This window comes from Gopherus evgoodei, chromosome 22 (assembly GCF_007399415.2).
Source record: "Gopherus evgoodei ecotype Sinaloan lineage chromosome 22, rGopEvg1_v1.p, whole genome shotgun sequence".
In the NCBI taxonomy this organism is placed as follows: Eukaryota; Metazoa; Chordata; order Testudines; family Testudinidae; genus Gopherus; species Gopherus evgoodei.
In genome coordinates, this window is record NC_044343.1 from 5,217,172 (window position 1) to 5,360,040 (window position 142,869).

The 142,869-nt window shown below is 51.0% G+C and overlaps 2 protein-coding genes across 2 annotated transcripts; both read right to left on the bottom strand.

The window, feature by feature from the left end:
- Positions 1-1,266: 1,266 nt before the first annotated feature.
- On the bottom strand, positions 1,267-95,241 carry ARID3A (AT-rich interaction domain 3A). Its single transcript, XM_030540255.1, is given in 11 exon segments — positions 1,267-9,724; positions 10,576-10,665; positions 11,445-11,756; positions 12,514-12,758; positions 13,405-13,588; positions 22,760-22,832; positions 74,401-74,737; positions 81,199-81,296; positions 81,299-81,598; positions 81,600-82,270; positions 95,007-95,241. Coding segments are annotated over 10 exon segments (1,866 nt in total). The 5' UTR covers positions 81,636-82,270; positions 95,007-95,241; the 3' UTR covers positions 1,267-9,533.
- Positions 95,242-110,665: 15,424 nt separating this feature from the next.
- KISS1R (KISS1 receptor) lies at positions 110,666-123,624 on the bottom strand. Its single transcript, XM_030540815.1, has 5 exons — positions 122,985-123,624; positions 114,720-114,844; positions 112,950-113,085; positions 111,909-112,147; positions 110,666-111,416 (listed from the first exon to the last, which is right to left on the bottom strand). The coding sequence occupies exons 1-5, from the start codon at positions 123,229-123,231 to the stop codon at positions 111,060-111,062; spliced, it is 1,104 nt and encodes a 367-aa protein (XP_030396675.1). The 5' UTR covers positions 123,232-123,624; the 3' UTR covers positions 110,666-111,059.
- Between the last annotated feature and the right edge of the window lie 19,245 nt (positions 123,625-142,869).

Consider the following 142,869-nt stretch of genomic DNA (forward strand, 5'->3'; position numbering starts at 1 on the left):
CCCAGCCTCTCGCTGTGCAAAGCAGGGGGGCTGGAAATTGCTGGGTATTAATGGATGGGCCCAGCAGAGCAACCTAAAACTTTATGGAACTGCGGCCAAGGGGGGGCAGGACTAGCTCTTGCTTCCATGGCAGTAGACTGGCCTGCAGAGTCCAAAGGAGAATCCCACCCATGCCAGCCCCTCTCAACCCCGCCAGCTGCAGGGATCCACTCCTACAGCACAGCTTCTTAGGAGTCAGCCAGGGAGGGTGGCTGGGGAGGAGGCTGGAGGGATTTGAGCATGAAGGCAGCGGGTTGGTGGGTGCAAAGACCACTGGAGGAGTCAGGGGCCCTCTTCCAAGCAGAGGGAGGCAGGGAGGGGGGAAGAAGCCGATATAACTTACAGCACAGGTTCCAAGTCCCATCGGGTCTTAAGCATACACGTGTATTTGTGCTTCCCCGGATCAAGACCCTCATGACCACCCAAGGGGCAAGCCAATGTGGAGCCTCGGGGGTTGTCCCAGGGCAGTCTCCTGCAGATCTTCAGTGCAGTTTGCTGACCACCCATCTCCTTTTCCGTGTTCTCAACCCCAGGCGTTCCAAAATCACGCCAGCCCCACTTGCAAAACCATGAGACGAGCAGAAAAAATAACAGGCTGGGCAGGCTTTCTGAGCCTCCCTTCCACGCTCTTCTCCACAGCCAGCAGGGAGAGGCCTTTTGGGGGAGTTGTAACTGGAAGTGGAAATTTTCACAGAGAAGCTGGGGGTTTAAGAGACCCTCCCCGTCCCTAAACGTTGCAAGAGTTCATAGACATTACAACCAGAAAGGCCCATCCTACGATCAGCTAGGCAGCCCTCCTGCAGATCCTTATCCAGCTATTTCTGAATCAAGCCCATGATTTCGCTTTTTGCTCTAGTATACCTGTTGGAAAGGGATCCACCTGCTAGGCAGCGCTGCCCAGCCCTGTTTCTTTGTACTCAACTGTCTGTAGCTACCTCTTGTCTCTGGCCTTATGCTGAGATTGGAAGTTCTTGGAGGCAGGGACTGGCGCTTTGTTCTGTCTTTGTATCCTATCTAGCGCATTGTACACGGCATCTGTAATATACCTAACAATGTACAGGGCCCAGCACAAAGGGGTCAGGCGCCTAGGCACTTCCGTAATACACCTAATAACCCAGTGGCAACCCTGCTTCTTTTTACAAGAGGTTTCTCTGAATACTGAGGGACCCTGTGGATAAAGACAAGGCAACGCAATAAAGAAATCAGATGCTGATTTTAAAAGTCAGATTTTTGTTTTTGTTTTTAATATTTCATCAACTTTACAGGGTTACAATTGTCTTAAATATTCTGAAGTTTAAATACAATCTGTATAATAATGTTATTATAAAATGTAAACTTTCAGTGTTTTTATTTTATTTTATTTAATAATCACAAAGTTTTAATACCTGAATTTCTGCAAAACTGAAATATTTCACCGCGGGATTCCCAGGACAGGCAGCCTGAGGCCCGCCGTTATCAGAGGTAGAATGTGGTTTTTAATTCTTTTTTTTTGTGTTTTTTTTTTACCTGAGTTAAGATATGCATGCTGTATAATTGCATCTGCAGCTGTGTTCATTCCTTTTGCCTTTCAAACCCCAGAGAAACTGATTTTTTTAAAAATTGATACGCAAAAAGGAAAAAAACTGAATGTAATATGCTCTCCCTGCCCCCCGCCCCAAAAATCAAAAAACCCAACCAAAACATTAGTGGGGGGGTGGGGGGGAGTGAGGAGAGGAATAAAATGGGGACTGTACAAATGCAAAACCTACTAAAAATCTAAACACCCCCCCACCCCCAGCACAAAAACCAGTGACGAAGAGTCCTCTGGGGGCCATCCCGCCGGATTTCTCTGTGAAGGTAGCCAGGCAGGCCCTAAAACAGCACGTACGAGTCCTGGCGGCAAGCGCTCCACGGCATCGTCCTAGCCCGACCTTCCGAAGTGAGCAGATGGGCTCAGCAGAACTCCGGGCTAGTGGGGATTTGGGGGCCACGAACCAGAGTTAAGGGGATGGGGGTGGGGAATGACTCTTGGGCTGTCCAGTGTTTGGCATGCAGAGGTGCCCTTTGGCTTGTCTGGGCTGCAGGCAACTCCAGCCCCTGCACCCATCCTCCCCGGATGTGTAGCCGGCTCAGGGGCTGCTGGGTTAGCTGCCGGTAAAAGCAGGGGCAGCCCAGACGCAGAGCAGTGCCCACTGGTGAGGTGGTGTGGGAGACAAGCCCTTTCCACACACTAGCTGTCCCCGGGGTGGAATTTGAGGGTCCCCCTCGGGATCACCCACGCAGCCCCGAGGCAGCAGGCCCACAAAGATGCATGCAGCCCTTTCTGAAGTCAAGTATCTCCGTAGTGGTCGGGTCCAGCTTTCCTTGCGGCCGCACGGCCTCCTGCAGCGAGAGCAGGGCAGAGACAAGCTGGAAGCTACCCTAGCAAAGCTGCCTCTCCTACGGAGCCAGCACTGGGGAGAAACCCAGGTCACCCACCTGTCGTGCTGGGCAGCTTTAAGGCAAGTTTCTCCTGGATAAAAAATCAGGCCTAAGATATCACACCGCCTCCCCCCCAACCCCTCCCCCCCCAATAACTGGAACTTAAAATAAATGACACAGCAAGCAAATCCTGCCCTGCCCCTTCTCCCTCCCCCCAATACCCAGTACAATCAGATCCAGACAGCGGGTCTTTTTCCCCTGAGTTACAATCCTGCTCTTGCTCTGAGAGCCCAGATTGCATAAGAAACACGTTTTACCCCGAAGGTTGGTTGGTTTTGCTTTATACACACACTCAAAACACACACGAGATATAGAATTTGATATAGAATTTCTCCCCCCCCAACCCACCCCGCTTTCTAAGGCTCCTTACACAAGGCGAGCAACGCATTCGTTCTGAGAGAGGTTACGTTTCCAGGCCAGGCACAGAGTCAAGCCTCAAGGGCCTGACTGGCTGGGGCGTCTGGAGAACAGAGATGCCCCCTCACTGGTCCTGCACCCAACATGGGCGGAGAACAGCCACAGATCCCCTCAGCGACGAAGTCAGACGTACGGTCTGTGCCCAGGAGACTTCTCAAGCTACAGGCTTTGGCAGTGAGGAGGTGGGAGAGGGGAAAACCCTTCGTTTTATCTAACTACCGAGAGAGGGTTTCAGGATCTTTGATCTCGCCTGAGTTGCATACTGAACGTAGGCTGCGGGTTAGCAGGGTTGCTGGTCCCAGCGTGCAGGGTCAATGCCACGGCAGGAGCGTAAAGAGCGAACCGCCCAGCGGGAAGGGGAATGGAACGGAGTCTAGAAATCGGTCCCGTTTGTCAGGCTGCAGGGGTGGCTCTTAGTTTGCTCGAGGCTGCCTTGCTCTGTGAAATCGGATGCCAGCAAACACACACAGCCCGATTCAGCCAAGCATATCAAAGGGCTCTGGTGACTCAGGGCAGATGGAGGCAAGACCTATGAAGTGCTGGAAGGTGTCTGCAGGAGGGATGAAGCCCCATGTTACTGTGCCGGCTGGTGGGGAGCAGCCAGCTCCTATCTCTGGGCTGAGCTCCATTTTCACTTTAGCTTTGCTGTTCCCCTTTCAAAGCTACCCAGGCTCCATGAAAATGGAGCTCTGAGGGCAGCAGCCCAGGAAGGCTTCCAAAGCCAGGATCTAGCAAAAGGAAACAGAAGGCGTTGGGGGCTAGCAGGAAGGGAAGGAAAACGGCAATGCGGCAAAGGGCCATAACTTTCTGTGCGTCTGCACAGGACAAGAGGGGAGCACTCAGAAACAGTCTCTTAAAGTACAGATGTATCTATCTATAATCCCAAGTGGCACCAGGCTCCACCCAAAGTCCCCTGAAGTCAGTGGGAGCTGTGCCATTGACTTCAGTGGATTCTGGTGGTTGGCTGAAGAAGTCGAGTGAGCCCTCCCTCTATAAACACCCTGCTTTCTCCATGATGGCAGCTTGTATCGCCAGCGGCCTGCTGCTACAGCTGGTCCTCGCTCACCAGATCCCTTTGTTTCCATATTCTCCCCCCTTGAGCGGCGGCAGAGAGAGATGGACGCTAGCTTGGTTTCTCTGCAGGAGCTGTCCCATAGGGCATTAAAAAGGTCGCCCCTTGGAGATCATCCCACCTGGCTCTTGGTATAGAAACCACCGGAGGTCTGATTCGTTGCTGTGCTGCCTAAGGAGGAACTGTCATGCCAGGAATCTGGCAGCAGTGCCACGGGGAGAGAAGGGGCCAAGGAGCGAGATGCTAATTGCCACTGAATGCATCTACAGGCAACTTGGCAGCAGGCTGGGCAAAGGCACATCAGTCTGGCTCGCTTGGAGTCAATGGGAGAGTTGGCGTCTGTGGGTTTGATACCGGGTGCTCCAGAAGGAGCTACGGCAGCATCACTAACCTAGAGATCGGTGACAGTCTTTTTAAAATACAAAACAGCTGCCTAGTTAAAAAGAAAAGATGCAATGGCCAGGCTGGACGGAACAGAGGGGAGCGGCTTGATGAGGATACACGTCCCCTGGCCTCTAAGGTCAAAGGGGCACTTGAGTGACAAGTCTGAACAGGGAGCGCATTTCTAGCCAGATTTTCCGGGAGGCCAAGATGCCTTCAGCCACCTGAGAAGCCTGGACACCGCCCTGAAAGGCACAACCTCCCTCCAGGATCTCGGCAATAAGGGAAATAAAGGCGTAGCCAAGCCAGGCTCTCCTGTTTACTGAGGGGTTACTGGCATGTGTGCGACCAACAGGCAGGGAGGATGCACCATCTGTGCCCAGGATTTCAAAATGGGTCCACAGCTGAGCAATGAGGCCCCATTGCTGGGCATGCAGGGGTATAATGGAGCAGATCCAGGCCTGTTTAGTTGGGAACAGGGAACAGCCAGCATTCCCCTCTGGCTAGCTCAGCAGTGTCAGCATCCCACTTAGCGGAAGACAGGTCACAACACTCACAAAGATGCTTTCCCACCACCCGGGAGCAGCCGCCTTTCTTCCGCGGTAGGCACTGGAGACCAACGTCAGCCGTGGCCTAAGCAAATGCCAAGTCCACTGAAATCAACAGAGGCTGCACCCACTTATACCAGGGCTCAACAGGACCCTGGGCATCCCAGGTATGTACCCTGAGAAGCTGATACATGCACCGTACTGGTCACATTTCCCCAGGGAAAAGAGAGGAGCCCACTCTCAAGTCTAAGGCCAGGGCAGAGGACACATCTCCACTCCCTCTGCATGACAAAGCTGATTAACGCTTGTACCAGAGAGCTAGGGAGAAGGCTTTTAACATTTAACAGGACTAAATCCAGTCTCTTTCTGCATCACGTTTAAGCAGCTTCGTGGCTCCTCCCTCCCCAGGTAGACAGGTAAAGTTAAAGCAGCATAACCCAACTAGTGGGGACGCAGTTACACAGGTAGAAAGGTGCTCTTGCTGTACGAGAAGGGAAACAGCTCTACTGGTACAAGTCACCTTTATACTGGCTTTACTGTAGCCACACTAGGATCTGTACTGGTATAGCTATAATGGGAAAAACTCACACTCCCAACTGCCATTATGATATTGGCACAAACCGTCCTGGCCCAGAGAACGTGTTACGGCTTCAACATTCCCCACCCCACCCCCAGAGGAAGAATCACCGTATATGACAAAACCTAGGGGTCACGACCATCCTGCTATTTCCATGAGAGGGTATTCCTGGCTAGATCTCAGCTAGATGGGAGATGTGTCTGCTGGCATGAATACCTGGGTTCAGTGACTATTGGTTTAGGGCAACCACTCAGGGGAGCTTTAAGGGACCGTTTATGGAGGGACCCAATCAACTTGAGATCTTGTCAATTTCAATGACCTGGAGGCAGCAGGAGGGTTTTGCACCTGCTCTGCAGTCCCTCTGCCGATTTCCCTGCTTTCACAATCCCCTTAAGATCCACTCTGAGGAAGGGAAACTGAGGCGCTAGGGGCTTGACCAAAGTCAGTGGAAACTGAAGTGGGATTTGGCTCAGGCCCCGCAGAGGGGGAAAAACAGTGAAACTGACCACACATAAAGCACTGTCAGATGCACAGAGGGAAACAAAATAAAAATAACCCAGAGGGATTTTGTCCTGTCTCTAATCTTCAGGGAGCATCAGGTTAGCTGCAGCAATGCCAGGGAACTTGTTCAGACAGAAATGCGGCAAGCCCACGGTGTCTCTTTAACATTCACTATGGAGATTAAAAAAAAACAATCCCAGTGCACATTCTAAAAATATCACTGCAACAATATGCTTCATGGCAGTGCTCCCACCCTTGTCCGCCTAGCGGCACAGGGAGCACCAAAGGCCTGAGGTGTAAAAATCTTGGGGTGTGGGGCCTTATTTTCAAATGCTCAATGCCTGCCACCAGGGCTAGAACAGCATGAGTGCTCAGCTTCTATTGTGACATCTCGGGTCAGTTTTCACAAACCGCGCACGACCCAACCTGCTGGATTCCTTTGAAAATCTGCCCACTTGTTTCAGTGCCGCTAAAGAGCACTGAGCCCTGCTGAAAATATCTAGTCCTCACATCTGCTTTTCGCCAGCAACACCGTAGGAGACATCAGGAAAGAGTCCCCCCCTCCCCCATGCTACGTCTGACCCAGAGAGAAAATGGTGCAGAAAGATGTGAAGCAGGAATCTCCTTGACTTTTATCTAGCACACCTGATTTTTCTGGTTATTTTCTTCACCTGTCCAAAAGAAAAGAAAAGAAAAGAAACCTACAAAGAACCAGTTTGCTGTTTCAGCCCTGAGCAGACGATGAGGTGTGACAAGTATCCAGAATCTGGCGAAAGCAGCAGGGCGGGCGGGGGTGGGGGGACGGGGGCAGAGAGGGCACGTGTTCAGTCTGGATTCTACATTATAGTATTGCCTTTAGATCAGATTCTCTGTGCTGGTTTCCAGCAGAGCAGTGAGCTATCAGGCTGGTAGCTGCTGGCAGAATGCAGGGTCAGGGGAGGCAGTCAGAGCGGCTTGTGACTAGAAAAACAGGCTGGGGAGGTTGGGAGCCAGTTTATCAAATGGAAAAGCACAAAAATCAGCATGAAAAGATGTCGTTTAAAAAAAATCCAGAGTGCTCCACCCCCGTTGTTTGCAAGACAGGCCAAGCTGGGAGGCCTTGGGTCTCCATTCCATTGCTTTGCCCTTTGCGCAGATGTTCGCACCAGTGCAAAAGCACTTTCGCTTCACGCCTACCCTCTGTGCTGGTGTAAATGACAGCAGCCGAGAATCAAAATCAGGCCCTTTATGGGCCAGGGCTATTATGCAGGTAAGGATTCTCTGGTGCCACAGGACAGGGCAGAGGAAACACATGGCTACAGCCGGACACACGCCTAAGGCCCAATCCTGAGCCGTGCTGGGCACGTTCAACACGCAGCTGCTTCGGTGGGAATTAATGGCACTCAGCACCTTGCAGGAGACTTCCCAGCTGGACAGATGAATTCTGCCGCAAGCCCTCAATAGTCTCTAAAATGGAGTTTCTCCTCCAGAATAACCCCGCCCCCGCTCTCACGTCAGGAACACGGCACACAGCACAGAGCTCATTAAATTATGCTCCCTGGACCCAATTACAGGGAGAGAATTGTACTGTAAGCCCCTGGGAACAGGGTTCCCTGGGAGGGGGCGGGGTGGGGAAGCAGAGGAGTCATTGACGTTAATTTCCTCCACCGAGAAATTAAACAAACGCGAGAAAAATACAAAACAGACCAAGTGTAACAGGCCAACCGGTCCCTTGTGATGACGCCAAATTGCAGGTAACTACAGGCAGCTGCAAGCAGGACCCTCAGTGGTGCAGCATCAGTTGTACCACAGATTAAGATTAAGCCTCGGATTTTCAAAGAAGCCAGATGGAATTAGGGGCAAGTCAATCAATGGGAGTGGGGAACCTAATTCCCTCACACGTAGGTCCAGATCATAGGGAATAAAAGAGGCAAAGGGAAAGGGAGGGTGCTCTGGACCGGGGATGGGAAGTAGAGTTTGGGGAGCTTTACCATTCAGTCACGTGATGCAAAACTTGTTTTTTTGCCTCCAAAGCCTACAAGCCGGAATCGCACCCTTTGCGGCCCCTCAGGTTACGCCCGGAGAATTCCTGCCAGCCAGGGCAAGCGTATCGTTACTGCAGGCTACGGGTGTCGAGCACCGACACCTCCACACGCACTGCCTTCCCCACGCCACCCCCAACCCCCTCCGCACAGCTCTCAAACCCAAACTGTGAAGCGTTTGCTGAAGTCCCCTTACCGCCAGTGGGCCGCGACCACGCGCTTTGCTGATGCAGGACCCCAACGAAGCAGGCTGGCCGTGCAGACAGCTCCGCTTTATGCCGCCTGCCCTTGGCTGCGCACTCTGGCCCTGAGCCAAAGCACCGCTGTTATGCACCTGCTAAACTTGGAGCCGTGAGTAACCCCTCCGGCTTCACTGAGGCAATGCCCGAAGCCCAGGAGATGCGTAAGTACTTTTCTGGATCAGGGTCAGCTCAAGCGCCTAGAGGACCAAGGTCCAACAGCTAGCTGCGGAGCGGAGAGCCTGAAGAGGCAGCACCTAACCCCTTTACCTCTATCCCTGAAGGAAACGGATCCTAGAAAAGCAGACTTTTCCCAATGAGGCAGCTATACAAAACCATCTCCTAATAACTGCAGCTCAAAGACGCAACTTCAACCCTAAGATCTCCAAATGGAGCTTGTTTAAATCCCTCCTGCCCCCTTCCACCCTGCACACAAACACCTGAGCTCGTTCAGTGGGGTCACCCTGGCTCTCTCCCGAACCTCGGGCGTCACCAGCGTTCGAAAGAAAGTAGCGCGGCTCGAACTCGACCAAAGATCAACATCAGACGAGGACAAGAAAAAAAGAAAAAGAGGTTACAAGGTTTCCAAGTCCTGCTTCCCTGAACAAACACTAATATATATCGTTTTTGAGAGTTAAGGTTTGATTTTTTTTTTTAGAGAATAAAATAGAAGCTATTTACAAAAAATAAAAATAAAAAGAGAGAGAGAGAGAGATCCAAATAACCACCTCATAAAATGCTGAGTGTAGTTCTTAAAATTAAAAAGATTTAAAGGATTCAAATTCCTCCCGCTTTTGCAAATTTTGGTTTCGGTTTAAAAAAAAAAAAGAAACGAAACGAAAGGTGGGGAGGTTTCATTAAAAACACAAGCCCGCGGGCGTCGGTGCGACTGTGTGTCTGTCTGGAGGTATCCAAAAGAACACAACTTCAAACAGCAACACTGAAAAAAAAACAAACGCACAGTGCAAAGTAGGGTGTCTGTGAGGTAAAGCGTTCCGGGAGGACGATGCATCACCTCCAAAGCTAACAAGTAATGACTGGCTCAGAGTCCAGGCTGCTTTTAATGAAACCCCCTGGATTAAAGCTTTTCTCCTTGCAAAACTTTCTCCAGTCCTCTCAGGAGGAGGGGGAGACAGGGCTTCCTCCCCCCACCCCCTGGGAAAGCCAGATGCAAGCTTGGTTTTTGGCATCAGCTGTGATAGAAGCTCCACGCGTGGGTTTATTTTTATTTTTTTTGTCTTTTGGTGAGATGAGGCGCTGCCGTTAGGGGAGAGGGGGCTAAGGCGAAGAAGAGTTATTAGAGGTAGAGGTTGGAGGGGCGGACGAAGCAGCCGGGGCAGCCTGGGAGACGCCGCTGCTGCCCCCCACAACGCTGTTGCTGCTGCTCCGGCTGCCGCTGTTTCCTTTGCTGTAGGCGGAGGAAGGGAGCGAGGAGGACGAGGGGCCCGGGGTCTGTGCGAACAACACACCTGGGGGAGAGACAAGAGGGAGAGGCTTGGGGCAGGGCTGCTTCTAATTCCAGGGGGAATCAAGCCACGAAGTGGGGAGAACATTCCTTCCTCCCCTGTCCTCCCTGCTAGGACAGTGGGGCCCTGATACATAGGAACCATCAGCCCGGATCAAAGCAGCGATCCATCCGGCCCAGCATCCGTCCTGGTCAGTGGCCAGCGGCTTCAGAGGAACAGGCAAGAAACTCTGCAATAAGCAGCTAAGGAAGAAGCTTCATTGGAGAGGGGTGATTTAGTGCTTAGGGCCCTGGCCTATGAGCCCACAGTTCTATTCCTAGCTAGTTACTGTGCCTCTGTTTCCCCTCGCAACCGTGTCTATCTAGACCGTAAGCTCTTCGGGGCAGGGACCAGCTGTCGCCAGGGCCTGTGCTACGCCCAACAGAATGGGGTGTGGCTCTTGGCCTCTAGGCACTACCATAGCAGTGCTGATTCATGAAATTAACTTGCAAGCGCCTTTGTCCCCAGAGGAAAGAGTTTGGAAGCACATTGTCTGAGGGCAGCAAGACGCGGAGAAGCAGGACCTCCCAAACGCCAGGACCAAAAGCCTGCAAAGGGAGAGGAGCGTCCGGCATGGAGCAATCCAATCCACCGCTGGAAAGGCTGGGAAGGGACTGCAGAATAGGAACCTTGAGACGAACACCTAGGCTCTGATCAGACAGCCGGCTCTGGGCTTGTACAGCCCTCGGCGCGATGGGGCCCTTCGCCCCCGTCAACGTGATCACCAGGGAGATCTGTGTTTTGCTGTTTGTTTGGACCAGTAAGGGGCTGGGGAAGGGCAGGACAAGACGAAGACCCGGCCACGTTCCCGTTACCTGTATAGACGATGCCGTTGATCTCCACTGACATGCTGATGCTGTTCGTGCCGTTGCTGGTCAGGCTCATGCCGGAGTCCTGACGGTTTTCTGCAGCAGGATAAATCAGATTATAAACAAAGTGCTCAGTCAGAACAAGACCACCCTGACCCGCCAGGCTCACAGAACCCTGCAGACGCCACCCCCAAATCCTTTCCACTCGGCTAGTAACAGGGATGGTAAAAAAAAAACCCTCTCCATTTACAGATGGGGGACTTGGCATCTGGGTCTGTCTTTAAATGTCACTGTGGTCCTATTGGACAGGCAGCAGGGATCCACGGAAACCGGTGGGTGGGGAAAAGGACGTGGAGAACGAAAAGCGAGCCCTACAGACAAGGCTGGTTTAGGGGTCTGGCATCATCAGCAGGAGCAGAGGCCCCCATGCCCCTGGGAATCAAACCCGGCTTCACAGGGCACCAGCAGCTTTGGGATTTGAGTCTTCAGATTTGCAGAAAATGGGTCCAGGACATGCTTTTGGTATAAGGAGCGGGGAAGGGCTGAGAGGAGAGAGGGACTGGATGAGACATGACATGGAAGAGGTGCTTGTTTTGAAACACTGGCTAGTGAAACAGCCCTTCCCACACTGGGTGAGGGGAAATGGCTTGGCTGAGCAGCCCACACATCAGAGATGGAAGCTGGAGACAGCTCTTTTAGCTCATGCAGTGGAGACTCGGCATTTAAGAATCAGAGGTCCTAGGTTCAATCCCCACTGCTGGCGACCCGTGCACTGGGTGGCCTTAGTCCAGCGGGATGGGAGCTCCTAGACTAACCTCTGGGGATGATCTGCAGTGTGACTCCCTCCCCCCAAAGGCAGCCCCAGCGCTTCCCACCTGGCGAGCGGGTCCCTTGGCTGTTAATGCGGATGCTCATGGGTAGCTGCGCCGTCATGGCCAGGAGGTTCTGCTGGATGGCTCGTTGCATCAGCCTCTGCTGCTCATCCGTCACCAGAGCCATCTTCTTCTCCGGAGGCTCCCCGGACTCCAGCTTCTCTCTCAGCTGCTCCAGGGCCGCGGCCTGAGCGGCCACCGCTGCCTGAGCTGCGGCTGCCTGCACGGCCGCTGCCTGGGCTGCTACCACCGAGTGGCCAGCCAGGGACACAGGGAGTCGGCTGGGCATGGTGATTGGGATGGGCGAGTCCTCTTCTGCAACAAGGAGAGGGCACAGGAGTCCCGTGAGCTCACGAGGGCTGGTCCAGGCCAGACTCTTCACGTGCATGAGAAACAAGCTTTACATACACCCAGCCTTCCTAGCCAGCTCCCTGCTGCAGGACGGGATGGCTCCGTTGTATGGTACTCTTCCTTCAACATGTTCTGTGTTGATTCACATGGGCATGGCACTGAGGACCAGTGCTTAGACCAAGGGGATGGGACACCTAGGTCCCAACTGCCTTCCTGTACAACCTGGGTCAAGTTACTTCTCTGCACTTTGCCTCAGTTTCCCCTGTGGCAGACTAGGGATAATCCTACCCTATTTTATGGTGGGTGAGCAAAGTAATCCCGCTGGCTCCGTTAATGGTTATAAATTGCTCTGAGATTCTGACATTAAAGTGGCGCCACATAAAGGAGCTGATGTAGCAGCGTGGACTGTGAGCAGGTCTGGGAGCAAGGACTCCTGGGTTCTCTTCCCAGTGTTAAGAGAGAGAAAGTGGGGGAGGGGACTGGGAATTAGGACTCCTGGGTTGTCTTCCCAGCTCTTGGAGGAGAGCAGAGGGGGGACTTGGACTCAGGACTCCTGGGTTCTATCCTTTGCCCATGAATGCCATAGGAATGTTATTAACTCCTCGCTCCAGAGGGCTCTGAAACCACAGGGTGAAAAGCTCTAGCTAAAGGGGCCAAATCCTGAGACCTTTACTCCCTCGCTCCCCCCATGGCCCAGCCCGGGTGCCAGCCAAGCCATTACCTTTCTTTATCTTTTGCCCAGGGCAGATGGGGCCACCGTTGGTGGCCGCCAGCCCCAGGCCAGGCACTTGCAGCTTAGGGGAGGAGAGCAGGCTGGGGGTGCCGCTGGGGGAGTAGGTGAAGAGGGAGCCCCCGAAGCCCTGCCGGCGGCCCTCTCGCCGGTTGCTGTCGATGGCGGCCTGCAGCTCGTTGGGATTGCTGAGCCCTCGCTTCTCGCACTCGTAGGGGTACAGGTACTTCATGTATCTGCCAGAGGAAAGGTCCCGCTCAGCCCACGGCACCAGCCGCCCCCTGCTCGCCCGAGAAACCTCCCAGCCCACTCGCCGAGGAGGTGGCTCCCGCAGGCCAGCTGCTAAGGCGGGCGCCTGTCGGCGTTAATCCAGAGGTGCCTTTTCCCCAGAGCTGTGCCGCCTCCATGCCTTCAAGCGACAGGGATTTCTGTAGCTCCAACCTCTCCCCATCTGGGTGGTGGAAGCAGGAAGTTTGGAGACACCGACACTCTGTCCTGCACCAGCCAAACCTTGACAGGGGCCAGTCCAGATCAGCCTCTGGCTACAGACGCCCCTTTCTCCATCCGGGGCGGGGAAGAGAGAGCGGGTGCAGATCCAGCAGGAAGCAGAGCAATCTGGAAAATGGGGAGGGGACCCAGCATCCCACACACTCAGCCCCACGATGGGCTGTGGCCGAGTGCCACCCCTTAAACAAACAGTAGATGATCCCCCGCCACCGCCGCCTCCTCCGGCCCTTGCTGGACTAAGGAACCGCGGCTGGGATCTCCCACCGCTGCAGCAAGCTGGGATCGAGCACTAGGCTCGCTGGATGGAAGGGCAGGGCGGCCTCCCACCTGCCCAGGGAAAGCCCCCTCCCGCCCCCTGGATCGCACGGCACTTACTGAGTGCGTAGCGTGAAGGCAGCGCTGGTGATGGAGGTGGGCAGGTTGAGCCCTTTGGTGATCTCCCGCCACAGCTTCTTGTTGATCACTTCCACCAGGCCCCCCTTCTCGGTCACCAGCACGTAGAGCATGTAAAGATCCAGCACTTGTTTGGCCATGATGGGGATTCGGTTGACGGGGGTCCCTGTGGGGTGGGGGTGAAACGGAAGAGAAAGTTGCAACTGGGACGTAGAAAACCTGGATTCCATCCCTAGCTCTCGGACAAGTCACCTCCCTGCTCTGCACCAGGGATAGCTCAGTGGTTTGCACATGGGCCTGCTTAACCCAGGGTTGTGAGTTCAATCCCTGAGGGGGCCATTTAGGGATCATGACAAAAATCTATCTGGGGATTAGCCCTGCTTTGAGCAGGGGTTGGAATAGATACCTCCTGAGGTCCCTTCCAGCCCTGATAGTCTATGAATACCTCCTTTCTAGCTTTTCAGGGCAGGGACTGTCCCTAAGAACATGTATATTATAGAACCTAACACAATGGGGCCATGATCTCAGCTGAGGCCTCTGGGATCTACAATAATGTGTGATTAACACAAAGAAGGAAAAACTTGCCCTTCAGATGAGATCATCTTTATCCTGAGTGTGCCTGGGACATGTTTTTGAAGAAAGTCCTTTTCGTAGCAGCATGGAAAGGTCCCCTAAATGTCACTGGCTGTTTCATTTGCGCTTAGCACAGGAATAACCCCAGCCCCCTTCCCAGCACGCCCGGCTGGTATCCGATTGTGGGTAGGGGAGGGTTTGCATATTTGCACGGTACTATTTAAACATTTTTTTATTCACATCCCTGCCCCTACTCTGCTGGGCTGGGGCCGGTTATGCACACATTTGAAGGAGCCTGGTGTATTGAACTGGGCTGATATAGAGACCCCACTGCTTATCCAAAGGGGTAATTTTCTTGGACTTATCTGCCGCCCTGCCCTGGTCAGCAGCAGTTCCTGGGAAGTGGTAGGGGGCAGGGAGGTACCACAGAAGTGACACGGCGGCAGATAGGAAAAGGATGTGACGGAGCAAGAAACCCAGCCCTCCCCGCACAGGATACTCTGGCCATTTTCCACCGCTCTGTCTTTGCATTAGCGTCAGACACACGTCACTCTCCCCAGACCCTCGCCCTGAGACGGCAGCAGCTCCTCCGCACCTCCAGTGTGGGGAGAGGAGCTTACAGACACCAGCTGGGTCGAGTCCAGCAGCTGGCACTAGCACTCAAAGCCCGGCAATGGGGCTTTTAAGTGGACGAGGGAATTAGTTATAGAGCGGAAAAGACAGAAGCCACCGTCCCAGAGCATGAGACACCAAACTGTTGTGCAATGGACCAGAAGGGCCAGTCTACTCTGGTGAGCTGGATTTAAAAACCCACGAAGGATCACAGCTGAGACACCGCTCTTGGCTGGGCCAGAGGGGGCGAATGGGCCAATGCCTTCAAATCTGCTTTCACACCCCAAAACGGAGACTAGGGGCCAACCGGCTTGAGCCCAAAACTTTCCCCGAGAGTCTCTCTCTCCCAAACAGGGCTACAGAGTGTCCCCCACCTTCCCAGCCCCCAATGCCCCAGGAGGCCCAAACTTGTAGGAGAGTCAGTGTCATTCCTGATAAAAATTCCGGGTTAGGAGCCAGGCCAAGGATACTTTAAGGATGTGTCTATTATAAAAACTGGATGCAGACCATTATAGAGAGGAGATGATATCATCTCACTCTTTTCTTGTGCTCCCCTCCCCTAGCTTCATCCATTTCTTTCTTCGCTTACACGTAGATTGTACATTTTTTAGAGAGGGGCTGACGTTCTGTTGTGTGTTTGTGCAGCACCTAGCGCAATGCAGCCCTGGTCTAGGACTGCAGCTTCTAGGTACTTCAGTAATACAAATAATTAATAACAACATGCCTGGTGACCCTCAGAACACAGGAGGGAGGGCCTGCCCGTACAGCTGACTGTCTAAGAAAGATCTTACATTTGGTCGTTTTTCTTTCAAAAACAATTTTCAATGAAAAAGAGCCTTAAAAAAAAAAGTCTCTGGGGACCCCTCTCCCTCCAGAAAACGTGAACAAGATTTTTCATCAACATTTTCATTCTGTTTGGAATGTTCCAGTTTTTCAATTTTTTTTTTTTTTTGCTTTTAAAGCCAAACCTTTGTTGTTTTGTCAATGCGCCCCCTACCCAGGCTATCTCCTCTCCCATTTGTCGCAGGAAAGCAGGAGGGGGGTGAGAAAAGGGGGGAGGAAGGATTTGAAGTTTGCATTTTTTATTGGAAAACAAACTTTTCCATGGAGGGGGAAAAAAACAACCAACCTTCTCCCCCACTCGCCCTCCAAAAAAGAAAAGTTTTCTGCAAACCCCCTTGGCTCCCCAGCTTCCTACAATGCAGAGCAAAGAGCGTCTGAGCCAAAGCTAATGGAAACCTTTCCAGTGGACTTTAGATCAGGCCTGTGGGGTTTGCCCTCTGAAGGCTGAGAAAAGTCAGGTTGGCTCTAGCTTTTCCCCACACCTGCCCTGGGAGATCCAGGCCAGCGGGATCTGTACCCTGAGCTGTGAGAGGGGGAGAGAGAGTCTGTGTGTGTCTGTGAGAGAGAGAGACGGATGAGATGGGCAAGGCACCCTCAGTTATATGATACAAGAAATCAGATAAGCAGTACAGGAACTTCCCCTAGAGGGTGCAGTCCCCACTGTTCACCCCACCCCAGTACAGTGCCTCCTTCTGACACCATGGAGGTGCGGTGAGCTCAATCTGGATCACACTCACATGGTCGCAAGCCAGTTCTTACAGTGGGATCTCTGCAGACCTCGCATCATTAGTGTATCAATGGCAGCTGGGGCTCTAGGGTTTGATGGCCCTCTGAGACTGACTTCCCCTCCTTGCCCCATAGGGCTAAACAAGGGGGTGGGGTAAGTGCCAACACTGCATGCAAGACAGCCTCTGCCCATCAAGCTTACAGGTCGCGATGGATGGACCACGTGGTTCCAACCTAATGGGTTGAAGCTGCCCCAGCCCCTGTGCAGGCAGAGGTCCCTGACCTCAGCAAAAGGCATGTGTGTGGGGGATGATGCTAGGACCCCATGCAAGGGATCTGCACGTCCCTGAACCCAGCTGCCTGGCGCCTAGCTGGATCCCGGCTCATAGCAGGGGAGGGAAGGAGAACTGGGACCTGATCCAAAGCCCGCTGAAGTCAGGGGGAAAAAGCTGCCTGTGACATTAATGGGGTTTGGATCACGTCCTTGGGATGTGGCCAACCTGGGTCAGCCAGCGACGCCCGATCCCAAGGAGGCGGCATTGTAACGCCGGGCTGCAGCAGCAGCTGGATGGGAGGGCGGCCGCTGCTTCGTGGTGCGTGGGCACTGGGGGAAGGATCCGCCCCACCCCAGCCCTCTACTGAGTCCCAGCTCCGTATAGCCTGATCCAGCCCATCGCAAGCAGGGCTGGGCCTTCGTGTGCCAACAGGCGTCCTGGCACCAGACGCGCTGGTCGTACATCGTCCATTCAGGGGCCGGAAGCCGAGCCTGCTGTGCCAGAGCCAGAACGTCTGCGGTGGCTGGTCCCGGACCGTGGCACAAGCTGCCTCAGGAACAACGGCCCATCCCAAACCTCCCCACCTTCCACTCCAAGTGCCAGGCGTGTTATCTCTGACCAGCCTTCGCGACCATCGACACAGAGCAACATATGTGCTAAAAAAAACCCGACCAACTCCGCTGCCCATATGTCACAGCCAGTACGGGAGGGATGTCAGGTGCATGGCTTAATACACAACTGGGAGGCGCTCGGATACTCGGGTGAGGAGCCCGGTCTAAGACTAGAACTGCAGGCGGTCCCTGGATTGAACTGGCCAATTCTGAAGGGGCACACTACGAACACCGGCGCAGGACCCAGTCGGAAGCTGGAAAAGAAACAATCCACTGAGCAATCGTGAACAGACATTTGTCAAAGAAAAAAACCACCATCACAATGACAACCAAACAACACAACACACACTCTCTCTCTTACACACACACACAATTGGTTTGTGGACGAATTTCCCCATCCGTAGAACAGTCATCTGCAATGAATCACGTGACCAGCTTTAATGCTACACTTAGCAAACAGCTAGTTCCAGCCAGGGTCATTCTGAACCTACCACCCTAGTACAGAGCTGGGGCCAAGCATGGACGGGAAAGGGGCGGGGGTGTGAGGGGGAGTGTGGACACAGGATGTTTATATAAAGCGGCAGAGAGACCACATATAGTCAGGGAGGGGGCTGGGCTGTAATACATCCATTCACCAATAGCTGCCTGAAGAATCATGCTGATGATTCAATCAGACAAGTTGGGGGAGGGCTGGGGGGTGTCTTGATCTCTGGTTTATTGTACAGGGGAAGGGTGCAAAGGGTGGGGGAGGGAGGTGGCAAAGTCTGAAGTGGGGGGGGGAAGCCAACGAGGATTTCTCCTCTCCCGCTTCTTCCGTTATTGATTTATTGCCTTTTTAAAAGCAAGAAACAAAATCCCCACCCCGTGGTGATGCTGCTGGTTTATGGCTGCTCCCCGGAAGAAGGGAAACAGGCCAGCGGTGGAGGGGGCATATTGTTAAACCGCAGCTACTTAAATGGTGCTGATCACGGTTTGTCCCTGGGAAAGCTTGCTCAGCTGCAGTTGTTGTCAGCAACAGAGATTGTTGATACGGTGGTAGCACCTTGAGGCTGTAAGAGATCAGGGCCCTATCGCTGTGCATGTGCAGACCACAGGGCAGTCCCTGCCCCAAAGAGACAGACAAGAGAGAGGAAACAGATTTCTCCTCCTCATTTTACAGATGGGGAAGGGAGATTAAGTGACTTGCTCAAGGTCACTCAGGGACACAATGGCGGAGCTGGAAATGAAGTCTGGATCTCCTGAGACCCAGCTCAGTGTTTTAACCTTATGGGTCAGATTTTCAAAAGAATGTGCTTTGTTCGTTTAAAAATCTGGTCACTTATTCTGGTCCCTAACCAGGAGCCGAGGGCTTCCGGGGTATGTCTACCTGGCCAAAACAGACTCATGGCAGTGAGTTTCAGAGCCTGGGTGAACTGACTTGGGCACGCAGGGCTAAAAATAGCAGTGCAGACATCCAGGGTGTGGCTGGAGCTCAGGCTCTGAAACCTGGTGATGGGGGAGGGTCTCAGGGGAACCCAGGCTGTTCTGAACCCTTGTGAACAGCAGCCAGCCCACAACCCAAGTCCCTAGCTCCCGTGTTCCTATCCTTATGTCCACCATAGCCTTGCCCCTACTTGGGCCAAGCAGCAGGTCTCAGCGTGAGGCTGAACTGGACAGTTCACACCTCTTAGTTCAGACTGTCTGCAGACTCAGGCAGACATTCCCACGTCAGATACACTCAGGTCCCCTCTTCAGCTCTTAAGATTGCTAGCAATGTTAAGGCTGGCTGGCTCACATGGTTCAGAGTCTAACCGATCCCCATATGTGGGCCTGGGAAGGAACTGCCCACAGGTCAAACTGGCAATGACCTTGAGGATTTTTTGCCTTCCTCTGCATCACGCAGGTGCGGGTCACTTGCCGGGATTATCGGGGCACATCTCACTTAATCGCTTCCCCACCATTAATAAAGGAGGGCAGCTGTGATTTGTGTGATGTGTGGGGAGGGATAGCTCAGTGGTTTGAGCATTCAGCTGCTAAACCCAGGGTTGCGAGCTGAGTCCTTGAGGGGGCCATTTAGGGAACTGGAGTAAAAAAAGTCTGGGGATTTGTCCTGCTTTGAGCAGGGGGTTGGACAAGATCATGGGTGCCATAGCACTCACCAGGCATCTATGTGCACCTGTGCACTGTCCAGTAGACAAGCAGCTGCTGAAATGCCACCAAGAAGCATCATCATCCAGCGGCGTCACCACCAAAATGCCACTGATTTTCAGCGGCATTTCAGCAGCGACGTCTATTGACGTTGCTGCTTCTCAGCAGCATTTTGGCGGATGCTCGTCCGCCAGCCACGGTCCTCAGCTGCTCATCATTCGGCACTTGCCAGATGAAAACGGTTGGGGACCACTGGACTAGATGATCTCCTGAGGTCCCTTCCAACCCTGATATTCTATGATAATTGTTATTTGCTGACTTGCACAAGCAATGCTGTGATGAATCTGCCAGCACCTGCATGGGAGTTTATGATTGATGTGCCAGCCCAATAGAATAGCCGGTGGCTTTTCTCCTTCAATAAGGCTAAACATATTTCCCCAGGACCTGGGTGCGATTTCTGAGGAGGGCAAGGCCAAGCGTGTCAAACACACAGGTCTCGTGTTTAGCCTGTACCTGGTCACCCTCCACGGCAGCCTTGCTAGGTAATTCCAAGAGGCGTGAATTTGTTCTGCAGGCTCAATGCTCATGCTCAGACCAGCCACCTACCCTCCAAGATTACCACTGCCACGTAATCTCAGCCTGCCCCCCTGCTGTTCACCACCTCACATTGTTCTCCACTATATTCTGCCGCCAAACCCGTGCAATCTGCTTTTGGCATCCTCCTCACGGTGGTTTTGGCAGGCAGCGCGGTTGAGTGATGCGGGCGTGGGGCTGGGAGTCGGAACTGCTAAGTTCTGTTCCTGGCTCAGCTGAGGCCTGTGGGTGACCCTCTGGAAAGTCACAGCCACTCTGTGCCTCAGTTTCCACCCCCCAGCCCTTCTGGAAAAGGCAACAGTGATGCTCTTTCAGGAGCTTTGACAGCCACCGCTGAAGAGCGTTACATAAAGTATTAATTACTACAGGATGAAATCAAACCCTGTCCTCTTATGCTCCCCAAAACTTTCCCTCCGACCATGGGAAATTAGCTTCCGAGACCAGCTTTCCAAGGTTCCTGCACACAGTAACAATATCCTCCACGAATTCCAGCCGCTCGGCTCTGGAGGGTGACCTTTCCTGCCTTGGAAACGTGTTAATTTCAGCCCTGCAATTGCTGGGGCTCCTCCCTTCCCTCCCCCAGTCGAGGAGAGTCCACACCTTGCTGGCTGCATTGTTTGTGGAAGCGCTAGGGGCTGGGAGAGGACCCAGAGGATGGAATAAGTAAACTTGGCCGATTCTTCCCCCCCCTCCCCGTTTCCTAGATGCTGCCTGCTTGACAAAAGGCCCCACGCAAGCAAGCGGCAGCACTATCTGCTTTCCTTGGGAACCCGAGCCCGCCACTAAGGCAAACAGCCCTCCCCCCCATTGTAAATACAGCTGCAGAGTCGTTTTTGCATCTCTGAAGCGGCTGGCTGGAAATCTCCTCCCTGACCCATGGCTGCTTGGGAGATGGGGACCGGCTTCTCCCCCTCAACATGCCTCTGTCCTGCCACCGTCCCTCTCAAAGGGGAAGGTTTGAAACCAGCTGGGCTCAACCTTCCCCCTACCTCCCCTACAAGCCCCAGGCTGCCGTACAAAAACAGAACAAGAGGACAGCCCCTGACCCAAAAACCTTACAAGCGCTAGTTCTACTTTGGGCCCCCGTGAGCTGGTCTACTGTTTTTCACTCCCACTTGCCCTGTCTTATCCCTGCAAGATATTATCCCAAACCTGGGGCACTTGTCAGTTCCTGGCTATCCTTACATTGCATGCTACACCCAGGGTAGAATTCAGATTCTCCTGGTCCAGCAGCACAGGCTGAGCTAAAGGAGACTCTCTGTAACCTGTGAGCTGCTCAGGGGCCTAAGACACACACACTGACAGTTCCAATTCCATCCAGTAGAGGCCAGTAGTGCACACGGACACGAGTGACTTCAATGCAGGTCACCAGCTCCTCGGTACAGAGTCACACGCACCGGCGGTGACATTCTCATGATGTGTCTTGGAGCTGGCATCTCCGTATGTGCCGCAAGATTTCCTGCTCTGCTTTCCCAGCCCATAGAGGATGGGCCAGGGCACTGTCTTTCACGGTGAAGCCTCTCCTTGATCCCCTTCCCCATATGCTCCCCGCTGAGCCTCTCTCCTACACCAATAGGGCCAAATTTGGACCAAATGTAGCTTCTGGCAAACACTACAACTGCTGGGATTCTGCTGCTGTGAAGCTTTAAGGTCTGTAGAAATGTTCTTACTTTTTTTTTTTTTAAACAAAATTAAAGGCCAGTGGAAGCAGTTTGACACAACCCAAAGGCTGCAGGGCCAGGCTCCTGCAAAAGGAGCCTGAACAAGAAAGCCACGCAAAACTGATAAGCAAAGTGAAAGTGGTTCCTCTATTTCCACTGTCCACACTAAGAAATGCAGGAAGAGAACAAACCAACCAGCGAAACTGGCTCAAACTCTGTCAGATTTAATCATCCCAACTGTTTTTGTATCAAAGAAGGGAATTAAATATATATATTCCTAACTTGACAGCGCCTCTTTGATGTCATAAGCCTAGATATGGCAAAAGTGACATGCAGTTTGAGGTGCCTGACTTGAGACACCTTCATTGGATCTGATTTTCAGACAGTGGCCAGGTCGGCACTTCTGAAAAAGGAGGCACGAAAAAAAAATCTCTAGTCGCTTTTGAAAATATCAGCCCAGATTTTTCATCCGTGCTATGGCATTTGCCACGGAGTCGCTTTGCTGTGTTGACTCTGTTCGTTGTTATTGCTCGGTGTGAATGCACCAACTCCCTGCTCCCGAGCCAAAAGCATGTTTGAAAAGCACATCAGGGCTCTGAAGGAGCGGCTGGAAATCATGGATTCTATCCATGGAGTGAAGCTGCACGGGAGGAAAAGGGATTCCAGCAGCCACTTATCAATCCTGGTAGCAAAGTTTCTGATGCAGCATCGCATCCACTCAAAAATATTAAGAGATGCACAGCAGGATAGATGGGCAGAAGAGACAAGGGAGCAAATTAATGCTCAGTGACCAAATCAAGAATGCTGCATCCGTGCACAGCAGGCAAGGGTCTCCGTTACAACGGGGCGGGAAATAAGGAAACAAACCCCAATTAAGAAGGGAGAGGCGCTTGCCCAGAAGCAGGGACAGGGGAATATCAAACTGGTAATGCAGGGTCATATGTAGGGCTTTGGCAAAACAAGACCCAAAGGTTGAAAAGTCAAGAAAGCAAAGCCACTGGAACGAGGGGCCCAATCCTGCTCCACTGAAGTCAGCGGGGACAGAGGTGCCACCCATTTCAATGCAGCAGGATTGAGCCCCATGTGCAGCAAGGTTCATGTTCATGATTTAGTTGGGGATTTGTCCTGAGGTCCCTTCCAACTCTGATATTCTACGATTCGGCCGGCGAGAGCTTTCACTTTGAGGCAATAATATTAAGCAAGAAAATAAAACGTGGGGCTCCTCGAGCTCTGAATCTCACCTGAGGTGGCGAGGGGACAGGGAACACACATGTGCATTAGTGCAAGCTCGCCAGGACAATACTGCAAGGCTCACCTCGCTTCTGCATAAAGCTGAAGAGGTCGTCCAGGAATTCTTTCCTCTTGGGATCGCCATCCAGCTCGTACAGCTGTGCACAGAGAAGGAAGAGAAGAGATCACTCGCAAGGCACCCGGGGTGGGAGAACATGACAAACACCCACACACCAGTGCATCCCCCATAGAGAGGGGCCCGGAGAGCCTGGCTCTGCATTGCCCAGCCCGCCCCATGTCAGAGGAAGTTAAACGTGCTGGACGGCGCTTGGCCTAGTAGGTAGGAAACATGGCAGATCGTTTATTATGAGAGACGCTTTAGCTCCACTGCTGGGTCAGCTGGTGAGCAGAGGCAGCAGTGAAATGGGGGAGGCTGCATGAAGCAGAGTCCTGAAATGCAGCCAGGTCGCTGTCTCACTCACCCGGTTTCCTTTAGCTTCTAGGTTTTCCCGCTATGCAACGAGAGTTATAAACGCTGCTCCCTCTCTAGGCACAGCCGCACCGCAGCGTGCGATACTTGCTGGTTTTAAACCATTTGCACGGCTGTGGTTTGGAGTGGTGATTAGAAGGGGGAAGAGGAGACAACAGCAGGTGAGCACACACTTCTTTACATGAGTCTCCAGCACGTGGCCCAGTGGTTAAGCTGTTTGTTATGGCTTGGAAGATTCATAGACTGTAAGGTTAGAAGGGACCACTGTATTCATCTGGTTTGACCCCCTGCACATCGCAGGTCACAGAACCTCCCACACCCACTCCTAATCTCCGCTGAGTTACAGACATCCTCAAATCACGGTTTAAAGACTGGAAGTTACAGAGAATCCACTATTTACAGTAGTTTAAACCTGCAAGTGGCCCGTGCCCCACGCTGCAGAGGAAAGGGAAAACCCCCACAGGGTCTCAGCCAATCTGACATGGGGGAAAATTCCTTCCCAACCTCAAATACAGTGATCAGTTAGACCCTGAGCATGTGGGCAAGACCCATCGAACTTGCTTATGTGAGCTTGGTCAAGTCACTTAATTTCTCTGTGCCTCAGATCACAATCTGTAAAATGGGGATAACGGTTCCCATAATGCCCCACTTCACAGGAGGGCTGGGAGATTGGGAGGGGCTCCAATGCTATCGTCATGGGGGCTATAGATAGCTCCCGGGATAATGCCATCCGATTGGTCCATTCTGGCAACATCAGGTTACTGCTCCAAGAGACTCCCAGAAACCTTATAAAGGGCGGGGGCGGGGGCTTATCCCCTGCTGTGTGTTAGGGGCTGATGATGTATGAGCAGCAGCACAGTCTCTGGCCTAAAGAGCTTGACGTCTAAGCCAGGCTGAACGTGGGGTGCACTGGTGCGCCGTGGGGTCTGCTTGGGACGGTAGCACTCATTTGGGCTGGCTCTTCGGCTGGAGCATCGTGGAGTTAGGTGCCCAAATGACAAGGGGAGCCAGTTCAGGAGTCGGGCGCCTGACTACCGTAGGGATCTGAAATCCCCAAGCGTAAGCATGGGCTTAGTGTCAAGAATGGGAGCAGGATCGGGGCCACAGCCCTCAGTCCCCACGCGATCAGGTCCTTCTTTGGAAGGAGGCAAAAGCCATTCTGCTGCCCAGCTCTGTGGGCCATCGTCGGTCGCAGGAGCCCTGGCAGCCATTGACTTTTTGCTGCTTGCTGGCAGAGCTGAAGCACTGGTGGCATGACCCCTGTTCTCTGTAATTAACACGCTCTCCGGGCACACACTTTGCATAGCTTAGGTGAAGAGCAGTAACGTTTCCTCCCCAAGAATAGGCAGCAAGCACGTCATGACCCGCAGCTGCGTTGCGGCTTTAAAAAGACTGAAAGACGGTAAGTTAACCTGAAAGGGTTCCAGATTGTTTGCCGTTAGCAAAGCAAGTCCTGGGCAGACAAACACCTTTAAGCCTATGCAGCACTGTTGGTCAGGGTGTATTAGAGAGGGTGAGGCAATCTCTTTGATTGGACCGACTTCTGTGGATGAGAGACACACGTTTGTGAGCCGACACCTGCAGAAGAGCTCTGCAGAGCTCAAAAGCTCGTCTCTCCCCCCAACAGGCGTTGGTCCTATAAAAGAGTCCTTCTCCCATCTTGTCCCTTTAATGGCAAACACTCCAGATCATTATGTGGTGATCCCAATTACCAAGACAGGGGACAGAATTCAACATATCCAGACTGCAAGCTCTTTGGGGCAGGGAGCATATTATGTTAGATGTACGTACAGCTCCCTGCACAACGGAGCCCTGATCCCTGACCGGGGCAGCCGGGCACTACCACAGTACATCTAACAGCAGCAGCAAGCCTCCAGCCGTTTGCATGGCAAAGCTCCACTGATGTGGTCCCATGGATAAAGGTGCATTCAGGGACCCAGCCAGACCAGTTATTATGGATGACCCTTTGTTAAGCTGGGCACAAGAATCGCCGTTTCTTTAACAATACACTGCAGCAGACCGTGTGTAAAGCTGTCAAGGGAGGGGGTGCACTGACACAGCACAGAGATTCAGCCCCTTTCAAAGCTGTTTCCTTCATGGCTCATGCAAGCGTTTCTCAGCAGCTGTTTGCAGCAAGGGAAGCCTGCGAGCCGGTAGAGGGAACGCAGAGAATCTTCGGTGCACGTAGCGCTCATTAGCTGCAAAGTGCGTGGGTGTCGGAGTACTGCCTCAACTATTAATATCGCCTCCCCTTCTCCCCGCGCAGCAAGAGTGTCAGTCACTTACACCAGCTGGTGGGACCTTTGCCCCTCTGTCCGTTTCTAACATGACTCCAAAAGCCTGCTACATTAAATGAAACTGAGCTGCCGCCTCCGTCCGAACCACTCTGAACGCTTCAGAGATTGAAAACATCAGCGTAAAACCACGGCCCCAGAGCTCCCGAGTAAGAAGACAGATCCTGTCCCGTTATCTGTAAAGCGTCGCTGGCCTTCTGAGCGCAACGTGCAAGACACAATGATCTGGGCCCAGAGAGTCTCGAAGAGCAGGAGTGGCGTCAGGGTTTCTGGCGCTCTAAGCAGAATTCAGGGGGTGGCATTTTGTGCGCTCCCCACGGGGTGTGCGGGAGCTTCCGGTTCCACTCCCGTCACGCCACCGAAGAAGGACCCTCTGCCGAAATGCCGCAGGCGACAACGGCAGTCATTGAGCTGCTCAATTGCCTGCCGCTGTTTTCCACGGCACGTCGGCAGAAGGACCTTCTTTGGTAGTGTGACGGGAGCGGAACCGGAAGCTCCTGTGTGCTCCATGGGGAGCGCATAAAATGCTGTCCCCCGAATCCTGGGGCCCTAGGCGAGCGCCTACGGTCACCTAATGGAAGCGCCAGCCCTGTCAAAGAGATTTAGGGACCTAATTCCGATTGAGGATCTGGGCTCTGGGTCCACCCTAAAGAGCTTCAACTACCAAGGCAGGGCAATAAAGAGGCTCCTAGGACACTTGTTCCTATTAGTGCATAATGCAGAGTAGCTGTAGCCCTGTTGGTCCCAGGATATTTGAGAGACAAGCTGGGTGAGGGAATCTCTTTTATTGGACAAAAGCTGGTCCAATAAATACCATTATCTCACTCACTCGGTGTTTCTGTTAGTGTATAAAGGGTTCTGTGTGCAGATAGCGCCTAGCACCATGGGGTCCTGGTTCACGACTGGGCTCTCAAATACCAACAGTGATTGTAACTCATGCTAACCAAATGCGTCTTGCATCCTCCACTAGCGGATACTAGTCTCCTGCGGCTACCAGCTATTGGAGTTACTCCTTTAGCTCAAGCAGGAGACCTGCCCTCTTTTACTGCTGCAGGTTCCTGGTTCGAATCCCACTAGTAACCTGTAGGTTAACCCCAGGACTCCCATGGCCCAGGCTAGTCCCACAGTCACAGACCATCCTCCTTCGTGTGTCACACGAACGGCAGTTTACCTGGCATTAAAGTCTTCACCTCGCCCCGAAGGCAGGAGTTCAGCATTAACTTGGACTGTTGTGGCTGGCGCAGGTTTTGATCAGCCCCTTCATGATACAGGAATGCTGCTTTGCCTGCAGCACTCCACTGCGGTGCCCCGTATTTGGTCAAAGAGCGTCCCAAGGGGATCACCGGGGCTTTTAGTGTCTGCAAGCCCTAGCCCCTCCCTTTCATAAATTGGATCCGGACTGGAGAATCTACCAACCTTATTTACAAAGCATCTTAAAGTCCACACCTCCCGCGAGAGCGAATTTCACGCTCCATGAGACCGTAGGGACAGAAGCCCCTTCCTCTCCTTTCTGCAAAGGGATCCTTTGATGCAAGACGCCTTCTTCCCACCCCACATCCAAGCCTTACACAATACAAGGCGCTAACGCTATTGTAAACCAGACAAGATTAATGAAGCAAGGCACAGGGGCATTACATGCTGCAAGGGGTCTTAGTAATACACAACTGGGGGATGTTTTTATAAGCCGTGACAGGAAGATCTATGCAAGCCTTCTAATGCAACCTCAATTTATACTTGCACCAGCTTTTCGCCTGGGACCACACCCATCGTTTGACAGCGGAGCACATTCCAGATGTGATTGATGAGAGCAGGCCTTGCCGGCTGGGGAGGCAAAGGATCAAAAGCCACGTTAAATTCTTAACCACGTTTTGGAAGCTGGGTCCCAATGCTGGTTAGAGTTTTTGCACGGTAGCCGCGTAGCTGATTAATAGTCGTAATTGCCACACATCCGTCAGAGGAACTGATTAAAGCGCAAGCACGTGTGAAATACAGCGAAGGCTGCTTCACAGGCTAAAGAGAGAAACAACCATTGCACCAGCCTACTGCCAGTGTGTCTCCCACCAGTGTGTCAGGTCCTCCTTTAACGACTGGTCCGCACGTGCACCAATGGCAGAATGGAAACGCTCTACAACCCAGGCAGTTTGTCTGTGCGGGAGACAATGGAGGGAACTCCCTAAGGAACTAAGGACCACCCCACTCCCTGTTCCAAGTGCAAGGTGAATTTCTTTGACCTGCCTTCCTTACCAAACGTAAGCCACAGGCTGGCCTAGCTAGTGGGTGGAGCAGGACCTTGCCTGGTGATTGTGGTGCACTTTGGCGGGTGACAAGCATAGATTCAAGAACCAGGCACCGGCCCACGGGTGAAGCTGGAGTCAGGGTCCAGGGGCCAAGACTAACCTCTGAACTGGAGTCAGAAGCCAAACCCAAGCTGAAGGATGAGCTGGAATCATAGTTCAGGAGGGAGCCAAGAGTCAGAAACCAAGACGGAGCAGAGAGGTTGGGGATGCAGCAGGAACTGGGTCGGGAGCAAGGAAGCGGAAGTGAGAGCAGCTGCGGGCACGTTACACCTTGAGCAGGCTGTGTGCTGCCATGGCGAGGCTCATGCAGCAAACCTCTGGCTCCCCAGCCCCGTCAGGAAACGCAACCGTTTGGAGGGAGCTCATCGGGTCCAGGTGAACTTGCTGAGTTGCCTAGCAACCAGGCTGAGAGCCAGCAGAACATATAGCAAAAAAAAAAAGCCAACCCTACCAAAACAAGAGACTCCACTGCCCACGCTTCCCTCCTGAGGGAGTGGAGGAGAGAACGAGCCACTTGTGACAGATGTGAGTCACGCCGTGTAACGCATGACTGGATGGCGCTCAGATACGGCGGCCATGAGCGCGGGTTAAGAACCGACGCAGAACAGAAACAAAACCCCCAGAGAATAACAGCAGGACTCCTCCGAAAGTACAGCTTGGCTGCTGTGGAAAATTTCAACCAAATCTAATTCTCACCCGCGTTTTCACTGAAGGTTGTGACTTTTCATTGAAATAGAAAAAATGGAAATATTTTGGCTTTGGGACATTCATTTTTAATTTGGGTGGGGGGAAAGCAGACACACGTTTCAGAAAAAAGTTTATTTATAGTTGAAATCCCAGAAGAGTTCCAATGGAAAAAACTGTGACCAGCTTAGGTAACAGCTTACTACTGCCGCTAGCTACGAACCAGCCCGCTGCACTGTTGTTAGCCTTATTCTGTTAATCCTTCTCTCAGTCTACCCCTCTTTTCACCTCCAGCATTCTGTCGCTTTAGGGTGGGGACTGTCTCTGCGCTCCCTGGGTCAGGTGCTACATGGCCCTCGAAGCTACAGACACATGTTAAATAATACGGAGAATCTAGAGATGCAATGGACGAGAAACGATTAGTCACATTTAATGGCTCTATGCCGGTTGGTTGCATGACAGAAGGTCTGAGGCGTGGGCTGCACATCTGGCAGGGCATGAGGCCAGCAGATTCGGTGAGGGTAGCCCAGTAAGGTATGTTAATGGGCCTGGGGGGATGCAGCTTTGAACACAACCGCAGAAACACAGGACCTGATCTGCCAAGGTCTGGAGCATCCCCAGGGAGGTGCTCTGCTCCCTCAGCGCCAGCCAGGAGACATTAACTCCTTGTAGGATCAGACCAGGGGCTGGCAGGATCAGATCCAAGTCTGGCATGGAAGGGAGGAGCTGGGAAGTGCAGCAGGGAAGTGCAGCAGCCCCACCAGAAACCAACTCAGGACATCAGGGTCCAACAAAGTTTTGTGGGGGGGAGGGAATCCAGAATTCCTGTGTTATTTTCCCTCCCCCAAGAAACATCTCCCCCCTCCCTGTCCAGGGTACAGATTCAGGTGCTGCAGCTCCACACTCCCTTGCAGTGCCGACCCATACGCCCCAGTCACCCCACAAGCTGGGAGCACAGTGCTGGGCGATGCAGTCCCTAAGCAGCCCGGGCTTTGCCAAATACCACGCCGTGCCAAGCGCCTCTCGTTTTTGTCAATGACCATTCTGAACAACTGCCAGCAGAGCCAAGGCCTCGGGGGCTACTGCAGGCCTATAAATATTAGCAGGTATCTCAGCAGGGCATGTACCGTGGGGCCGCAGACTGCGCCTTGGCGGATTAGCACATTAACCGTAAAAGCAGCAAAGAATCCTGTGGCACCTTATAGACTAACAGACGTTTTGGAGCATGAGCTTTCGTGGGTGAATACCCACTTCCTCAGATGCATGTAATGGAAGTATCCAGGGGCAGGTATATATATGTGTGCTAGCAAGCAAGCTAGAGATAACGAGGTCAGTTCAATCAGGGGGGATGAGGCCCTGTTCTAGCAGTTGAGGTGTGAAAACCAAGAGAGGAGAAACTGGTTCTGTAATTGGCAAGCCATTCACAGTCTTTGTTCAATCCTGAGCTGATGGTGTCAAAGTTGCACATTAACCGTGTAACCGATATGCTGGGCCCCAAGCTCCAGCTTGGCTGCCTGGGATGATTCCTCTTTGGAGGGACGTCTGGAGCTGCTTAAGAAGCTATGTGGGTTGTCAGGGCAAAGGGTCTTAACTCAGGGTCTGCGAAAGCAGGTCTGCAAAGGAGCTGCCTCTTCCCCTACCCTGACTGACAAGGGAGAGAGGGGGGAAGGGTACAGGGTTTTCTGGCTGTCTTTGATACCACTATGGCCCCCGTTATCTCAATAATCAAGAGATAGCCAGAGCTGTGGGAGGCTGTGTGGCCTAGTGCACAGGGCACGAGCCTGGGAAACACAAGACCTAGCTTCTATTCTTGACTCTGCCCCCTGCCCTGTTGTGTGTGCTTGGCCATGCCCCTTCCTCGCTCCATTCCTCAGTTTCCCCTCCCATCCTTTGTCTGTTTAGACTGGACGCGCTTTGGGGCAAGGACTGTCTCTTACTACGTGTGTGTCCATCACACTAGGGCCTCTAGGCTGGTGATTGTGAAATGCTCAGGGAGGTTAGAGAGGCTAAACAAACAGAATACCCACTAATAATGGGGGATTTCAACTACCCCCGTAGCCAGTCGATATATGTCACCTCAAGATGGGATGCAGATGTCACATTTCTAGACTCCACTGATGATTGTTTATTGAAGCGGCTTGTCCTGGAACCCCACTATGGGGGAGGCAAATCTTGATTTAGTCTTTTGTGGAGCACAGGATCTGGTCCACAAGGTGAACAGAGCTGAACTGCTAAGAAACAGCAACCACAATGGAATTAAATGTAACATCCTTGTAGGGGAGGAAATACCAAAAAAAACCCCACCCCAGCAGCATTTAACATGCAAAGGGGAATTACACAAAAATGAGGAAGCTAGCTACATGGAAATTAGAAGGAACGGTCATGGGGTGAAATGCCTGCAAGCTGCATGGAAGGGTGAAATGCCTGCAAGCTGCATGGAAACCATTTAGAAACACCATAATAAAGGCTCAGACTAAACATATGCCCCAAATAAGCAAAATCAGTAAGAGGACCCCAAAAAATGCCACCGTGGCTAAACGGCACAATAAAGGTGGCGGCAGCTGGAGGCAAAAAGGCTTCCTTTAAAAACTGCAAGGCTGATCCTAGGGCGAAAAACAGAAAGGAGCATAAACTCTAGCAAGTCAGGTACAATTAGTCAGGCCAAAAAAAGCATTTGAAGAGCAACTAGCAAAAGACACAAAAGCAGAATTGTTTTTAAGTAGCATTTCTCGAGGGTGTCAACAAGCACAGGACTATAGCGTACTTGGACTTTCAGAAAGCTCAGACCAGGAGTCACACCAAAGGCTCCTAAGCAAAGCAGGCCGTCCAGAGATGAGAAGGGCCTCTCATGGAACAACAGGAAACAAAGAGTAAGAATAAACGTCCAGTTTTCCCAATGGAAAGAGGTAAATAGTGGAGTCTCCCAAGGATCTGGATTAGGGATATGGAACAGGGACTGCTCTGCTTAGAAAAGGGATGACTGAGGGGGAATATGATAGAGCTTCCGTAAAATCATGAAGGGTTTGGAGAAAGGCTAAATAACACTTCCCTGTTCTATTTCACATAACACAAGACCCAGGGGTCCCCCAATGAAATGACTAGGTTTAAAACAAACAGAAGGAAGTACCTCTTTACACAACACATAGTCAGCCTGTGGAACTCATTGCCAGGGGATGTTGTGCAGGCCAAAAGTAGAACTGGCTTCAAAAAAGAATTTAGTAAGTTCATGAAGGATCGGTCCAGCAGTGGCTATTAGCCAAGATGGCCAGGGACATGCTCTGGGTGTCCCTAAACCTCTGACTGCCGGAAGCTCGGACTGAACGACAGGGGATGGATTGCTCAATAATTGCCCCGTTCTGTTCATTTCCTCTGAAGCATCTGGCACTGGTCACTGTCAGAAGACAGGACACTGGGCTAGATGGACCATTGGTCTCACTCTGTGTGGCCGTGCTTATGATTATAATATAAATAATAAGAGTTCATCTGGACCCCATGCCTGTGGTACCTTAGCACTTCTCAGATTTTAACCACCCACCTAGGAGGTGGGACTATTATTGCCATTGAAGAGATGGGAAAACCAAGGCACAGGAAGGCTAAGTGACTTGCCCAGGGTCCCACGGGGAGTCTGTGGCAGAGCAGGGACTTGAGGTCAGGGCGCTGATCCTTTGAATGACAAACTCCCGCCTCCCCCAGAGTTATCTGCCCCTGGCTGGCCGAGAAGGCTGCCTGCTAAGTGGGCTTTATAAGTAAGGGAACAGTGCAGAGGGCAACATCACGGTTTCTGAAGCCTGACATTTCCCTCTGCAAAGTCAGGCCTCCAGAACAGGGTGACCTATGGCAGAGATCAGTGGGACCGCACCGATAACCAGGGGTGTTGAAAGAAAGCCATAAAACCCGCAGCTTCCTGGGAAGTTCGTTAAAGGCTCAGCCAGCCTCTGTGCAATGGATGCAGGCAAAGGTCAGAACCTGCCTTTATCACCAACACCACTTTCGAGCCCAGACTGCTTTCAAGTTGTCACCCTCCCCCATTCCAAGCCACGCTGGCCCAGGCCTGGGGAGGGAAGGGCAGCAAGGAGCAGGGAGGCAGGGGAGGGCAGCAACCCCCGAGAAGCTGCAAAGGAGACTGGTGTCCAGAGATTATATGTTGCGCGGGGAGGGAGCGGGGAGGAGCCCAGGATTCCTGTATCGGGGGGACGGATTCCGGGAACAGAGCTTGGGTTTCTCCGGCTGGGGAAGGGAGGCTATAGAAGTGTGAAAAGGGATCATTGTGGGGACGGGGGATCTCAGGGCTCGCAGGTGGGGGAATAAATTAGGAAAGCGCTTCTATCAATTAGGCAGATTAACGGAGAGGCTCAGACTCACAGGCTTGGTGCTGTGGCCATGTGGTCCGTGAATTTCCAGCAGGCACCAGCTCCCTGAACTCAGCACCATCCTGCAGCACAGTCCTCCCCAGAAACACCGTGGTTCGTTGCCTTGCCCATTTACAGCACAGACACGAAGGCGTAAAAGCCAATAACCAAGAGCAAGAATGATCCAGGGTTGGTGTCACCAGCCTGGAATTTGGGACTGCTGGGTTCAAATCCCAGTTCTGCCACAGACTTCCTCCATGACATTGGGCAAGTCACTTAGCCTCTCTCTGCCTCAGTTCCCAGCCTGTACAATGGGAAGAACAGCACTGCCCTGCCTCAGAGAGGTGCGTTCTGAGGATAAATACATGAAAGAGGGCAAGATGCTCAGATGCGATGTTAACAATACCACCATAGTTAAAGTGGTAGAACTTCGTGGCACTGAAGCAGTTATAAAAAGGTGCTTTTCCCAGTATTGCTCTTCCTACACAGGAACGAGAATAAGCTATGCTAGTACATTAGGCACTTTGATGCCAGCTGAAGTGCGTCCACACTGAGAGCTTGTTCCAGGATAACTATATTGATTAAAAGGCAAAATGAGAAATCTATCCCCTATCTAACATAGTTATAATGGTCCAATCCCACGGTACAGACCAGGCCTCAGAGTTATACCCAATTCACATTGCAGAGCAATGTAAAGGGGCCTGAATGTACATGAGCACCAGGCCTGGAGTTTTTAGGAGGCACGGGATGGCATGGAGGGGCTTCCCCGGCACTGCTGGAGACTGATAACCCAGCACAATAACTCTCCCTTCACACCCACTCAGCCGCTCCTGCTTCGACTCATGCCATTATCACAGAAGCCCAGTTCCTAAAGGCTCGTCTTCCCCACTCTACGCTGGCTTTCAAGTTCCCCTCCGTTGCCCCACTACTGGAATTGTTACTGACACCATATTACTTTCTTGTAAAGAGAGCTCCTCGGGGAATTCACCCCCACCCCTTCTGCCCTGTTGTGAACATGTGGCCGCTTCCGCACCATGGCAAGTTAATTCAGTTCCTTCTCTCTCGTAAAACGCGTCACCGGGGAGTGGAAAATAGACCGGCCAGATGCTAACTGCAGGAGACCAGCAGGCGCTGAGTGCCAAGAGTGGATCCATTTGGAGCGGCTTGGTTGACCTTAGAATCCCGTTTCCAAAGGAGATAAGGGCCTAATTCTGGTTCCTATGTAAGATTACATGCAGGTGAAGTGTGATCCTATAAGACCCTCCTTATAACAGGATTCACCTGTCATCAGGTTTCATCACCAGAACCCATGTTTCCTGACACCCAGTGGCTTGTCCGCTAGACTTCACCACCTTCCATAGTAACAGCTTTGCTTCTCTTGGTCTCCGAGGCCAGTCTGTCTCGTGATTAAAACTACACTGAATGCTGCACCCCAACGGCAGGCGTCCCCAATGCCACCCCAAAGGAGCTGCGTGCCTGCATCAGACCAGAACCTACCCCCACCCCCTGCTCCCCATGGCGCACGTGGAAAATCTCAGACCTCCATCTAAGAAGAGATTGACTCACCACAGACTCATTCTACCTCCGATTGCAAAATCAAGCATGAAATTGTCACGGGGTTGTGGACAACGTCTGGAAAACCACTAACCAGCTTCCCACCAAGCCTGTATCGTCTGCATGAGCACGTGCTCTCCCTCGTTTCACACAAAGGAGAGGTTTTGAAAATGGGAATTAAGACGCAGGATCCTTTTAGGCTGAGCCTGCTGTTTAACTACAAACGAGTGAGGGAAGGAAACGTAGTGTAATTGGGGGTGGCGGCGGAGGGGTGGTTAAAATGTCACAGTCCTCTGCCTGATGGAATTGCAAAGAGAAAGCTGCATTAAGCAAAAAGTTCCTTGTGTTTTCTTTGAGGGGAACAGGAAATGCACACGCTTGGGCGTTAAGGTCCGCAGGGCTGCCCAGAGGATTTGGGGGGCCTGGAGCAAAGCGGAGGGGCTGCAGCGTTTGTACTCACCCGGCGGCGGTCCAGGTCTTTGGCGGCATTTCAGCGGTGTGGGGCCCTTCAGTCGCTCTGCATCTTTGGCAGCACTGAAGGGCGCCCTGCCGCCGAAATGCCGCTGAAGACCCGGAGCAACCGAAGGGCCCACCGCTGCCGAAATGCCGCCGAAGACCCGGAGCAACTAAAGGGTGCCCCCGCCGCTGAAATGCCGCTGAAGACTCGGACCGCTGCCGGGCCAGGGCTAGCAGGGCCCTGTGGGGCCCAGGGCAAATTGCCCTCCCCACCCCGGGCGGCCCCGAAGGTCAGTATAAAACAACCCACAGGGGGCTGCTCACAGAGATCTGAAGCTAAAATCTGACCGGTTCTGATTGTCTTCATCAGAAATAGACACTTGCTCCAGCAAAGGCCTGGCAAACAACCTGAAAGGTCAGCCAGAAAAACGAATCACTGGCTACTTACCACCTGGAAGGTGAATAATAAAATAGCTAACTGCAGCCAATCAGGAGGTGCTCCTTTGCATGTGCAGTCTGATTGGCTGAAAACAAACATCCAGGTATCTTATCTAAAGCCACTAGTACAATTTTAACCAATCAAGCTGTGCAATTTCTCTCTTCTACATAAGCAAACAGAATGGAAGGGTTTTTTTCAATTTACGGGGAAAATTTACATCGCATGGGATGAAAAAGTAAACTCAGATGTGCAACAAGGTCCCCTCCCTGTAATCTGGATATTGTAACCCAGTGCTGGTCTCTCATAAGAGTTAGATATTAAATAATTAAAATTGTCTTCAGTCCACAGAACAATAGTTCTCAGCTACAGACCTCAATTTCTGTCCATATATATGTAAAGAGTTACAGTTCCTATCTTCAGCTATCCAAATAGCATGGGTATCTGGTAAAACCAATGAAAATGAACAGTTTGAATTCCTATTCCCTATTGCATCTTTTTGGACATTACTGAATTAAGCTTCACAACCGTTCGAGATAATATCTATCTGCACCTTATGGATGGAAAACAGACTCAGAGGGTAAGGCTCAAATATTCAACAGCAGCCTCTAAATTTCTGTCTCAGTTTCAGATGCCCATGTTTAGACACCAAGGGCCTGATTTTCACAAGGGCCAAGCACCCACCTCTCCATCTGAAGGCGACAGGAGCTGCAGGTGCTCAGCTCCTCTGAAACATCGAGCCCCAAGGATCTAAGGTCAGGCTCCCAAGAACTGAGAGTCAGTGATAGTCATAGAAAGAACCCAGGCATCCTGACTCCTTGTCCTGGGCATTAGCCACAACGACACCCTTCCCCGCTTCATGCTGTGCTGGCGTCTAGTGCCCAACCGTTCCACATGCCCAACGGCCGAGGGGTCACTCACCGGCCAGTGCACTCCCTCGTGGCCAGGCATGGTGCAGAAGCTTCTTATGCTCTGCTGCCCCGTTTGATGGTCCCTCCGAGCCCACGGTGCTTTGCCCTTCCTCACCACTCAGCCCTCCTGCCAGGCCGCTTACAATCCCCACCCCATCCGGGGTAATGAAGAGTCCAACAGAGCAGCAACCTAGTGACCTTACTCCAGGCCTTCAGCCCCACGCTGGACTCCACAGTCCTTGTCCCTCCTTGCATGGGGGGAGAGAGGGAGTTTACATCCCCTTCCTTGGGGGTCAGCTGGGGACCCCAGCCCTTCCTCTACTCTGGGTTCTGGTCCAGGGACCCCGTATAGAGAAGCTAAAGGCTGCCTCCTCAGACTCAGTGCTGGTCCTCTGGGCTTCCTCTGCCTCCAGGCCTCTTTCACAGAGCGACTCCCTCCAATGCGCTCTCTCTGGAGGGTCTGGCTCCTTGTGAGTCTTCCTGCCAGTTTGTGGCTGATACAGTGGCTGGGGTCAGATAGCTGGCCTGTCAGATAACACATGATCAAACCACTCAGAGCATGTGTGTGTCGGGAGCAAGGGGGGCGGGGGGCAGATCAATGAATGGCTGCATTGTTTTTCCCTCCACTCAGGGTTGCCATGAGGCTGGTAACATGTAGCAGGAACACAGGCAGACAATGCACCATGTCCAGCCCGGAGGGAAGGGGTGGGATAGCATGGTACCAGTGTGGCACTTGGGAGACCTGCTACTAACTCCCTGTGTGACCTTGGGCAACTCCCTTAGTCTCTCTGGGTCACGGGTTTCCATCGGTGCAGCATGGCAAATATTTGTATGAAAAAAGGAACTAGCTTGATAGGTTGTACAGGCCACACTTTAAGTATGGCTTAGAAAGGGTTAATATGAGGACTACTGACATTACATTGATGAGCGTGGTAGGAGAGCCTACAGAGAGAGAACAGATGCTATAAGCAGGAGTAGTAGGTGGTATAGATGGTTATAAGCAATCTATTGACCTGGGGGACCCTAACAACTGATTAACCATTTGTTAAAACATCTGTTCCTGGCTGATTTCCCTGTTATAAAACGTACCCATTCTATAAAATGTGACCCTCCCTCACTGCCCCCTTATTCAAGAACATTCAGCTACACGCTGTGAATTCATGAAAACAGCTGCAAATCCAAGAAGTTGGGTTATTTCTATTTATTTATTTCTGATTTTAGCAGAGAGGATTATTCAGCCACAGAGACAGTCTCCTGTTTGAAACTCTTTCTGACACATCCAGTCCAGAAGCAGAGCTAACTCCATATGGTCTAGCCACCCAATAGCACAGCCGGAGTGAATAGCCAAAGCAAAAGGTTTATGAGCAGGGTTACCAGGTGTCCAGGTTTCGACTGGAACACCTGGTCAAATAGAGACCCTGGTGTCCATTAAAAATCCAGTTGGTGCAGGGCTGGCAGGCTTCCTACCTGGCTCCATGCAGCTCCCTGGAAGCATAACAAGGGTCTCAGCTCCATACACTGCCCCTACCCTGAGCACTGGCTCCCCAGCTCCCATTGGCCTGGAACCGTGGCCAATGGAAGCTGCAGGGGTGGTGCCTGTGGGTGGAGGCAGCGAGCAGAGCCACCAGGCGGTACCTCCACCTAGGAACAGAGGGACTTGTCGTAGCTTCCATGGAGTCCCCACAAGGTAAGCGCTGCCTGGAGCCCGCACCCCTTACCACCCCCGCCGCACTCCAATCCTCTGCCCCAGCCCTGAGACCCCCTGCACCCAAACTCCATCTCGGAGGCTGCACCATGCACCCCCCTCCTGTGCCCCCTGCCCCAGCCCCTAGCCCCCTCCCACACCCAAACTCCCTCACAGAGCCTGCATCCCACACTCACCCAGCACCCCAGCCCCTGCACAGAGGCCCCCCCATACTCCAAACCCCTTCTTTCTGGCCCCACCTCAAAGCCCCAGCCCAGAGTCCATATGCCCTCTCACACCCCAACCCCCTGCCTCAGCCCAGAGCCGCCTCCTACACTCCAAACCCCTCGGCTCCACCCCCCTGCCCGGAGCCCCCTCTTCACCGCAAGCCCCTCATTTCTGGCCACACCATACTGTAACTCTGAAACTAGAGACATTAGCGCTCCGGCAGCATCACATTCAACACAAACCTGCTGCACCCGATCTGCACAAACCTTTCAGGGCAGTCTTGCTGCTTTCTGAGCTGCTCAACTCAGGCCCCATACGAGGAATAAATACACCTCTATCCCGATATAACATGAATTGGGATAGAACGCGGTAAAGCAGCGCTCCGGGGGTGGGGGTGGGGCTGCGCACTCTGGTGGATCAAAGCAAGTTCGATATAACGTGGTTTCACCTATAACATGGTAAGAGTTTTTGGCTCCCAAGGACACTGTGATATCGGAGTAGAGGTGCAGCTGCCCTTAAAAGCTGCGGGAGGATGGCATGTAACTCTCTCCAACTTGAGTCTCTCTTTCAACAGAGTGTTTCAGTCATAACCTGCTGAAGAGTAACAGAAGCCTTTAGGGCAAGCCAGTGCAGCATGGGATGTGCGGGAGCCAGCTACGTCCAGCCTGGCAGGCTAGATTTTGACAACTCTGCAGAGTTTGACAGATGCTGATTGGATACTTAGCCCTGAGATCAACCCACTGCTCCTCCAGAACAGATGGCGCTCCTGGACGTCAAGTAGGATGAGCCAAAACCTTGACAAACACTCTGATGAGCGCATGCATCCTCACTGTGTGGATACTGGTCTATCTTAAATTGCTGGAAGAGCCCCAGCGTGTCTCCTGACCTCTTTTGCTCCAGGGGGACACTGTTTCCAAAGACTCCACGTCTCTGCATCTTCCTTGGAATCTGCACTGGCGGCCTGTGGATGGAGCAGCTCCTAGGAAGTGCCTGCTTTTAGCAGTGCTTTGTTGGGATGGCCAGCTAGTGACAGCAGCAAAGAGGCCAGCTTCAGGAGACGAGAAGCATTGGCCTCTTTTTTTCCCCCTCAGAGGAACAGGGGTGGGAACCCAAAGAATCCACTTGACCGAAGGACAGGACAAAACGGCTCTGTAAATGTCAGAGAGCCACCCAAGAGTTTCCTTTTGCGCTATGCTGGGTGTCACAGGATGAGCGAGTCCTTCAGGGAAGTCTTGGGTTAAGCCTCACTTGCAACTACATTTACTGCTCAGTCCAGCGGTCAGGGACTAAGACCCTGGGACCTTGTCTTCCCTAGGAACGAAGGAGCATCCTTAACTCACATTAGCAAACATAAGGTAAAGTCTTAATGGAGACAAGGCAGTTTGTAGCTTTCACACAAGTGACCAGGTTGTGGTAAAGACTATGCAAGAGCCTAGAAGATGCCCTTGGGGGGAGGGGAGGAGAAAGACACACAAGCGTTTGGGGGGCCCACATGGTGACAGAGTTTTGCATTTTTTCCACCAAAATGCCTTAGAAAACTTCTTTGCATCACGTCACCAACGTATCCATCATTACTGAGAAGCAGATGCCTATTAAAGACAGAGAGAGATGGAAATGCCAAGACATTAACACCAGTGAATTCAAAAAACCCTCCACGGGATTTCTTTGCATTGAGGACGTCCTTGTTGTGCACAGAATGCCTTATTTCCTACATATTTCTCTATGCCCGGGGTGGCCAACCAGAGCCACATGCAGCTCTTCAGAGGTTAATATGCAGCTCCTTGTACGGGTACGGACTCCAGGGCTGGAGCTACAGGCACCAATTTTCCAATGTGTGTGTGTGGGGGGGGAGAGCTCACAGTTCAACCCCTGGTTCTGCCACATGCTCTGCCCCCACCTCACCCCTTCCCGCCCCCTCCGCTGAGCCCTTGCTCCTTCCCAGAGCCTCCTGCATGCCACGGAACAGCTGATTGGGAGGTGCAGGGAGGGAGCAGGAGGTGCTGATTGGTGCCTGGTGGGTGGGGGGCGCTGGGAGCGGGGGAGAAATGAGCTGATAGGGGGCTGCTGACGTATTACTGTGACCCTTTGGCAACATACATTAGTAAATTCTGGCTCCTTCTCGGGTTCAGGTTGGCCACCCCTGCTCGATACCATTTTTTCTGCTAAATTAAATGAGAGATAACACAGCATAGATAAAAATAAGCGTGAAAGCCCAATGGATCTCTTTTTAAGTACTGATCATAAAAAGCTGAGAGATCAGATCTTTTTTTTTAAAAAAAAATTTGAGGAACTGAAATTCATTTTTGTTTAAGCAATATGTGAAAGTGATAAATCAGGCAGCAAGTTTTTAGCCTGACTACAACTACTGCTTACGCCACAGGACTGAAATTAACAGGTGCATGGGCGCAGAACTTTGGTTGGTGCCAATTTTCATCCGTTGCTCTCTAGGGCAAACGGCTTTCATACGTGTTTCTACTATTCAAAAACCAACTCCCCATTAGAGAAATTCAATTAAAGATGGCAAGGAACTGTGCAAGTAGAATCAAGGTTCTATTAGACACTAATCTACACAGCAGTACGGCACTGCCCAGAGAGTTATACTGACAGGATGTTGTATTTAAGTTTTATAATTAACAAGGCCATCAGGATTTAGAAATATGGTTAATATTTGAATGACTTAGTGGTCCCAGCTGAGAATGGGGTCCCAAGGTGCTAGGTGCTGTACAGTCCCAGCCTCAAGGAGCTTACAGTCTCAACAGACAAAAGAGTGGGAGGAGGAGGAAAAGAAAGGAAGTGATTTGCCTAAGTTCACAGAGTGAGTCAGCGGCAGAGTTGGGACTAGAAGCTGGGTCTCCCAAGTCTCAGGGCTTGTCTACACTAGACAGGCTGCTGTAGGGCCATAGTATAGGCACCTGCTACACCGCCGAAAGGGGCATGTCTGTCACAACGATTAACCCACCCCCTCGAGAGGTGGAAGCCTGGCTGATGGAAGAATTCTTCTGCCAACCTACCAGGGTCAGTTTAACTGCACCTCTCAGGGGTGTGAATTGGCCAAACACCTGAGTGTAGCAACTAGGATGGCCTGAGTTTTAGGTATAGACAAGGCCTGAGTCTAGTCCTGGTTTAAGCTCTCAATAAGGGCAGGGGGGCGAATGCCATCCCCCACCATCAACTCCTTTCCAATTGTGAATCTCTCTCGTGTCAACGGGGGCCACGGGGATGTTACGGTCTCATGAACAGGAAGGGGGGGGTGTCTTGGCAAGACGCTCACCATCAGGAAACGGTGCCCATGTTTCGTGGCGTGTGGTGCGTCTGGAGCACCTTCGAGGACTTGCCCCATACCTTGCAGAGATCCGAGGACATCTGGTCTGCTAGCTCACAGGGAACGCAGCTCAGCCTAAGGTTAAGGCAAACACTCCTCCCCAGGCAACACACAATTCCCCAAACAGGGCAGGCAGCGGTGCCTAGAACCCTCATCTCCTAACTCCATGCCTGGCGCTGAGCAAATCACTTCCTGTCCCATCCTTTGCAGCAGGGACTGTCTCTGTGCTGTACTGTTTTTTGTACAGTGCCATGCACAATGGAGGCCTCTAGGCACTCATGGCCTTTTGAAAGCTTTTGCTTACAGCTGCCACCCTTCCTGTTACTGGAGCACGGGGCTTCTCTGCAAGCTACACTGTTCCCCAGCACCTTCCAGATCTGTTCCGTGGCCCCAGCATTTCTTTTTCGCTGCCTCACTTTGCAAGAGGCGTTTGCCCATATGCACGGGACCAGCAACTATTCTCGACGCGCACTGTCTCTGTTACCAAAAAAACCCACATCTGGGACAACACCCGCTTCTCAGCTTCTCCTTCCGTCTGACTGGTGAGGAGGGGAAAACTGCACCACGAGGCAATTGGTGTCCCAGCCCGCAGGCTTGCCTGTGCAGAAGCCTGTCCTCTGCAGAAGTCTGGGCGATGCAAATAGCAAACAAATATCATCTGGGGATGTTTTAATGTTAGCCCAGCTCATCGCTACATAATCAGATGTGGTTTCCTGGAGAAAAACAGCCCAGGGTTGCACATGGCATGTCACAGGAACTGGTTATTCTGAGACAGACACAGAGGATAACCCCTACCCCAAAGCCACCGGGTTTGAACCTGCCCAGCACAGGTGCTGAGGGCCGCACGGCTAAGCTCCGAAGGATAAAAGCAGTAGAGAGAGAGCATGGGAGGGCAGGGGCGTCTGATCCTGCATTAATGAGACAGTGCTCTTGCTACAAAGCAGGAATGAGGCCTAACAGAGCAGAGGGAAGCCTGCAGCTAAACCACTCTGTGGCATAGGGAAGATGGTGCTTGCACCCCAAACACACCTGTTTTCTGTCCACGCTCCGCCCCCTTTCTTCAAGCTAGACTCTAGGGCAGCCAGTGCACTGGGGCTTGAGAGCCCTGCTCTGTGCAGAGCATGCGCCTAGTGAGTGTATGTAACACTGGCAAAACGAGTCACAGCCACTAGAGGATACCAGCCTACTACTGCTACCTGAATCACTCCTGGAGGTTGGAGTAACAGTATTGAAGGTCCCAGGTTCCAACCTGGTGAGGGAGGAGAGGAATCTTTCCATGAATTTTACTCACTCACACACACAATTTCTGCTCCCACCTGCCCCGCAGAGCAACAATCCTGTGCTCTCTGCAAGTGTCCGTGGGATCAGGCTTCATTCTGAACAACGCTCCCATTCTCCCCTCCAAAAAAGTCTCCAAATACCTCCACCCTGGGCTGATGCTCATTAAAAGCTGCATGTGGCTCTGCAGCTGAAACTGCAAGCATGGAAGCGCATGCTAACAGAGGGGAAAATGTTAAAAAAGGAGGAACTAATCGCAAGAGGTCAGCAGAACGATATTAGCCCTCTAGGAAAACAGCCCGTCCTCCCTGGTAGATTTCCAGCCCAGGCATTTAGTGTGCATTCTTATGCCATTAGCTGACAAGTGGATTAATGTTTCAAGTCAGATTATGCCAAAATCCCAGCCGGTTGACTTTAAATGGGCTTGCCAGAATTCTGCAACTGGTCTGAACAATGTCAGGAATGCCGGAGAAAGTGCCCCTCCATGTGGACACACACCAGAGCTCCCACTGCATTCCCAGCTTCCCCACCCCCTCCCCAGCCTCCTGGCCAAGACTCTCTGTGGAATTTGTAAGCAGGGTCTGCAAAGCAAAGAATAAAACAAAATGCACATTTAAAAAAAAAAAAAATAACGCAGAGGGTTTGCGGGAGAGAGAAAGGATCGCAGGGAGCTGCCTCCACCTCTGATTTTATTTGCAGATGAAGCCTAGTTTCAAATGAAACTGTTCCAACAATAATAAGCAAAAACTGGAATTAAAATGGAGGGCAACACGACCACACGAGGCTGCCTTTTCACAAGGCTCCTGGAGGCAGACACCGGCAACTTCAGGACTTTACGCTGGAGCCAGACAAATCTTTTCATCAAACCCTTGGCTGCTGATTCCCATGCAGGAGCCAAGTCTTTATATAAGGCCTCCCCTTGCAAAGCTACTCTGCAGGGCTTGATCCTGCAAAGACTTATGCGCAGGCTTGACTTTACAATCAGTGTTACCAGTTTTGCCAATCACAAGTATTCCAAAATCATCCATCGGACCCCCAAAGTTACGAGATTTCAAAACCACAATTCTAGGGGGCATGTTTTCAGATCTTTCTCCAAAACCACGTGGGCTAGAAATTTGTTTTTAAGAAAGCAAGCAGAGATTCCCATGTAATCACATGACTCCAGGAGCTGTGACTTTAACACACACACAAAACTCAAGCAATAAAAATCACGAGCAATGGCAACTTGGAGTCCCACTGAAATCACCACAGTTCATCTCATGCTTTGATCTCTGGAGGATGGGAACCTAAAAAGGTCAAAGCTTCTACAGTAGAAAAATCAGGGTCTTTTCAAAAACGGGCTTCACGTCATGTGCTTTAAAAATAGCCAGAGGGGTCAGCTGTGAACACAGATGTTTCTAAAAATTACGAGAGGCTTTTCCACAGGGGACACGACTCCCTCTTTGTCCAGGGCTGCCCTAAGTGTGGAGAGGGGAGCTGCTGGTCAATGCACATGCTAAGAAGTTAGTTAACAAGGAGCGCACACATGGACTGGATGCATGGACAATGCATGTGCCGGGGCAGCTCCAAACACCAGCACGCCAAGCGCGTGCTTGGGGTGGCAAGCCGCGGGGGGCGCTCTGCCGGTCGCCGCGAGGGCAGCAGGCAGGCTGCCTTCGGCAGCTTGCCTGCGGAGGGTCCGCTGGTCCCGCAGCTTCGGCGGACCTCCCACAGGCGTGCCTGCCTGCCGTGCTTGGGGTGGCAAAATGCCTAGAGCCGCCCCTGTGTGCGCACACTCCTCAGGTATATATTAGAGCTAGCTGACATTTTTCAAAACTAAAAGCAGTCCTTGGTCAAAAAACTTCTCACTCACCCAAAGAATAAAACAAACCCAAACCCAAAGCTTGCCACAAAAAAGTTTCCTGAATAAATTACTGATTTGCATGTACCAAAAGGCTGATTTTTCAGGAAATTATTATTATTTTTTTTAATAAAGTCCCATCAATTTAAAAACAACCAACAACAAAAAAGGCAAATTAAACACATAGAAAGGAAAACAACTTGCAAACTTTTTGGGTGAAAACAGCATTTCATTTATCAACCAGCCCTAACTTCATTCTCTGGTAGGTTACGTATGGGCTTAACAAGAGCCTAGGTAGGCCAGCAATATGGCCCTATAGATGCCATAGGCTGGATAAGATGAGCAACCTAAAGGAGATGGGGTCACGATTGCAAAGCTCCACATCTAGCCCTTATGCTATTCTGAAACAGGACGAGGCAACCTCCATGTTGAATCCGATGGGGCTCACTGCAAAAATTAGCCCAACCACCTAACAGCTGTGCAGAAAAGTCAAGTTACTTTTGTGCTTCACCCAACTCCAAAGACTGGGACAGAGACTGCACCGGTCAGTAGTTTATCCTCTTACTATCTGCCTTTGTCACTCATCTAGCCCTATGGATGGGATGAGCCAAGGAGATTTGCTAAGACTTTTCCCTCTCTGGTCACCAAAAGAGGAAAATTCCTCCCAAAATTTGCGCAAGAGACCCGTTAACCGGGCGTTGGTCCATGGAATCGCCTCCCCGTTTCCCCCACCTCTGTAGGCCACGCATATAAACTCTCCTCAGAGATCAAGGAGCGTTAAAACCCCCCCCAGCAGGGTCACAGACTAAATCAAGCCAAGTGCCAGTGCCGTGACCTGTTGGAGGCTCCTTATGGAGCTTGCTAGCAAGCAGCGAGATTTGCCTGGGCGAGTTCCGAGACCATTAAAGGGAGTCTCACCCATGCGTAATGAGGACATGTCTTCTTTTGTTGCTCCATTGTTAGATGGGCGTGCAAGACAGAACCCCGCTGGGCTGGTCAGCAGGCTCGTATCGCCTGAGCCGGGCTGCTCGGGCGAAGAAGGCTGGCAATCATCGAGATGAAATAGTCAAGAACACATTTTTTTTTAAAAAAGAGGAGCAGGCAGGCCTGGCAAGAGGAAACAAGCTAGAAATGAGACCCCAGGAAGCTGTGTGATGCAATGAGAAAGAAGAGGAAGGCAGCACTCATTGTTGAAAGGAAAACAAAAAACAAAAACAAAAAAAGGGAAGAGGCGGCCTGGGAAGTAGTATTTGGTGGAAGGCCTCTGGGTTCCCATGAGCGAGGTGCAGAAGTATCTGGGAGGGAATTGGTTTCCAAAGCATACACAGAGACACCGAACCGCTCGCTAGTCAGAGCGCCTCTGGAGGACGAAGATGTAGCGCTTGCCACTCGGGTTGCTGTGCTAACCTTTCCCATCCCCAGCCCCGTCTGCTGGGGAGCGCCTCGCTGCAGGTTTGCGTGCTCAGCCTGCCAGGGTTCAGTGTGGACTGACTGCACGATGGGCCACGCTCCCGTGACTCCCCTGGGAGGAGCACTGACACTGCCAGACGGGATCACACCCCACGCCCAGCTAGTCAGTAACCTCTGACAATGGCCGAAACCAGATACTTTGGCAGAAGGTGCAAGGAACCCTGCAGGAGGCAGAACTAGGATAATCTGCCCTCCACATTAGGTCTCTAGTAGCTAGAGATCGGCTCAAGCCCAAGATTTAAATAGCCCTTCTAATGTTGCCATAATTGATTATGATCACGCTGATATTCTTGCCATCTGTAGAGCTATCCAGTCTCACTTTGAATCTCATTAAATCCTCGGCCTCAATGACTTCATGAGGCAGTGAGTTCCACGGTCTAATTATGCAGTGAGAAAAAGTATTTCCTTTTATCAGTTTTGAAATTACCACCTTTCAGTTTCATTGAATGTCCTCTGTGTTCTTGTGTCATGAGATGGTGAGAACAAAAAGTTCCTGATCTACTTTTTCCACCCCCTTCATTATTTGATATTATTTTATGTCACCTCTTGCTAAACAGGATAGGAAAGATTTGAGGTTACAGCACCGGGGACTCAGAGCCCTGGGTTCATTTCCCAGCTGTGCTACAGAGTCTCTGTGTGATCCTGAGCAAGTCACTTGATCCCGTTCTACCTCAGTTTGCCCTCTCCCTCATCTGTAAAATGGGGATAATAATTCATCCATCTTGGCTATTTGGCATATAAGTTCTTCAGGGTATGGAGGTGTCTCACTGTGCGTATATACCGCACCCAGCCTATTGGGGCCTGCATGGAACGAGACTAGAATTTGAGCTTCTACTGCCTGCATGCTCTTCATTTGAAGTAGCAAAATGGTGCAAAGTCGTCAGAGCGAGTGACAGCAGGTGAGGCCCCTGCTACAAATGGAAATTTGACTAAAACACAACAAGAGGAACGTCTGGAAACATTCAGGGGAGAGCAGTTTGCTTTTTACCCAGTTTTGTGGCAGAAACGTATGAGCAGGGATTGGGTAGTTCTCCCTTTTTCCTTTTATTGAAGGAATGACTTTCACCCAACCACCCCCACGTTTCCCACTAGGATAAGATCCTAGACACAGTCTAGCTAGGTACATCCATGCCATGTCTGGCCACCGCTAAGAAGCAATTACCCCCAGTTGTGTTGTCTGAGCCTTTGTTCGTGCCGGATCTTACAAAGCCAAGGAGGGCTGGGCCCGACACCTCGACACTACAGAAAGTGGCACTGGTGATGAAAGATGCCCTTAGCTGGGTACAGCTGAACTGGCGATGAATGTGGTTTTGTGGCGAGCGCAGGAGCAAGCCATGGTTAGTTGTTCCAGAAACTCTGCAGTATCAACCTAGGTCTGGGTGACCCAAGAGTCCGGATGCGAAATCTACAGCTGTCGTAGGAGCAGCTTAGACGGTGCTAGTGTGAACAGTGGGAGAAAAACTGCTAATGTAGCCAAGAACTTCAAGCCCAGTTACTAAAGAGCTCAACTTGCCGATGACCGATTCATGCTGCGGTAGCGCCCAGCTGCCCCAGGAACCCGCTGCGCTAGGCGGTGTGCAGACTCAGAAGAGGCGGCTCCCTGCCAAGAAAGGGTTGGATTGCGGTTGATTCCATTGCAGCAAAACAGAACTTCAAATGGGATAGTTCATACTACGTCCATGGAGCACCGTTCCCAGCTGCAGCAGACACAGCCTTATCAGGAAGGGAGAAGGCTCTTCACCAAGAGGCTCTCCATGGCTTCACCTTCTTCTCCAAGCCCAGGGAGAACATAAAGCGGAGGAGAAGCCAAAGGCTGCTCGCCCTCAAGAGAGGCAGAGTTGTCCATCAAGAGCCTGGACCGCCCAACCAAATCCGTCCAAGCCTGTGCCACGGTCTCTGGAATGTGGCTTAATTCCCCACGACACAGCATTCCAGAGACAAGTCGCATCCCGACCATCGCCTGAGCAGCAGCAGGGCAAGGGTCAGAGTGAAGCAAGAAGCCCGTTAAACCACAGGCAACGTTTAATCCCAGAGTCAGCCGCTCGGAACTCTTTCCCCGGGTGCAGACACAAACAAGACTTTGCTCTTCTGCCCAAGGATCCCCGTGTGCTTTGGAAACACTGGGCTGGAGCATCTCTAGTACAAAAAGAGGCCTTCTTGTCAGTGACCATGTGCATGTACAGCACCTCACTCCACGGGACCCTGATTTTGATTGGTGCTGCCATAATACCAATAATAATCTTCACTTGGGGAAACTGAGTCACAGAGGTACAATTACTTGGATGCGGTTACACAGCAAGTGCTGGGAAAAGAACCCAGGAGTCCTAGCTCCCAGCCTAGGGCTGTAACTGCTAGCCCTTGCTTCTCAGAGGGGCACAGTCTCTCTCCCATCACGTTCACGTTCTTGCAGAATTGACTGATCTCATCGCGAGACACAAAGATGGGAACGCGAGTCGGGTTTGGATCCTTGCGGGCAGCTAGAACAAAGCGCTTTCAGTGCTTTAGAAAGCCAGCTGCCATCCAAACCAATCGGAAATCTACAAAGTGGCTGTGGCTACTGGAAACGTGGAATCTCCCCTAGGGGTTAAAGATAAACAGACAGCAGGAAATAAATGTTTAGGGCCCAGCCTCTGTGCTCAGTAGCACCTTCCTGATGGGTGCAACGCTTGCAGGGAGGGCGGAGCAGCTCCCCTTCCGAACCAAGATGCATGAAACATTGCGTGCAGCGTTCCCAGCTGTGCCGGTGCCCCCCCCGGGCTGCATGTTCACCTGGGTGCACATTTCTCTCCAGAGGCCGCTGCAGACATCCGGCTTCCTCTGGGCCACAAGGAGGATGCAGAACAGCGTCAGGGGCTAACAATGAGGGTGTCACTGAGGCACAGAAGGCCATTCAACGGGTGAATTAGTTACCGTTTAACCTCCCTGACCCCCAATTGTCCTCTGTTTGTTAGCTGTCCTCCCCTGCACTATAGGAGAGGGGAAGAATGAAAAAAAAAATGTATGTCACGGTGGGGGAGGAACGGGACAGCAGAACAGACATAAGGGGCTGATCCTGTGAGCTCCTGAGCACCCTCCAGTCCCACTGGCATTAGCGGGGCAAGTTCCATCAGGGCCCAATCCTGCCAAGGCTCCTGGGGTGAATGGCGTTTGAAGGCGTTCGGCCCCATGCCGCATCAGGCCCCCTGGAGGAATTCGTCCTGGTTTTGTCCGTCAGATAGGACCACTGGAAAGCAGGGAGAAAAAGAAAGCTGCAAAGGTATTTTCCTTCCCTTTTTGATTCCTCCAGCTTCTCCCTTCACCGCTTTCAGGCCGAGATGAAAGCCAGAGGCATCCAAGAAGGTAACCCCTCTCCTTTCCCCACTTATCATACTGCCCCAGTCACAAGAAGTTATTGTCTGTGGCCAAGACTCTCCAAAGCAGCTGGGGGCAAGCTCCAAAGGAAATGATCACCAGGCACAATGCATATTAAAAAATGAATTGAAGGAAAGGATGGTTAGAGCACCAGCCTAGAACCCAGGAGACTGGGTTAGAGTGCCTGCCCCACTCCCTGGGAGAACCCTTCCAGAGCCAGATTTTCAGGAGGAATTGGTGCTAGCTGCAAACTGGGTCCCTTCGAGGCGTCCCCCCTGCCCCATCACTGTTGAAACGCCTGCTGTCTAGGGGTGTTTATAAACTAGGCCCACCTTCCTCCATCATCAGCGAACAAAAGGCCCCCAAAACTGCCCACCTGGCTGAACAGAGGGGGCTTGGGCTCTGCTCAGCAGAGGGAGGGGCAACAAGTTACATGGGCACGTCAGCTGATTCCGGGGACCAAGCTTTGGCCCACATCCTCCGCTGGTGTCAAACGGGGCAGCTCCATTGCAAGTGCTGCTCTGGGCCTGACAACCACCATCCCTTAGACGGAAAGGAAACACTCTGTCTTAGCCAGCTCCTGGGTACCACCTGAGCCTGTCATAACCCCCCTGCGGGGAGGAGGGAAGTGCTGTCACCCCTCTTTTACGGGTGGGAAACTGAGGCACCAGAGGCTAAGTACCTTGCCCAAGGTCACCCTAGGAGTCTGTGCAGAGCATCGAATCAAACCGAGCTCCGCCAAGTTCGCGGCTAAGGCGCGAGCCACTGAGCCAGCCCTGTGGCTCCTTTTCCTTGCATCCTGCTTCAAGGGGCCTGGTCAGGAAGACAGAAACCAGCAGGAAAGTCCACAGGTTTTTTAGCTGCCTGAGGATCTGGCTCAGAGGATCTGAAACCATGAGAGGGCTTTTCACTCACCCCCCCAAACCCACCTGGAATTGCACCAGCAAGAGCAATCAGCAGGCTTGTGACAGCACCATCATCTATCTAACGTTATTTAAAAATCAGGCTTCCTTTAGCAGCTCTTTCTAATCTTCAAAAGTCAGGGCCGGAGCCAAAGCCCATCAAAGTCAATAGAGATTCCCCCCTGACTTTAATGGGCTCCGGATACAGCCCTCAGCGTAACTAACTCACTGCACTTCCAGGGAAGCGGCTGGGATTCTGAAAGGCGTCTGACGCAGTCGGGTGCCTGGAGCAAAGCATGCTGGGGCCCAAGAACAGCAGGTGCCACTAGCCCAGGTGTTGTTGGCGGAGGGCCCGGGATCCTCTCTGCTGCATTGTCATTGAAATACTACAGGTTTTGGGCACCTTTCCATTGAAAATCCCAGCTGTGAGCTTTCAATTGCGTCTCTTCATCCAACCCATGTCCTGCGGCATCCTTTCAAACAGGAAGATGGGGGGGGCCGGAGAGGGGGAAGAGGATTCAACATCTGAACACGCTCCATGTGCCTTAACATCTGTCAGATAATGCCAACACAGTAGTCAGCAGGGAGCGTGCATTTAAGCTCAGGGCTACGACCTCCAGGGCTACCATTTTGGGCTAGGAGGAACTGAATGTTGCTGCGATTGCGTTTTGAATGTATATTTCGGACAAACCTGCAGGATGGAAGGTTTTCTGGGGGTCAGCCCTACAAGTAACGATTTATTTTTAATTATAGGGTGTGACCCAGAGAAGTAGGTTTGGCAGTCTGAATCACGGCCTCTCACAGATCAGCAGGAGAAACGCAGCTCTGAAAGGCAGTGCAATCTGGAGACACAAAGCAAGAGGGCCTGGGTTCTAATCCCAGCTCTGCCACTGGATTTACCATTTGGCCTTGGGCAAGTCACTCCACCTTTCTGCCTCGTTTTCTCCATATGTCAAATAAGGGTTAATACTTACCTCAAAGGGAGTGAGGTGAAGATTAGCATCCCCACAGCACTCTGAACAGACGAGGCGCTGTGACAACGTTCAATAATTTGTTTAAAATAAACCCAAACCCGCTGCTTGTTGCCAAGTGAATCAGCAGAACAGTTCTCTCCAGACACTCTCAGTGTGTGTGCGGACGTGGCCTCGACATGAGCTCCCTCCCTTCCCTTATATAAATATTAATTCAGTGGAGTCAGTACCTATTGAGAAAGACTGGCTACCAGAGCACCACCCCGGTGTCGGATTATGCTGCTTATGCTGTTTGCTCTGACGTCTTGTCTCGGCAGGTCCCTGGCGTGGGTGTGGCTCATTTTTGCCCATGTTAGCAGCGGCTGAGGCTAATTATTGATCCAAGCGCCCCACACCCTCAACGACAGCCCTGGGAGGTAAGTATCCCTCACTTACAGGTGGGGAAACCGAGGCACAGAGAGGTTACACTATTTGTCCAAAAGTCACTCAGGGAGTCAGCAACAGACTCCAAGAGTCCTGGCTCCCAGTGCCCCACCCCAGATCATTAGACTGGGTACGGAGTCCCCTAATTTCCTGGGTTGCTCTGCCCCAGGTATGACTGCTGCCTAGAACAACAACATCCAGATCCTCTGTCCAGCACAAGCTCTAGCTTCGTTGTGATTAAACACCATGGAAAGCTCCACTAGCCATGGCTGAGCATCCATTTCCTATGGAAACGTAATGGGGGGATGTGGGAGGAGGCTAATGTAGGTTCCTGGAAGCGCCTGTTCTGAGCAGGGCACAAAGGTGCAGAAGCAAGTGGCAGCCTGAGCCTTCGCTGGTGATCACGGTTCCAAATTCCACCATATGTAAATGATCATCTTTGAAAAGCGATCACGCTGAGCCAAAGCGGATGAGTCAACCCGGGGTTTCCACCGGGGCTCATTCTCAGACTGACACCGCCGGGGATTTGTGCACTTGCAAACCTGGCAGGGAAACCCTGTTCCTGAAACGCAAGGCACTGCATGTACATCAGACCATAGACACGTCCTTTTGGATGGGCCGCCCGGCACCTTTGATGCAATCCCATTTACATTTTTATTAAAAAGCGCCACTGTCAAGAAATCCTGTTTCGTTACACTCAGCCCCCCCCCGAGAGCTCCCAGTGCCTTCCCAGCCGCAGAGAGTTCAATCTCTGGACGGGGTCCAGCAGCCACAGATGGTTTTGACAAGCGTCCAGCTGTGGGCCGTCGCTGCTGTGAACAATCACCGCAAATCTTTTCCGACGCCCGGTGAAACCAAGCCGCTTTCTAGTAGAGGAGAGCGAAGAGCCAGGAGGTTGGGGGTGGGCAGCTGGGGGAAAGAAGGTCTGCCAGCTGCCGGGTGGCATTGCTCTGGCTCATTCACCAATTCCGGCAGCAGGCGGATCTTCATCAACATGCAGGGAGCAGGCTCCTGGAATGAGGCGCCCCGCGCTTGTTTCAGATCTCCAGATGACATACCCCTGCAGTCATTCTTCCCTGAGCCACCCTCCACCTCAGCCCCCGCACTTCCATCCTGAAACCAAGGCAGCCTTAACAAGGCTCAGCACTTCTATCACGCTTTACAAACACTACATCGATCCTCTGAACGCCATCGGACGAAAGGAATCGTCGTCCCTGTTTGACAGATGGGGAAACTGAGGCAGCAGGTAACGTCCCTTGCCCGTGGTCAGGAAAGGAAACTGAGCCACAAAATGACTCCGAGTTCTTGTCTCTCATCTGTACACTTCTCTGCATCAGAGAAACCCAGGAGCTACTCCTAGTTCTGATGCAGCCTACTCCACTGAGCTGGGGAGAAGGATTCTCTCTTAAAGCAGCAGCTGCAGGTCAGAAAAGGTCTTAAGAGGACATGCTCTGGATGTCACAACCTACACCACAGCAGCAACCGAAAACCCCACCCAAGATCAGAACCCCTGTCATGCTAGGCGAGTTCCTGCCTCAGACAAGGGCACAGACGGGGCCAGGAATTGAACCCTGATCTTCTCAGCCCTAGTCCAGCACCTTACCCACATGGCTATTTCTCTCCCTGATGTGTGCTTTATAAAGAATAATCCCTAGCTCTTACACAGCCATTTTCACTAGCTGCTTTTAAAGCAATTTACAAAGGAGTTCAGGATCACCAGCCCATTTTACAGATAAGGAAAGAGAAGCACTGAGAGGGAAAGCAACTGATTCTTTGGGAGCCCTAGCACACACCACTGCCCCTTCATTTCTTTTTAGATCACTGTGTTCACAGGACTCATGGACGGCTGATGGCTGGCTGCAGGAGGAATGTGGGCATGGGGCAGGCAGCAGGGGCGTTCTCAGGAGCATGTGCATGAGGGGTTTCCGCCATAACAACAAAATCACCCCCTTCCCCTATCTGCTTCCCACTCTCCACGCGACCCGGCAGCAAGGAAATTGCACCATCTCCGGCGCTGCCCGATGGCCGCCTGCACAGCAAGCGCAGTTCTGGGCAGAAAAGTGATGAGGTAGCAACAGTGCCTCCTTACTCAATCGCTCTGCTTCCCCTGGGGATCCGCTCTCCTCTGCTTACTGACAAAGACATGGGTGGGTGGTGGTTGTTGATTTTAAAGCTGCCTCTATTCCCAGGAGCACAGCTGTGTGGGATTTGCAACCAGCCTGATTCCGTTACAGCCCACGCATCATGCAAAAGATTCTATGCTTCAGGTTTCAGAGGCCACAATTCAGCACATGACTCAGGCACTGCAGGCAAGGGGATGACGTGTGCATTTCAAGTTGGACACTTGCTTCCTGCACTGGTGCTCAGGGGGGACAGAATGTTTATGATTGGGTAGGGAGGGCTCGGGGGCGGGAAATGGGGCGTGAACCAGAACTAATCCAGCTTGGCTCTCAGATCCCAGGCACAGTGCAGGGCAGTTAAGAAACATAGTTTACTCGCTAAGGGCTCATCTTTTATATGGCATCACCGAGAGGAAGGGGGGATCGCGTTAGGGAACCACACGGAAACTCAGGGGATCAGTTCCCAGTTCTGCCACAAGCTTCCAGGGAGGCCTTGCAAAATGGGCGGTAATAATCCTTTGTCTTGTCTCTTTTTAAGATCTTCAGCGCAGGGACTGTCTCTCCTTGCATGCCTGTACAGCACCTAGCACAACCCTGCTCTGATCTCCATTGGAACCTCTAAAGGGAGGAAAGTAAGGCACAGAGACTTGGCCATGGCCAAGCAAGGAATCTGTGGCGGAGCCGGGAATTGAACCTGGATCTCTGTTCTGTGGCGTAACCACAGGGACCCTCCTCTCTCAGTTGACTGTAGCACGTTTCAGCCTGGAAGTTCTCTTTGGAATAAACATACCCAGCCATTATTAACCAAGGAGCACTGAGCAGGCTCCCTGCACCGGAGAATCTGCAAGGATAAAACCCTCTAGTTAAAAGGGGAGCCGCTGGCCCTCGCCTTGCGGATCTCTGCTGGACGACAGCCCCAGAACCACTCGCTTCTTAGGGCTAATAGCCGATTACAAGAGTGGAATCCCTGCGAAAACATACTTAAGGAACCAGGCATTAGACGGAAGGAGGTAGAGAGGCCGGAGGGCTCAATAAAGGTTTCTCTGGGGGGATCTGTGTTGGGAGGGGCAGCACATGCTGATCAGAGGTGGTAATAAAAAAATGGGGGGGAGGGGCAACAGCAGCCCTAAAGATAAACTCAGACCCCACAAACTGCAGCATAGGATGGGGAGACTGAGCAGCTCAAATCGCTCTGCTCTGGGCAACCCCAGGGGCTTTAGAATAACCGTGGCCTGTGGTCCTGGGGGTGGCTCTCAACAGAGTCCGTTGACCCGAGGAGGACGGAGGCCTGTCCTGCTGCTGGGGGAACTTGGTCAGCATTAGGTTTGGGGCATCCGGGATGTCCACAGGAGCGTTGCTGGCTTTGAGGGGTATCAAAGTAACATTAGAAAGAGTTGCCAATGCTCGTCAATTTACTGCAAGTCTCGTCCTAACTGGCTGTTTGCTTCCACTCCAGCTCCCAAGAGTCCTGTGACTCTGGGTGAAACTCAGGTCGTTTACACAAAAATGCACATTTCTAGCTCCCCTGGTCCCGGAGATAAGCTTGACAAGGTGCTGCCTGGAGGCTAAAACCCCAGAAAGCAAGTTACAAAGAAACCCTCCCCCCATTTTTAAATGTTGGGGTTCAACCCCAATCTCCTGATTCTGGGGTCCCAACTCACGGTTTTGGAATGCCTGGGGCTGGCCGTACATAACCTGTCTAGTCATCGAGGCTACTTGAATTTACTCTCCCAAGTCCCGCGTGTCATACCCATTTTACAGGTGGGAAACTGAGGCCCAGCAACGCTGAACATTACACAGGAAGTCTGGGGCAGAGCAGGGACTTAGACCCGTATCTCCCTTGCCTGAGACTCAGACCAATCACTGGACTCCTTGATCTCATTAAAACGTATTCTAACATGCCTGACACATGGCTGACTGCTATGGAAGGGCAAGCTAAGCAAGTTCCCCCCACTGCCCCTCCCCGACTTTTTCTGCAACCTTTCCAATTGCCAGTCTAGTTCCCCTCCTCCCTCTTATCTGCCCGCGGGGTCTGGCAAGAGACTGCAATCGCTCCCCGGCCTGCAGCAGAAAGATCTGGCTCAAAAAAGGGCCCCCAAAGATGACGCAGTTCGCAGGGGTTTTATCAGCTTGATCCCCACGCGACAGCTGCAAGAGCAAAAACGCACATGACGGGGATGGGAGGGGGAAGAACACCTCCCCGCTCCAGCCCTGAGCTGCCTCTGTCATATTTCAGCCAAGCCAGCAAAAGTTCTTGTACTTTGGGAAAAGGAAAGAGAAAAGGAGATGAAAAAAACCCCACTATCTGCTCTAGATTTCTCTTACGTCCCCCAGTAGCTTCAGTTCCCAGACCTTAGCTGGGACTTCCCTTTCCTCTCATTCTGCTCAACAGCCAACCTCACTTCTCTGCTCAGCCAGCTAATGGAGTAAAGCGCTAATCAATATTTTAAATAAAGGAAACTGACCCATCTGCAGTCATTACGAGAGACACACTATCCATTGCCCCCCAGGACCGAGACTCCCTGAAGTACCAACACGCCTGCACCCACTCCCAGCCTACATAACCTCTCGGACCCTGATGTAATAAATTGCTACATTGGAGGCTTGTCTACTGTAGTGGGTTTGCATCCAAAAAGCTACAGCAGTGAAGACATGCACAGGTGTAAGAAGAGCCCTGCTTCCTCCAACCCCACGGTAGCGCTAAACCCACCTCAGAAATCCCCAGCGAGAGCTGAGGGGGAAATTTCTGACTTAGACTGGTGTTGGAAAAATCAGTTGAGTTTTTAACAAAAATGAATTTTTTCTTGCCAATGGTGTCTGTACCCGGAGGAGAACTTAGATATTTCCCCAATCAGAGACAGAATGGCTGAAAATAATTGCCCCCAAACCGTTTTTCAGTTTGGTTTTCAGACCACAGGTTTCTATTTTCTGGCAGAAAACAGAAATCTTCCACAGGGAAAAAATAAAAAATCATCTCTATTTCGGGACTAGTTCTCTCCACAAGTGGGCATGCCCTGACTTCATTGCATTAAAGTGCCAAAAAACATTACCAGTACACTCCATCCAGGGGAGGCAGGCTGGCCCTGAGAGTCCGTGCTTCCAGCCCTGATTAGACAAAGAAATGCTCCTTTCCCCTCCACCCAGGGGCGGGAGAGCTCGGCAGAACATTAGGAAGTGGTTATTGAAGTCTGGGCATGATAGATAAGCCATCAAATAAGAGCAACCAAGAGACGGTAAGACATGGGGCTGGACAAAGAAAGGCTGCATTCTAGAATAACAGGGTATTATAATCAGTGGCTGGAACTGATGACCCGAGCAGAGAAATTAAGTGAGAAATGCAATAAGACCTGAAGGAGAGTTCTGTGAAGCTCAAAAGCTTGTATCTTCCACCAAGAGAAGATGATCCAATAGACGCCCTTACCTTCCCTACCTTGTCTCCATCATGAGAAATAAAATTGTTCTGCAGAACATCCCCCCAGAATTAGGGGAGTCTTGCTGCTTATATGGGAGGAATGCAGATAGGAAAACAGGAAGGATACTGGTGGATCACAGAACTAGGGTATTAGATATGGGATCTGTAAGGTTATGTCTACACTATATTGTGAACCCAGGCTCAGATTCAGATTTCAGTCCGCACCCTCCTACTGTCCACACACAAATCTGTCCGACTCGGGACAGCAAAACACTCAGGACCCAGGTCCTAGCATCCTCCGAAGGGGATGGGTCTGAACCCGGGTCCTGCTGTGACTCAGGTCCAAGCCCTGTCAGTTTGCAGTGTGGACACAGCTCAAGCCACAGACGCGAGCCAGAAGGTCTGCGTAGTGCAGAATGGATGTATTAGCACAGTTGTGAGGCCTAGATCCAGCAACTGTAAACCAGGTTTTACCAGGGATGGGCTTGGAAATACCGAATTCACAAACACGGATCCCACAGACCCAGATTTGCAATTCAGTGTGGACATATTTTAAGTGACAGAGAACATGCCTGCTTAGGTTTTTGTGTTTGTTTGTTTCAATATAGGGACTTCTACGGTCCCTACTGGGAAATTAAGCAGCTGGCTTAAGTCAAAGTTTAGCGTAAGGCAAGGGGGACATGGAATCCCCATCACTTTACATCAGTAGTTTTCAAACTTGGGCTGCCGCTTGTTCAGAGAAAGCCGCTGGTGGGCCGGGCCAGTTTGTTTACCTGCCGCGTCCGCAGGTTCGGCCGATCACGGCGCCCACTGGCTGCGGCTCGCCGCTCCAGGCCAATGGAGGCTGCAGGAAGGGCGAGCCGTCTGCTTTACAGTCGATGGAAGCAGCTGCATGAAATGAAACAGCCATCAGGAGGCAGTAGAGATGGGAGTGGAATGGTTGTAAGACAAATGAAGGGGAGTCGGATGTGAAATCAGGATATGGGATTAGCTGTAATCGAAGAGATTACAATGGTGGGAACACTGTAGAAGACAAACAGATGAGAGGATACCAAAGAACATTATGCAAACGCCGCGAAGGTCAGGCCAACCTACAGGCCAACCACCACTAGAAGGTGGGGCTGCGCACGCAGGGACATAACTGAGCTGGGTTTAAATGGAGAAATAAGCCACGGACAGAAGCGAATGTCAACGCTTCCGGCTCCCCGTATCTGCAAAGATGCTTTGGGATGAGAAGAACAGTCCACAGCATTTAAGTTCCTCAAAATCTTTAATGTATTTATCCTCCCAACCCCCAGAGGGGTTGAGAAGTGCTCTTAGCCCCAATTCAGATCCTCAAAATGAGAGTGGGCTCCTCCTAAGTATCTCTGAGGACGTGGCCCAAAGGCGCGGAGTAACTGGCCCATGGTCATACAGGAAGTCTGGGGAGACGTGTCACAACCATGGAGACAGACAGGCCGGCAGGCTTGACTTCAAAGACCTTGATTTAAGCCATTCATGACTTTTTTTGCTTCAACTATTTTTTAAAAAATCTCTTCTAAATTTGGGTTCTGCATTTTGAGCTTTAAAGTGTCACTTAAAAAAAGCTTTTGCTCGAGGGACAGAAGATTTTCCTTTCATTAAAAGAAAAGAATAAAAATCGAAGCTGCGATTCTCACGTACTCACGAGACTCCAGGAGCTGGAGCTTTAGAAACAAAGCACACCAAATACCTCAAGACCGGCGATAAAAATCTGCCACACTCAGTATCATAACAGTATGGCTCTGCAAACAGCCAAAAGACAGTGTTTACTTACATTAAAAAAAGAAAAGCTCCCCATATCTCCTCCACCGGCATCCCCCTCCCCCCAGTGATTTTTCCACAGCATAAACCATTAGTGAAGTCTCTCTCAACCCAAAGCCATATCCTGAGGAGCAATCAAAAGAGAAAACTGGCTCTATTCAAAGGGTGCCTTTGAATGAGGAATCTGCCACTTCCTCCACCTCCCCAGACCCTCATGCATTTCCCCCTTTTCAGCTTTAATTGCCGGCTGAGTCATGTGAACAGCATGAAACTATTTACAGCACCTGCCCCTAAGGGCAACAGACTCCTGGATCTGGGCACAAGGTCTGAAGAACCAGAAAGCTAGTGAGCTGGGGGGCGGGTGAAGGGGGGAAAGTGTCATTTTTGATTGCAGGCAGGGTTTGTGTGTGTGAGAGTGCTTCTTTGAAACAATCCTAAAAACCACTAGCTACTGGCTGCCAACAGGCCATCCCACTGACACGAGATGAAGGTAAAACAAAGTCATTTTCCAGCTCTGCAAGGTCCCTGTGTTTGCAAAGCCCGCACTTTCCCGGACTGTCTATTGCCCCATCATTTAGTGGATTGCCCCATCATTTAGAAGAAAATCAAAAGCAATGTCTCCTACAGAGGGCATGGCTTGTTTTTCCTAAGAGTTAATAGCAGCCCATGCTAACTGCAGAGTCTAGACTAGTCTATAAACTGGAGATAGGGGGAAGGGTGGTAGAGAAATTGGTTTCCACCCCTACTCTCACCCCCCAGCATACAGATTATATGAGAGGTTACAAAGTTCCCCTGCCTTCTATAACTTTAGGCTGCTTTTTTAAATTTTTTGGGGGTTGTTTTGTTTTTTTAGGAGGGGAAAGTTCTGGAGAGGAAAAGGTGAAGTCAAGATTTCACAACAGACTAGTGATTCCTGAATGTCCAACTCAGGACATCTTAAAGCGGCCTGATTTTCAAAAAGTGCCAGCATCCCACTCCTCTGGCAATCAGGCTGCTTTAAGATGTCCCTAGCTAGGCACTAAACCCTTTGCTGTTCTATTCAAATCAGGGACGGCCAGGCGGGTATTTAGAACGAACCCGGGCATGCAAAACGTAGCATGAATTTTGCAGGGCACGCCCTAAAGGTCAGAGTGAGAGGCCACATTTCCAGCATGAGATTTGTAAACCCCTGGCTCCTTGGCGCAGGGCCAGAGAGCTTGGCAACCTACGGTCTCCCTTCTCCCCTTCCAAATTCCTGGAGTCCCACAAGTCATACGTTCAGCACCGTTCGAGAGGGGGATCTCAAAGCAGTTCATCAATATTAAGCTTCACGTCCCCCAGCACCGGTCGCGACGCTTTAGCCTGGCTGATGTACAGATGGGGAAACTAATGCACAGGGAAGGGTAGCAACGTGACAACACAACCGAGACTCCAATGTTCCAAAGGGCAGAACTGTGCTCCAACTACTAGGCTACCTGGTATCTGCATGCACACTCAACAGATCCCTGGACAGGAGAACGAGCCCCACGGAATGTACCCAATTTAGACTGTTCCCCACGGAATGCACCCAATAGCCCAGGGCACTTCTATTTTATTTCTTGGAGGGCAAGTGAGGGGGTGGGGAATTCCATACGATTGGAGGCTGTGGCACGCACCCTCCCATTTGAATGATTAATCAAAGCCGTGCTCCCGCCTGCTGAATTCCGGGACAGCCTTGAGCAAACCAGAAAGCAGCTGGCTTTCGCATTAGCGCACAGGAAACTCCAAAAGGGGCAGCAACAGGAAACTCTGAGGCTGCGTGTTGCAAACTCACTTAAGTTCAATACTCCTGATATTAGTAAATTGCGGTAAGAAAATTTATCCGGAACAGAAAGGTCAGAGGTGGGATTCTCCACAATGCACCAATAGCACAAAGGCACCAGATGGATTTTTTTTTTTTAATATGTAAAGTACTCTGCAAGTTGTGGGGCAGGGTGTGTGGGTGCTCAAAAGCAGGTGTTGCCTTAGACAGTTACGATGCTGACTAAATACAGAGTGGGCTTATTTAATAAGAACCTTTCTGCGCCAGCGGCGGAGGTGGCGTTACACAGCACTTTGCAGCGGTGCGGAGCCCTGTGTTTTGCAAGGAAGGGGCAGCTGAGTCGTTGACGTTCTGCGTCAGGGTGCAGAACCCGGATCCCATCGCTCACGCTTCAGGCTGGGAGCAGGTTCCACCCGATCCAGAGGAGGAAGATTCCCACGCGGCTTAGTGTTCGCCTCAGCTTGCAAGGAAGGGGTAGAAGAAAACGAGCGTTCCTGGCCTGACTCCCGTCCCACTAATTCAGTCCCACGCACTGCCCTCCTACCCCCAGAGTATCTTCTTTAGAGATTGGCCTACAATGTTTTGCTCCCCGTGTGCGCCCAGATTTCAGTTCATAGCTGATTTGTGAGTCACGCCTAACCACCTGTCTCCAGCCAGCGGCCCTGGTCGAGTCGTTACAGCGGAGTCCAGAGACCTGAGTTCTCTTCCTGACTACCTGGGTGAGCTTGGGCTGGTCATTTCCCCTCTCCATGCCTCAGTCTCACCCTCTGCAACGCAGGGCTGAGAGTTATTTGCCTCTCTTGTTACTGCTCAAGTTTGTGAAGCTTAAATAATTAGGGTTTGCAGAGCCCATCCAGCGCCTCAGATGTAAAGTGCTCGAGAGGGACTCACCCTTCAAAATAAATAAATAAATAAATAAAATTGCACCCAGCTGTCAGCTTTTATTTTGCTGCAAGCGTATTGCAGAGATGAGGGCTGCCAGTGTCACGGCTGTCATAGGTTTTACGGCCCTAAGGGACCCTTTATAACTGTCTACTCTGATGCCCCGCACCGCCAAACCCATAGAACCTCATCCCGTAATGTCTGCAGCCAGCCCATAAACCCCTGGCTGGGCCACGGCCTCTCTTTAAAAGAGATGTCCACACTTCAGCTGCTGGTGAATCCACTAGAGCCCTGGCTCAGCTGCTCTGATGGTTAATTCCCCTGTCTGTTGAAACCGTACACCTTGTTGCTTAGGATGAATTTGTCTAGCACTGCATCTCCTTGTTACATTCTCCCCCCCCTCACCCCGCTAGCTTAAGGAGCTGCCTCTGATCAGAGATCTCTCCCCAGTGTCATGTGGCGCAGACGCTGGAGGGGGATCAAATCCACCCGAAGAGGACAGGACGTTTCGCTGCTGTGGCGGGAGGTGAACAAACAGAAGCCCAAAAGGGCTGCGTTCAACCTTCGGACTCCCCCTCCCCGCCGAGTCAGCTGATATGATATCAGGGTGCCCAAGAGGTTTGTTCTTGAGAGGGAGGAGGGGAGGACCAGTACAGGTAGGAGAAACTACTATTCACATGTAACCATTTCTGTGGGCAGGTTTTCAGCCATCTTAAGGGGGTCGGTGGCAATACACAATTAGAATCATAGATCATTAGGGTTGGAAGGGACCTCAAGAGAACATCTAAGTCCAACCTCCTGCTCAAAGCAGGACCAATCCCCAAATGGCCCCCTCAAGGATTGAGCTCACAACCCTGGGCCTGGCAGGCCAATGCTCAAACCACTGAGCTATTCTTCCCCCTACTCCCCCCTCCCCCCCGCAAACATACTTTGGCACCAAACTCCCCTTGATTTTTACAGGAAATGGGCACCTCCATACTTCAGTCAGTGCTAAAAACAGGAGTTAAAAGTAGCTTTGGGTGGGTGGATCCAAGGGGCTCAAAAGGAAGTAAATGTCCAAAACACCCATTGTCTTTTAAATACCCTCCTCGCACACATGCCTCTGAATTCCCAGGCTAAACTGTTGTGGGTCAATAACCACATTTTCCTAAATAACGAGGAGTCCTTGTGGCACCTTAGAGACTAACACATTTATTTGGGGATAAGTTTTGTGGGCTAAGACCTACTTCATCACAACGGATGAAGTGGGTCTTTCCTAGCCCACGGAAGTTTATGCCCAAATAAATGTGTTAGTCTCTAAGGTGCCATAAATACTCCTCGTTGTTTTTGCTGATACAGACTAACAGGGTTACAACTCAAACTATTTTCCTAAATGTTTCTCTCCCACACAGGAGGAAATTGACCGGGGCCAGATTCTGCAAAGGGTTTCAGCTGTGAGGAGATGCATTGACTTCCAGTGGGATCGAAGCCCATGTGAGTGCTTGGCTGAACTGAAGGGGAGATGGAAGGAAAAGTGTGAAACTGACAACATGCACTAGATCTGGCTGGAAGGGTTTGAAATTAAAAATAAAATAAAGACTAGATTAGACCGACAGAGGTTGAAGTTTTCCTATTTCTGCCTCCCGGCTCATTTTTGCCCAGCTCTATGCAGAGCGCTATGAAAATGTACAAAGTAAAAATGAAAGCCCTCCTTCCTCTAACCCATCTCTCAGGGTAGCGTCACCTTCGGTGTGACATGTAATGGCTAAGCAGGGTTTCAGGCAACACCACGATTTTTAAAGGGATAGTTTCGCTATCACTAGGAGAGCCAGTGTTGCCTAGGGGACAGAGTACTGGACTGGGAGTCAGGAGACTTAGGTTCTATTCCCAGCTTTGCCAGTGACCTTGGACAAGTCACTGCCTTGCTTTGTGACTCAGCCCCATGGCAAAAGGGGAAACTATCTTGTCCAGAGGGACTATAAACTCTTGGAGTCAGGGAGTCTTACTATGTGTCCAGTCCCCAGCACAGCAGGGCCCCTAAATCTAGCAAATACTTTTGTTCACGTCTTTAGGCACCAAATTAGACCCACTGACTTCAATAAGGCCAGCCAAGAAAGTAAAGTTACCAACAGGACTGTTTGCAGGATCAGGTCCTCTCTTTTTTTTGGCAGTTGTCCCCTCTCCTGGATGACCGTGCCCTGCTTCACGTGGAGACTTAACCAGCTTTGATCCTTACATTATTTCAGGAGCTGTTTACTTGGTGCAGCACGAGAGTCAAGGTCGTTTCAGGGTTTTCACTACAAACCCTGCCTAATTCTTAGGATTTCATCACTCGGCTATAAAAATTCACTCAGGCCCAGCACATTGCATGCACGAACACAGCCAGGCAGCTATTCGCTGCCCTTTGAACAGCGCCCGTTAGCTAGGAGATTTTTTAAAAGAGTGGAGCGGAGTTAATATACTCCCAAAATTAACCTTAAAAGCGGTTGCAAGCAAGCTGATCATGAACACAAGATAGCGACAAGGGTAAAACAGAAAACGTTTTACTAGATCGGAGAAGTAGATACCTCCCTGTGGTGTAAATCAAAAGCAACTCCATTTGAAGTCTTTTGCGTACGCCACTTACACACAGCTGGTGCCGCTGGCATTACAATGAAAGAGGAAAATTAGCCCCAGTGCACGTTGTCTTACCCTGGTCTACCCTTGAACATCATACCAGTGTGACTATCTCGGAGGGGGAGGAGAAGGGGTACAGTTATACCAGTACAAGCCTTCGTGTGCAAAGTTACACTAATATGAAGGTGGTTTATATTAATGGAAGGCGAATACGCTATAATCAAGGAACAGTATCTTTACCCCTGTGTAACTGCCTCCACAGTAGGGGCATTGTATTATTCGAGTATAGTTAAAGTGGTACAACTTCCACAGTGTCAACAAGGCCTTGGTTTGTCCTGTCAGCATGTGCCCTGGAGGCAACAGTTAAAACACAGAGCTTTCCACAAAGGGTTACAAAAAAAAAGGTGCTAGGCAGTTGTGATTGTGCAACTAACTGTGATGCCAGCAGGAGTCGAATGAAGGGAGTGTTGGCTTTAATATTTTGACATAGTTTTGAGGGAGGCGAGTGGGTGTTGGCATTTCCAATATACTTCGTAATTAACCAGCGCAGCAAGGGCAACAAGTCAGTTAGCGGGGCGCTCTTCAGCCTGTTCGGGGCAACGCCAACGTCCCGCAGAGAACTAGTTTGACAACTTTGCTGGAAGTCCCGCTGTGCGCTCCCTTCACCCCCCATTTGAAGTCTCTGAACCTGTAAGAAGCTTTGTGTGGACTTATCTTTCCATAGGAGGAAAAGAAAAATGAAGCTTTGTTTCTTCTGGTCATGAGAACGCCCACTGCCAAATCAATCATTAGCTGAGGGTGAGGGGGCTGGGTGTGGGGGGGGAGGAAAGCTGTGAGAAGAGAGGTACATGGTCCAGTGAATAAGGTGTGGAGTGGGGGGGGGGGGGGAGCACGAGGTAGCGCTGTACTGTAGACGTGCCCTGGAGGCAGGGGCAGTTGGGGTCTGTTCGTAGGTCTACCACATGTGACTTTTGGGCAAGCCATTTACTGCTATGGTCCAGTCTACACTAGGGTGGTGCTTTTTACACCCAGATAGCCAACACCTGGCAAAAAATCTTAGTGCACGCTGTACTTTCACCTTTATTCACCTTCTCAAGGGGAGCTAACAGGAAGCTGGGATTCAACTCAGTCAGCTGCAGGGAGCTAGAACTGCACTTTGTCTTCACTACACTAGGATTCCACAAGGCGTCGGCTACCTAGTGTTTGAGCATCTCTTCAGCATTAGTGAATTCATCTTCAAAAAACACACCCAGTGGGGCAGGTCAATACTATTATCCCCATTTTACAGATGGGAAAACTGAAGCACCAAGCCAGTAAATAGTAGCCCAAAGTCACCCAAAGGGAGTTCTGCGGCGGAGCAGGGAATTGAACCATACCTCCTACCTCCGTACCGGGGGGGTGGAGAGACAGGCAGGGTAACATTTTCCAAAAGCACCGATGTCCCCTTTTCAAAAGCAACATCAACACCAAAGCCCCCATTGTGTCTCACTGAAAGTCAAAGTGTGGCTGACACTAAAGATGCTATAACGAGGACAAATGCTACAGTGAGGGAAGGGGTTCCCCCAGCACTCGATGTAGTTACTCTGGGGTAACTCAGAGGGAGAAGCCAGGTCAATGGAAAAATCCCTCTATCAGCTGAGCGCTGGCTACATTGGGGCTTCAGTTGTCTTAACTACATCCCTCAGGGGTGTGAATTTTTTTTTAAAATACACACTTCTGAGCAACACACCTAGATGGACCCGAGTTCTAGGTGCAGACCAGGCCTTGGGCTCCTATGTCACTCCCGAAAACAGGACTTGGGCACTTCTGGAAAAATTTATCCATGCTCTCTAAGCCCTAGTCCCCTGGGAGCCTGAAACAGGCCCATGACCTCAGAGGGGATCCACCCTCTACAGGGAGACCAGTGGGCAGCACCGATGCAATGCGGTTCCACCCACCCGTTCCACCCAAGGAGAAGGCTGGTCACAGGGCTACAATTCCTCTATTTCTAGTGCTAACTTTCGTCTGCCACAGATTTCATTGGCAGTCCCCACCAGAGCCCCGGCCCCACACTGCACAGAAGACGCCTTTTGGAGCGTTCCAGGAACCAAGCAGGTCTGCTGCAGCTTGCTCTCCATCCACTCCTCCTCCCCGCCCCAACCTCCTTTTCTGTGCCTTGCCCCTATACCTTTTCCTGACAAGCCAGGACAATGGCCTGGCGCCTGGCCCTTTGTGCATGCCCCCCTTTGTTCTGCTCCCTGGGGGAAGCTGTCCAGCATGCCAGTGGCCAGGAGGTCGACCTCTGATCTGACCTTAGCTGGTTCAGTAGCGCGCTGGGTCTCCCATGGACTGGCTTCCTCACTCAATAATCCTTGCTCACGCCCTGTGATCTGGGTCCAGGTTCCTGGGGGTGGGGAGCCTTTTCCTCTTCCTTCCCCAGCCCATTTAAAGGAACCCCGGATCTCATTTCCCACGAGGCCTTGCAGTACTCCTGAGGTCAATAAAAACCTCGTGTCGGCCTCGGGCAAGGGGTGGAGCGTTCCGTTTTCAATACCACCAGAGAATGATCTGAGCCCAGCAGATTATCCGTCTCATCCTGAGCCTTCTGTTCACCAGCCCAGCCACCAAGGCCCGCAGCTCTAGCGAGGAAAGGCACAGGGTCAGGGAACACTTCCCTAGCCAACTAGCAAGCCTTAGATCCCTTCGCAGGGCAGAGGGCATCAGTAGCGAGACCTTATGGGGATGGAAGGGTTAAACGTGGGGGCAGGGGGCTATTGAAGTGAGAGGGCTTAGGGAGATCATTCAGAGACTCATGTTTCACTGGAACTCGGCCAGTCCACATATTTAAGCCACATGTAGCACTGTGGTCTCAGAGCAGCTATTTGACACTCAGATCAATTATTGTCTCCCTAAGCACTGCCCCTGCAGCCCTAGCCCTTGGAGATTGTCAGAGGGGGTGTTCATCCACAGCATGCTAGGAACAGACCAGTTTACAGGCAGCTTTGTCCGCATCACCCTGCACCTGCAACAACCCCCGAGGTTACAGACAGAGACTAACCAGCTACAGCATCTTCCCAGACAGGAGGGAAGTTTCACCAAGGAAGCCAGGAGCTCGGGTCATGCTTGTAGAGCACACGAAGGCCCAACCTAGCTGAGGCCCCTGAGCACTCCTGCTGTATCAGCTGTTATATTGTACAAGTTCCCTTCACTAACAGAAAAGCATTCCCTGTCCTATGGGGCTGGCCTGGCCCAGAGATGCAAAGGAGAGGTAAGTTATCCCCCTTCTACAGAGACCCACAGAGATGAAGTGACTTGCTCAAGGTCACAAAGGGAGTCAGTGGCAGAACCCAGGTCTCCCAAGTCACAGGCCAAATGCCTTAGGCCCCAGGTCAGCCCTCCACCTGTAGGCCAGCCTTGATGGAGCAGATTTTCAGAAAAGTTCAGCGCCCACTAGCAGGGCCACAGGTTCAGAAGAGTCCTCATCAGCCAACCGGCAGAGAGCGCCTCTGAAAGTCTGGCCCTCGGAGCAGAGCAGTTCATACAAATCACGTTGAGGGTAGGGGGAGGAAACAACGAAGTAACAATGCATGAAACAAGGCTAGACAGAGGGGGAGATTTTTAAAGGCACAAGTGGGGAGTTGAGTGCCCAACTCCCATGGACAGTCAATGGGAGTTGGGCACTTAACTGTTCTTATGTGCTTTTGAAAAATCTCCCCCAGAAGATACTTGTCAGACTCTAACCTTCCATATGGATCTCCATTGTTGCTCACATTTGGTGCAGTGACTTTTTGTTTTTGGAAGCAGTGTCTCAGGTTTCTCTCCTGGGCGGTACAGCACCCTGTCCTTCCCTCCCCCTCTCCCCCCACACGCACACTTTCTTAAGGAAAGAGGTTGGGAGAGGCAATTGCTTAGTCAAGGTTAATGTGATGCTAAATGTAATTGTGTGCCCGCTGGTGTAACAGCAAGCAGAGTTACTCCCCCTAGTAACCTGAGAGTAGCTCATTTGCAAATGCAAAGGAACCCCAAACCAGCACCTGTCTCCCGCTGGATTTTCCAGCAGATGAGACACTGCATGGAAGCCAGAACATAAAGATGACAAGCAGATAACCCACTCCATGGCTTGTCCGTCACCCCTCCCGATAGTGTTTACGGCCTCAGGCTGAGAAGCCGTCTACTGGAGTCTTATAAGACTAAGTAAAACCCCGCCATTTTTGGCAAATGTGCAAGAACACTGAATAAAATGAGAAGACAAAAACATATTAAACAAAATAAGCTCACCCTGCAACTGCGGCGCCTGTCTGGGCTCTGCTGCCCGCTCCAGACATTGTGACCTGGCAGCGCCATTCGCGTTCAGACTGGCCACGCCTCGATTGCGACAGGGACAGCCAGGCCCAATCTGAACCAGTGGTATTGTAACCTGGCACTGAGGTGGCAGCAGTGCCCGCTCACATTTGGTCTGACCATCCCTTGGATACCATGACGGGGTGGGAGCTGGGCCAAACCTGAAACTACTTCCCCACCTCGCCCCCCCACCCCCCAACACATGGAACAAAACAAGAACAAGATTCCCAGAAAATTATGAAAAATAAAAGTGATTTCATGGGGCTCTACCTAGAACTAGACAAGCCATCAGAGAAAACAGGGAGGAGAAAAAGTTACATGCCACACCCAAGAGTTGCTTAAACGGAGAAGCATCTGCAGAATTAGGGCAGAAACGTCTGCTGCTTTGAGTCTGATTCTGTAATGTCCTACACCTTGCACAAAGCTTTACCCCAGAGTACAGTGGGAGTAACATTGATTTATTGTACTGAGACAGCACCTGGCAGCCCCTGCCGCAAAGAACTCCCACTCGAAATGGGCAAGGCAAAGGGTAGGGATATTATCTCCATGTCACAGCTTGGGAAACAGAGACCCAGAGTGAAGGAGACTTGCTCTGGGTCCCCCTGGCAGAGCTAGGGACGGAACCGGGTTTCTCAAGCGCCAGTCTAGGTCTTTACCGCACTGGAGTTGCGAGCTTCACGGGTGCTGTCGCATAAACTCAGAATCCTCATGCTCTGAGCTGGAAAGGGGGGGGAAAGCTTGCAATGGTCAGATACTTCAAAGTGGACTTTGTAGGAGGAAGTTAACTACTCGATGGAAATTGGCTCGCATTTTTATATCCACAACCCCATTCGACTTATTTCAAAAGGCAGTCTTGCTGCGCTCTGCCCAAGAGATGGAGAAAACGCAGCAGGTCCCACCGGAGTTCAGGCGAACGCGGTAACCCTGAGCGGGTAGCGTCTGAGTTACACAGGCTATTCTTCCTGCTTTGTAGGGATCTGGCTTTGATGCTGTGGACTCTCGATGCTTATGGGTGGGGTGGGCCGTGAGATGCTGCCAAATGCCCCCTTGAGCCAATGCTTAAGTGCGATCCAGGACACCAGCCAAGGTGTGCTATCCTCTGCCTCCTCCCAGTCGCACATAGGAAAACAAGGCAGGGTGTGTGTGGAGGGGAAATCAGACAGGTACTAAGAGAATCAAGTAACTGCACAAGGGGGAAGATAAGAATTTGCTTTTGTCCTTGGCTAGAGTTACTTGCACCTAGCTGAAGCAAGTCTTGAGTGATAAGCAGCCCAGATTATTCCTGGTATTTGGACTGTGCACAGAAGCATGCAGGGCTCAAGGAGCGCAACGGGGAGGGAAGCGCTCGCAGCAACTCTGCAAGCTCTGGCAAGGACTCGGTGCAAGTCACGGCTGACCCCGGTTTTAGGAAATGCTGCAGCACCAGCTACCCCGCCGCCAAGCTCGGGAGCGGCGCCTATGAAAAGCGGGTATCAGACCGTGAACCTCCGATCCTCTTGGGGAAGGGACAGCAACCTCCCAGGAGTTTTAGGCTTTGTTCTCTATGGGGGCAGGGACTGGCTTTTTGTTCTGTCTGTACAGCACCCAGCGCAGTGGGGGCCTGGTCCACACCCAGGGCTCTTAGATGCTGCAGCGATTCATTAGCCTCGGTGATGCTGGTAAGTCTCCCGGCCATGAAGGAATTGTCAAAAGAGGATATAAGTTACAGGGTTGTGTGGAAAAAATAAATAAATAAATAAATAAATAACAAATCAAATCTTAAATCTCAAGGGGGGAAAATAAACGAACTCAAGCTGGCGTGGCGAACTAGAGAGCAGGGGCGAAGGAAGTCATAAAGTACTCGCTGTCAGTAACTCCTCCGGGGACAGCAGCTCCAGTAGCGTGGCAGAAACTGTACCACACATCCTGCTAACAGTCGTTGTTTACATTCCTTCTGCTCCTTCCCAGCGAGCAGGGCTGCTCCCCATCAGCTGGGGCTGGAGCCCAGTCAAAAGCCTGTGCTGGAGGGAGGCCAAGTGGAGCTCCCAGCCAAAGGCTGCGCTCAGAAACCTCTGGCGGAGGTCCAGAGGCCGACACGTTTGCTTTCTGACATGTTCAGCTGCGGGGGGAAAAAGGGCTTTCCCCAAACCAGGCAAGTCTGCAGCGCTCTCCTCCGCCCACAGCGCGGGCACGCCGGGGCCAAAAGCTTCAGAAGAGGGATGCCAGGGAGCTCCCAGAATTGAACAGTGCTTTGAAGGACCGAGTTTGCTATGCCCAGCCCAGACAGGAAAACAGGGCTGCGGCAGAGAGCTTCTGGCTGGGATGGTCCAATGAGCCCAAGGGAATTATGCACTTAAGTCCCTTGAGGGCTCTTGAAATAGCCAAGCTCTACTCCCTGAATTTGGTTTTGCCACTGCTGGCCAGATCAGTGCCCGGTATGGCCAGCGGCCCTGTTCTCATGCAGAGTTAAGAGGCATGAGCTGGTGCAGATGCCACCCAAGGCCCACCACTGGAGCTACACCCAGGGGAGCAGGTGTAATCTGGAATGCTCTCTGGCATTTTAAAGTCATGGTGCTATCTTGACTTGCTCTAAGCAGGGTTATGCAACTGTACTAAAGTGGCCGGCAGCCTGTCTACACTAGCATTCCCACATCTGCTCCCACTGGTAGAGCTGGATGTTGCTACAACAGCAATGGCATTGCCCTCAACTGAGTCAGCTCCCTGCTCCCCCAAAAGAAAAAACAAACAAACAAAAAAGCACCAATACTGCCCGAGGTAAGGGGAAAACCACCACACACACCACCCACCCACCCCAGTGTTTATTTGTCTTCTATTTGTGAGTCTCAGAGTCGCATCTTCCAGCTTTTGTTTAGAACCACAAAAGGCTAGAAACATAGTTTACTGCAAAACAAAAAAAACACAGTCTCACTCTAATCACATGACTCCAGGAGCTGCATCTCCAAGAGAAACGCCAAATATCACAAGACTTGGGTTACAAAAAGCCACAAGCGTTGGCAAGCTCCACCGACCTAAACAGAGTCTCACAGATTTTCTGGCCCAGCATAGTGTTAAAATTAAGAACCACAAACTCTCAACCTGTTAACAAAAACACCATCAAACACACACCCCAGGTAACAAGCTACCATGTTCGTCACTTCCAGTTTAACATTAGCTTCCAAAGCTGAATCCTTTTCTTAAAAGCTGCGAGAGGCACACCAGACTGTGATCTTGCGCTCCCAAGAACCCACAGAGCACAGGGTTTTGGCAGTAACCGGGTGACAAAACAGGAAGATCACAGCTGCTGTATTTAAAAGCTTTTTCCACAGATAAATAGATCCTGTCCCCCTCCCCCCCACACTCTCTATTTACAGGAAGTACAAAAGAAGCCACATTAAGAAGATACATATCAGCCGGAGGAAGGTGTAAATAAGAGCTCAAGATGACAACACAAGAAGAAACAAAAACAAAAAACCACATGTACCTCAGCGATATGAAAGGGTCCGCAGTGTTTTGGAAAGGGAGTGTGTAGAGTGACTGTAACCATGCTCATAGTAACACTGCAAGGAGGCAGTGTGGGCTAGCGGATAGAGTGCTAGACAGACTCTGAGAATAGATGGGTTTTAAATCCCAGTCCTGTCCCTGACCTGTTGTGTGACCCTTAAGGTGAGTCACTTCCCTCTCTCTGTGCCTCAGGAGTTTCCCCTCCCCACTCTGACTATCTTCTCTTTTTAATCTGCAGACTCATTGAGGCCAAAAAATGTCTTATGTGCACGTACAGCGCCTTGCACAGAGGGACCCAGACCTCAGCTGGGGTCTCTAGATGTTACTGGGACACAAGCAGTAAGAGTCCATCTTGGTCAGAGGAAGTGGAAAGAAAGAAAGACAGACTCCATTTAAGCCAGTCTCAAGGAGTGGTTTTTTTTTTGTTTGTTTGTTTTTTTTACTAGGCTCTAACTATTTAAAATTGATCAGATCCTGGAAAAAAGGGTTAAATGCACCAAAAAAATGTTAAGCTACGGGAGGATGAAAATGCTATACAATAGCTAAAAGGAACAGACATACAGGACCAATCAACAGCCCTGTGATTTTTTTAAATCGGAAAGCCGCATTGTACCGTTACGGAAATAGACGCACCAGGGCTCCTGATCCTTCTAGCAAACACTTTCTCTGCAAGTATTGCTCTGAGGGATCCAAGCGCGCCCACCTCGCAGCACCCTGGAGCTCTCTCAAACACCGGGCGCCCTTGCCAGCTGATCCCCTGGAGCCATTTCTCTTCCCTTGACCAGGGACCCCAAAATAAAAGGTCACAGCCAATAATAAAAAACAAACACCCCCAAAGCAGCACAAGCCTCCTTTTGCCCCCCCCCCACCCCACTCCATCTGGATTCCATCTGATGCTACTGTCTGTGTAGCATCCCCTCCCCCCAGCCCTAAACTCAGATGGTGCTTAAACACATACATCAAAGGAGCCTCAGAGTGTCTGGGGAGCTCTGCTTTAAGCACATTTCCTTCTATTAGCCAAAGGCTTAGGGATTCAATACCCAGCTCTCGCCAATCACCAAGCAGGAAGTGTGTGTGTTGGGGGGGGGAATGAATGAGAGGAGCGAGAAGCTTTGCTTCCCCAGAGCGAGACCAGGAAGGGAAGCGAAGGTAGGGGCAGAGGCTGTTTAAAAAAAAAACAAACAGTGAAACCCAGGAGAAAGCTAGTTTCTGATCTGCAATCCAGTACATGGGACTTGCATGGGCCTGCTCTTAGAGTTAGGCCCATGCTTAAATCACATACTTAATCAGGGCTGAAATGACCACCATTCAACTAGCCAGTGCCCCTGCCTTCACAGATCTCTGCAGAAGGACGCCAGAATCGGTCAGATCTGTCTCGGAAACCAACGCTTCCGGGGATGTGGCGCACCACACAGGCTGGCTTTTCCAAAAGCCTAAAGCCAACCCAAAGAATCCCAACAGTGAGTTTGGAGTGCCCTGTGGATGTCTACACGGATTCCCTACAGCAGCTGCAAGCCAAACATTGCAGAGCTGTGCTAGGCCATGAGAACCCGACCAGAACATCCCCCTCGAGACATCTCCCAGCCAAGCAGACGGACGCACGTACGAAGAGCAGAGTTTTAAATAAATAAAATCAGATTATTAAAAAGACAGAAAAAAGCAGAAGCATGTATTGACACAAGTAAAAATGTTTTGTTTGAAGATGCATATGCCCAGATACTCCATTTAGACTGCACACAGTGGAGTCATTCACACCAACGCAAAACACCTGCATTAGCACTGGGGTGAACGACTGACCAAGGTATCAAAGTTCCCTGGTTCTTTGACTTGGCCACCTTCCTTTGAAGAAGTAGTACCTAACTGTTCCTGGTGGCTCAGGGCCACGATCTTAACTGGAGGTTGGCAGCATGTGAACTGCAAGGACAAAACAAGGAACCAGTTAAAAGAGTGCCGCCTCCCTGCAAGGAGAGGCAAAAATTTCCAAACGATAAAATCCGTCTAAGCCCCTGAAGCAGAAACTAACAGAGGTTTGGGCTCTCCAGTCTCTCTCCTGGAGAGTTCATTCACACACAGCGTCTGACCTGCTTGCCACACTTCAAAATCCCTTCCAAGCTACTCCAGCCATTCCTAACATGTCCAAGGATGTTTCAGCCTCTTGGCACGAGCAGCTCTCAATACACCGGCATTCCCAGCTTAGCCAGGAATGCAACACACCTCTTGACATCTTAAAGGACATCTTAATTCTGGCAATGAGGAGGCGGCAATTTCCCCACACATCAATGGGGAAGGACTCCTTGACCTGGCTCAAGGTCCCCAAGGGATTAAGTACTGGAGATGCAGTATTAAAAGTAACCGGCTTATAAACTCAATGCCAGCAAGTCATTTAAAGGGACATATGCCTTCATGGGTACCTACTTGCTTGAACTGCTCCTCGTAAGTCCAGTCTCCGTGGTCTGGAGCCTGCTGCTGTAGCTGCAAGTGTCCCTGATGGCTCAATCCAGATGACAGCCGCTCCTGGCCCCCCGTCAGCCTCTGTGGCTCACCTCGGTACTGCTGGGGGGCCTGCGGCTTGCGAAGAAGCAGAGATCCCGGCCCAGATCTCACCGCTTCTGCAGAGCCCAGCCCTCCATCCTCCCCCATTTCTTCATCCTCTTCATAATCTTCCTCCTCTTCCTCCTCCTCTTCTTCTTCCTCTTCCTCCTCCTCCTCCCCCATGTCCTCTTCGAAGTCATCTTCATCCCACTTGCGCTTCCTAGAGTTTAAAAAAAAGGGGCAGGGGGGAGAATACAGAATGTTCAAGAGAGCTCGCTAAAAATCAACATGCAAACAGAGATGCCACCTGATTTTATGTACCCTATCTCTATGCCAAGAATTGGCCCTCTCCCCGCAGTGGGGAAGGCACCAGATTCAGTGCAATCAAGATTATTAGAGGGACACTCAAAACCAAAAAGGGGGCAAATTGAGAACTGGTAGAGGAAACTCCTTCCCATAAGATACGAGAAAGAGTTTAGGAGGGTGTATAAAATCCTCCTACTCCAAAGCTTCAGCAGGAAACTTCTCCTGGGGAAGGTTGTCCCATAACTGCCCACAGCAGGGCTCCTCTGGCTGCTGGTGAAGACTGGACCCTTGGTCTGATCCAGACTGGCTCCGTTCTATATCGGTTCTTATGCCATGACCATCACCACAGCAGCTGAGCTCAGATTCCCAAAAGGTATTTAGACTCCTAACTTCCAATGGAAGTTGGGTGCCTAAATCTGAGCATTAAGTAACACAACTACCACAGGTCGCAGGCTGTTTGAGCGCACAGGAACACGGGCATTACCCATTCCCGGGCACCACCTTTCCCTTGCGCCATCTGGAGCATTAGCATCTTATTTCAGGCCAGCAACACACTGCAGGGTTAAGAGGTCACTGGATGAGGCCGGGGGGGAGGGTAGCTCAGTGGTTTGATCACTGGCCTGCTAAACCCAGGGCTGTGAGTTCAATCCTTGAGGGGGCCATTTGAGGGAACTGGGGTAAAAATCTGGGGATTAGTCCTGCTTTGAGCAGGGGTTGGACTAGATGACCTCCTGGGGTCCCTTCCAACCCTAAAAAAAAAGGCAACTCTTCACCCCCTTCCAGTGCTGCATAGTCAATAGTGCCTTTGCGGAAGCTAGTAAGAGAAGCCAAGGGTTGATCCCTTGCTCTCATATAGACACTTTTCATAAGCAGAGCTCAGAGCACTCCACACAGCTGCTCAATATCACATCCCATTTTACAGATGGGAAGAGACTTGCCCTAGGAACAAACAGCAGGCCAGTGGCAAGATAGACCCCAGTCCTCCTGAGTCCCAGTCCGGTGCTCTAACCAGTAGGAAATGTTGCCTCCCAATTTAACAGCTACCCAGTGCCCACTTTTGGCTGCACAGAACTTGGGCATAAACAAGAAAGCCCATCTGCAGGAGAGTCTTATTTTATCTCCTACTAGCTTACTAACCTGGAGCAGGAAAGCCTGAGACAGGCTAGAAATTGAGAGGAACATCAGGGCAGGATAAAACCAAGGAGTCTCATTACACAGCCCTTAGGGGCCTAATCTAAACCTCACTAATCCAGGAAGACAGCCAACTGTTCCAAACTCCCCAGCGCACTCAGGCAGGATTGCAAGTCCTCCAGAGCTTGTCTTCCCAGGTTGCCTTTGGAACCATTCATTCTCTCTTGTAAGCTTTTTGGGGCAAGGGCCGTCTCTCACTAGGTGGTTATACCCAGCTCTGTCAGGGGCTCTCTGTGCGGTTTGCATTGCAAACAATTAGTAAGAGTTTGCATGCGAGAAGAAATAAATAATCTATTCCACACACTAGGCAATAGAAGCACAGAACATTTCCAGTTTCCGTGAATAACTGGGGCAGTTTTGTCCCACTCTCTACCCCAGCCCTTTCCTCCATGTGTACATACTGGCCACAAGGAGATGGTCAGCCTTAGCACAACGCAGTCTGATGGTGCAGCTGCAAACCTTTCTCCTTCTCGTAATAGAAAAAGAGAAGAGTCACAATATTTACCCACACACCCTTGGAAGGCCATCTACTTAAGCCAGCTTCTGCTCTGATTGACAGTGGTGTGAATTCACAGTAACTGCATAGATTCCTCTGCTACATCAGATCATCGCTGGTCCCTCGAATGTACCCATCCAGACTGAGTCATAGTCCAGTCTCTCTTCCATCATGGCGACCCATCCTCGCTGGAAGTAGCGGCACACCTTCAACTGGGAGCTGCGCCCGAGACCTTGGGATCTAGATTTGCTGCCACATCGCGGAGGGTCCCGTTTATACTGGAGAAATTTTCTAACTGGTTTCAGATAAGCCAGGCGAGCTGCGGCACTTACCCAGTCCGAGGTGGGTGATCTCAGACTGGTTCCCCCGACCCCAAACAGGTCAGACCATTTTAGAGATAAAAACAGGCCTCCGCTAGGACTCCAGCAGCTTAGCTGAAACCAGTTTGAGAACCGATTAGAAGTTTTTTCCCCTTAGTGCTGAATAGCCCTGGATCCGAGCCCACATGACTATTGGCAAGGAAGCTCTCCTCTCCTGGAACAGGAAAAACCAACCAACCAGTTGGACTGGTTATCAACGGACCCTAACATCGGGGTGGGGACACCTGGGGAATGCATGAAATAGACAGGGATGGGGAAGCCCAGCTGGAGCCCTTCAGTGCAGACACTCATGATAGCACCGGGAGGGGTTCTCCCCACTTCCCCGAGCAGCAGCAGCTAAGGTGACAGAAGAATTCTTCCCTCTGCCTAGCACTGCCTATGCAGGAACTTAGGTCAGCTTGACTCTGTGCTCAGGGAGTGTGGATTTTTCACACCTCTGAGGGAGGTAGCGGAGGGTGACCTAGTTTTTTTTTAAGTGCAGACCCAGCTTAGTGGCAGGCGGATTAGCACCTCCTGAAGAAAGGCCTAAGCTGAGTTTAGTCTTGGTTAGGGGAAGCTTCCTTCCTGCTCCTTCAAGGGGCAAAGGGGAGAACCGGTCTGCATAAAGGCAGCAACCAGCTCCTCCTTTGCCAGCATTTCAGTTCCCACTCTCCCCACCCTCACTATACCCGGGTTTCTGGCCGCATCCAAGTGCGGATCAGGGATGGAGATGAGTGAGCGTGTGCATGCAGGGGCGGGGGGGAAATGGGGATCTCAGCTCTCCAGGTGCCAGGTGAGAGTTGGGGCTCCAGAACAGGAGATGGTGCTGGGCCCCTGAGAAGTGGGGAGCAAGAGCCATCACTGGGCCTGCACGGCTGCCTGCAAAGAGTAGTGTGTCATTCTGTGGGAAGGAGAAGCCTTAAGCTCATACCCCTGTCTCATATACATTTTTGGTTGGGCGGGGGAGGACAGAGGGTTTTATTACAGGGGTCCCCACTGCGCTCAACCGCCGGCCAGGACGCGGGCATCTGCCCAATTCTGCGGCATTTCGACGTCGCTTGCCTCTTGATGACGCTGCTTGCCGCCAACAAGCAACGTCATCGAGGCGTCACCGCTGAAATGCTGCAGAAATTTCGGCGGCATCTTCGGCGGATGCTTGACTGCTGCCATGGTCCTTTGTCTGGCACCTGCAGATGGAAAAGGTGGTGAGCACTGGTTTATTAGCTCTAGGTCCCGCTGAACTTCCATTCTCCCAGGTGTGCCTGGCACTAAAGTAGCCCTGCACAGTCCTGTTCCTCTGTGCAGAGACGTGTTTTATTTTGGTGGCAGTGCTGAAATCTCACCTGGGCTGCTCCAGGGGAGTGGCTGGCAAGTGGACCCCACGGGGCACACTTTATATTAACAGATTCCGTGTAGAGACGGTTTATAAAAGGAACAACAGATTAGATGATACAGGTCGGTAAGCAGATGGATTGCATGTGCCATCGGGGGCTGTTAGCGTGAACGCTGCCATTCTACAGACTGGCCGGGACCCTCAAGAGCTAAAAACATGAGCTGCTATAGCATGTGCTGAAGAGTCAAGATTCCCTAACCGGCCGGGTAACAGGCTCATCCACTGCAGATCAGGCACAGAGGATCTCCAATGCATTCACTAGTGGTTTACATGAGCACATCAGGTGTGTATGACTGGCTGTCGGCTATGGTAATAAGCCACCTATTAGATTGATTAACCGTTCATTACAACGATCGTTATACACTGACCCCTTGGTCAGGAGTGTCGCTGTTCCGAGTCTGTGCCAGTGAGTTTCCTGAGAGGTTTGCAAGTCTGCTCTGATCAAAATGGTCCAATCGTTCTTTTCTATGCCACATGCCCCTCCCGGAAGGCTGGTGCCAGACCCTGGTTGCATCCAAAAAAAATGTCACCCCACACGAAAGAGAGGTTTGCAACAGAGCTGGGCACAGATTGCCAATGAGGACTGAAGCGGACACATTCAGCATTAAAGGCAGGAGCCTCCACCAACTGATCTAGAAAAGTAACAAATTAGCTGGCAGCAGTAGTAGGCACTTGTCTCCTTACATGGCCCCACCACTAGGAAAAGGACACGCCCTGAACTAGTAGGTTACAGGTGCCCTATGGCTGATTTCTCATCATGCACAACGGGTATCTGTTGGACAAAGAGCAATTAGAGACTGTTGCTCTTCACTCCAGCAGAGTCTGAGTTTTTGGGAACGTACAGCCCCTGTCACCTTCCCCAAGGAGGTGTGGATAGGCCCCACCTCTTCGCCTAGTGAGATCGAGATCCGCTCTGCCAAATGTTTGCTCCAAGTGAACACTCTGCCAGGGTGCAAGGGTGTATTTTTCCTTTCAGGTTAGACAGATATTAAAGGGAAAGGTGGGCCCCCAGCACTGCCGCTTGGCTTCTGCCACTTGCAAATAGAGCAGAAAAAGACAAAAGGGGGAATCAAATCCAGTGCATCCGTTTAACTTGAAAGGTGGCTAGTTCTGCTGTGGGTGTGAACTTGCCTTACGCAAACAGGTTCACACAGAAGAAGGTATGTCACCAGTTCGACTTTTAAAAACTAAGGCAGATTCACACTTCAGGTTTCCAGTCCAATTCCCCCTCGTCAGCCAACAGTATAATTGTATCAGATGCATCATCGTTACCATACTTTATGTCACTTGTAACTTCAGTGACAGCAGAGACCAAACTTTGATCCCTCTCCCCCAAAAATTCTCAGCCCCCACCCTTGAACTAAAACGAGAATCTCCATAAACTGTTTGCACTATAGGGCATGTGACACACATCTGAAAAGTTCCGATTCCATCCTGTGGAGGACAATGGTGGACACACACTTACTAGTTATTACAGTACAGTGATCTCTCTCTACTCCCAACTCCACAAGTTAGGGGGGGGAGAGAGAGAACACATTGGGCTTGGATTCTATTTTCATGGGTCAAGCTAAGCAAAATAACAAAAAAAAAAAAACCATCACAACCAGCAGAAGTGACTCAAAATAATGACTTTTTAAAATTATTTAATTTTCCATTTTAAATGATCTAGCATCAGAAATACGGATTTAAATTGGACAGCGACCCTTTAACTCAACTGAAAAAGGACCCTATTGCTATCCCAGTGAAATATACTGAGATGACACTTCCAAAAGCAGACAGCTGTTGACAGACAGTTCTCACGGCTGTCCAAAGTGCCTTGTCCTATATGGGGTAGCAGGGGACAGGTGGCCTGGCACCGGCCAGAGGCAACAGAACAACCTGTTGCCTGGGTAATTTAAGACTAGACAGGGCTGCTTTAAGGACTCTCCACTGGCTGCCAGAGAAAATGAGGACCAAATTACCCTGCAATTCCTACAATTGTAATGGAAAACTATACCAGAGTACAGCATGTGTGTCCCAGCATGCTCCGGAAGGACCACAATAGGCATGGTACAGAGATGTAGACAGAAAAGTATCCCACCTCCTCTCGCCTCCCCCAGGCTGAGTCCATGGGATTCTCTCCCAAAAAGCAGTTCCCAGGGCTGCCCCCAAACAGGTTCTTCCCACCAGCCACCAAAGGTCGATCCTGCCCCTTGCACAGAGTTCAAGTGCTGTCGGAGGCTCAGCAAAAAGCTATAGCATTGCAACATTTTGACTGTACGTGGGCAGAGACCTCTCTCAGCCTCCACAATGACTTCAAACAGAACACAGCCTCAGAGGGGGTTTTCGCAATGCTCTGGCCCATCGCCCCATGGCATCATGCCACCAAAAAAATCAGACTGGTGGTGGAGGCTAAACCATCCGGCACCTGCTTGAGAAGCGTGGCACCCGTATTTATACGGCAGAAGGGAGACATTGGTGCGAATCCCTCAGCGCACCACACGATTTTAGTGAACATGAGACTTGTATGCTAAAATTCTGTTAAATAAGCACGAGGGTTTTCAAACATGCAAAATCTGTTTCAGTTTATGGCGCTTTTCTTAAATCAAGAGGCATCTCTGCAATCTAAGAATGCTCCTGTGCTAATTTGCATAAAACCAAGCTACTTTACCTAATTAGGATGTAATATACCGGCCAAGTGTTATAGTATCCCCATTCAGTGCTGTGCCAGAAGATAAAAGCCCACTACTGTTAAACATTAAAGGATGTACTCTTGTAGCCCAAGGAGAAAGGCTTTATTTTCAGCACTGAAGGTCCCCAGTTCAACCCCCTGCTCACAACCCATGCTGGAGATAGAACTGCATTAATTTATACGCCGCTGCATTAATTCAAGTCAGTATGCAAGGCCTATGCCCCAGAAGGTGTTAATTTATGCAAATTTATACATCCATACTCACAGCTCCTCCTCTTCCTCCGAGCCCATCTCCTGCTGGTACCTGCCATCCTCATCCTCATCTTCCTCCTCTCCCCCCTGCTCTTCCTCTTCTTCCTCTCTGAGGCCTGGCTTTCATCCGACATTCCGGGCTGGGAGAGTGGCTGAGTCCAGCTGCTTGCTGCCCGCATAGCGGCCAGGGCAGCCATCTGGGCGCGCTGGATGCGGGCGCTCTCAAGCTCCACCCCTTCCCTCAGGTGGGGTGGGGTCCTGGCTGCGGCCACGGGCCAACTGCGAGGCCCCAGCAGGGACGGCAAGTTATGTCCGGAGGGCGGCGTGCGGGGCAATGCTGGCGGGGGAGGTGTGGAGCGCTGCTGCTCCTGCTGCCGTGCCTCCAGCTCCTGCTGCAGCCGCGCCCGCTGCTGACCGCTGCAGGTTCTCCATCACCGCCTGCAGCTTCATGGCTCTGCCAGCCGGGGGCAGCTCCCTGGCAGAGTTGGCGGGCAATGCACCTGGGGTGCAATGCCCTGGAGTTGAGGATGCAATGTCCTCCAGATACCCCTCCCCTCCAGGACAACGCCCTGTGGGGTGCAGTGCCCCAGGGGAGCTGGCTGGCAAGTTCCTAAGAGGGCAGAAAGCCCTGGACAGGGAGGTGTCTGGTACCCTGAGAGGAGGGGGGTTACAATGCCCCTGAGGGAGTATGGTGCAAGCCTTGGGGGAAATGCACAGACACGCTGCACTGGGGGATGCGGGCACCAAGGAGTTACACTAGGGGCTGCTTTGCATTGAGGGGCCAACACCCTGATGACACCAGAATGTTTCCCTGGGGACCAGGGATGGGACTCTCTGAGCAATCAGCTGGTTGCAAGCCTCTGCTCCTGGGCCGTTAGTCTCTACAAACAAAACACCTCAGGGCCAATGCCCCTCTGGCTCAGCAGGCAGCCAGCCCAGTCCTGGACATTGCACGCCCCTTAGCTTGACGGGCACTCCCCAGGCTGGACTGCAGCTTCCTTCCTTCTTCTGGCTCCGCTGCAGTGGTAGGGCTGGGTCCCGCTAGTCCTTGGCCAATTCTGCTTCATCCAGGTGTCTGCGCAAACCTGGGGGAGGGGGGGTGAGAGAGAGAGAAAGCAGGGTTAGTGCAGACTGGGTTGGGGTTACCTTCTTGTTGGTAACTGCAGGGAGGAAAGAGTTAACCAGGAGCCTCATTAATCCAGAATTAACCTGGGCCCTGCCTAGACAGGAGGGAGGAAGAAGAGGGAGGAGTGTAAGGGAAGAAGACCACAGCAGAGAGGAAGAAGTGGGGAAATGAAGTTGGGGGTGGGAAGGGACAGTCCTTCAGCTTGATCTACAAGCCTGTTGCTTTGCAATCCGAGAGCTCTGGAGCAGGGCGGTCTGGTCATTAGACACCCGCCTCCCACCACCTCCTGGCAGCCCTGATGTCACTGACCCACAGATAATGGGCTCCCTCCCCTCACACCCAACACCTACTCGGTGTTCCTTCACCCCAGGCCCCCGCTGCTCCTCCGAGGCCCAGCCATTACTGGGAGAGCCCTACGCAGACCTCCTCCTCCTACCCACCAAGGACGCAGAGCTGAGACGGCCCTGACCTTGGAGACAGAGTCAAGGGAACTGGCTAGTGGCAATTGCATGGAGGAAGGCTCCCCACTGTGTGTGATAGGCCTACCTCTCCCGTCCTCCCCTACCACGTCCTCCCTCTCCCCGTCCTCCCCTACCACGTCCTCAGGACCTAACCATGCACCCCAACCTGCTCAGTCCAAGGTCAGGTGACCAGATAGCAAGTGTGAAAAGCCAGGACAGGGTGGGGGTGAAATCGTCGCCTATATAAAAGACAAAACCCCTATAAAAAAAAAATCAGGCCATCTGGTCACCCTAGTCTGAGGTGGCAGAAGGGAAAAAACAAACCAAACGACATAGTTAAGTTCAGTCTGTACCACACAATGGCTTGGAGCTGGGGAACAACTGTGCATCTCAGCCTCCCGGTACAGTGGTTATAGCATGGATGAGCCCACAGAATCCACACTAGGAGTCGGACCGATTCTTTCCTGGGCTGCACAAGTCAGGCCCTGGACGGGGACCCAGGTAACCTAGGTGCTGGCCCCACCTCAGCCACTAGTTTGCTGCATGGTACTTCTGTGCCTCTGTTTCCCTGTAACATCAAGCGTTTTGGACAGCAATACTGATCCGCCTTTGCAAAGCGTCTCAGACCCTCACACACTGAATATCAGCCAGCCCACACTGCGGTCCGTGTCTGGGGCTGAATACGGCTTGTCCAGTGGCATTTAAAAAAAAAAAATGGCCAGGGTGGGTGAGGGGAAGCCATTTACCTCTCATTAGCAGCTAGGTCACCTGTTTAGAGACTGGACTAGCAAAAACCAGTTTCTAACAATGTGAGGCGGCCAGCATGGATGGGGCCCAGATTGGGCAGGGAGGGGCAGAGATCTAGGCTAGAACATGTCCTGCAAATCTGCGGCTATCCACCTTATATCCACAAACCATGTTTGTTTGCAGATACAGATTTTGTATCCGCCCAGGGCTCTACGCATCCATACCCCCATCCTGCTGGCGGATGGAATTCGTTTACCTGGCACGGAATTTACACAGTTCCTTAGACTTGTTTGAGCTCCACTGTCAACAGGTCCTGAAGCAGGGTCCCTGCCCCAGAGCCCAATACTCCCACTCATGGGGCGTCAGTATGCTGCGACGCGGGGGTTCCCAGCCTTGGGTGGCCCAGGACGCCACTTTGACAAATTGCCAGGCGCACAAAGGCTACATGTCGTTTGCCCACACAGTTACGCACTTAAGGAAAATAAACGCTTGAAAAGTCTGTCTGCCCTTTTCTTAAAAGAGAGAAGTTCCTCGCTGAGTTCATCAGCTGTGAAAACAAGAGCCCACTTCCCCGCCACCCCTCAGGTTTTCCCAGTACTATAAAAAAAAAAAAATCTGCCTACACTAGACTGTAAGATTTCCCAACATTGGGCTTTTACAGTAATATCCAGCCATGATCAGGGCCCCCTTGACCTGGGGGCTGCACAGACACATAGTGAAAGAGTCCCTGCCCCAAAGAGCCCAGGCGGAAGAGACAAAGGGTGGGAAGGAAAAGACACACAGAATAGGGAAGTGACATGCCCACACGTCACGTAGCGCAGAGCTGGGAACAGAAGGCACATTTCCTGACTCCCAGTCCAGTGACCTAGCCACTAAGCCACGCTCCCGGCGGTTCAGTTCCCCTGGCAGCCAGGAAGCAAAGATTGGAATGCTAGAGTAGCCACCTGCGTCTAACCCGGTTCAGGAAAGGTCTAGAGGACACCAGAGACCTGTTAACATGGCACTCCCATTGTTGCTGGCACTGAGAGAAGCATAACCAAAGCTCCTGAGAGACTAACAAGGCTGGATTCTGGTCTGGTAAAGTCATTAGCCCCTCGTGGGCTGCACTGCCAGATCTAAGCTCCAGTACAACAGAAGGCAGCTGCCGAGCCAATTTGTCCCTTGGGCTTCACCGCTTAGAGGGCCAATCCACCCCCTAAGTGCCACCATTTTGAGGTTGAACCGGCTGCAACACGGTAGCTCCAACGCAGTTAAAAATACACTGGGGGGCTTGAGGCCCTGACGGGATCAAGCTGCATTTTAAACAGCGTTCCTGGAGTTGGGAAGGGGGAAAATGTGGCACCAAAAAAACTACACACCCTAATTTTTTATTTTAAGTCTCCACCAATGTTGTTCTAGTTCTTAGACAAGGAATCTCACTTCCATCCCTTCTGCATTGGTTTCCCTGCAATCGTTCAGGGGATTGAGTTTTCCTGCTCGTAATGAGGACTGGGAGCAATTTAACTTTGCTTTAAACTGTAACTGTGCCGGGGGAACCATCAGGCTGTAACAGAGTTCCTCAAGGTGGTAGAAGTCACAATGTAATTGGGCCTTAGGCCTGGTCCAGTTTAACTGAAAGTGCGATTAAGTTGGTTTAAAACCAGCACCGGATGTATGTGCGTGCGTGCCTACATTGCTTTAAGACGGGTTTAGAGAGCACTGAACTGATAGAACCGGTTTTAAAACCAGTCTCATCCACACACTGGTTTGCATCAGTTTAACAAAACAAAAAAAACAAAACAAAAAAAAATTAAAAACAGATTTAAAAAGCTAAACTGGTGCCCCTTTCACATTTCTAGCCCTGCCCATCCACACTGGAGACAGAGAAGCAGCACTGCCAACATAGGTGCATCAGACCACAGAGCTCATCAGACCTAAGCAGGACAGTGACCCATTTCATGGACGGCTCTGAGTGTTTCAAAGACACTGGGGTCAGTTTATTCTGAACCAGCTGGAGCAGGGGCAGAAATCTAGTCCCTTCTGAAGAGAATGCATTACAGGGAAATCAGTAGGTGGAGCAGGATGCACGATTTCCAGAGGCAGGGACAGCGATAGCAGCTGGGTCGGACTTGCATGATTTACAAAGAGAAGGAGGGAAACGTTTCTAGATCATCTCACGTGTGTGTGTTTAAGCTAGAGTGACTGTTTATGTTTGCAAAATGCAGGCTGTGAGTTATACACTAGGGGCTTGTTGATGCCATTTTTGCACCACTTGAATTATAATCAGTTCAGAAGCTGGCATACAGAAAGTAGTAGAATACCCTGGCAGAGATCTAGTTATGTCCGTACACAGGCGACTATATATCTGTGTAGCAAATAAGCACCTTGCACCTTCCCCACCCTGCACCTTAAAGCACCTTCCTCCAGATATAACTGCATCCATGCTGTTGGCGTTGGGCATTGTACCAATTTACCTATCCGCTGAGGCAGTACAACCTGCGCGTTTAACTCTGAACTGGTCTCGGTGTTAATGGCTGGAGGTCTAAGACCCTCTTGAGTCTCGACATGTTAAATAAAATGGTATTAGGTGGAGAGAGGCGAGAAGAGGGTTATGAATGGGATTGAGAATATTTGTGCGCAGGTGTGAATTTACCAGCATACGGCTTGAATGTCGTATCTGAAGGATTATGCTAGCCTATGTAGATTAATAATGACAAAATAAGTGAATAAAGCCCGAGCTCTGTTCTTAGCTATCACGGCCAGGAGTAAGGAGTTTATTTGTTGCTGAAGACAAGGCAATCAGATTTTTTGGGACTCTGGCAGCTCACAGGTGATAGGGTCCCAGCCCATTGGTTATAAACAATTCAAATACATGTTGGTCTGAAAGGGTCCTGGAGAAGTTATCAAGTCCAGCCCCCTGTGCTGAGACAGGACCAAGTAAACCCTAGACTACACCTGACAAGTGTTTGTCCAACCTGTTCTCAAAAAAATAAAATTTCACAATCTCCCTTGGAAGCCTGTTCCAGAGCTGAACTATCATAGAGTCAGAAAGATTTCCTAACATCGAACCTAAATCTCCCTTGCTACAAATTAAGCCCATTACTTCTTGTCCCACCTTCCATGGAGAACAACTGATCTCAAACCAGTTCTCCAAGAGGTTACAGCTGGGGAAGAAACTAGAGCCAAGAAAAAGCTGAACAAGCATTTTAGCAGGGAAGGCATCCTGAGCCCCCGCCCCATGTCGAAGACATTAGTTGTTTAATGATGTCGTAGGCAGCAGAGGGGAGAGGAGACAAAAGCAGGTTTATAAAAGGCCAGTAGTTAGCTATGAAAGGACACAATGGCTGGCTTTTCCTCCTCCACCAAGATGTAAACCCTCATGGGGAGGTGTGAGGAATCTGTGTGGCATCCAGCACTGTCCTGCTCTACACAAGGAAGTTACATGGCCTTAACTAAACTCCTATCATTACAGAGCTGATGTAGCTAGGCTGGTATAGAGAGGTTTATACCAGTGTTGCTGCACAGGTGGGGAAGCAAAGGGGCCTTCTACCACTGCAACTGTGTCCACGTTAAGGGTTGCACTAATTTTTTTTAAACCAGAAATTGCACCCCGAGCCAAAAAAAAAAGTTACACCAGTACAAAAACTGGTGTTTAGACCAGGTCCGTCTCGTGTTGGTGTTTAATACAGAGTGTACACCCCTGTTGTCTCTTCTTATACTTGCTCTTCGGAGCAGACACAGTCTTTGTTCTGCATCTGTACAGCGCCTAGCGCACTGTGGCCCTGGTCTGTGACCGAGGCACCTAGGTGTTACCGCAAATAAATACAACATGTTCTGAGGTCTTGCCTGCATGGTGCATTTCAGCATTGCTGCCCCAGTGAACCCTACCAGAGTTGGAAGTTAAGCCTCCAGCGTCCACACCTCTTACGTTTGTACAGCCCCTAGCACAGTGGCTGAGGCTCTCACATGCTACTGTAATACACAAAAGACTAGGACGTGGTGGATTCCACTTTTGTAAAGGGAGGGTCTCCCCCCCAACTGACACACACACCACAACTGGTGCCTTTAGGCTGTTCTAAACAGTCCCTTACTGAGCAGTAATGAGTAGCAGCTGGAGCGGACGCAGGGTGAAGGAAAAAGAGCCTTTCCTGAAAGCAGCTACTGCCTTCTCCAGCGTTCAGCAAGGACCTTGGCATCTGGAGAAGGCTCACACCAAAGGGCGCCCCATGCGGTCCCCTGGCTAGGGCAGATGCTGGAGAACCCTGCAGCACGGGCAGGCCGTGTGGTGGCACGAAGCTGGAGTGGACACTCTTACTGTCTTGTCTGTACAGCCAAAGGACTCACCTGGAGACCAGTGACATTCCTCCAGCGAGCCCTGATGCAAAGGTCTGGTCTGTAGCTTCTCCTCTAAGCAGAGGCTGGAGGGAGGCACAAATCTATGCTAATCTGGGGAAAGATCAGCCCCCACCCCCAGAATCCCCACAACCCCTCCCTGCTGCAAAACAAACAGCAGGATCAACTGGCTTTTAAGATGCTTCCTAGAAAGTCTGATCCAGAGCCAGGGCACCCAAGAGCAAAGAAGATGCTAGGGTCTAGGGAGCAGCATTGAGAATGTCACAGTTCATTCTCCCAAATTGTCCTTGTTCACAGGGCGGACAGGAATCTGGTTCAAACACTATTGGTATCCTAGTAGCACCTGGAGGCTTAGACTCGGCTCAGGGCCCCACTGTGCTCGGTGTGGTATAGACACATAGTAAGAGACAGCGCCTGCCTTAAGGAACTTACAGTGTAAACAGACAGACAAGGTGGGAGCGAAAAAAGAGTCACTGACAGGTGAAGTGACTTGTCCAAGGTGACACAACAGGGCTGGGAATGGAACCCAGGTCTCCTGAGTCTCAGGACCGTGCTCTATTCACTAGCCCATGCTGCCACTAAACACAAGGATTCTCTTACCTATATAAGCCAGGCTTTTCTGCCTGCCATAAAACAAGGTCCCAGCTGGACTGTGGCTAGGACCTTAATAGGGTCTATGTACCCAGATTTCTTGCACCTTCCTATGAAGCACCAGTGCTGTCAGAATATTGGACAAGCTGGACCATTGGTCCAGCCCCATATGTTAGCTCCTGTGTTCTTAATTATACAGCGGAGGTGGGGAAGGGGTTGCTCCTGTATGGTCTGACAAGCACAGTTCTCAGAATAGGAAGATTCCCACGCACACCAAATCAGAAAGCCAGGCGAGACCCCTGGTTTCAAAACCCATTTCTGGGCAGAGCTCAAAAGTACAAGTCCAGCAAGGAGTGACCAGCTCACCCAGCACTTATCCGCTGACGGCTGCAAATGTGGTTCTGTCTCGGACTGCACGTAGGCCTGAACAGTCTTAACCTTGTCCCCACATTGCCCTGCTATTCACTAGCCCATGCTGCAGCACCAATGGAACACAACCTGGATGTTGCAGCCTAGAAGGGAGAAAGTAAGAGGAGAAAGCATTTCAGAGGCACGAGGTGAGGACTGCTTTATACAACCGGGTCCCATAACCTCACAGCTGTTGTGGCAGAGAAACAAGCAGAAGTGGTGCTAGTCCACTGGGGGTCCTAACCAGGAATATTTTCAGCCCCCTTTCCTACCCCTTAAAAACACTAATTGTATTATTTCCACAAACCAGATATATATTTATATTTCCCCCACCACCACACACACACACTTGTTAAAAAGTCCACATTAAATAAGACGCATGGTATTTTGGGAGGAACACTAAATCAGGACCCTCAAAAATTGCTTGGTCTGCTTATGCCTCATGCCACCACTGGAAACCCGTTAGATTTCATAGCCGTCCTGTGCAGTAAGGAACATTCTCAAACCCTGACCACAGCAGGTGTACGAGATAGAATGGCTCGAACACCAGCAGCACTGGCCCATACTGGGGCTCCCACCATGGTCTGGAGGACAGGGCAATGGAAACAGGAATGAGGAAAGCAGAATTCTTATTCCCATCTGTGACACTGACCCGCTGGGTCACCTTGGGCAAGTCACTTTGTTACTGCTTCTGCGTATTATCATAAGCGCTTAGAGTGGGGACTGTCTTATCTATCTGCGCAGCGCCGGGCCCAGTGGGGCCCCGATCTCAGCCCAGGCCTCTAGGCACCACTGCAACATAAGCAACAACAGCAGTTACCAATGGGGGAGGGAGGGCTGTGTGATCGCAACGGCGGGAAAGGCACAAACAGGGCTGAGAAGTCTCTGCTCATTCCTCCGCCCTCCTCGTTTACAAGAAAAGGGTGGTGAGCTCCATTCATAGAGAGACAGATCACAACTGGAACACGACTCATTACAGGAACCAGGAGCTTGTAAGTCACACTTCTCTGGTGGTTAGCTCTCTTGTTTTGCTATGACTTGCCAACTTTGATCAATACACTGATCAAAAACCAGAGCAATTAGAAGTCACTTTTGTACAATTGGCTTAAATTAACTCAACACCTTCTGGCAATACAAAGGATCTTATAGTAAGAAGTTGCTCAGTGAGGGACTAAGGGTGGGGGGAAAATCTATTGCCTTCTAATAAAGCTAAAGCAGAGGTGTACTGTCTTCTCTGGGGGTGGGGAAGTATTTTGGGGTGCCTACATCAAGTGATCTCTTGTACAGGTTTCTATTATATTCCCATGAAATTGTACCCTGTGCAAAATGAATGTCTAACCATGCTTATGAAAGTGAGCAAGGGGGCTTGGGAAGCCAGTGTGAAAATTTGATCTTGTGGATTGAACAAATGTACCCAGTGGAAAACTGCTTTCCAAAGAGGCCCCCACCTATGCAATGGGTAAAGTCACACACACACAGTTTTCATCCGTGGCTGAGGGGCAGCAGGTGAAGGGGGTGTTGCCCTGGGCTGCCGGCTGTTTGATCTCCATGGATCATTTTCTTAATGGAGAAGGATGTAGTGTCAAAATAATTATTTTAAAGTAAGGGGTTCCCTCCTGAACTCCCAGCCAGAACAGATCCATTTAACGGATCTTGAAAGCCACATCAGAAGGTAAAGGAGAAATGGCCTTGAATTAAAGGAGAGTCAGAGGCAAGGGCCTGGTGATATCTGTGGAAGCCAATTAAAACCACACCCTAATCAAGGTAGTGTTGTCTAGTGGATAGGGATTCAAGAGATTACCTGCTGACCTACTGTGTGACTTTGGGTAAGCCACTTCCCCTCCCACCCCTTAGCTGTCAGTCTCTGATGTGCTTACAGTCTAAACGAACATATCTTATGACGTGTCTGTACAGCACTTGACACACCAGGGCGTGGATCATGGGCATTGCTGGACTCATTTTAAAAATAGTCTCAGAAGTCCGATGTGCTAGAAGCAAGCATGTGGGCACTTCAACTGCTAACCTCACTGACTTCCCACGAGAGCAGGTGCTCAAAAAGAAAAAAAAAAAAAAGGTGTCAGTTGAATTCAGCTAAAAATAAGCCATAGCAGGCAGTTAGGGTTTTGCAAGTCGATGGACAGCTCTGTTGTGTCACACCGCCTAGCCACATAGCACATGCACAGACATGGCAGCCTAATGACCTGGAGTGGACAACTGGTTTCAGTTTACCTCGAATCCATTTAAGGAACAAGCCGAAGATCAACAACTCTGGGGGTGGGGGTGTTCTTGCAAGTATACTGCATGGTTTAAAAATTAAGTCAGGTGAGGGGAAAACAAACAAACAAACAAACAAATCAGAAAAGCCAGAAGGGGGGGGGGGGGAATCTGCCCTGATCTCCCTCTTGTGGAGCAAGACACCCTGCATTGGGCCATGGGAAAATGGGCTGGCTGGCTGGTTTTAAAGAGATGCTGCAGATCCTCCTTTAGCACAGACAGGTTGCTTTGCATTTTTGTTTTTAAAAGTAGGTTTTTGCCCACTGTGTCCGCTCCCCTCCCCTTTCGGTCTTCCCACACATTAAAGCAAGAGAAGCCATTTCCTCCCTCCCAGAATTTGTTTGTTGCTATGGCACAGTTGAGCAAGCTGCAGGAGAGAACAGAGAACTCCATCGATAACCCACATTGATGAGTGTTAGAAAATGGCTTTTGGTCTTGCCTGTACCGATGTCGCCCACCTGATGTGTCCAAAAACTTGAGAGTCAGGCCCCGCAACAAGTCATGGGATTTACCCTTACATAAGGGTTGGGGCCTTCTGATTTTTTTTTTTTTTAAGCCTTTAGAGTTCATGTATTTAATCTTGTCGGTGCAACCATGAGGGCTAGAAACATAATTAAAAAAAGAAATCTGAGATTCGCACATAGTCTTGGAGCTGAAGCTCTAAGAGAAAGAGCAAGCCTCATGAACACCCTCACAACAAACAAGGGAGCGTGGCGTTTGCCTTGTGTCTATTGTCATCACAAAAATCGGCCCACCTCCACATCAGCTACAGGAGGCAGTGTAGTACCCCAGGGATCTCCAAAACAATACACAATTAGAACAATTAAAGCCATTTGTATTGTCTTGGTGCCTCAAGGCACAGTCATGGACCAGAAACCATGGAACGAATGGAAATGCAGAATGAAAGATGGCCGCAGGCCACAGGGCCTACTTAAATTGTAGCCCCACCGTCTTGAATGGATATTATCCCCATTTCACAAATACAAAAACTGAGGCCCAGAGAGAAGTGACCTCCCTAGGATCACACAGCAAATGACTAGCAGTGACTCTTAGAACCCTGCCCTAGCCACTAAACTGCATTCCCTTTCATTCCAAGTTCTCAGGGTGCATGTTATTTATTTATTCATTAGATACACACACAATTACAAAATGTTGGAAAGTATTCTTTCGAATGCTAAAGTTTTGTTGTTGTTGAAAATACAAGGAGAAATAAATATCTGCCAGAACATATTTTAAACAAGCTGCTTACAACATTAGCTTGTAATTAAAATCATTTGAGTTCAGGGGAAAATGCACCTGCTCAGCTTTCGGTGAAAGAAAAAAATTGCTACAGGCTGTAAGAACAGCCAAACCACAGAAATTAGGAATATGAAACAAAGATGCTGGCACAACCTTAAATATAAACTATTTCCACTAGATCACAGCAACTTTTTAAGTAGCACCTTTTGTCCCCCAGGGCCCCAAGCCACTTTACAAGCTAAAATACAGAAGGTATCATTACGTCCATCAGTGTAGGGCGGCCACCTCTGGAGCAGCTCAAAGCAGCTGTTCTAACTGCACACAGTAACTCTAAGCTACAGTCGAAGACAGGAAAAGAAGAAAAACGCCGTGGTCATTTGAATTGATGGAGCCTCCAGGTCAGTAAGTTATTTATATTACAGTAACCACCAAGGGCCTTCATTGGGAATCAGGGCCCTGTTGCGATAGGCACTGCCAAAACAAGCAAACAAATCATACAGAATGTGCCTGTCGATAAATTCCATTTAATATTCCCACCAGCTGCCCTGATTAGAAGTCTGTGGTCTCATTAACAGGACGGACTAATATTAGCCACAAAGCAGCACAGTAACAACTCTGCCATCCTGACACACAATCGCTTCCCTGCGTCAGGCCTCTGCCTCTCAAGGAGCAACCTCCAGGAAAGGTTTTGAGTTTGCAGAAGACAAGTCGAGACCCAGGACAACACTGAGATGCGGTGGGGGGCAGGGGGGGCGACCACAAAGCTGGGGAGCAAAGGATTTTGCAGTTGCGGGGCAGAACGTGTGTTGAAAGTGAGCCTTGCTTATCCCATGGTCAGCTCCAGACAGCGCGGCTTGTTCTTCAGTTTCGTGAACACTAAATTCTCCCTTTTCGTTTTGAATTGCGATATTGACCCCCATGTTTTAATAAGATGGATCTTCGTGAGGCAAAGTGACAGGCAAGGCAGGCTAACACTGCAGATGCCAGAGACTGCAGAAACCTGGATCCTATTCCTAGATCTGCCACAGACCTGCTGCCTGACCTCAGACAAGTCTCAGCTTCCCCTCCAATACTGTCTTGTCCATTTAAATTAAAGCTCTTCAGGGCAGGGATGGGTCCTCATTACACACACACACACACACACACACTCCTGGCACAATAGGGCTCTAGGTGCTACTCTAGTAACTAACTTACAGTAATAAGTCATTTAGATTCTAGCAAACTCAGGATTTTTTCTTTTTTGACAGACACCTGGCCTAAGTGGAGATTGAGGGGATGGGGAAAACAGTTGTTACATGACAGGGTTAAATACACTCCCTTACCACCCCCATTTTCATACAAGTCAAGTTGTCCCAAGTTTTTATATTGTGGAAGGTAGGTGGAAATCAGACTTCAGTCACCCCGCTTGAAAAATCCATGCACCAATTTACACAACTGGAAATGGTGTGGAGGCAGAATAGAGACACATATATCCAGCAATCAGAGAAGGGGGTTACATTTTAAAAGCCAGGAGTAACAAAGGTTAAGTTCAGACATAGCAAGAAACAAGGCAAACAAAAGGCTGATCTAAAAATCCACAGAGTTTTGTAAACCAAAAAGAAAAAAATCTAAGGGCTTCCTTAGAGAATTTCTAGCAGCAGCATTCATATCCACCCCCACCCCCCCCGGGCCCTTTTCTCCCACCCAAATGTAGATCTGTATTTGCAAGTCAGCCCTGTAGAATCAATAGACCCTGATCCCCAGCCATGTAAGCAACATGAGTGGGAAAAGAATCACACAATCGACGTGGTCAGTTTTACCGGGTTCTTTCTTTAAGCTGCTAAATAAGGAGGGTTCCTCTCATACGCAGAGACAGGGAGGATAGGAAAAAAAAAATAATCAGCCCAAGCCAAACTCCGGATTTGAATGGGGAATAGCCTGTGTGTGCCTGGAACTATCCAGGGCCTTTCCAGCTGCTGGGGAAGCCGAGGGGGGGAGGGTGTTTGAAGTGCTTTGCCATGCACGGAAAAGGTCAGTGTCCAAACTCTTGCTGGTGCGAGAAAAAAAAAATGGAGCCTTTTGCAAAGGCAGAGACAAGCACTTTACAGATAAAACAGGCGGAGAGTTTGCACGGAACCCTGCCCGGGCGCACAGCCCCTCTCCCCCGGGGAAAGGCTCCACTGCTTCCAACGGCGTTAAACGAGCTTCCAGGGTGGGGGGAGAAGCCCCTTCCACCCCCCCTCCCCCGCAAAAAGGGGGGCCGATCTGCTATTTGCCAAGAGGATTTCCTCCCAGACACTAGAACAATTGATCTTTGAATTCCAACCCTCCCCCCAAACCGGCTAGATTTCTTTGGAAGTTATACATAATTTAAAGGGGGCAAAAAAGGGGTGGGGGGGTTGTCGGGTGCTCATGAAGGCTCGATATGGGGGAAGTCGATAAAAGTTGCAACCACTCTCAGTTGCAGGAAAGCCCCCCCCCGGCGCCCCCATTCATCCTGCAACTTTGTTTAGCGGGGACCCCACTCCATCCCCCCTTTTTATAATGCAAAAATAAAGGCCATCGCAAACCTTCGCCTCTTCCCAGCGATTGAGATTTCAGCCAGCGGGACGCCCCAGGGCTTTGACCCCACTTTAAAGGGGAGAAGGAGGGAGCTTTGCTTACCCAGGGCAGCCTCCCTTCTGGGGAGCTTCATCGCAGCCCGCGAGTCCCCCGGCAGCTGGTGCGCCTCGCTGCACAGTGACTTGGCCACTCCGGGTTTCTTTTTCTTTTTTCGGTATCTCTCTTTTAATTGTGTTTGTTTTAATGCACCCCTATCTGGCCTGATTGGTAAATTTCTCATTGCAGGCAATGCAAGCCCTGGCCCCCTTCCCCTCCCCCTGCTGCCTAAGGCGTGCTCATGGCTGGCTGTAGACAAATCATTGGGTGACAAATAGCAATCAGATGCAAATTCCTAACCTCTGAATCAGAGACCTGCCACAGGAGTGGGCTGCCCAGCTAGGGACCATCTCCCATTTCCCCAGCTGCTCCCGAAAAGGCGCAGATTATTGGAGATTAAAAATCCCAGAAGCCTCTTTTGATCTTCATGGCCATCCCATTACCTGGGTTTATTTATTACCTTTGCAGGCACGATCCTTGCTGCAAGTGGCTGGTGTAATTTTGGTGCAAACTGTAGATTATTATTTTTTTTAACGACATACTTGCAAAATTTCAAATTAAAGGCTTGATCGTGTAACCACACACTCAAGCCCCTTTAAAGCTGATGCGGAGGGGAGCTGTGTCCACAAATACCAATTATTTGCCTAAACGTTTGCAGAATTAGGATTTTAAAGCGTTGAAACCCATGCAGAGCTCCACTGACTTCAGTGCAGGTCTGTGCCTCAGTTCCCCCATCTGGAAAATGGGGGGGAAGATACAAAGTGCTTTGAGATCTGCCGCTGAGAGTCTTCTTTTGAGTTGTCTTATTATAATTTTGAAGTTTCCCATCAAGATTATACCCCAAAGCATCGGAAATCATCCCCTAGACTCCTGACTCTGCCTTTGTTTAGAAAACAAATACTTGTTTTTATTCTGGCCGATGGGGTTGGATTTGCTGTCCACAGGCACAAACCTATATAGACGTGGCTCCTTTAAATTAAAAAAAAAAAGGAAAAGGCTGAGGCGTAACTGCCTTTAGGTTGATGGTGTTGCACTTTAGGAAGTGTCTCAAAAGAGCCCGGAAGGTAGAATTTAAAGGGACACGGTCCATTTGATATTTTGTTTTTGCAAATACTCAAAGCACGTGTGTAATAACTTTACTGGCAGGAGTAGTTCTATGCACTGCAGTGGGGACTACTCAAATTACCCACCTGTGCTTAAATCAGCCCCTAACTCTTTTTTTTTTTTAATCTAGCTCTGGACTGACCATTTTCTAAATAATATGTCCTGGATTTTATTTTATTTTTGACTTTTTGTGACGTTTTCAGCATCCTTGAAGATATTCAGAAGGATGTTTCAGTAAAGGAAAAACTGAATAAATCTTAACATTGACAGGAGGTCAGACCAAATCATCATCACGTTTCTCTCGCTCTCCTGTACAATTCCTGCACCAAGCCTGTAATTTCTGTTTAAGCTCCAGCCTCTCTTTGATTTGGTCTTTGCATCTGCAAATGTTCCCACACAGCTGAATTGTTTCTACGGGGCTAACAGGAGTAAAGACTACTCTGGCAAGTCAAATCAGCAGTTGTGACTAGAAAACACTCAGGGAGCAGAGGGGAGGACATAAAAATATGTCATTTTTGTAAGACAATAACAATACACAGCACTTTTCCTTTGTGGATCTCAAAGCACTTTACAAAGATCGGTCTGGCTGTCTTTATTTCACAGGGAGGGAAACTGAGGCATGGAAAGTTTACAGTCAAAAGCTCACAGGCGTGCCCACTGATTTGGGGTGTCTAACTTCAGACATAACAGACTATCATGAATCTGTGACTCTGGTACCCCCAGTTTTCAGAAGTGCTGAGAAGTCACTACTCTAGTTGAATTCAGTGCGAATGATAGGGGCTCAGCACGAGTGAGAATCAGGCACAAAGATTCTGCTGTGGGGCCCCCTCAAGAACTGGCTCACTCAACATTTCTGCCTTGTGTTCGCTAGGAAGAGAAGTGTGTTTTTAACAAATAGGCTGATACATGGTAAACTCCTATTGTGGACAAGGCAGCTGTAGTTTTAACACGTGTTCGCTGGTCAGATACCTTGACCCCAACACGTATTAACCAGCTACCTCTCAGGGTTCCTGAGAGTTGACAACACTGGTTTAAGCATATTCATTCAAGAGAAACTTTCACAGCAGCACTGTTGCATTTTGTACAGCTCCATGCACATTGCTGGCACTAAATAAATAGTAAATCCTACTTATTTCCCAGCTGCAACCTCAATCGCTAGAAGATCACGGTGTCCTCAGGCTCTGTATTATTGTTTGGATTCCCCTGAGGATATTATCCTTGCAACTATTTAATTTCTTGCAGGAAATTAGTTTATTTCAAACAATCAAGTCAATATGAAGTATCAGAGGGGTAGCCGTGTTAGTCTGGATCTGTAAAAAGCGCCAAAGAGTCCTGTGGCACCTTATAGATGAACAGATGTATTGGAGCATGAGCTTTCGGGGTTGAATACCCACTTTGTCAGACACATGTGGTGGAAATTTCCAGAGGGAGGTATAAATATGCAGGCAAGAATCAGTCTAGAGATAACGAGGTTAGTTCAATCAGGAGGATGAGGCCCTCTTCTAGCAGTTGAGATGTGAACACCAAGGGAGGAGAAAATACCAGGGGACTTGAAGTTTATTTTGATAAACACAAGTTATTTCCTGCTATAAAATTGCAACACAGCGGTTTAATATTAGGTCAAGAAGGCTATGACGGTCAACCCGGAGAGGTTCAAATAGATGCATTTGTTAGGGACACAAGTCTCTGTTAACACAACCTGGTGGTTGCAATTTTAATTACACAAAAAGTCAAGAAATTCAAAGTTATAGTGTACAGCTACCTTGACTGGCAAACACACACATCTGAAGAAGTGAGGTTTTTTACCCACGAAAGCTTAGGCCCAAATAAATCTGTTAGTCTTTAAGGTACCACCAGACTCCTTGTTGTTTTTGTGGATACAGACTAACACGGCTACCCCTGATACTATGCTTCACTTGACATTTACTGTGTGTGTAAAGTTAAGCGCCCTCCATTGTCACAGGGCATATACAAATGAGTCAGCATGGTTTTATGGGTAGCGCTAGGGAATGAGAGTCAGGACTCCTGCCTTCTTCAGAGCATTGGACTGGGACTCAGGATACCTGCATGCAGTCTGGGTTGTGCCACTTACCTGCTGGGCAGGTCACGTTCCTGCTCTGTGCCTCAGTTTCCCCATCTGACCTGTCAAGTGCTTTGAGATCTACAGGGGAAGAGTGCTATAGAAGAGTTAGGGATTATTGATTTATGCTATGGCTTGTAATGTTAATGTTAGTACAGTATGTGCATGTCTCAGTTACAGCTGCAATGAGAATGCTAGGTCTTTCTCAATCAGAATGGTGCATTAAGAACAATTATTTAACCTTGCATTTTGTTTCATTGTTGACAATAAAAACAAACTGACCAGTGCACTGGTAAGGAAAGGTACATTACCTAATCTAGAAAAGAATCCAGCATGTCTTAATAATTAGCACTTAATATTCCCAAAGCTCCCTAAAACCCCAATCAGTCCTCACAGATACATTGCAGTACAGTCAAGTATTATCACACACCCATTTTACAGGTGAACAAATTGAGGCACACAGTGGGTATGGCCAAAAGTTCCAAAATTGGATACTAATTATAGGCACCCAACCTAAGACATGCTGGGCCTGGTTTCAAGAGGTGCAGAGCACCCAAAACACCCCTCAAAATCAGTCCCAGGGTGTGTCAAGTTGGGGACCCCAACCTAGGGACCCCTTTTGCAAAGTTGGGCCTAAGTGACTTGCAAAGCTGCAGACGGAAGGAGAAGCAGAGCTAGGAATCGAATGCAGCAGTTCCTGGCTCCCAGTCCCATGTTCTGACTGCACTGCCTCCCCTGCAAGCTTTCATGCCAGGCCTTGCTACATCGCTGATGATGCAGAACACACGATGCACAAAACCAGAGGCAGTGGGGGCCCAACAGAGAGACTGAAAGACCTTCTGGTCCCCATTGTAGGGGATTCAAGTTGCAGCAGGAGGCTAGAGCGGAGAAATGATGGGCTGGGTGCTGGGAGATCCTGTGGATGAAGATCCAGGTGCAGCTAATCATCTGCACAGCTGCTGTTTAAGATAACCTGCCCTCCGTATGCACTCAAACTGGGAGAGGACAAAGCACCCTCGGCATTTGCACTGAAATTTCCTAGTTCAGAACTTTATTATGAGCTTTCAGAGTTCACCCTGTAGTCCTTTTAGGATCTTCAAGAGGACATGGTGAGAAGATGGAACATTTCCTGTGATGCAGTGGGTTACTCACACCCAATGATCCTATGAACTGTCACCTGAATCCTCAATGTGAGCTGAGATGCAGCTAACTGCTCTAAGCTGCTCTCGGTTACCAGCTGCATCAGAAGATGGGGGAAGGATCTTGTTATGCCTTTGTCTAGCTAGATCCAAGGGCTGAAAGCTGAAGTTGGTCAGAAAACATTGGTCCCCCAAGTCTGGAATTCTTTTTGCCAGTAGCCAGTATCTAATGTTGTAGAGAGAGATATATGTGCCGTGACCTGGACAATTGTGCAATGCTGGACGTGGATGGGGCAAATTCCTTCCTGACCCCTGTAGGCAAACTGCTTATGCCCTGAAGCATGACTTTTGATGATTACCCTTATCATAGCATGCATGATTACTGGTGTGATTTTGGATCACTACATCACACACTCTTTCCTTCAGGTTACAGCTGTGGTGAGCAACGCAAGGATGGATGACACAAAACAAAACAAAATCCTGATTTTCAAGTAAGGTTAACTTTGTAAGGCAGAAAAATATCACAATTTTGTCTCATTTCCTTGTGCTCTCCTGCCTGTCTGTATCCCTCTGTTGTCTCATGTCTTATAGTTAGATGTAAGCTCCTTGGGGCAGTGCCTAGTGCAACGGGGTCTTGGTCCTTGACTAGGACTCCTAGGCGCTATGGTAATACAAAGAAATATCAATGATGCAGAGAACGTTGATTAGTTGCTAAAGATGAGGAGGAGGAGTCAGGACTCCTTGGTTCAATTCTCAGATATGGGAGGGAGTATGGTCTAGTAGTTAAAGCTGGGGTGTGTGTGCAGGACAGGAGTTGGGAATCAGGACTTCTAGAGCCAAATTAATTCTTGGTATACCCACCACGATCTGATTTTCTTGTCCTTGTCACATGACATTGGGCAAGTCAACTGATCTCTCTGGCCTAGATCCTCCAAGGTATTTAGGCACCTAACTTCCACATCCGGGGCTCAGCATTTCTGGGGATAACACCCTATACAAGGGCCTGCATGAGAAGGTAAACAAAGCACTATTCTGCAAATCACGCTGAGCTCCTCAGATGAAAAATGCCACAGAAATGCAAGTGGCTATTGGCAAATGTTTCACCTTCTACCCCCAGCAACTGTATTGGCAGGGTGGTTGAGAAACGACACCATCGGGCCCAGCAGGGGCAGATCCCTGGTGCAGTTACTGGCTTTTTCTTCACCAGGAAAAAAACGGTATTTCCCCATGTGTCTGCTACCACAAATCCTATTCCATCTCTACACTCCAAAACCAGGTGCGCCTTTTCAGTGAGATAGTACTGATCCGATTAGAAACATGGCTGCATAGTTTTCACCTTGATATAGTCAGTCCAAATCAACCCCAGGTGTGAGACAGATGGACCTTGACTAGCTACATCGAGGTAAAAACTACCTGTGCCTCGTCTCCACTAGGATTTTACAGAGAGAGAACTAGCTAGATGTAAAGTCCCACCTGTTTTTACAGTGAAGAAACAGTGTGGACAAGCCAACAACAGTTTTAACACGTTAGCAGCTCAATATAAACACCGGGCTAGTGTTTAACTGCTAATACATATCAATGCTTCAACTGCCTTGTCCGCACTGGGATTTTACCGTGGTACTGTAGTTTCCATGTATTAGCTCCCATGTGGTTTAACCCTCACCCTACTCCCATGCCTTTGTTCCTAACGTGAGTGCATCCCATGTTGGACAGACCAAACCTTTCCAATATGGAATGTGACTCCCTGGAAACATCTTATCTCTGTGCGGTGGGGTGAGCCTCTCCCCAAATGCAGCATCCTCCTGATGCTAGATCAGAACTCGCATGGAGGAAAAAAATAAAAGAACATAAAACCAAACAAAGGCATGCTGAGCTGGGGGACAGAACAGAGCTATGCATTTAAAAATCAGGCTCTCTCTGGCTGGGTCATCACTCGGCTTGTCTAGCTGAGAAAGCCAGCGGGACCTGGATTTGGTAGGCTGTTATTGAGAAAGGGCCGGATCAGCATTTTAAAATAACCTGTTTCAATATTACATTATTGTCCTTTATTATTTGTATTGCTGGAACGCCCTGCAGCCCCGGTCGTGCACCGTGTCCCCGTTGTGTCAGGTGCTGTACAGATACAGAACAAACTGTTCTACTGTAGAGGCCTCAGCTGAGATCAGGTCCCTCATTGTGATAGAGAAATAGTAGGAAGCGATCCCTGCCTAGAGAATGATTTGGATGGGAACATGTCTGGAAATTACTTATTGGTGTCAGGAGGGTTTCTTAATACAATATTAATACCTCATTGTAGTCTGATGAATAGGATATTGGTATGGCAGTCAGGAGACCTGGCTTCTACTCTCAGCTCGGCTGTCAGCATAGGCTTCCCTTCCCTGTGCCTCAGTTTCCTCAATTGGAGCTCATGATACTTACCTTGGTAAAGTGCTGTGGGATCTAGGGATGAAATTTACTTGACATTGGGGTTTTTCCATAGTAACTCTTGTATTTGGAAGTACCTCCTCTAATTTATCACCTCAACTACACAACCCTTATCTCTGCTGGCTGGACAGAACCGCTGGATTCAGAAGGGGGGCGGGAGCCCTGCTTGCTTTCCTCATGGGAGCAGGTGTGTTGAAGTCAATCCATCTGTTTGTGTTGCTCCCTACCCCCGTCTTAACCTGGTGCCTTCAGGTTTGGAACTTGAGGTCTTTCCCTGTGCGAAGCACAGCGGGCAGTGAGACATCCTGGGTCTCATTCTCCATCAGACTGCATCTCAGGCGGCAAAGTGAGTGCAAACAGCCAGGGGACCAGAATGGTGCAGAAGCTAAATGGGGGTCCATTGCTCCAACCTGGGTGCTGCTGTCAAGGCAATCTCCATTTCTGGATCCTGTTGAGTTAGGCACCTAGAGGCCAAATGGCCACTGCTCTCTAAATGAGCCTCTCTTGGCTGCTGGCCTGTCGAGGGGAACTGAACTGCACCAGCCCCAGATGGGCAGGCAGCTTAAAGGCCCTCAGGAGCCAGTGTAAGGAAAATCACCTGCATTCGAAGGAAGAAAAAGTCTCACTTTGGGGACGCTCCCTAACGCACATCAAGGCTTGTAGTAAACAAACCAGAGTGGCTGTAACTATATCCTGCCTGCTGGGCGGAATAGTAGCCCTTAAGGCCTCTCTGGGAGGGTAGAATTACAAGCAAGGCTAATGAGGGGAGTGGCTACTGGAAAGGACTTCTGGGCAAATAAAGAAGCAGGAGGAACCAGGGTTGCTTTGGTTGTCAGCTCCCATATTCATGATAATATGGGTTGTGCCCAAAGCATATGCCTTGCATAAGGGGGTTGACAGGGCAAAAGTGATTTCACGTCAAAACCAACCTCTCCTCCCCAGCATGAGGTCGGAGCTTGGGCAAATCATAGACGAAGCTGCTCTCGGGTTCTTCAAATCCCACTGGCTAAGGTGGGAAGCGTGTTATGAATCTCACAGTGCGGGCATGGCCCCCAAAGGATCCTGGATACAAGAACAGGATTCACTTGGGAGCAGGGGTGGCTGCTGCGTCCCAATAGCCTGCACAGGCCAGCAACATAGTAAAAACGTTTGTTTGGATCAGATGCTCCAGAGTGCTCAGTGGCTCCCAATTCTGGGTGCAGAGCACTTGGGAAAACCCACCTTTCCAAGGCTTTCCTGCATCTATGAAGGAGCCTTTCAAAAGTAAAAGCAAGCTGCATTCATGTGGGGACGGACCCGACAGGGCTGGTCTGGGTAATTTTAATCCTGCTTCAGCCTCATAGTTCCCTATGCCTAGGGGCCTCTAACTAACCCAGATCTGACCTTCCACTGTGGCCTGCTCCGGTCTGCAGCCTGAGACTGCCCACACCCCCGGTGCACCCCTGAGGAACAGGAGCAGCTGCAGGCACCTTCAATCCTCTGAGAAAAGGGTCCTCAGGAGTCCTGGGTTCAGACTGACTCACCATGCGACCTGGAGAAACTTACTTCCGCCTCTCCGTGCCTCAGTTTCCCCCTCTTTAAAACAGAATAATAATGCTTCTGACGGTTTTATCACATGACGGCTCAAAAGTACTAGATGGAATAGACCCTAAACTCATTGGGATCAGTGGCAAAGCTCCCACTGACCTTAGTGGGGCCTGTGATTGCAAATTAATGTATTATTATTTCAGCAATAGCTGGTCTTCCATGTGCCTGGCTTTCGTTCTGGTGGGGCCATTTCGCCATCTACTGGCGTGAAAAGCAATGACCACAGAGGCCTATTGGAGGCAGGTGAGTTGTGCATGTATCTCACAGAACTGGGATGCTGAATGGCAGGGTCAGTCCTGAAACACCAGGCAGCAGGGAGCTCAGATGTCTTTGCAAGGTGCAGGCACAGCATGAGGCTCGGCAAGGAGGCCAAACATCTTCCAAGAAATACGTTTCTAATTATCTTGTTATTTTTCTTGCAAAGATCACACATTGGAAGAGCAGGTTGAAGTAAAGGGAGCTGATGGTTTGTGGTCTTGCCAAAGCAAAGGTTTCCCCCCCCTCTAAACAGTAATGTTATAGATTTTTAAGCTGCAGGGGAGGAGCTTTTTAATGGCTGGAGCAGGGGATGGGGAGTCAGGATTCCTGGGTTCTGTTCCGGGGGGGAGAGTAGAGTCTAGTGGTTGGAGCAAAGGACTAGGCATCAAGGCTACGACTGGATTCTATGCCCACTCTAGTAGGGACTATTGGGAGTCACTGGCTGGATACAAACCCTTCAATGCCACGCCGTGCCAAAGCTGTGGGATGAATCAGAAGCTCCCTTGCCCCCAGTCGTTCTTTGCTCTGAGTGGCTCTCCCATCCCAGCCCTCGTTGGTCCTATCTGGAAAGCCAACGTAACGTTTGCCTCATTTGTCTTCACACAAAAGCCAGAGCAGGCATGGACATTTCAGTTCATTCATCCGTTCATTTCCCTCCACCGCCTCTTATTCCCCTTCTGCCTGGAACACTCAGAGACCCTCCCTTCAGCCTGAGAACACCACACACCAAAACCGATTGAGGCATTGGGGGTGGGGGGAACGAAGATAGAGCAGGTGAAGTTTCAAAGTGGCTTTGCCTTGCAGGTTAGATATTCAGAAAGGGAGACTCCCGCCCCCTCCGTCCCCAGATGCTGTCACCGCTGGGCTCACTTGTTCCATTGTCAAGGCGTCCGGGTGCAGGGTAGAATTTACCGGATTCACTATTGCTAGCAAGACTTTGTCTGTTCGGTACTGTCCAGGTAGGCGCCCATAAAAACCAACACTAGTCGCTGGCTATCGAGGAGACCCCACAATCCCCCCTCTAGGATGATCCGCTACTTCACCCAGCAGGATGTACTTGCAGACGCACTGGGTCTGAACATTTCAGCATCAGGGGATCAAAGATAAGGTTTCTTTTCCCCTGTACCCCCCCCAGGTTACAACCCCCCTTCCGACAATGAAATCTTCCCTCTCCAGGGCTGGCGGTCTCCCAGTACCAGCTCCCTTTACTCTGTTCTTGTTTCTCAACTCGGAGGTTATCAGACCTCTCCCACCCTGGGGCTGACTGAGGAATTCAGGATTCGTGGCCTCCTTAGCTCTTGGTCTCTCTACATGAGGCTTCCAGCGAGGGGCCTAGTTTAGCGCTTCAATTTCTGGGCACTGGGAGTTTCAAAAGAGCAGGGGATCTGAGGGGCCCTGGCAGAACCAGGGGGAACGGGTTGCTCAGCTCTTTCCCAAGACTCCTCCCCACCCTCATTCAGAGCGGCTCTGTGACCGTCCCCAGTTTTTTGGATAGTCCGACTTGTTTTGGATGGGTTTTATGGCAAATCATCACCGCTAGAGGGCTACCAACACCTGCCATAGCCTGCTACAGTCCAGTGCAGCTGGTGCATACAGGACACTGGCTGCAGGAACTGGACCCCATGGCTCCAAATTCAAAATCCATTGGGGAGCAGGACCAAACCTGGGGTCTGATGGGAACTCCAGCCTTCCAGACACATCATGCCCAGCCAGCCTGCTTCTACCCTAGGCACGAGGGGAGTTCAAGCTCCACTGCCTGGGGGAGCCCTTTGCCTCTCTCAAATTGTTGTCCTGAAGCAGGACAGTTGCAAGGAGGGTTTGGCGGCAGGCCTGCCGATGGGCGTGGTAGCGGCAGTGTCCGGGAGCCCCGGACCCTTTTGAATTGCCCAGGCAGGCCTCAGGGCCCTCTCTGCAGAAGTGGTGGGCTGGGGAAGTCAGTGGCTACCCTGCGCTGCCCTTGCAAGGAAAAGCCTCCTCTCCACCGCGGGCACCAGCGCCAGGCAGGTAGGGCTGGGTGCAGCCCCGGTGGATGGGACCGCACTGTGCTTCCAAGCTTCAGATGTTCTGCCCCCTAGGACTGTGCTGGGAGAGGGGATCCCTGCTCTGCGCTGGCTGGGCAGGCGGGTGAGTGCGGCTGGGGGGCAGGGTCTCTAGGGGGGCGCTGGGCAGTGGGAGCGGTTTGTGTGTGTGGAGTGCTGTGTGGTTGTAGTGGTGGGGCTGTGGGGAAGGGCATTGGGCAGTGCAGGGTGGGGGAGATCTGTGTGTGTTGGGGCACTGGGCAGTTGTGGGAGTGCTGGACAGGGATGGTGGTGTGCAGAGTGCTGGGCAGTTGTGGTGGGGCTGTAGGCGGTGGGGGAGGTGCTCGGCATAGCGGGTCCAGGGGATGCTGGGCATAGGATGTTGGGTGGGCCATGTGGCACAGCATGGGCCCACCCCAGAGAGGAAGGGGCACACTGGCAGCACAGGACTGGGCGGGCCAGTCAGTGTCTGGCGGCTGCCGGTTTCTAAACAGTGCCCTCACACTGGGCTGGGCAGAGTGGGGCTGCCCCCTCCGTGCCATGCCCCAATGCCCCTGGCTGGCCCCTTGCTCCAGGTACTGACCTCCCCGCACCATGCTCCATTGTCCCCATGGGGGCCTACAAATATGTTTGGTGCTGGTCTGACAAAAGGTTAATCGGGCCCTTGCAGCAGTGAAGGCAGCCGGGCAGGCACATCCCTTTCTAGGGAGCCCATTGACCGTTCTGCCCTGGCCCTGGGGCCTGCAATTGCTGTCTGCAGGCCTGTTGGCTGGGTCTCACGTACACTAGCTCACACAGGCCACCAAACAACTGTAGCTACAGGGCTGTCAGTGCCCTGCTGGCTTCTGGTTCCCAGCCCCAGGAGCAAAACCAACCTGCCTGGACTCCAAAGGCTTCTGACCATCTCAGCCTGCATCTCTCCAAAGCGCCCTGCTCAATGGGACCATGCACAGGGGCTGCTTGGACTGCCAGGGGGTTAATAAATGCACAGGCCAGCAGGGCTCTTGGGATCTTCGATGCTGATCTCCTGCCTAACCTGGGCCAGAGCACCTCGACCAGCACTTCCTGCATCCAGCCCAATCACCTGGGGTCTAACTAGGGTGTATATTTTTATCTCCAACCTTGACTGAAAGATTCCCAGTGACAGAGAATTCACCCCATCCCTTGGCCATCTGCTCCAGCGGGTGATCACCCTCCCTGTGACAAACCTGTGCCTTGCCGGTCTGAACTCAGCTGACTTCATCTTCCAGCTCCCTTGTCCTACACCAGGGGCTCTCCACCTTTCCAGACAACTGTCCCCCTTTCAGGAGTCTCATCTGTCTTGCCTACCCCCAAGTGTCACCTCACTTTAGAGGTGCTTGCTTATAAAATCAGACACAAAAGCGTCACAGCCACACTAGCACTGAAGCATGGCTGACTCTCCCATTTCTACCATATAATGATAAAATCCATCCGTTGGGATATAAATACAGTACTTACATTTCAGTGTACAGGATGCAGAGCAGTATAATCAAGTCACTGTGTGTATGAAATTTTAGTTTTTCCTGACTTTGCCAGTGCCTTTTATGTAGCTTGTTGTAAAACTAGGCTCCTATCTAGATGAGTGGATGTATCCCGCAGGGGTACGCATACCCCTGGTTGAGAATCACTGTCCTACAACAGAGAGGGTGTGGGATAGGGTTGCCAAGCCGCCAGGATTATCCTGGAGTTAAAGATTACGCTTTAATTAAAGACAATGTCATGTGATGAAACCTCCAGGAATTCAGCCAACCAAAGATGGCAACCTTAGTGTCAGGAGCTGTGCGAGGTTTAGGGACAATGCGGGGCAGAGCAGGGCTCTGAGGAGTACCAAAGGGGGGAGCATAAAGCTGCTGAACTGTCTCCCCAGCCCACACCCAAAATCACTTAGGGCACAGTTGATTTACAAGGCAGCTATTCCCCTGACCTGGCTGTAGGGCCCTTTGCATCTCTCTTTCCCCAACCACAGACACTCATTTCCTTCCCATAGCTCCCCCTCTAACAAAGCCTTTGATAGCAATCACTGGCCCCTTCCCAGCTGGGTCTGATAATCTAACAGGGCTGGCCCCTGGCCCTTAAAGGGGCAGAGGTCCCAGTTACCGGGAGCCATAAACAAACCCCACCGCCCAGGGAGCCATGTGGGGTTTAGTCCTTTCCCGCCAGGGCCAAAACCCGACCAGGCAGAGGGGCTGCACGCACCTGCCCCCAGAGGGAGGAGAGACGATGCCACCTGCCACCCTGCCACCTCCACAGCCAGAGGGCGGACGAAGAGATGATGAGACACCACTGAATAGTGCCCGCCTGTTGCTGGGCAACCCAACACCCACAATTCTTTCTCCTAGGCAACCCAGCACCCACGATACTTTGCTGCCCACCTGCCCCCGGCAGCAGAGGAGGAGTAACTCTAGGGGTACCAGCCAGAGGCCCAGCTAGCGGCCAGTGGTGCCCAGCAAGGATGCTGAGCCAATGGACCGGTCTCAGATGGGTGGAGTGTAGGAGTGTCTTGCACCTTTCCCTCCCACCCCAGTTCGAGCCCTGCCTTGGAGCAGAGAAGGTCTGGGTTTCCGCAGGACCCTGACTGTGGCTCTGCCAGAGAGGGGGCCCTGCCTGCGATGTGCCATCAAACCAAGCAGGGGGATTTCAGCTCCCCTCCAACAGAGTCTGGTCACAAGTGAGATGAGTTTTCTGCTCTCAGTCTGGCACTAATGAACTCCATGAAAGTACCAAGGGACTAATCTGTTATAAGCACGGGAGGCATTGGGCTCTGGGACTCCTGGAACAGATGGAGACAGACTCCATGTGCGAAGCTAACAAAAGACTTGACTTTATTCTATTCATAAATAAACAGCGATTTTTTTTCTCCCCCACGCTCACAAGAGCAGGAACTGGAGTGAAGCCACCACGAGCCAAAAGCAGTGGGTGGCGTTTGTACATAGCTGCCTCCGCAAAGAGCCCTGTTTGTATAGAAACCCCTGGAGCTGCACCATCCCAAAACCTCCTGGCCTTGGGAATCTGATTCACCTCTTTTTGTACCATGAGTGATGCCTTGAGCAGAGCCCACTTCCCCCGCAGGGAGCTTGGGTTAACCAATTGCTTTCCTTGGCCTTCCACGGTCACAGGTGTTATGAGCTGGGATAGGCTCAGATTTCCCCCCACCACCCCACCATGGTATACAATCTTCTCCCCTGCAGATGGAGAGAGCACAGCATGTTCTCCAGAGGCTGGTGGCAAACATGAGCTGCTAGCCCCTGTTCAGACATTCTCCCTCAGCAGGCTCAGCTGGTCCTAGCCAGGATTGATGGGTCAGTTACGCTCCAGGCAGACTCCCAGAGCCTTTATAAGGACAGGAACAGCCAGGCTGGATCAATCCCAGGGGTCCGCTGAATAGCCCATCTCTGAGAGTGGCCAGTACCAGCTGCTTCAGAGGAAGGTTGAAGAGGTCCCACAGGGAGAACCTGGCCCAGTGGTTAGGGCACTAGACATGATCCTGGCAAGCCGTGTGTCTTTGCTCTGCTACTGGCTCCCTGTGTGCCACTTAACTTCTCTGTGCCTGAGTTCCCACTCTGTAAAAACTTCCCATAATTTCCTGCATGACTGGGAGATGGGAGGCGAAAAGTGTGAGGAGGCCAGATGTTGTGGTGATGGGAGCCACATCATTACTTAAGTTAGACCTGACCCCAGGAAAAGTTTATACCCAATCCCTCCATTAAGTGAGTCCTTAATGATGGTTCCCAGTTTTCACTGGCATGGCTGGGAGGATTTGAACGGAGATGGTTGGGTTCTCATTGACCCTAGATGAGTGCCTCTGAAAACCAGCCCAGTCTAGTGTTTATATGACAGAAGCAATTCCCTGGATTTGAGATATGAACCTTTCCCCCCCGCCGGGTCTAATACAGTGAGTGAATTACACAAGAAGTCCATTAGCAGGACGTACAATGGGCTGAGCTACTGGATGGTCTTGCTGGACCCCACTTAGATGGGAGACTTATGAAGTAACATCCAAGGTGGTGCTAGTGATCCAGAAGGAGGCACACTCCTCCACCGAGTGAGCTCGGTGCTGTTGGAGAGAGAGTGACCTCTTTATTCCTGGGGGAATTCTGCACCACTGCACATGCGCAGAATTAATGTCTCCTGCAGATTTATTATCTTCCCTGCAGAAAAATGACTTTCTGACAGGGAAGCTGCAAGAGCAGTCACGTAACACTCCCTAGCTGCACAGGTACATCCTTTCAGGCACCTGGAGCAGCCGGCGGAGACGTAAATCACTGCATGATTGGGGACACCCCCACCAGTGGCTCCTATCCTGAGCCAGGATCAGCTGCTAGTCCCAGCTGGACTGGAGGCAGGAGAGGACGGGACTTTCTCTTCCACCGGCAAGGAGTGGCTAGGGCTGTGACAGACCCACCCCCAGAAACCTCCCCTAGCTGCAGGGAGAGGGGTCACTGTATGGGGAGCTGCTCCCTCATCTGCCCACCCCCATGCATCCAGACCTCCAGTACCCAGATACCCCTGCCAAGCCTAACCCCATACACCCAGAACACCCCTAGCTCTCCAGACCCAAACCCCACCCCACTGAACCTCAACACCTGCATCTGGAACCCCCTGCACCCAGACCCCCTGCCTCTGGACCCCCACCCCTGCACTCAGACCACCCCCACTGAGCTCCCTGCACTCAAATCCCCACCCTGACAAGCCTTCACATCCAGATCCCCATGCATCTGACCCCCAACTAGCTGCATGCAGACCCCCAGCCCACCAAGGCCCCATCCTGTCTGGTTGAGCCTGCCTGTCCCACACCTGGTGAGCCTGGCACAGAGGGGCAGGGCCCCAGCCCTTGTGCTGTGTCAGGGTCAGGTGCAGCCTCACCGCTGAGTCTGTGTCTCGGGGGTGTGAGGTGGGGAGGCTGCAGGGTGATCTCCCACCTTCGTGCAGCCTGTGGCCTGTGCTCCCCACTGCCATACTGGTGCATCTGTATTTATTTATTGACAAATACAACTTACAGAGTTTTGCAGAATTTTAAGATATTGTGCGGAGAATTGTTAATTTTTTTGGTGCAGAATGCACTCAGGCGTACATCTTTCAAAGGAAAAGCAGAGGTTCTGTTTCTGCGGGGGTTAAAAGTCCCAGGCCATTTTTAGTGGGAGTGGTTTAGCCATTTAGCCCCAATCTCCTTGCGGTAATTACATACTGCCTGCCTACCTCTCCTTTCAGAGTGTCCTCCTTCACTTCCTGTCCTAAACTGCCAGGCAGTGTTGCTCTGGGCTATATGAACAGCTGCTGCCTTCCACCCCAGAGGTGGTTGCATTACAATGGTGGGTGAGATGGTTTGTAAAGCACTTTGGGATGAAAGGCTCTACGAGCTTCACGTTCTTATCAGCAAAGAGGGTCATCTGGTCTCCCGTTCTGGACAGGGAGGGGCATGTCCACCCCCCTATGTGCCCGAGGACACAAAGTGCATCTCGGTGTTGATGTTGGCGTTGCCTGCATTGGTGCAGCCCACCTTTTGCTTGAAGATGAAGGGAAAGACCTTCTTGAAGGCTTTCCTGAAGTTGACGCCCATGAAGGCATAGACGATGGGGTTGATGGAGGAGTTGGTGTAGGACATGCAGTGGGCCCAGATCTTCACCTTGTAGATGTAGTAGTTGCGCTGGAAGCTGGGGCTGAAGGCCTGGACGAGGATGAGGAATTGCACGGGCCCCCAGCAGACAGTGAAGAGTACCACGATGATGACCACCATACGGGAGATCTTGGCCCGCATGGCCTCGGAGCGCTCGGCCAGCTGCTGCACCTTGCAAGCCACAAAGACAGGATGTGTGTGTTAACGTTCACAGCCAGGCAGCTCTGGTGGGAGTTGAGCCATCATGCCAGTGGGTGGACATGTGCAAAGAGGTAGACACACAAGTAGTTGCATGTGTGTGATACACCACACCTCCAGGAGATGGTTGGCAGTGGGGATTGAACCTGGGACATCTGGATTGGAGTGCATGAACCTCTGCTGCCTGAGCTAAAAGAACGGTGCAGTAGCAGGCTTATCAACCTCTAGTTACGGCCCAGCCGCCACCGGGGGCACCCAAGCATCATTGTGCATGCGCTGTTGGATACCAAGGCCAGGGATGAATTTGGCCCTGTGGCCAATAAGTCCGAGCACCATCAACTCCTGCTGGAGCCAGTGGGAGCCGTGGGTGCTCAAAACCTCTGGAGATCAGGTCTCATGTAGATCTACGCATACACACACCCTTTACAGGCGTGTGCGGGGAGTGCAGGGGGGAGGGCCAGGTACCTGGTAGTTGTTATCGATGGGCTCCACGGTGGGATGTCCCATCTGGTAGAGCATGGCCATGTAGCAGATGCAAATGGTCAGTAGAGGCAGCAGGTAGACGGCCAGAAAGTTGTAAAGGATGAAGGCCTTCTCGTGGGAGGCAGAGGGGAAGGACTCACTGCAATAGGTCTGCGGCCCAAACCAGTAGCCCTCTGTCAACCTGTTGTACATCAACACCGGGGCGGAGACGATAAAGGAACCTGCCGCGGGCAGCAAGGCCAGAGTCAGCGACCCAGTGGCAAGCTGGGTGCTTGCTTTAGTGGTTGGCAGGGGATGAAGGGACCAAACTGAACCAGAACCAGGATCCCAGCCAGCGGAGGTGCAAGATAGAGGTTCAGAGTCAAACCAGAACCAGGATCACAGCCAGTGGGGAAGCTGGACTGAGGGGCAGACCTGACCCGGGTCACAGCCAGCAGGGGAGCTGGTCAGAGGGACAGACTCAAACCAGAACCAGGAAGGATCATAAATCACAGGGGGAATGACTTGGAGGGACAAAGGGAAGGGGCAGCACCAGGACATAAGGATGATAGGTGCCAATGGCCCATTCCCCGAGGGTGGGGGGGACCCCACTTGATACAGCCAGCAGCTTCAGCTCATGCATGTGTTACAGGTGTCCCCTCCCTTCTTACATCCCCCCAAATTCCTATTTCAGCCCTCATCCTTGAACTGCTCCCACATCCTCCCCAGGTAGGGCTTGGCTTTGCAAAACATGCCTGGGGTGGTTCGGGTGCAGGTCCCATTTTATCTGAACCCTGACATGTATTGGGTGGGGGGTTGGGCCAGGGGATTGCACAAATGGTTCTGGCTGGTTTCTTTAAAAAGTAAAGGGGCCCTTACCCAGCAGGCTCTGTCCCCTCATGCCCACATAAATCTCTCCATCCCCCTTCCTCCTCCGAGAGCGCCAGTGACAGCCCCTGCTGGCCAGCTCGCCCCAGCTACCCGGCACCACTTCAGGAGGGCCATGTTTCCCCAGTCCTCCCTATCCACGCTGGCTCTACTCACAGACCCAGATGCCCAGGCTGATGGCGACGGCGACGCGGGGGGTGCGCTGGCGCAGGGAGCGCAGTGGGAACACGGTCACGTACCAGCGGTCCACACTCATGGCCGTCAGGGTGACGCAGGTGGCCTGCACGGAGACCTGCCAGGGGAGGTAGAAGTGGAGAAGGGAGCCCATTGGGGGAAACACATCCATGCACCCACCCTGTGCACTGTCTCCGTCAGATCCCCAGCTGTTGACTGTAACAGAGATACAGCAATACCCAGCAGCTGAGTATCTGGCCCCTTGTGTCTGAGTATTCTACCCGTGGAAGCCGATGACCTCAGTTTGCATGGTGTGGTGTGTTGGAAACGCAAGCTACCGCCACAAGAGCAGGGGGGTTCCAGGTCTTGCTTGCAGGCTGTGTATGGACGTGTGCCATCTGGACATTTCCAGTTAGTCTGGAAAATGCTGGCCTAAATCAAGGTGGGGTGATTTACATAAGAATGTCAGTGCTGCCATAGTGGGTCAGACCAATGGTCCATCTTGCCCTGTATCCTGTCTCCAACAGTGGCCAGATGCCTCAGGGAGAATGTACACAACAAGGCAATTTTGCAGCAATCCACCCTGTCTTCCACTCCTCCCAGAGAGAGGTTTAGGGTCACCCTGAGCATGGCATTGTGTCCTTGACCATGTTGGCTATTAGGCATTCATAGACCTATCCTCCAAGAACTTATCTAGATCTTTTTTTGAGCTCATTTAAACTTTTATACTCACAACATAGAATATCAGGGACCTCAGGAGGTATCTAGTCCAACCCCTCTGCTCAAAGCAGGACCAATCCCCAACTGGCCCCTTCAAGAATTGAACTCACAACCCTGGGTTTAGTAGGCCAATGCTTAAACCACTGAGTTATCTCATAGCCCTGAAGGCCCCAGGTTGATTGTGTGTTGGGTGAAGAAGTACTCCCTTGTGTTTGTTGTAAACCTGCTGCGAATTCATTTCATCAGGTGACCCCTGATTTTTGTATTGCATGAAAGGGTAAATAACACTTGTCTAGTCACTTTTGCCACCCCTTTCATAATTATAGAGACCTCTCTCCTATCTCTCCTTCGTTCTCTTTTCTAAGCTGAACAGCCCTAATCTTTCTAGTCTCTCTTTGTATGGAAGCTGTTTCATACCCTTGATCATCTTTGTTTCCCCTCCCTGAACCTTTTTCAATTCCACTTTCTCCTTTTTGAGATGGGGTGATCAGAACTGGACACAGTACAGAAGATGTGGGCATACCATGGATTTATGTAGTAGCATTATGATATTTTTATCTTATTTTCTATCCTTTTCCTAGTCGTTCCTACTATTCTGTTAGCCATTTGGACTGCTGCTGCACATTGAACTGAAATTTTCAGAGAACTATCCACGATGACTACAATATCTGTGCCGCTCTGCCTTAGGGAGCAGCCTGCTTTGTCTCTCTCTGGTTTTGGTCACTGTGTGTTTATCATAAAGTCATGTTATGCTGCAACCTGCCAGCAAGAGTATGTTTTTTATCTAACGTTTCTGTTTGTATAGCATGCACATAGGCCGCGTGTGTGTATGGCTTGCACCTGTGCGAGGCATGGGTGTGTGCCCTGTTGTGCAACTGCATGACAAATGTACTTGTGAGGTGCTTGCGTGCACAAAGAGGGAAAAGCTCACCCTGGTGCTGCCCCCACAGTCTCTCTTTTGAAGACTAAACCCCCCCCAGTCACCCCACCTCTGCCCACAGTAGTGAGCGAAGCCCTAAGTTAAGGCCTCACCTGTTGGATGTAATTGACAAACTTGCACATGAACTCCCCGAAGATCCAGCCAGGAAGGGGATACAGCATGGCAGTGAACGGCACGCAGCACACCAGGAAGATGATATCGGTGGTGGCAAGGTTGGCTGTCAAAAAAAAAGGAAGAGTCATGCTGTGATTAGGGCACAAGCCTTGGACTTAGGAGGCCTGGGTTCAAATCCTGTTTCTGCCACAGACTCCCTTTGCCACCTTGGGCAAGTCACTTAGTAGCTCTGTGCCTCAGTTTCCCACCCATGTGATGGGGAGAACAGCTTCTTAGGGGTGTGGTGAGGCTAAATCCATTCAAGATGGTGAGGTGCTTAGATACAGCAGCAATGGGGTCGCCTTGAAAGGTGAAACAGCTGGCAGCTGCCTCAGTTCTCATCACTCTCTGCCCTGCCAGTTGTTCTGGCAACGGGTCTGAAACAAAAACTTTGCTGCTGGAAAATGGAGGTGTCCAGAACAACTGACCCTCTTTCTATTGATGCCACGGGCTTTGGTTTATTTCTCCTCTTCTTCACCCCAGGTAAAGGGCCAGTCTCCACTGCAGCCAATACTGTGTGATTCCACCTGGAGCAGCACAGTCCAGAGCAGAGAACACCAGACTCGGTGCCTCTTCTCTTTCCACCCCTCTGTTAGTTGCTTTCCTGGCTGCACCCACAGATTCCCAGGGGCTGTGCCTCAGCGGACAGGAATTGCCACTGCTCCAGTGAAGTCAATGGAGCTGGGTCAATTTGCACCAGCCGAGGATCTGCAAGGGACCAGAGAACTTCACCTCCATCAAGCTTATAACCCCATCTTCCAGCTCCTGGGCCTGTGGGGTAAACCAGCTTCGATTCCCTCTCAGATTCCACTTCACCCTGTGAACCAAATTCAAAGGACATGTGTGAGGGGAGATTGGGGTGTCTAAGGGCCAGCTGGCCGTAAAAGAGAGGAAGGGTCTCCTTTATGCTGGCATGAATATGGATTAACTCCATTGGCTTTAGGGGTGTTATGCCAGGTTTACACCAGTGCAAGAGAAGAATTAGGCCCTAGGGAATCTACATACACACTGAAGGGCTGGAAGAAGGCGTAAGTCATACCCTGTCTCAATAGCTTCTCAACTGTCTCATGCTTGCCCTTGTGATCAGACCCCAGTGTTGGGCACTAGGGGCCTGGGGTTTGGAGCTGAGCCCCAGAGCCTTGACACTGGCTAAGGAGCAGTACTTGCTCTAGCAGAGTGTAAGTTTGAGCCTGGAGGATGCTGAGTGCTTCCTGGATGCTGCTTGGCTCCTTGCTGGATCGGGGCCATACGCAGAGCGCACTGGGAGTGAGATTTGTGCAGTGTGCAGAGGTGGGGTTTCTAGTAACGTCAGCATCAAGAGGCCACAAGGTCTAGTGGTTAGAGCATGGAGCTGGGAGCCAGGAACTCCCAAGATCTAATCTCAGCTCTGGCACTTGGCTCGCTGTGCAGTCATCAAAACCCTCTTGTGCCTCAGTTTCCCCATCTGTAGAAAGGGGATCACATTTACCCCCCTCCTGGGGCTGGGAAGAGGAGGGTCCAGCTCGTGTCCCTATTCATGTCTGTGCAGATCTTTGGGGATCCAGCGTGCTAACTACATCCTAGTTATCGCTGGAGCGAGCAGAGAAGGGTGCTGAAGGAGATACAGAATTTCAGCCTGGTAGCTATCCACTCCCTGGCTCTCCTTGTCAGTCCCTTCCCCAGCCAGGGAATATGTTTCCTCTCTCTTGTTTCTCTGAAGGTTGCATTATCCTTTGGCGACCCCATCACTCCATGCTATGTACCTCTGAGAGCTTAGCGCAGTTTCTTGGCTCTTGCCTCTAGCAACTTCATGGGTAAATTGCTGTGAATGAAAGAGGTTTGGCACCTGGAAAATCCAAGAGAGAATAGCCTCGTAATGCACAGTTGTTTATCTATTATATACTGTGAACACACTCAGTAGAATCCACTCACTCAGCCTCCTGATGGATGACATGTCTCTTTGATCCATGCCAGCAAAAGGGATTTGGCATCACAGCAAAATGGGAGCCTAATGTGTTACATTGCACACAGACACAGCACCTTGCAGACCAAAGCCTTTCACCTGTGCAGCAGCTGCCCTCTGATATGGAGCATGGCAGCTTGACCAAAGACACTAGGGAAAACCCTCTCCACTCTTATGGACTCTGGGGTCTTTAATGTTCACAGAGAGCAGATAAGACATAGTTTTGTAAATTGCCTTCTCAGGGTTCAGGAATTATCAGATCAGAACAAGGGCCCATATCAGGTAATTCCAGCTGCTTCCCAGGAAGATGCAAGAAAGCCCCATAGGGATAACCTGTCTATGAGGGGTGTTTCTTCCTGACCCCTTGTCAGTTAGTGCTTGCTTGTGCCCTGCAGCATGAAGGTAGTATTCAATTTAGCCACCACAGTGAGGTGAAGGGCTGGGTTGACACAGCTAGGATTTGAACCTGCATTTCTGGGCAGCATAGGGATTCCACACCTGTTTCTTAGCCCTGGCCTTCACCTCAGTCTGATTAAATAGCTCAGCTTGATTACAAATACAAACCTATTCATGGCAGTTAACTGCTGTGGACTGGTGTTTGCTGATAAAGCATCCCACTCTTTTGGCCTTATTGCTGACTCCAGGAGGCTTCCCGGACTGAGTATGATGGCAAAATGAGTCAGACACAGGCCATGTCTACATCTAAAATTTTGCAGCGCTGGTTGTTACAGCTGTATTAGTACAGCTGTATAGGGCCAGCGCTGCAGAGTGGCCACACTTACAGCAACCAGCGCTGCAAGTGGTGTTAGATGTGGCCACACTGCAGCGCTGTTGGGCGGCTTCAAGGGGGGTTCCGGGAACGTGAGAGCAAACCGGGAAAGGAGACCAGCTTCGCCGCGGTTTGCTCTCGCGTTCCCGGAGCCACCCAGCAAACCGCAGGGAAGGAGACCTGCTTGCTCGGGGTTCCGGGAACGAGAGAGCAAACCGGGAAAGGAGACCAGCTTCGCTGCGGTTTGCTCTCGCGTTCCCGGAGCCACCCAGCAAACCGCAGGGAAGGAGACCTGCTTGCTCGGGGTTCCGGGAACGAGAGAGCAAACCGGGAAAGGAGACCAGCTTCGCCGCGGTTTGCTCTCGCGTTCCCGGAGCCACCCAGCAAACCGCAGGGAAGGAGACCTGCTTGCTCGGGGTTCCGGGAACGAGAGAGCAAACCGGGAAAGGAGACCAGCTTCGCCGCGGTTTGCTCTCGCGTTCCCGAACCCCCCTGCAAACCGCAGGGAAGGAGACCTGCTTGCTCGGGGTTCCGGGAACGCGAGAGCAAGCCGGGGAAGGAGACCAGCTTGATTACCAGAGGCTTCCTCCTTCCACGGAGGTCAAGAAAAGCGCTGGTAAGTGTCTACATTGGATTACCAGCACTGGATCACCAGCGCTGGATCCTCTACACCCGAGACAAAACGGGAGTACGGCCAGCGCTGCAAACAGGGAGTTGCAGCGCTGGTGGTGCCCTGCAGATGTGTACACCTTCAAAGTTGCAGCGCTGTAACTCCCTCACCAGCGCTGCAACTTTCTGATGTAGACAAGCCCCAAGAGTAACCCTTTCACTGTGTGCTGACCTCATTGTGACTTCAGCCTGGTTTTGTGCATCAGGGCCCCTTGGCTGTGCAAAGAGGATTCCGCAAGCAGTTGCTTTGGGGGCTACGTTCTGCATCATGTGAAGCAGCAAGGGGGAACGGTCAATACTGATCTGTATAACCTTGGTCCTCAGCTGGGGTAAATAGGCATAGCACCATTGCTTTCAATGGGATTATGCTGATTTACACCAGGCACCAGCAATCATGATGGTGAATGTCAATATCCCCCAGGGCCAGGGTTTCCTCTGAGTCAGGGAGATTCACTTTATTGGCTCATTTCAGGTTCAGCCAGGATGTCCTGGTCAACCTCTGTGTTCCTGGACTGCAGCAGGGTTCTGGTAAGTGCCGATGGATTGACAGTGCTTCCATAAGAGATGTACGAGCTATGCGGGGCCGTCCTGAAAGTTTGCTTTGCCCAGGCAGCACTGACCAGAGCTACCTTAGTCAGGTGAAGACGTTCATGCAGTGTCAGACTTTTCAGTACAGCTGAGTGTCACTTGCTTCACCATCTTATTCCAGGTGTCTGTTCCTACTTGCACTGAAACGGATGGTGACATTTGTAAGGGCCTGATCCAACCCTGCCTGGCACTTTGTCTGCTCATGGACCCCCCTAAAACAGTCCTGCTGATGCGAGTGGAACCCTGTGAGGTGGTGGCATCTTGCACCCACTTTGCACAGGTGTAAACAAGGACAGAAAGCACAGGGCAGCTGCGGATCAGGCCCCTCAATATTTTAGCTGAACAAAAAGCTCTCAGTAACCTGGGTTACTGCATAAAGAACAGGAAGTTCTCATAATGAGCCAGGACATTCATTGTAAAAGCAGCTGAGGCGAGGATGGCAGGGGAGGGAGGGGATAGTCAGAGCTTAGATTCTAATTTTCTGTCACTGGGGATCACAAAAGGGTCAAAATCTCTCCAAAGAAACTAGATGCAAAGCAACAAATAACCAGCATGCGGCTTCATGATGTAACTGATGCCTGCGGCTAGAAGGAGTGGAGATTGCTGGGGTGAGGGGAGAGGTGGGACACCGGGGCAGAATGCCCGGGTCACGAGTCTGGATGCTATATTACTCAGATGGGCTATCAGCGATATGGATCTTCCCTAGGGCAGATTCCCAACCTCCAGGCAGCCTCCTTCTTACTGCTCCCACAGTACCCCAAAGGGCCGAGGGTGACCAGATGTCCCCATTTTATAGGGACAGTCCTGATATTTGGGACTTTATCTTATATAGGTGCCTATTACCCCACACACTCCATCCCGATTTTTCACACTTGCTGTCTGGTCACTCTAAAGGGGCCCTTCACGGGCCTAGAAAATGGCCTGTAATTTCCCCTGGCTGAGCAGAATTTTGTATTGTTACCAGCGGTTACTTCCAGGTCCTGGGCATAGGAAAACCCCAATGTGGTGACACTAGGCAGCGCAGCTGAAAAGCCAGAGAGAACCACAGGGTCTGTCTGTGCTGAGCAGCTTCAGTGAGGAAGCCCCGTTACCTCCATTACAACCGATTCCTGCTCTTCTGCGTCGTCCTAGATATCACGACACCTGTGTCCAAGAGTCTACGACAGTGATAGTAACAGATAGCATGTGAGGACCCAGTGCAGCTGGCCAAAACCCTACGGACGCATCGCCTGAGTATGACTAGCAGGATTAAGTCCAATGTCTTCAAAGCACCATGGAAGGAAGGAATTAATATCCCTCTGTACTGGGGATGTTCGGTTTGGTTTGGTTTTTAACAACTAGCCATCACAACGTACAAGATCTTCAAGCACAAAAAGGGGAAAGCTTTTGTCTAAAACGTCTCCCCTGGAGTCACCAATAAATCTTCACCACACGTGGACTCGGAAGATTTGGGTCGTCAGGAGTTTTGTTAAACCCTCTGCAGAATCTCTGCGCTGGAGGGGCTCAAAGGCCCTTGTTCTCCTTTGACTTTTCTTCACATTTTCGCAGTGCCTCCGTCGTCTTGAGGACACTGATCATGACAGCTCTCACTCCGTGCTTAATTTGCAATGAAAGAGGCACCGGCCGGGACAGCAGGGCTCAAGAAAGTAGGAGCCAGGGCTCAAGCAAGTTTTTTATTTTCATAACTGATGCGGCCAGGCTCACGGGCTATGAACTGCCAGGCCCACAGGCGCTGGGGCTATGAATGGCCAGGCCCAGAGGTCCCGGGGCTCTGAATGGCCCGGACCAGAGGCACTAGGGCTACAAACCACCAGGCCCAAAGGCACCAGGGCTCTGAACTGCCAGGCCCAGAGGTGCTGGGGCTCTAAACCACCAGGCCCAGAGGTGCCGGGGCTCTGAACTGCCAAGCACAGAGGTCCCAGGCTACGAACGGCCAGGCCCAGAGGTGCTGGGGCTCTGAACTGCCAGGCCCAGAGGTGCCGGGCTACGAACGGCCAGGCCCAGAGGTGCCGGGCTATGAACTACCAGGCCCAGAGGTGCCGGGCTACGAACGGCCAGGCCCAGAGGTGCCGGGCTATGAACGGCCAGGCCCAGAGGCGCCGGGGCTATGACCTGCCAAGTCTGGAGGTGCTGAGGTTCAGCACTGGCAAGCCCTAGTACAAATTAAGTCCCACTCTCACTCCTACCTGTGCTCGAGCAGCTCACTCATACCCTAGAGATCGCTCCAAGCGCTCCAGTAACGATCTTGGTTCTAGCTCTTCATGCTTCACTCTCTTTTGTTTCTTTTTTAAGTCCCTGTCTGCCAGGATGGCGACACCCATCACTCAACTGCTATGTCTATGTTTTTTCTGACCTGCTTACCTGCACTGTTCAGTCTGTGACAACTGCCAGATCCCGTGAAATCTTCCCTCTCTAGTGTGCTTTCAATTCGGTGATCGTAATACAGCCTGGTGCCTTTAAGTCCTCTCTTGTCACAGAGGGTGCGAAGCACTTGACAGCCTCATCGTGTCTGTTCTTATATTCCCTCCCAGCTAGGCTCCTGCAAGCACTCGGTACATGCTCTGCCCTCATCTCCTTTGCAGAACATACCCCGCAGTTTGGGGACCAGTTTGTAGATTCACAGATCCTAAGGCCAGAAGGGACCATGTAATAATCCAGGCCAGTGGCTCTCAACCTTTCCAGGCTATTGTCCCCCTTTCAGAAGTCTGATTTGTCTTGCGATCCCCAAATTTCACCTCACTTAAGAGCGATTTGCTGACAAAATCAGACAAAGAAATGCAAAGGTGTCCCAGCGCGCTACTACTGAACAATGGCTGACTTTCTCACTTCTACCATACAATTATAAACTAAATTAATTGGAATATAAATTAGGGCTGTCGATTAGTCGCAGTTAACTCATGCCATTAATTCAAAAAAATGAATCGCGATTAAAAAAATGAATCGCGATTAATCGCACTGTTAAACAATCGAATACTAATTGAAATGTATTAAATATTTGTGGATGTTTTTCCACATGTTCAAATATTTTACGCTTTCTTTCCAGTCGGAATTTGTCCAGCTTCAACTTCCAGCCACTGGATCGTGTTTGACCTGTCGCTGCTAGTTTGAAGAGCCCGTTATTAAATATTTGTTCCCCGTGTAGGTACTTATAGAATGTGATCAAGTCACCCCTTAACCTTCTCTTTGTTAAACTAAATAAATTGAACTCCTGGAGTCTATCACTAAAAGGCAGGTTTTCTAATCTTTTAATCATTCTTGAGGTTTTTCTCTGAAGCCCCCTCTAATTTATCACCTGCCGTCTTGAATTGTGGTAACCAGAACTGGACATATATTCTTCATTGTCCATTGCTTCCTCCAGGGATAGCAGACCTGCTCCATCACATTGGGAGATGTACATTCTGTCCATGTCTTGATTGATAGCCATTTCTTTTTGAATCACCAGGAGATTTCTTGTTTGGATGTTAATTTTTTTTGCTTCTCTTGATTCTTACTTGATCACTCTGGCAGTGTACAATTCTACTAAGATCACGGATCAAATTTTTCTAGCTGAGTTTTATCCTCAGAGCAGTTCTTATTTGTCTTCAGTGCTCTTTGCTCACTTTTTCTTTGACTTTCTCATGTTGAAGTTCTGACAGTTCCCTGATTTTAAGGCTTTTGCTGGGGCCCTGCTGCAAGGTATCTCAGATAGTACATTTGGTAACTTGCATGCCTAGATGGTACATTTCCCCCCATCTCTTTACAGATGTTGATGCACATTTAGCCAAGCCAACCTGTAGCTTCTTATCTTCACCAAACTTTTCTCCAGGAAGTCTGCCAAGCAGTCAGTGCCACTGAGTGCCCAGTTGCCTAGTTCAGCCCCGACTGCCCAATTCTACAGCCATAGGGTGGCAGTGTCCAGCCCCAGGTGCCCCATGCCCAGCCCCAGCATGGCCCATACCCAGCTCCAGGTGCCCTGTGCCCAGCTCCAGGGTGCCCCGTCCTCAGCCCCAGAGTGCCCCGTGCCCCAGCCCCAGGGTGCCCAGCCCCAGGTGCCCCGTGTCCAGCCCCAGGTGCCCTGTCCTCAGCCCCAGGGTGCCCTGTGCCCAGCCCCAAGTTGCCCAGCCACAAGTTGCCCAGCCACAGGCGACCCGTGTCCAGCCCCAGGGTGCCCCATTTACAACCTCAGGGTGCTGAGCCGCAGGTGCCTCATGCACAACCCCGGGGTGCCCAGCCGCAGGCGCCCCGTGCCCGACTCACCGATGTAGAAGTTGGTGACCGTCCTCATCTGCTTGTGCTTGGTGATCACGTAGATGACCAGGGAGTTGCCCGCCAGCCCCACCACCATCAGCAGGGCGAAGAAGAGGGGCACCAGCCAGGCGTCCACCAGGCGCGGGGGGCTCCGCGGCTCCGAGCTGTTGGCGCACAGCAGCCCCCCGGGGCAGGACGAGCGGTTCGGGGGCAGGAGCGAGGCGTTGAGCGGGGCGCTGGCGGATGCTGCCCGCATGGTCCCCGGGGCGCAGAGCGCAGGGCCCCTGTCTTTCCTTGGGGCGGGAGTGGTCCGCTCCCTAGCAGGACTCCTGGGTTCTCCCCTTAGCCCTGGCCCCCAAGGGACCCCAGGAAGGCTCCGCCCTCACTCCCGGGGACAGGCTCTGCCCCTCTCCGGCCCCAGGGGTGGGGTCCTCCCAGCGCGGGGCTCCCGAGCCCGGCGAGCTCCCTTCTCGAGGGGCGGACCGGCTCTAAGTATCCCAGGAAGTTTGGGACCAGCTGGGGGTGGGGGGTGTTAGCGCCTGAGCTAATCTGCAGGCTGCCACTCCGCTTTCTCCGTCCGGCTCGGGGAACCCAGGAGTCCGAGCGCTGCCCTTGGAGGGATGGAGCCCCAAAGGCAGATTCAGCGGGACGCCGCGTCCCCTCTGCTCCGCCTCGCTCCGAATCCGCTCTGGTTTCCCGCTCGCCCTCCTCTTGTAGTGGAGACGCGAGAAGCCCCTCCTGGCCGGCGCCTCCGGGTAGCGGCGGGGGCGCAGGGAGAGGGGAAGGGGCGAGGCAGTGAGGCACTGCCCCAGGTCCAGGAGCTCTTCTCTCTGCTGGGGGGCGGGGAGAAGAGATGCCTCCCACCCCGTTAAAGAAAGAAACAGCAGCTGGGAACAAATCAAAAGTGTTGTTTTTAATGCAGAGTCAGAGGGAGAGAGGGGGTGAGGAGCAGGCAGGACTCCTGGGTTCTTTCCCTACCGACTCTCTCGACCGCCTGGGCACAGCCCTCAGCTTCGCTGCGCCTTGGTCCGCCAAGAATAAATGAGGGGAGAGTAAGATCTACGGGAGTGGGGCGAACAGTCATGAATCAGGAGCTTTACAATGAAAGGCGCTGGGGAAATGGAAGGTGGTGTGGACTGGTTAGAGTGTCTCAGCTCAGGGCATCTCTTGGGGAAACAGCTCATTACCAACCCCTTGTGCTTTGGATAAAGAGAAGATCTAGCCACGCTTCTCCTGCTACCATAGGATGAGAACCTCACAACACCACGTAGGGTAGGCGGTGCTGTGATCCCCACTGCACAGCTGGGAAACTGAGGCCCAGAGAGACTAAGGCCAGGTCTAGGTCGACCTAGCTAAGTGAAGCGTCTCCACTACAGACCTTACAATGGCCCAGCTCTTCCTTTCCCTAGTAGAGCCCTCAGAGGAAGGTGTCCCCTAAGGAATGCATCTCATGGCATGATACTGCACCATGAAGGGAGACTGCACATATGAACGCAGATGTGGATCAGTTTATACCCTGAAGCACGAGGATTGAGAGCCCAGGCCATTTTCATCTTACCTAGTGTAAACACAGTTGTTGGTCTCATCCACATAGATAGCAGATCCCTTTTTATTACTGCTGCCTCAGAAATGTCATGTGGCAGGTAGTTCCAAAGGTTAATTATATATTGCATTAAAAAAAAAGAATATTTCAGCTTGTGGGATCCAGGAGTGGCTGCCAACTTTCTAGCACTTTAAAAGCAAGCTAGCTGGGCAGTAATCAGCATGGTTGAAGTGGGAAATGATTCTTGTCATGTAGCAGGGGGATCTAAAAGCTAGCTGTCTGTATCATTAAAAAGTAAAACAATTGCATCTTGCAGGACCCTGGAGCAGCTGTCAGCCTGCTATTGCTAGCTGTTTGGCTGGTGATTTCAGAATGGCCAAATTAGCACAGGTGATGGGGGAAATGAAACTTTGCACAGAAGCTGATGCAATATCAGAAAGCCAGCGTCAAACTCATTCACTATCCAGTGGGAGATGAGCCCCCACGACTGGTCTGGAGCCATCTCAAGGCGTCTGTTGTCAGATTCAGAACAGCACTTGGCTTAGGCCATGTCTACATTTACGCAGCTGTACCAACAAAAAGTTTTGCCGACCTACGTGCTGGTGTAGACGTGGCCTTAGGTGATTTTAGTGCTGCGGATGAAGCCGTTCAGACGCAAGGCCTACGCAGACACTGTGGACATAGACAGCACCTGCTCTAGCACTGATGAAGCCTGGAGCCGGCAGGGCTAGGAGAGAACGTGGGAGGTGGGATGGAGGAAGGGAGGCAAAGCAGCAGAACAGTGGGGAATTAAGATGAGAAAGGACCCTTGTGTGCGCTGAATATGAAGGGCAGAGATGGTAAAAGGTCTATCCCAGAAAGCACTCAGGCCCTATTCTCAAAGGGGTTTCAGCACCTAATTCCCATGGACTTCAAGATGATGGAAACCCTCTTCTCTTTCACCTGTGCATGCCAGCTGGAACTGGGCCGTGAACAGGGCTGCGTCTAGATACCCAGGACCTGGTACAGGAGGATGCTGGGCACCACTGAACAACGGTGCCCATTCGGGGCAGGAGGTGATAACCCCCTCTGCATGGTTTTTGCACTTGCTCAAAATTTGACTCACCTAAGAGTGAGGGGGGCATGGCTGCAGCACATACAGGCTCTGCTTGAGCAGCCAGGAGGGCTCTGATGCAGGGATTGAAACAGGTGTTGTGTTTTTGCGCAGGGTGTCCCTGCTTCAGCGCTGGCCCATAAGACCTTGGCACAGCCGTGACTTTAGACTTTGAGCCTGTAGGGGACACAGCCTCTCATTGCCTTGCAGGTGGGCATTGGGGGGTCTCTCACCCCCAGGGGCGGCTCCAGGCACCAGCACACCAAGTGCGTGCCTGGGGCGGCAAGCCACGGGGGGCGCTCTGCTGGTCGCCATGAGGGCGGCGGGCAGGTTGCCTTTGGCGGCATGCCTGCGGAGGGTCTGCTGGTCTCACGGCTTTGGCAGACCTCCCGCAGGTGTGCCAACAAATCCGCGGGACTGGGGACCTCCCGCAGGCAAGCTGCCAAATCCGCGGGACCGGGGAGCTCCCGCAGGCAAGCTGCCAAAGGCAGCCTGCCTGCCGTGCTTGGAGCGGCAAAATGCCTAGAGCCGCCCCTGCTCACCCGTACCCCTGGCCTCATTGGAACAGGCTCCTCTTGAAGCCAGAAGGACACGTGTGTTTGCCTGAGGTCTGCTAATGTCACCGTGCGGCACAGTTCCCTCTCCCATCTCCAAATTGTCATCTGGTGTCTCTGCGGCGCCGGGCGACCTGACTGATTCTGTCCTCTCACCTCGGAGCAGTTGTAATCGTGTGGTACTCAGACTCTTGGGTCACTCTCTTGCCACTCATTCAATCTTTTCCTCCTCTTCCTTCTCCTTCTGCGCCTTCTCCGTCCCCATCTCCTCCTTCTCCTTCTGCTCTTCTCTCTTCTTCTAATTTCCCAGCCTCACACAGGGCCCTGAGGCTAGAATTGTTCTGCAGCCAGGATTTTACAAATATTGCCAAGGTTACAGAGAAAAATAGGCACCAAATTGCTCCTGGATTGAGACAGCTCTGTGCAGCTCTCCAAGCATGATTCTAAAGGTCCAGAGAACCCACTGATTTCCACACTAGCCCGGGCCCAGATTCTCTCCCACTGCCAAGCTCAACACAGCTCAAAAAGTGGGGAGAATCAGGGATTTGGTTACAGCTATCTGATTCTGAAGCCCAGTCTCCAGTTGTCTCAGTTTGAGTTAGAGCAGCCTAGGGGCTGCTCTGACTTATGCCACCAGTGAATGGTCCCCAGGGATACATCTACACAGCAATAAAAGCCCCACAGCAGCTGACTCAGGCTCACAGGACTCATACTGTGAGGCTAAAACTTGCAGTGTAGATGTTTGGGCCCAGGCTCTGAGACCTCATAAGTGGGGAGGGTCTCAGACCCCGGGCCTGAACATCTACATTATAATTTTGAGCCCTGCAGCCTAAGCGCCATGAGCCTCAATCAGTTGACCCAGGCTCTGAGGCTCAGTGGCATGGGTTTTTTATTGCAGTGGAGACGTAACCTAAGGGTCCATATATCTGCCGAGGACCGGCATGGCAAAGTGGAATGCTGCCACCTTGTGGCACCTCCTCATTCCCCTGGGGAGATAACTGATGTAGGAGTTGGCACCGATGTCTGTGTACCAGCTGAGAGCTTGGAGAGAACGTCTCAGCTAGCCAGAGGTACCACAATCTGGCTCCTTTCACAGCACCTGAAGACCACTCACTATCCTGGTCTGCATGAGCCCCAAGTCTGAGTCCTGCAGGCACAGGTAACACACGTGCACCTAGTGCCGGGGTGGGTAAACTTTTTGGCCTGAGGGCCTCATCTGGGTGATGAAATTGCATGCAGGGCCATGAATATAGGGCTGGGGCAGGGGGTTGGGGTGCAGGAGGTGGAGCGGAATGTGGGAGGGGCTCAGGGCAGGGGATTTGGGGCTCAGGGCAGGGGGTTGGGGTGCAGGAGGGGGTATGGAGTGTGAGAGGGGGTTCTGGGCAGGGGGGTGGTGTGAAGGAGGGGGTGTGGAGTGCGGGAGGGGGCTCTGGGCAGGGGGTTGGAGTGCAGGAGGGGTATAGGGTGCAGGAGGGGGCTCATGGCAGGGGGCTGGGGCGTGGCAGGAGGCTCAGAGCAGGAGGTTGGGGTGCAGAGTGCAGGAGGGGTTTGGGATGTGGGCTCTGACCTGGCACCACTTACCTTGAGCGGCTCCAGGGTGGCAGCAGCGTGCAGCAGGGCTAGGGCAGGCTCCCGGCCTGCCCTGGCCCTGCGCTGCTCCCGGAAGCAGCCGGCACCACGTCCCTGCAGCCCTTGGGGGAGAGAGGGACAGAGGGCTCTGTGCGCTGCCCTTGCCTGCGGGTACCTCCCCTGAAGCTCCCATTGGCCGAATCCAAAGTCCTGACTGGCCAGATCTGGCCCGCGGGCCATAGTTTGCTCACCCCTGACCTAACTTCATTAACACCATCACCTCTGGTGATTGTTGCACAAAGAAGTTGGCATTTCCGCTTTCTTTGCAGTCAGCTCACTATGCATCGGAGAGCACGCTCTGCGCCCTCAGTTTTCATTGGGTAGTCACTTGCTCCCTGCCTTAATAGTCCCTTGCAAACATTAGCAAGGCTGCTCTTGAAAGATTTGATATCTTGATGTCCCATATAAGCAGGACTTATGTTTCTGAAGAGGGGCTCAGTGGCTCTTGAGTGCCCGGACACATTAAAATAAATACATTCCTAATGTTTGCTGGAGGAATAATTAGAGCGCCTGATGTTCTAAAAGTACGTCAACTCCATTAAGGACTACATATTAATTAAGGAGAAAGAAGAGGGAAGCAGATGGAGTGGGGGACACTTAACACGGAAACTAGTTGGGAAGATCAGGCCCTTGGAGGGTCAATACGTTGGTTACACAAAGGTTTAATTAGCACTCCATCCCAATATCTGCTCTTTGGCACTGACAGTGCCACCTGAATGAGGCAACGTGGCTTTGAGCCTATGCCATGCCAGGGTTCTTGAAACCCAGCTAAAGGCCCCTCTGCCCCTTGCTGCGGTGATAATGACTTTCCAAAGAGTTGGTTGGTTTTTCTGCTGCCAGGGGACTCACTAGGGAAAGGAAGAGAGAGGAGTGAAATGCTGACTAGGGCCCTCGCCAGCCTTCCTCTGCATGGGCGATGGACAGAGCGCACAGCACAGACTGGCTGGCATTCTTCACAATGGTATGGGCTGCAGCCAGTCCCCCGTCTGGAGTGCAGCTGCATCTGTGGAGTAGCAATCTCCCGAAGCGTCTCCAGCGGCAGAGCTGGGAACCAAACACGGGTTCAAGTCGCTCGGTGGCACCTATCATCGTTAGCAACACCCCCTCAGTTGACCGTCCATCCCGGGAAGGAGTTAGCATTTTTCCTTTCTGCTTGCATTGTTCACTCTGTGCTTTGCAGAGCGCTGCAATGATGTGTAGCATCATTCCCCGCTGCGGAGTGGTCAGTTTCAGGAAACAGAAGGCTGCCCCCTGGGAGGTGGGGTAGTCCAGAGGTTAGGACATTGGTGTGGTGATCAGAGGAGCCTGGCGCTATTCCTAGCTCTGACTTGCTGTGGGCGACTCCCTTCCAATCTGTGCACCTCTGTTTCCTCATCTATAGGATACAAACAATGCTATTTTTTGTTTAAAAAAAGATAATCTACCAATGAAAGGTGTTTGGTGGGTTTGATTTTCACTATTGAAGTCAATGGAGCTTTGCCATTGACTTCCCAAGGTGAAGGATTGCCCTCATAGGCATAAATATTATTTCGCATATAAGTTGCTGGGTTTGGAGGGAGAGAGAAATCTGGACAGGAGACACTGGGAGATTTTGGCACCCAGAAAATCATGAGAGGCCCTTTGGTTCTGGGGAGATGCGCGGACCAGGTGGATGTTCTTGCTAAAATGACCAGGAGAGAAATAATGAACAGTGTTCTTTTTTAAAACACCATTAAGTTTCAGAGTCAACAGGGCTAACACTCATAGCGCTATGAACAGAGCAGTTCACATCTCTCACAGCTATTGTTCCAAGCTGCCTGCTCACTCAAGACGACAACCCTGCATTTGGTTCATGTTTAAAACATTCGCTTCACAACCACAATGGTTAGAAATGTAATTTTGAAAAAAATAGCTGTCTATTTCTGTAGCAAGGGATGGAGTCTCTTGCTGATTTTGGGGCTGCAGAATACCCAGGGCTCTGGCTAATGCATCTAAACTGGTTGAAAACTTTGTCAAAGCGGAGCAAACCCCAGTGCATGGTGCAACTTCAAATAGGGAGTTGACGTGGCTGTAGCTCAGAGGGCTTGTCTGCACTGTTATTTCTGTTAAGGTCTCCCAACAGAGGAGCAGCAGCAGTGAAGCTGCATTAGCTGGTGGTGCACCTGTAGATACGGTGCCTAGCATCCTCCAGCATTTTTTAACCGCTGTGTAGTACAGACCTGCCCCAAGCCGGTCAACATTAGCACCCACCATTATTGCCACTGTTGGTGGAGCTGCACTGCTGGGGTGTGAACCGGTGTTCAGGGGGCCATGACCATCTTACCCGTCCTATAATGTTCAATGGGAGATGGCTCCTGGCAGGATCAGAGGAGTGTCTGGGAATAGACAACACGGTCAACCACTCAGCAAATGAGATTCTTTCCCCAGAAAGCCTTCCCAGCATGGATGGAACTGACTCTGTCTCATTCTGCGGTGGCCGAACCACAGAGTGGATGATGAGCCTGCTGCAGCCTGGCCTAAGGGCGTTAGGGCTATTTTCAGATCAGGTGGCAGAGGATCATATATTTAGCTCTAGAGGTTCCAAGCTGAATCCCTGTCAACAACCCACTGAGAGGCCCAGTCCTGAGCGCACTCAAAGCACTTAACAGGCAGCACTGAAGTGTCTACAGATTTGTGACTCATGTGGCAATTGTAGAGAGGAAAAGACACGAAGAGTGAGTGACAGAAAAACTGAGGGAGAAACAACATTTGCAGAATAGCTACAGAGACCTTTAGACACTTTTAAACTCATAAATGTGCCTCTCCCAACACCCTGTGCACTTAGAAGAGTTTTTATATCTTCAGAGACTTCATGGGATTGCATTTGTCTAAGTTATATTTTCTTGGGGAAGGAAATAGGGCAGGAGGTACAAAGGGGACATGGTATTGGCATGATGTCAGTAGAAGAGGTTTTAGAACAAATTGATAAACTAAACAGGAATAAATCACCAAGACCAGATGGGATTCACCCAAGAGTTCTGAAGGAACTTGCATATGAAATTGTAGACCTGCTAACTCTAGTAGGTAACCATTAAATCAGTCGCGGTACCAGGTGACTGGAAGGTAGCTAAGGTAACACCAATTTTTTAAAAAGGGCTCCAAAGGTGATCACAGCAGTTACAGACCAGGCACTGCACAAATTGATAAACACTATAATAAAGAACAGAACTATCAGAGACATAGATAAACATGATTTCTTGGGGAAAGGTCAACACGGCTTTTGTAAAGGGAAATCATGCCTCACCAATCTGCTAGAATTCTTTGAGGGAGTCAACAAGGAATGGATAAGGGTAATCTGTTGATATAATGTACTTAGATTTTCAGTAAGCTTTTGACAAGGTCCTTCACCAAAGGTTTTTACGGAAATGAAGCAGCCCTGGGATAAGAGGGAAGGTCTTCTCACTGGTCGGTAATTGGTTGAGAGATAGGAAACAACAGATATGAATAAATGCTCAGTTTTCACAATGGAGAAAGGTGAACAGAGGGGCTCCCAAGGATCTGCGCTGTTCAGCATATTCATTAATGATCTGGGAAAGGGGGTGGACAGTAATGTGGCCAAATTTGCAGATGACACAAAAGCATTCACAATCGTTAAGTCCAAAGCAGACTGTGAAGAGTTACAGAGGGATCTCACAAAACTGCGTGCAAAGTAATGCATATTGGAAAAAATCATCCCAACTCTACATATACATGGGGGAGGGGTCTAAGTTAGCTGCTATCATCCAAGGAAGAGATCTTGGAGACACCATGGATAGTTCTTTGAAAACTCCCACTCAATCACAGCGGAGTTCACAAAGGCTAACATATTCCAGGGCTAAGAAGTGAAATTTTGGGGGGGAGGGGGGAACTTTTGCTGTTCTTCATTAAGAATTCACCATTTTAAGTAACTAATTAATCAGAATTATATGTGGATTGCTCCTCGTGAAGCAAAAAAAAAACCAAAACCAAAAAAAAAGCAACCCCAGCCCTCAGGTCTGAAGGCTTCCTGTGTGTTTGCTACTTACCTTTCCAGGGGACACTCAGTGGAAATACTGTTTGAATAAACATCTCCTCAGCTGATGTAGGTCAGCAAAGCTCAGCTGAAGGCAATGGAGCAAAGTCGATTTGCTCTTCTCCGCTTGTGCTCAGCGGTGGTGTAACTGCCCCCTGTGCAGAGTGCTAGAGCACGTGGATCGTGTTTGGAGGAGTCCGGTCATGCCTTCTTCTTATGATGTCTTGCTGCACGGTGGGGAACGTCGTCCTGCGAGTGTTAGAGAAAAGGTGTTTGTGGAATTGTGGAGGATGAACAGGCTCGGCAGCGTTCGATTTTAATCCACAACTGTGAGTACGGGAGGATTTCAGCTGACATGTGGAAATCGACAGAAGAGCATGTGAAGCGTAACAAGCTGGTGCCTGCAAGATCTGGTGTCACTATCCCCTCAGCTCAGCCTTGCAGGGAGCCCTCTGTAGCCCTAGTGCCCTGCTAGGGTGACCAGATGTCCCAATTTGATAGGGACTGTCTTGATTTGGGTTTTTTTCCCCTTATATAGACATCTATTACCCCTCCCATCCTGATTTTTTTACACTTGCTGTCTGGTCACCCTACCTGGAATGAGGGAGCGGGGCTCTGACAGCAGAGCTGCAAAGAGCTGCCTAGGTGGCTGTGGGGTGGGGGTAGGGGGTGGTACCCGATCTCTGCAGGCACAAGATGCAGGGGATGCTGCCGTCATCCTGGCCCAATGGGGCAGAGCCCCCTGGCCAGGATTGTGAGAAGTAGTTGTTCCCAGCTGTGGAGGAGGCCACCCTGCTGCTGAATGGCTCTGTCCCTGGGCAGAAGCCATTCAGCAATGGGGTAGCCTCCCCTGAGGCTGGGGACTCATCCTCCTTGTGCTCCTGGCTGGGGGGTCTCTGCTCTGCCAGATCAGGATGACTGCCCCTCCCCCTCATCTTCTGCCCAGGGGGGCACCCTTGGGCCCCTCGACTGTGCAAGCATCCCCATACAGCCCCGCAGTCAGGTCAGTCCTAACCCTAGCCCCAGCCCTGCCCCCGCCTAATGTCCTGCAAGTGTAAAAATCGAAATATCTAAACACAGAAAAAATCCTTAAAAATTGTTTGTTTTTTTTAAAATGGATCAAAATCAGAAAAATAAATAAAAATCAAATTCTGCCAGCCTCAGCATGGAAGGCAACACATCAATGGAAACCATCCTGGTGAGGGGTTTGTTGTTAGTGAAAGAGTCCTTGGCCTGAATGAACAGGGTGAATTTGCTTCCACCTGGATTGTTTTGCTGTGGAGGTTTCTGCCCTAACCCTCTGTTAAACCAGGGGTGCAACTGCCTGATTTTTTCCTCCCTGTTCTCTCTAATCGCTTGTCATCTAATCCTAATCATCCCCCCAGGACCAGCTTGTCCTTGTATTTTAATTAAAAGCCAAGTCAGGCTACGGGAGTCGTGGAGTCAAGGGTAAATCTTACCGCTTCTCACCTGAGGAATACAGAGTTTACCTCCATGCCTGCCTGGCCTGGAACAGCAGAAAGGTTACTATGTCCTCTTCTTTTTAAAGTAAAATCCAATTGAGAGAGATTGCAGAAAGCGCAACTCAGGTTAGATATTAGAGAGAACTTTCTAACGATAGGGATCGTTAAGCACTGGACCAAGTTACCTAGGGTCTGGGAGGTTTTTAAGATTAGACCAGCATCTGCTGGGGATGATCTAGGTACAGGTAACCCTGCCTCGGCACAGGGGAATGGGTTAGATGGCCCCTTGAGCTTCCTTCCAGATCTATGTTTCTATGATTCGATGGTGGGATTGAAGAGTCAAGCAGAGTTTGTCCTGCACCCAGACTCAGAGAAGGAAATGAGATGTCGACGTGCCTACCGTGAGATTTAGACGGACCCTCTTGTGAGACATGGGTGATTTGCCTGCTGCAGGGTGTTTTTGTGGCTCTCAATATTTGCTGGGGCTAGCAGCAGGGTGGGGCGTAATTTCCCCCCATCTGTCTAAGGCATGGTTCTTATACCTTCCTCTGAAGCAGCTGGTGCTGGCTACTGGCAGAGACAGGATACTGGACTTGATGGATCAGGGATCTGATCCAGTCTGGCAATGCCCATATTTCCTGTAAAGGGCATATCTGGAGTCAGTCTTGTCCCTACCTATGAGTCAGTCATGCAAGGGCAAAATCCAGGCTACGCCAGGTTCTAACCCTAAAGTCCCTGCTCTGATCTGTAGATTCCTGCAGCCTCCCTTTGTAGTTCTGCATTCTACAAGATCAGTCGCTGTTGTCCTGGGCAGGGAGCAGGAACCCTGAAATCATCCATGCATCCCTAACAAAGATCTCCAAGGATTATACTTTGAAATCAGAGATGGGTTTGAACCACCCCCCGACCCTCAAGTTCCTCCCACCTTTGGTGCGATATGTGATGTCAACACCTGGGATCCAGGTCTGCATTTTGGGTGGAATTTCCTCCTGCGTAGAGGGCCCGAATGAGGCCTCTGAAACTGGGGCTTGTCCAGGACAAAGCTGGTCTCCTAGCCCTCTGTACCACCTGATATTCCTCCCTTTGCTTCTAGAGCCTGTGTCATGTTTAAAGCAGCAATAATGAAACAATGTTAAACAACCATCTCAAAGCACTTTACAAAGATGGTGAAGTAGCCTCAGACCTGCCCTTTGGTGCAGAAACTCAGGCACAGAGAAAGAAAGTGACTTGTCTGTGGTCACCCAGCAAGTTGATGGCTGAGCCAGGAACAGAGGAGAGGGACATCTCCTGTCTTTCATTCATTTCAGCTTCTGGCAAATGAAATTAATAGGCCGCAGGTTTAAAACAAGCAAAAGGAAGTATTTCTTCACACAATGCACAGTCAACCTGTGGAACTCCTTGCCAGAGGATGTTGTGAAGGCCAAGGCCATAACAGGGTTCAAAAAGAACTAAATACATTCATGGAGAATAGGTCCACCAATGGCTATTAGCCAGGATGGGCAGGAATCGTGTTCCTAGACTCTGTTTGCCAGAAGCTGGGAATGGGCGACGGGATGGATCACTTGATGATTCCCAGTTCTGTTCATTCCCTCTGGGACATCTGGCATTGGCCCTTGTCGGAAGACAGGATACTGGGCTAGATGGACCTTTGGTCTGACCCAGTAGGGCCAGTCTTATGTTCTTATGACATGACCTTCACTATGAAAGACGGATCTTTACTGCTGCCTGTGTGGCCCAAATAATCAATACAGACCCATTTCTACATGAAAGCTGGTGAATTTATATTTTGCCTTCTCACGAAAAGCCTTTTAAAGTGTCAGACTCCTGTGGAGACTTTCATCTTTACATAAGGTGGCGCTAAAGACAGGTCTGATCTTCGCCCTTGCAGCGCAAATAGGAGATTTTGCCTAAGTTTGTCTTCATGTTCTGGGTGGATGCACCATTGGAGTTTGTAATCTGATGCCTTTTCATTCCCCTTGTCCCATTTTTTTTCCTCAGATGACAGTAGCTCAGCATGGATGGAGAACACGAGGGGCCTGATTCATCCATGCCCTGCACTGTGGGCCCGATTTTTCATTGTCCGCACCTGTAGCAGTCGTTTACACTAGTGTGAAGTGGGAGCATTCTGCTCTGGATTCTGCACAAGCTGCAGGACAACGATCAACCGGTCCCCAGGCATGCATCTAAAATACCCCCTCCTTAACAGCTACGCTGGGCAGGGGGAGGAAAACATGTGGCCAGAACTCCCCACGATCACAATAGTGGGGTACACACATTCAATACCCCTCTGACCCGACCCACAATTCCGGCTGAAGCCATATCCCAGAGCAACGAGATGGGGCTAGGAACATGTGAATCGTTTTTTGCAGTGATGGCCTGTTATGTCGATTTCGCACTCCTCACCCCCACTGCGGAGCTGGAGTGCCCGTTTAAAGGTGGCAGGCTGTGTCAGCTCCTCACCGGGGTCTGCAAGGGGGTATCCACAAAGGATCAATGAGTCAGTTAAATGCCAGGTCGAGAGCTCTCCGCTGAGAACATTATTCTCTCTGCTGGGATTTTTTGCAGAAGTTAAAGCAGAGAGGCCTCATGAAGCCGAACCCCCATGAGTCCACGGAGCCCTGAACCACTTATCCCAAAACTCCCTCGTCCAAAGCTCCTGTGCTTGGCATGAGCGAGATCCAGACTGAAAGCAGTGCAAGGAATGAGGGTTTTTCAGCATCCAAACTGGCCTGGCTGCAGTGAGACCGAGGGTGCAGTTAGCAAGTGCCACAAACTCCTTTAGAGCCCAGAGTGGTTCCCACTCAGTCAGTGGCAAAGATTGAACTGTTAGAGCCAGACCCAAAGCTCACTGGAGTCAATGCAAAGACTCCGCTTGGCTTCAGTCAGCTTTGGATCCATATGGAATGGAGACAAACCTCACATGGACCTGGAAGGGTTAATGAGCTGCTGTCAGCCCAATCAGCCCCCCTCCCTGCACCCACCCATAGAGGGAGTCAGGCTAGAAGGGAGAAAGCCCACTCCTCTGGGGATGAGAGCAGATCAACAGTGAGAGGTCAGTGGTGAGAGAAACTCATTTGGAGCTTGGAAGTGGGCTCAGATTGCGCATCTCTGGAGGGAAGGCAGGCCCTGATGCGGAACTATTTGGAGGGACCTGGGGACCTGCCAAAGGTTCTTAAACCAGGCCCTGACAATGGCATCTCCCACCAGCAGCAGCAGCAGGAGAGCGATGGAGAGCTGAGCCCAGAGGGTGCAGGGATGCATGACCCTAAAGGGGCTACACTTAGAACTAAGCCAAGTTGGGGCAAAGACTCTTATTTTGTGCTTGCTTGGGCTGTGACGTTGGACTCTTGCCCCCCGGCCAGAAGGGGATTGAACTTGGCCAGGCTGGAAGGCTGAGCCACATAAACCGCCAGGGGAGGCTGGAAATGCTGGTTGGGGAAACTGAGGCAGAGAGCTTGCATCACTATGCCTCGCCATCAGGAGGTTCCGCGGGGTAGCTCAGAGTAACAAAAGGAATAAGCCTTTGCTTACCTGGGTCCCTGAAGTGCGTGAGGCTGGAAGTGATTATTCCTCTCTATTCGGCACTGGTGAAGCCACATCTGGAGTATTGAGTCCAGTTTTGGGCCCCCCACAACGGAAAGGATGTGGACAAATTGGAGAGAGTCCAGCGGAGGGCAACGAAAATGATTAGAGGACTGGGGCAAATGAGTTATGAGGAGAGGCTGAGGGAACTGGGGTTATTTAGTCTGCAGAAGAGACGAGTGAGGGGGGATTGATAGCAGCCTTCAGCTACCTGAAGGGGGGTTCCAAAGAGGATGGAGCTCGGCTGTTCTCAGTGGTGGCAGATGACAGAATAAGAAGCAATGATCTCAAGTTGCAGCGGGGGGAGGTCTAGGTTGGATATTGTGAAATAGTGTTTCTTTAGGAGGGTGGTGAAGCACTGGAATGGGTTACCTAGGGAGGTGGTGGAGTCTCCATCCCTAATAGTTTTTAAGGCCCGGCTTGACAAAGCCCTGGCTGGGATGATTTAGTCGGGGTTGGTCCTGCTTTGAGCAGGGGGTTGGACTAGATACCTCCTGAGGTCCCTTCCAACCCTGATGTTCTATGATTCTATAGTTGCTGCATGGCCACATTCAGAGGTGAGCACGAAACGGGGGTAAATGACACTTGTTCCTGTCCCAATAGTGTATAGGTCTCAGCTCAGCCTACGCCCACTCAAGACTTACTTAAATCCCCATCCACTTTCCAGTGTGTAACCCTCACACTCTCCGTCCTGGATTTGTTCTCTGGCGTGAGTCTAGTGTGATAGATGCAGTGGAGACCAGGGAAGCGGGGTGCAGCTTCACAGCAATGAGCAGATGGATGTAAGACAAAGTAGATTCAAGTAGCCCTCTCCTTGCTTTAATGTCCCCTTCCTCGGTGTGCAAGTGACACCAAAGGCTTTACAAGTGGGCACGTAGGTGTGAGTAGATCTAAGGGGGTCTGAGGCCTGGAGTCTGCAGGACAGCACTTTAAGCACGTGCTTCAGTGGTTTCCTGAATTGGGGCCCGAAAGCCTCAGGGAGGGTGAGCGCAGACCGAGAGTGCTTCCTTGCACTGCCCTGTCTGCCTATCTCCATTGGTTCTCTCTCCTCTTACACTTGGATTGTACAGATGGACTGGCAGCTTGTCCTGTGTCTGTGCAGGCTCCTCGGTGTTACCCGAATACAAAGAATCCTAATAATGTAGCACAAGGGAGTCTAACTTCTACCACCTCACTTCTCACCTTTGCATTTGGCCCAAACCAGAGAGGAGGCCGCCCTGAAGGTCCGTCCCTTAGGGGATTGCGCCATCACTACACAGCCACTGGCATTTTCCCTGCTGCCGACCAGAAGAATTAACTGCGTCTGGCTCGCCACCAAAATAAACAACACGAGGCAACAAAGGAAACCCAGGCTGTCTTGGGGGAATTGGCAGGGACGAGGCTGAGTAATTGAGGAGGGATGGAGAAAACGCCGCTTGCAAGGTCTTTGCCCCAACGTGCTTTCTCCACAGATGGAAACAACAGTCGCTACAGAAAATGCACAACAAAAGGCTTTATCTAGCCGAGGTGTTTATATGGGTCACTTGCTGTATTATCCAAATACCTCACTGTCTTCAAAGTGTTTTTCCCTGCAATCCCCTGGGAGGACGGGATGTGCTTTGTCCCTTTTTTCCCTCCAACAAAGGAGGAACGGAAGCACAGAGAGACTCAGGGCTTGTCTATATGAACAGTTAGTAAGCAGCAAGCTGAGATGTAACACTACCTCATGCTAATGGCTGGGCATTCATTGTGCATGTGCACCACACTGCTGTGTGCGAAGCCTTCCCCGCTGCTCTCGGGTCTGCTCCTGTTTCAATGCACACCACAGCTGGGGCCCAACTGGCTAAGCAGCAGTTCTGCAGGAAAGGACCTGGGGATCACAGTGGATGAGAAGCTGGATATGAGTCAACAGTGTGTCCTTGTTGCCAAGAAGGTTAACAGCATTTTGGGCTGTATAAGTAGGAGCATTGCCAGCAGATCGAGGGAAGTGACTATTCCCCTCTATTTGGGCACTGATGAGGCCATAACTGGAGTATTGCATCCAATCCCCTCCACCCACCCGAAGGGATGTGGACAAATTGGAGACAGTCCAGCGGAGGGCAACGGAAATGATTAGGGGCTGGGGCACATGACTTATGAGGAGAGGCTGAGGGAACTGGGGATATTTAGTCTGCAGAAGAGAAGAGAGAGGCGGGATTTGATAGCAGCCTTCAACTACCTGAAGGGGTGTTCCAGAAAGGATGGAGCTCAGCTGTTCTCAGTGGTGGCAGATGACAGAACAAGGAGCAATGGTCTCAATTTGCAGTGGGGGAGGTCTTGGTTGGATGTTAGGAAACGTTATTTCACTAGGAGGCTGGTGAAGCACTGGAATGGGTTCCCCAGGGAGGTGGTGGTATCTCCTTCCTTAGAGGTTTTTAAGGCCTGGCTTGACGAAGCCCCAGCTGGGCTGATTTAGTTGGGGATTGCTCCTGCTTTGAGCAGGGTCTTGGACTAGATGAGCTCCTGAAGTCCCTTCCAACCTTGAGATTCTATGATTCTAGTGCCCAGGAGTGGGGTGCACACAGACAGCTAGCCTAGTTTTACACCCTCTTGTCATGCGTTAACTGTTTGAACAGACAAACCTTTAGTGACTTGACCAAGATCACTGATGGAGTCAGTAGCACAGCTTGGAACGGCGCCTACCTAGCTGAGTTCTAGTCCAGTGCCTTTGCCACCAGACCATCCTTCCAAGGATGGGGTCCAAATTTTAATCTGGGAGGTTTCTGTAGAAGAGAAACATCCCAGCCTAAACTCAAGGGAGTGATGCAATAGCAAGGGCTGGACGTTTAGCCGTGATGGAAGTCACCTCCACTCAAGGTCTCAGTGTCTGCCCCAACTCACTTCCTTGCCAGGGCGAGTCTCTCTCATGGAATAAAACCCTGAATCTCTGATTGGAACATGTGGAAATTGGGATAGTCCCCAAATCTGAGAGCAATGTCAGGACTTGATTAAATGTGCAGTGAGGGCTTAATCCAGCCTGGGGTCTTTGTACCTGTGACTTGGCAGCAAAGGGCAAGAGATGAAAACATACTGTGGCGCTCAAAAAACCCCATCAGCAGACACTGATCATGCTTGAGAAACGGCAGGAGAAAAACTTGTCTTGACTTTATCTTGGCCGTATAGAAGGGAGCTAGAGCCAAGAGCCACAGATGGCCCGTTCCTTTCCCTCCAGCATCAAGGATTTTCTTCTGGCACCTGGGGTCCTCCCATTTTACAACCCTTACACCTGATGGCCCTCATTCTCTGTTACATGAAGGCCTCTTCATGCAATGGAAAGGGGCCTAAATGTGGGGGAACGTGGCTGCCTGAGAATCCCCCATGTGGAAGGGCCAGTGTTGATCTGGCATAAGAGTTCTATGTCTCTCTCTCAGGATAGGAGGTGGATTGTGGGGATGGCCAGAATGCATGGCCTTACCTGCCCATAGCAAGTCAGTTGTGGGTTACAGCAGCCCTACTGCTGCTCTAATTTACACCACCAGTTGAGCAGGCTCTGGCATGGTCCCAGAATACGAGGGGGGCAAAGGTAGTTTAAAGCCCCTTTTCTCCCTTCATGCACAGAAAGTCCCATCCAAGGGTTATGGGTGAATGTGCCGTTGAGGGAGGCTAGCCCCCAGCCCGTCCACCGCTCCTCCCCTTCTGCCCCCCCTCACCTACCAGAACCTGGAGCACCCCCCCTTCCATGGCCACCGGCCCCCCTGCATGCCCCCAGCCCAGGAGCAGCCCTAGCCCTGGAAAGCTGAGTGAATGGATGGGCAGCATGGCGTAGCCTGAGCCCCAGTGGCCCGGGTCTTGTGCGCACCAGCCCCAGCCCGCCTGCCCCAGCCTCTTGGCCACAGAAGAGCGGGAAGGAAACTGGAAGCAGGCAGGAGAAGGCTTCAGGGTGGAGTGTGGGCAGGGCCACACAAGGCTGTTTGGGGAGGCACAGCCTTCCCCTGCCTATGCTACCTATCGCCCATGGTCCCATCCCTTAGCAGTGCAATGAAACCACAACTCTTATTTTTCTAATTTCCTTTGGAACAGGCTGTTCCTGCCTTTGCCAGGTAAAAAAGAGAATGGAGCCAACTCTTTAAATTGCTAGTTAAACAGCCCTGTTCTTTCCACTGAAAACAATTTTCTCTGCAGGCTGTTATGCGTCTCTCTCCTGGGTCTTAAAGGAAGAACAGAGCTATGTAGCTTTACTTCAAGGGGAAGATAATTAGTCATTATGCAGTTGTCTTAAAGCATCTGCATGGGTCTGAAAGACTTTGTGGACCACTGGGCACAACACACACAAGCCAGCTACAGCCGAAGTCTTTATAAAGTCCAGAGTAATGCTGTAGCAGGAAAGGCAGTTTCCTTTATAAATCCCTATTTTCAGGGGGTCAGCTTTTCCTGACCTCCTCTAAAACATGGTCCACACACTTCATAGGGCCACAAACTCACCTTCCTGCTGAAGTTAATCATTAAAAATTTCCTTGTTAATAATGCCACATAACTTTCATCTTAAACCATCACCCCAGGCTTGGCCACTCCTAGAGTTCCTCCCTCTGCACTGTTCAGCCCACACCCTAGATCTTCTCTCCCCAGACTCTCACTCCAACATCTCTCATATCCAGGTGGGGTAGTAAGCCACCTGCCTCAGTGAGACAGCTAAACCCACCTAACCCTTTCCCGAAAGTTTTAACACCTATCACCAGGCAGATGCTGCTGGCATATTTCTTAGGGGCTTGGAAACATACCCTGGCCAACTTCCTATCCCTTCCTCATGATTCTTGAAACCTACTGCAAGCAGGAGATGGATGATTTGAGCTGGAATCAGGAAACAACATCCTATTGTTTGATTCCTGTTGGCTACACACTAGCTTCACCTCCAGCATTTTGCCGGGAGCGGAGGATGAGAGGGGGGTTCCTTGGAGACGACAGGTGGACAGCCCCCCAGTGATTGGAGAGTTGTGACATTGTGTCCTTCCAATCAGCTGGTGAAGGAAAGATGCCCAGACTTGGCTGAGGTTGTTGATGATCTTTATTTTGCTTTGCTTAATGACAGGTTTCAGAGTTGCAGCTGTGGTAGTCTGTATCCACAAAAAGAACAGGAGTCCTTGTGGCACCTTAGAGACTTAACAAATTTATTTGAGCATAAGTTTTCATGGGCTTCTTCCCACTTCATCAGATACATAAAATGGACCATACAGTAGGAAGATATATATACATATAGAGAACATGAAAAGGTGGAAGTTGCCATACCAACTCTAAGAGGCTAATTAATTAAGATGAGCTATTATGAGCAGGAGAAAAAACGTATGTAGTGATAATCAAGATGGCCCACTTCAGACAGTTGACAAAAAAGTGTGAGGATACATAATCAAGATGGCCCATTTCAGACAGCTGACAAAAAGGTGTGAGGATACTTTAATGTTAAGTATCCTCACACTTTTTTGTCAACTGTCTGAAATGGGCCATCTTGATTATCACTACAAAAGTTTTTCTATGCATCTGATGAAGTGGGCTGTAGCCCATGAAAGCTTATGCTCAAATACATTTGTTAGTCTCTAAAATGCCACAAGTACTCCTCGTTCTTCTTATTTTGCCTGATGCCTTTCAGAACGTGCTTGTTTATAAGCTATTAAACCTTCCGCAGAGATTTGAAGGAGAGGAGACATTCACTGACATCACACGCTGCATCCTGTTGTCTTGTTAACCGCTGAAATTAAAAGTGTTCTTTTTTTTGATATACCACTTCAGCGCAGAGACTCCTTTCCTCTGGCTGAACCCTGTAATTACAGCAGCAAAATCCATGAAAACAAGCCACACTGCTAACACTAAAACAAATGAAAAACAAGAAAACTGGGGGCCAGATCCATAGCTGGGGTCACTCCTGTTGCAGTTCAGGGCAACTGCACCTGTATTTCAGCCAGGTCTCATAGATAAATATCTATTAGCGATGGTCTAGACGGTATTTGGTCTGTGATGCAGTAGGGACTGTCTGTGTGGGAGTGGGAGAGCAGGGGAGGACTTTAGGGGATG

Excerpts from the sequence above, each read along its gene's own strand:
- KISS1R (XM_030540815.1), bottom strand. The coding sequence starts at position 123,231 with ATGCGGGCAGCATCCGCCAGCGCCCCGCTCAACGCCTCGCTCCTGCCC. Across the intron at positions 113,086-114,719 it reads TTGTCAATTACATCCAACAG|GTCTCCGTGCAGGCCACCTG; the intron begins GTGAGGCCTTAA and ends CTCCCCTGGCAG. Across the intron at positions 112,148-112,949 it reads CAGCCTGGGCATCTGGGTCT|GTTCCTTTATCGTCTCCGCC; the intron begins GTGAGTAGAGCC and ends TGCCCGCGGCAG.